Source organism: Suillus subalutaceus (assembly GCF_016647625.1).
Source record: "Suillus subalutaceus strain FC151 chromosome Unknown DFJ58scaffold_175, whole genome shotgun sequence".
NCBI lineage: Eukaryota > Fungi > Basidiomycota > Agaricomycetes > Boletales > Suillaceae > Suillus > Suillus subalutaceus.
In genome coordinates, this window is record NW_024540424.1 from 1 (window position 1) to 106,225 (window position 106,225).

General features: G+C 47.0%; 29 protein-coding genes across 29 annotated transcripts; 17 read left to right on the plus strand and 12 right to left on the minus strand.

Moving 5' to 3' along the window:
* Window positions 1-25,012: 25,012 nt before the first annotated feature.
* Window positions 25,013-25,694, minus strand: DFJ58DRAFT_634831 (uncharacterized protein; the record flags this gene model as incomplete). The annotated part of the gene is made up of 2 exons (XM_041381261.1): window positions 25,013-25,270; window positions 25,326-25,694. Coding segments are annotated over 2 exons (627 nt in total), but the record flags the coding sequence as incomplete, so codon positions are not given.
* A 55-nt stretch (window positions 25,695-25,749) lies between these two features.
* DFJ58DRAFT_908293 (uncharacterized protein) lies at window positions 25,750-27,691 on the plus strand (the record flags this gene model as incomplete). Its single annotated transcript, XM_041395101.1, has 6 exons — window positions 25,750-25,806; window positions 26,116-26,393; window positions 26,447-26,508; window positions 26,560-26,606; window positions 26,661-26,806; window positions 27,526-27,691. The coding sequence occupies 6 exons, from the start codon at window positions 25,750-25,752 to the stop codon at window positions 27,548-27,550; spliced, it is 615 nt and encodes a 204-aa protein (XP_041237570.1). The 3' UTR covers window positions 27,551-27,691.
* Window positions 27,692-28,604: 913 nt separating this feature from the next.
* Window positions 28,605-30,748, plus strand: DFJ58DRAFT_718883 (purine-cytosine permease; the record flags this gene model as incomplete). Its single annotated transcript, XM_041384542.1, has 11 exons — window positions 28,605-28,645; window positions 28,856-28,945; window positions 29,006-29,089; window positions 29,217-29,276; window positions 29,325-29,481; window positions 29,528-29,559; window positions 29,615-29,827; window positions 29,876-29,921; window positions 29,975-30,252; window positions 30,308-30,369; window positions 30,423-30,748. 11 exons carry the CDS (start codon window positions 28,605-28,607, stop codon window positions 30,746-30,748), a joined length of 1,389 nt encoding a protein of 462 aa, XP_041237571.1.
* A 1,681-nt stretch (window positions 30,749-32,429) lies between these two features.
* DFJ58DRAFT_146835 (permease for cytosine/purines, uracil, thiamine, allantoin-domain-containing protein) lies at window positions 32,430-34,574 on the plus strand. Its single transcript, XM_041378879.1, has 11 exons — window positions 32,430-32,553; window positions 32,603-32,692; window positions 32,750-32,833; window positions 32,886-32,909; window positions 32,963-33,022; window positions 33,071-33,227; window positions 33,274-33,305; window positions 33,361-33,573; window positions 33,622-33,667; window positions 33,721-33,998; window positions 34,054-34,574. The coding sequence occupies exons 2-11, from the start codon at window positions 32,679-32,681 to the stop codon at window positions 34,160-34,162; spliced, it is 1,017 nt and encodes a 338-aa protein (XP_041237572.1). The 5' UTR covers window positions 32,430-32,553; window positions 32,603-32,678; the 3' UTR covers window positions 34,163-34,574.
* A 1,087-nt stretch (window positions 34,575-35,661) lies between these two features.
* On the minus strand, window positions 35,662-36,742 carry DFJ58DRAFT_734407 (uncharacterized protein; the record flags this gene model as incomplete). The annotated part of the gene is made up of 9 exons (XM_041386479.1): window positions 35,662-35,872; window positions 35,924-35,981; window positions 36,034-36,106; window positions 36,162-36,218; window positions 36,275-36,344; window positions 36,408-36,441; window positions 36,493-36,515; window positions 36,567-36,656; window positions 36,705-36,742. The coding sequence occupies 9 exons, from the start codon at window positions 36,740-36,742 to the stop codon at window positions 35,662-35,664; spliced, it is 654 nt and encodes a 217-aa protein (XP_041237573.1).
* A 495-nt stretch (window positions 36,743-37,237) lies between these two features.
* On the plus strand, window positions 37,238-38,617 carry DFJ58DRAFT_846502 (uncharacterized protein; the record flags this gene model as incomplete). Its single annotated transcript, XM_041393317.1, has 6 exons — window positions 37,238-37,501; window positions 37,705-37,746; window positions 37,865-37,933; window positions 37,981-38,077; window positions 38,107-38,235; window positions 38,541-38,617. 6 exons carry the CDS (start codon window positions 37,238-37,240, stop codon window positions 38,615-38,617), a joined length of 678 nt encoding a protein of 225 aa, XP_041237574.1.
* A 515-nt stretch (window positions 38,618-39,132) lies between these two features.
* On the plus strand, window positions 39,133-39,560 carry DFJ58DRAFT_668931 (uncharacterized protein; the record flags this gene model as incomplete). Its single annotated transcript, XM_041382745.1, has 3 exons — window positions 39,133-39,171; window positions 39,231-39,348; window positions 39,406-39,560. 3 exons carry the CDS (start codon window positions 39,133-39,135, stop codon window positions 39,558-39,560), a joined length of 312 nt encoding a protein of 103 aa, XP_041237575.1.
* A 519-nt stretch (window positions 39,561-40,079) lies between these two features.
* On the minus strand, window positions 40,080-41,023 carry DFJ58DRAFT_147009 (uncharacterized protein). The gene is made up of 2 exons (XM_041378880.1): window positions 40,688-41,023; window positions 40,080-40,624 (listed from the first exon to the last, which is right to left on the minus strand). Exons 1-2 carry the CDS (start codon window positions 40,842-40,844, stop codon window positions 40,344-40,346), a joined length of 438 nt encoding a protein of 145 aa, XP_041237576.1. The 5' UTR covers window positions 40,845-41,023; the 3' UTR covers window positions 40,080-40,343.
* A 1,842-nt stretch (window positions 41,024-42,865) lies between these two features.
* DFJ58DRAFT_863015 (uncharacterized protein) lies at window positions 42,866-49,067 on the minus strand (the record flags this gene model as incomplete). Its single annotated transcript, XM_041394089.1, has 20 exons — window positions 42,866-42,922; window positions 42,971-43,055; window positions 43,103-43,191; window positions 43,244-43,680; window positions 43,728-43,866; window positions 43,939-44,003; window positions 44,044-44,239; window positions 44,341-44,610; window positions 44,667-45,046; window positions 45,101-45,378; window positions 45,402-45,788; window positions 45,835-46,216; window positions 46,263-46,581; window positions 46,633-46,931; window positions 46,984-47,344; window positions 47,412-47,617; window positions 47,644-47,817; window positions 47,866-48,066; window positions 48,115-48,634; window positions 48,684-49,067. 20 exons carry the CDS (start codon window positions 49,065-49,067, stop codon window positions 42,866-42,868), a joined length of 5,229 nt encoding a protein of 1,742 aa, XP_041237577.1.
* A 182-nt stretch (window positions 49,068-49,249) lies between these two features.
* DFJ58DRAFT_147219 (P-loop containing nucleoside triphosphate hydrolase protein) lies at window positions 49,250-51,897 on the plus strand. The gene is made up of 3 exons (XM_041378881.1): window positions 49,250-49,424; window positions 49,479-50,221; window positions 50,277-51,897. Exons 1-3 carry the CDS (start codon window positions 49,310-49,312, stop codon window positions 51,648-51,650), a joined length of 2,232 nt encoding a protein of 743 aa, XP_041237578.1. The 5' UTR covers window positions 49,250-49,309; the 3' UTR covers window positions 51,651-51,897.
* A 31-nt stretch (window positions 51,898-51,928) lies between these two features.
* On the minus strand, window positions 51,929-54,549 carry DFJ58DRAFT_815971 (CTP synthase N-terminus-domain-containing protein). The gene is made up of 14 exons (XM_041391727.1): window positions 54,333-54,549; window positions 54,174-54,281; window positions 53,979-54,115; window positions 53,895-53,927; window positions 53,744-53,845; window positions 53,498-53,692; window positions 53,311-53,450; window positions 53,190-53,279; window positions 53,006-53,138; window positions 52,865-52,953; window positions 52,765-52,808; window positions 52,652-52,729; window positions 52,303-52,605; window positions 51,929-52,252 (listed from the first exon to the last, which is right to left on the minus strand). The coding sequence occupies exons 1-14, from the start codon at window positions 54,391-54,393 to the stop codon at window positions 52,071-52,073; spliced, it is 1,695 nt and encodes a 564-aa protein (XP_041237579.1). The 5' UTR covers window positions 54,394-54,549; the 3' UTR covers window positions 51,929-52,070.
* Window positions 54,550-59,008: 4,459 nt separating this feature from the next.
* On the minus strand, window positions 59,009-60,504 carry DFJ58DRAFT_734413 (uncharacterized protein; the record flags this gene model as incomplete). Its single annotated transcript, XM_041386480.1, has 8 exons — window positions 59,009-59,147; window positions 59,206-59,711; window positions 59,763-59,842; window positions 59,894-59,968; window positions 60,022-60,066; window positions 60,120-60,144; window positions 60,199-60,294; window positions 60,349-60,504. The coding sequence occupies 8 exons, from the start codon at window positions 60,502-60,504 to the stop codon at window positions 59,009-59,011; spliced, it is 1,122 nt and encodes a 373-aa protein (XP_041237580.1).
* Window positions 60,505-60,636: 132 nt separating this feature from the next.
* DFJ58DRAFT_147362 (WD40-repeat-containing domain protein) lies at window positions 60,637-62,491 on the minus strand. Its single transcript, XM_041378882.1, has 7 exons — window positions 62,269-62,491; window positions 62,147-62,207; window positions 61,826-62,095; window positions 61,426-61,776; window positions 61,064-61,377; window positions 60,975-61,010; window positions 60,637-60,920 (listed from the first exon to the last, which is right to left on the minus strand). The coding sequence occupies exons 1-7, from the start codon at window positions 62,370-62,372 to the stop codon at window positions 60,764-60,766; spliced, it is 1,293 nt and encodes a 430-aa protein (XP_041237581.1). The 5' UTR covers window positions 62,373-62,491; the 3' UTR covers window positions 60,637-60,763.
* A 2,213-nt stretch (window positions 62,492-64,704) lies between these two features.
* On the plus strand, window positions 64,705-65,870 carry DFJ58DRAFT_816000 (S-adenosyl-L-methionine-dependent methyltransferase). Its single transcript, XM_041391728.1, has 5 exons — window positions 64,705-64,848; window positions 64,910-65,039; window positions 65,094-65,269; window positions 65,323-65,725; window positions 65,789-65,870. The coding sequence occupies exons 1-4, from the start codon at window positions 64,778-64,780 to the stop codon at window positions 65,582-65,584; spliced, it is 639 nt and encodes a 212-aa protein (XP_041237582.1). The 5' UTR covers window positions 64,705-64,777; the 3' UTR covers window positions 65,585-65,725; window positions 65,789-65,870.
* Window positions 65,871-66,254: 384 nt separating this feature from the next.
* DFJ58DRAFT_147482 (glycoside hydrolase family 5 protein) lies at window positions 66,255-68,193 on the minus strand. Its single transcript, XM_041378883.1, has 10 exons — window positions 67,852-68,193; window positions 67,730-67,798; window positions 67,463-67,680; window positions 67,315-67,412; window positions 67,241-67,265; window positions 67,165-67,191; window positions 67,024-67,046; window positions 66,791-66,961; window positions 66,568-66,743; window positions 66,255-66,512 (listed from the first exon to the last, which is right to left on the minus strand). Exons 1-10 carry the CDS (start codon window positions 67,967-67,969, stop codon window positions 66,355-66,357), a joined length of 1,083 nt encoding a protein of 360 aa, XP_041237583.1. The 5' UTR covers window positions 67,970-68,193; the 3' UTR covers window positions 66,255-66,354.
* Window positions 68,194-69,764: 1,571 nt separating this feature from the next.
* DFJ58DRAFT_668956 (glycoside hydrolase family 5 protein) lies at window positions 69,765-71,380 on the minus strand (the record flags this gene model as incomplete). The annotated part of the gene is made up of 9 exons (XM_041382747.1): window positions 69,765-69,922; window positions 69,978-70,153; window positions 70,201-70,371; window positions 70,434-70,480; window positions 70,652-70,676; window positions 70,726-70,823; window positions 70,874-71,091; window positions 71,144-71,212; window positions 71,266-71,380. The coding sequence occupies 9 exons, from the start codon at window positions 71,378-71,380 to the stop codon at window positions 69,765-69,767; spliced, it is 1,077 nt and encodes a 358-aa protein (XP_041237584.1).
* A 531-nt stretch (window positions 71,381-71,911) lies between these two features.
* On the plus strand, window positions 71,912-73,288 carry DFJ58DRAFT_816013 (WD40-repeat-containing domain protein). The gene is made up of 5 exons (XM_041391729.1): window positions 71,912-71,984; window positions 72,040-72,453; window positions 72,509-72,597; window positions 72,651-72,989; window positions 73,040-73,288. The coding sequence occupies exons 1-5, from the start codon at window positions 71,936-71,938 to the stop codon at window positions 73,214-73,216; spliced, it is 1,068 nt and encodes a 355-aa protein (XP_041237585.1). The 5' UTR covers window positions 71,912-71,935; the 3' UTR covers window positions 73,217-73,288.
* A 33-nt stretch (window positions 73,289-73,321) lies between these two features.
* DFJ58DRAFT_147564 (pyridoxal phosphate-dependent transferase) lies at window positions 73,322-75,011 on the plus strand. The gene is made up of 3 exons (XM_041378884.1): window positions 73,322-73,952; window positions 74,001-74,260; window positions 74,312-75,011. The coding sequence occupies exons 1-3, from the start codon at window positions 73,425-73,427 to the stop codon at window positions 74,955-74,957; spliced, it is 1,434 nt and encodes a 477-aa protein (XP_041237586.1). The 5' UTR covers window positions 73,322-73,424; the 3' UTR covers window positions 74,958-75,011.
* DFJ58DRAFT_816016 (peptidase C19, ubiquitin carboxyl-terminal hydrolase 2) lies at window positions 74,894-78,697 on the plus strand. Its single transcript, XM_041391730.1, has 5 exons — window positions 74,894-75,207; window positions 75,260-75,504; window positions 75,555-75,669; window positions 75,720-78,191; window positions 78,243-78,697. Exons 1-5 carry the CDS (start codon window positions 75,067-75,069, stop codon window positions 78,447-78,449), a joined length of 3,180 nt encoding a protein of 1,059 aa, XP_041237587.1. The 5' UTR covers window positions 74,894-75,066; the 3' UTR covers window positions 78,450-78,697.
* A 1,230-nt stretch (window positions 78,698-79,927) lies between these two features.
* On the plus strand, window positions 79,928-81,342 carry DFJ58DRAFT_709623 (uncharacterized protein; the record flags this gene model as incomplete). The annotated part of the gene is made up of 6 exons (XM_041383806.1): window positions 79,928-80,084; window positions 80,141-80,179; window positions 80,233-80,275; window positions 80,326-80,522; window positions 80,581-80,777; window positions 80,830-81,342. The coding sequence occupies 6 exons, from the start codon at window positions 79,928-79,930 to the stop codon at window positions 81,079-81,081; spliced, it is 885 nt and encodes a 294-aa protein (XP_041237588.1). The 3' UTR covers window positions 81,082-81,342.
* A 1,442-nt stretch (window positions 81,343-82,784) lies between these two features.
* DFJ58DRAFT_816027 (TPR-like protein) lies at window positions 82,785-84,226 on the minus strand (the record flags this gene model as incomplete). Its single annotated transcript, XM_041391731.1, has 6 exons — window positions 82,785-83,221; window positions 83,290-83,518; window positions 83,577-83,722; window positions 83,771-83,914; window positions 83,967-84,031; window positions 84,096-84,226. Coding segments are annotated over 6 exons (907 nt in total), but the record flags the coding sequence as incomplete, so codon positions are not given.
* Window positions 84,227-85,530: 1,304 nt separating this feature from the next.
* Window positions 85,531-87,068, plus strand: DFJ58DRAFT_816033 (cytochrome P450). The gene is given in 10 exon segments (XM_041391732.1): window positions 85,531-85,633; window positions 85,687-85,936; window positions 85,991-86,113; window positions 86,161-86,263; window positions 86,325-86,411; window positions 86,462-86,491; window positions 86,510-86,513; window positions 86,552-86,599; window positions 86,654-86,779; window positions 86,841-87,068. 10 exon segments carry the CDS (start codon window positions 85,557-85,559, stop codon window positions 87,058-87,060), a joined length of 1,068 nt encoding a protein of 355 aa, XP_041237590.1. The 5' UTR covers window positions 85,531-85,556; the 3' UTR covers window positions 87,061-87,068.
* A 1,934-nt stretch (window positions 87,069-89,002) lies between these two features.
* On the minus strand, window positions 89,003-92,784 carry DFJ58DRAFT_734422 (uncharacterized protein; the record flags this gene model as incomplete). The annotated part of the gene is made up of 5 exons (XM_041386481.1): window positions 89,003-89,269; window positions 89,334-89,588; window positions 89,642-89,817; window positions 89,876-91,798; window positions 91,854-92,784. The coding sequence occupies 5 exons, from the start codon at window positions 92,782-92,784 to the stop codon at window positions 89,003-89,005; spliced, it is 3,552 nt and encodes a 1,183-aa protein (XP_041237591.1).
* A 3,067-nt stretch (window positions 92,785-95,851) lies between these two features.
* On the minus strand, window positions 95,852-97,128 carry DFJ58DRAFT_816041 (Bicoid-interacting protein 3-domain-containing protein; the record flags this gene model as incomplete). The annotated part of the gene is made up of 7 exons (XM_041391733.1): window positions 95,852-95,872; window positions 96,114-96,145; window positions 96,193-96,458; window positions 96,509-96,750; window positions 96,827-96,858; window positions 96,912-97,033; window positions 97,082-97,128. Coding segments are annotated over 7 exons (762 nt in total), but the record flags the coding sequence as incomplete, so codon positions are not given.
* A 5,029-nt stretch (window positions 97,129-102,157) lies between these two features.
* On the plus strand, window positions 102,158-102,523 carry DFJ58DRAFT_668961 (uncharacterized protein; the record flags this gene model as incomplete). The annotated part of the gene is made up of 1 exon (XM_041382748.1): window positions 102,158-102,523. A coding segment is annotated over one exon (366 nt), but the record flags the coding sequence as incomplete, so codon positions are not given.
* A 753-nt stretch (window positions 102,524-103,276) lies between these two features.
* On the plus strand, window positions 103,277-103,955 carry DFJ58DRAFT_734425 (uncharacterized protein; the record flags this gene model as incomplete). The annotated part of the gene is made up of 2 exons (XM_041386482.1): window positions 103,277-103,442; window positions 103,492-103,955. 2 exons carry the CDS (start codon window positions 103,277-103,279, stop codon window positions 103,953-103,955), a joined length of 630 nt encoding a protein of 209 aa, XP_041237594.1.
* A 52-nt stretch (window positions 103,956-104,007) lies between these two features.
* Window positions 104,008-104,229, plus strand: DFJ58DRAFT_616030 (uncharacterized protein; the record flags this gene model as incomplete). The annotated part of the gene is made up of 1 exon (XM_041380971.1): window positions 104,008-104,229. A coding segment is annotated over one exon (222 nt), but the record flags the coding sequence as incomplete, so codon positions are not given.
* Window positions 104,230-104,916: 687 nt separating this feature from the next.
* DFJ58DRAFT_846518 (uncharacterized protein) lies at window positions 104,917-105,564 on the plus strand (the record flags this gene model as incomplete). The annotated part of the gene is made up of 3 exons (XM_041393318.1): window positions 104,917-105,114; window positions 105,172-105,451; window positions 105,506-105,564. 3 exons carry the CDS (start codon window positions 104,917-104,919, stop codon window positions 105,562-105,564), a joined length of 537 nt encoding a protein of 178 aa, XP_041237596.1.
* Window positions 105,565-105,703: 139 nt separating this feature from the next.
* DFJ58DRAFT_668945 (uncharacterized protein) lies at window positions 105,704-105,916 on the plus strand (the record flags this gene model as incomplete). Its single annotated transcript, XM_041382746.1, has 1 exon — window positions 105,704-105,916. A coding segment is annotated over one exon (213 nt), but the record flags the coding sequence as incomplete, so codon positions are not given.
* Between the last annotated feature and the right edge of the window lie 309 nt (window positions 105,917-106,225).

The window sequence follows — 106,225 nt, forward strand, 5'->3', positions numbered from 1 at the left end:
TTTCGGATTTCAAGGAGTCTTCACCGAGCTGTCAGTCTACAACTATCGACTCAGAAGACTCGGACATTGGTGCCAGCCGAGCACTACGGTCTCTCCGTGTCAGCTCACTTAAGGGAAGTCGCGAAAGCTCACCTTCTCTCACTGCAAAGCAGTCTCGTCCATCTTCTCAAAGCACATCACCTCAGCTTAGCCGTCCTCCCTCTTCATCACGCAAACGCCCTGGCACCAATGCTCTTGACCAGACTATGAGAATATTACAAGTTGATTTCACGCGGATCTGTTACAAACAGATGCTCTCAGTCGTTGCGCGTGAATGCAAACCATCTCAGTATATTACCTGTGTCATATACCATATATCCGGTTACAGATCCGATCCAGATCCGATGAACATATCCATCGTCCGGTCCACAGATCCGCCTTGATTCTTATTTCATTTCCTGTTCATATAACTCTAACTATCGTTCATCTCCTTTCGGTATTCCTGTACACCGGTATAACCGGTTATCCTTTACTTCCGCTATGCTTACTGATCCGCTACACTTACGAATCCGCTTTTACTTGTACTTCATTCCCGGTTCATGATTCGTGATCCATCCAACTTACCAATACGCTCCACTTAGACTTTGCTTATACTTTCGTACATAGCCTCGCACCTTTGCTTATTGATCATTCCATTAGCTATCCGTAGTATATAAACCTTTGTATATGCGCTGTAGTAGATCAGTTCGAATATCATCTTAGATTGCACTCATTCCGTCTGGACTCTAAGTCCCTCCGTTATCCATCCGGACTTGAGTACGCTACTCTTGTCTACTCCGAGACTTAGGATAGATTCCTATAGTCTACATATCCGCCTCTGTCTTCGGACAGTCCTCACCCGCTAGTTTCTAGTCCGGATCCGATCCGGATTAGCCATTACTCTATACGTTCGATATCCGGAAGTCTTAACGGATCCATTGCAATACTTATCCGTTGCAATACAAGACTTATCCGTTATGATACTTATCCGTCTCACTAGACGCGATACTTTAGCTCTCTGAAATAAGAGGCAAGACTCGGGAAAGGGGCACAGCGCATGAGCTGAGGCCGAAGCCCTTCGGATCCGATACTACTTGAGTACGGTCTTAACAACCTGTTACAAACAGATGCTCTGACATAGTGTGAGTAAAGATAGAGTAAAGTAATAGTATGTCTTACCTCAGTCATTGTGCATGAATGCAAACGTCTGAGGTTCGAGCGTGATATCTGCGTAGACTAAATAGTCGCGAGTGTTCTTGTTCGAACGAATAAGTAAGTGAAACGATGACAATAAGAAACGGCACTGGCCAAAGCAGTCCAAAGGTTCAGTATACAATAACGAGTCATATCACAAGAATATCATAAGAGCAGACGACATACGTGTCATGGGACAATGGGGAGATGACAAAACAAGAGCGAATGCTTGATGCGCTCGGCTGCGGGCGCACTTGCTATTCCAACACTCCCCCTCAAGTCGCGCGCAGTCCAAGTTGAGAGGCGAAATGCTTTACTTTAGGCGAAGGGAGGGCCTTTGTAAGGGTATCAGCGATCATATCGCCTGTGGGGCAAAAGATCAACCGCAACTTTCCGTCTTCGATAACCCATCGAATAAAGTGGAAACGTACGTCGATATGCTTGGTACGTGCATGGTATTGATGATCTTTTGTGAGGGTGATTGCAGATTGATTGTCAGAAAAGAGGGTAGTGGGTTCAGTGATGGGGTTGAATAAGTCCCTGATAAGTGAGCGCAGCCAAAGGGCTTCTTTAGCTGCGTGAGTGGCAGCGACATACTCACTTTCAGTCGTGGAGAGAGAAATGATCTCTTGGCGCTTCGATGACCATGATACGGCACCTCCGTCTATCAGGAATGCATATCCTGAAACTGCATGTCTGTCCTCTGCCATACTCCCATCCACGTCAGAAAAACCTGTAAGTTTGCTCTCTGTCTCCCCATATGTCAGGCGCAGATCCTTTGTGCCGATTAGATACCTGTAGATGCGGCGAACAGCGTCCCAATGAGGTTGTCCTGGATTTGACGAAAAACGGGATACTGTAGTGACAGCATAGGAAATGTCAGGACGAGTCCCAAGGGATGCGTACATGAGTGAGCCAACTGCCTCGCGATACGGAATGTGGCGCATAGCGGTGTATTCAACTCCGGTAGATGGGGACTGATCAGAGTGTAACTTAATGTGGGGTTCCATGGGACAGGAAACGGGTTTTAGATCTTCGAGGTTGAAGTGTCGAATGATAGAGTTGATATAGGATAATTGGGAAAGGGAAATGGTGCGGTGGTCACGGTTTCTTGTTACTTCAATCCCCAAGAGCCAGTGCAATTCTCCAAGGTCTGTAATTTCGACGTGGGTGTGGATTTGGTGTTTGAGTTCATTGATAAGTTTCATGGAGGAGGCAGCGATAGTGCAATCGTCAACGTGCACAACTATGATAGTGCACTCACCAGACTCGAAAATCTTGAAAAATACTGCCTGATCAACCTCGCACTGCGTGAAGCCCATCTTTTCCACAAGAATCTCTACTAACTTCTGATACCAGCGTCGTCCACTCTGTTTGAGGCTGTATAGGGTCTTGCACAGGCGACAAACACGATGGGGGAATTCAGGTGAGGCAAAACCTGGTGGCTGTCACATGTAGATGATTTCATCTCCGGTTAACTCACTGTTTAGGTAAGCACCTTTGATGTCGATCTGGTGTATCTCTAAGTCCAGACGTGCGGCCAGAGCTAGGACAGTTCTAATGGACGCTAACTTCGCAACTGGGGCGTATGTGTCGAAATAATCGACTCCTGGTACCTGTGAGAAACCTTGTGCCACTGTTAAGACCGTAGCTCAAGGGTAGACGGATCCGAAGGGCTTGGCCTCAGCTCATGCACTGTGCCCCTTACCCGAGTACGTGCCCTTAATTTCAGAATGAAGTCCAGATGGAATCCGACGAAGTCCGAAGGACTTCCGGAGGCTGGCTACTCTGGTTGAGTGCTGGAGGACTTCCGGATGAGTGCGGGAAACTTTCGGATGAGTATAGGAAACTCTGGAAGAGTTTCACCCGCTGCATTAGATCCGAAGGTAAGCTCCCTAGATGGAAACACATAGAAGATAGGCTGCAAGGGACAGAGTCCAAAGCAGGATAGGGTAGGAGGAGTGGTCCGAAGGACAGGACGTCCGGAGGTCCGAAGGTTAAGACGTCCGAAGGTTGCGTCATCCGAAGGTTACGATGTCCGAAGGTTGCGACGTCCAAAGGTTGCGACGTCCAAAGGTTGCGACGTCCAAAGGTTACGACGTCCAGAGGACCGGAGGAGCGGACAGGATTCTAGGACAAGAGAAGAAGGGCTACAACGGACAAGGTCCGGAGTAGAAACAGACGGAGGTAGACTACACTATGGTAGAGTCGGATAGACGGGGTTTAGACAGAAGTCTCGGAAAGACAGGAAGTGCCGGAAAGGCAAAGCTTCGGCTTAGGGAGTCAATCCCTAAGCATGGATATAGACGGAAGGATAAATCCGGAGGACCGGAAGGTTGGCCTAGGGAATCCTTCCCTAGGCCTAAGGAAAGGCAATACTAAGATGGACCGAAGTCCGAGATCAGAATGAGTGAAGTCTAGGATGCGAGAGAGCAAGTCTATGTTGAGCAGAATCTAAGATGATATTTGAACTGAGGAAACTTTACAGGAGTTGTACAGAGGTTTATATACTGGACGGGATCCGAGAGGATCAGTAAGCTGAAGACAAATGCTATGTACGAGCATGTGGAAACATATTGGTAAGTATGAACGGAACATAAACAAATGAACTCGGAGATGAACAAAGTACAAGGATCAATAAGCAAGACGGAAACACAGATAACCGAAGTCCGGAGTCAAGAGGATTACCATAAGGAGATAGACGCTGATTTAAGGTTTGAGCTTCGGATATGAGTATAGGTCGGATCCGGAGGTCTAGAGATATCGGATGAGGCGTCTGGATATCGGATGAGCGGATCCGGAGATCTAGGTGAAGACGAGACTAGGATATAGATCATGGATATCATCCGGTAGTCTAGGGAAGGTAAAGTCTCAGGTAGGATGAGCTCGGATCCGATGGGATCAAGGGTGGATGAAGCAGGCCTAGCTGCGGAGGTCCGAAGGTATGGATATATGGATGTACGAAGGTGTACGGATCCGAACCGATAGTGGACTGGAGGACTGCAGGCATGGATAAGGGTATGGAGTCATGGATAAGGGTATGGAGGTCCGGATGTGCATCCGGAAGGCGTGGGAACATCATCGGACGTAGGTCCAGAATACGGGATATGACAGCCACTAGATGTGCCTTATGTCTGACAATGTTTCCAGCCGCATCCTTCTTTGCTCTGAAGACCCATTTTGATCCAACTATATTGGCGCCTGGAGGGGGGTCTACTAGCTCCCGAGTTCCGGCTGTTGCCAGTGTGGTGAGTTCTTCTCTAATTCCTCCTTCCCACAGAGACCAATCTGGACGTCGTTTAGCTTCAGCAAGACTAGTGGGTTCAAGCGCTTCAGCTTCAGCAGTGAAATCAAGAAGCGCTAGTGAAAGCTCAGCGACATCATTGTCTTCCTCCAAGATAGCCATCAGTTGCTCTGCTGCTTCTTCTCCAACAAAGTGAGTTGTTTCTTTGGCTATGACTTCTGGTGTGGGCAGCTGAACGCCTTTAGGGATAGGACTGCTTCCTTCAATTATATCTAGGACTTGCTGGCTTGGTTTTCTGACTCTCTTCGCAACTATATTGAGTATCGGCAAGGCTGATAGGATGGGAATCTTGGAGTGGGAAATGGTAGTTGGAGTCCTTGGGACTGTGGCTAGTGGAATGGGGTCAGGAGGTGAGTATGACGGCGACGATATCATCGCGTTTGGACTTTGATCCTCTTCCTCCCCCTTGCGAGGTGTCGTTGCAGTCTCTGTGGGGTCCCAGTACACGTTTCGCTCAATGATCACGGACCGCTTCAAAGGCCAGTACACCCTATATCCATTACCACTGGCATCGTCCACTCCGATCCAGCGTCCTTCCTCCACATGACCTCCGAGTTTGGTGCCGCCTTCGGTGCACACCCAGATTCTAGAACCCCAAGGTCACACATTGTGCAGATCTGGCTTTTTCCCGGTGGCGGCCTCAAGAGGTGTTGCACTGTCTAGGACCTTGGTAGGCGTCCTGTTTTTTAACCATACAGCGTGACGTACAGCTTCTCCCCAGAGAACATGGGGGAGCCCACTCTCATGCAACATGGCGCGGACCTTCAAGTAAGGTGCGGTTAAGTCGCTCAGCCACTCCGTTGTGTTGAGGAGTGTCGTGCACAGTGAGCTTGTGCGTGGTACCGGCGGTTTTTTAGATGCAGGCTGAATTCCTTGCCTAGGTATTCACCGCCGCGGTCGGAGTGCAAGGTCTTGATGCAGGCATTCTGTTGGGTGCTGCACCAACTCTCAAAGTCCTTGTACGCTTGGAAGGCTTCGCTCTTCTGCTTCAGGAGATGCAAATAAGTGAGCCAAGTTTTGTCGTCGGTGAAACTGATGTAGTAACGACGTCCTCCTAAGGTGGGAACAGGTGATGGGCCCCATAGGTCTGAATGGACCTCTCCTGCAAACTCAGCTGCATGCTCGCCCTGACGTACTTTTGCTACAGGCTTCCGTGTGGCCTTGGTGTAGATACATGACTCGCAGAAGGTAGGCTCTCCTGACGATAAGTCAACCTTGATGCCTGACACTAACCCATTTTCAGCAAGTCGTCGAGCAGCGCTGGGTGCGATATGCCCCATGTGTCTGTGGAGCTCCATGACTGTCACAGTCTCCACCGCAGCATGTGCGCTTCCATTGCGCTCATTGTGGACGACACGATATAACCCCCTCGACGTTTTAGGGATTTGTCCGATAACCTCCTCAGTAGGGTCATGAAGGGTGCATTGTCCGTCCGCAAAATTTGCTGAATAGCCTAGCTCATCAAGTCGCCCGATGGAGACAAGTGTGTAGCTGACTTCGGGTGAATAAAGAACTTCGGTGAGTCGCAATTTGGACACGTCAGCACCGTTTGGGACTTTGACAACCATGTCTCCAGTTCCAACAGCGTTAAAGGATTGTTTATTGGCGGCTGTGAAGGGTTTGGGTGGGATGTCAGAGAGTTTCAAAATGATCTCAGTATGGTGAGATGTGGCGTGTGGTGCCGGAATCGTATAGCTCGACAACAGCACCGTCTTCATGCCCCTGGCTTACTTTGGCAGAAAAGTCTTCCTCCAGGTGTACAAAGGAGCTAGTGTTGCTTCCACTGCTGGGGGCTGCTGACTGGCTTTCCCAGTCATCAGAAGAGGGTAGGTCATCCTCGTCTACTTCTGAAAACCAATCATCATCACTGACGACATGGTTCAGCCGCTCATCAGCATCGCCATCAGAAGAATCGGTGGGCAAGAGGGCAGGGATGGAGCACTCGGAGTCTGAGTCTGTGTTGTATTCAACAGTAAAAACTCCATCATAGTCGTCATCATCATCTTCTGCTGCCACAGTGAGCAGAACCTTTTGCTGCATCAATGTGGTGTCCTCCTGATTTGTCTGGTTCAGGACAGGCTGCCTTGAAATGCTCTCGTGATCCGCAGTTCCAGCATGGGGGACAAGGTCTCCCAGTTCCTCTTCCACCACGGTTGGCTCCTCTAGAGCCTTCCTCTTCCGCCTCGCCCTCAAGACGACGAATCCATTACTCCCATGGCCTCCTCGACACCATTTGATCTGGTGCCAGCATGGCTTCGTGGTGACCGGTTATCTTTTCTGTTATGACGCTCTGATTCTTCGATGATGAGCGAGATAAGAATGTCTGGGTCGATCGTTTTTGTGGGGCTATAAAGTTGAGCTGTGGCCAGTTGACCAGAGGCGAAACTAGCGAGGTGATTTGGAAGGGACTGGATAATGGTAGATCGATAATCTTTTTCCTTGATAACCACGCCAACTGCTGATAACTCATCTCATTTGGCACGTAGTTCGTCGAGGAAAGTTCGTACATCTCCTCCTCCAGGACACTTGGATTCCAAAAACTTGGTCTGAAGGTCGGTTTGCGCATATGCACCCTTCTCTGTATACTCACAAACGATTTCTCCCCACATAGTTGCAACATCGGCTAGATTGCGGATGTGAAGTGCTGTGGAATCGGGGATTCTCTGGGTGAGTAGATGTTTGGTGAGGTTCTCGTTCTTCTTCCATTTTTCTAGGGCGGTGACTTCTGTGGCAGTTATGGGTGAAGCAGGACGGGGACAAGATCCATCAAAATGCTTCCATAATTCCTTGGCCTCGACAGCAACTTGAAAATGCAATGAGAATATGGCCCAGTTTGTACCTTTGATATCGAGTTTGGGTACGTTCAATGGAAGGGTGTCTGTTGTGACGGGAACGGCAGTGGACATCGCAAAAAACAGTGTTTAGCAGGGGTGAGATGGTCTTCTGAGGTTTTCAAAGCTGTGGGCTCATAACCTATGAGAATATTACAAGTTGATTTCATGCGGATCTGTTACAAACAGATGCTCTCAGTCGTTGCGCGTGAATGCAAACGTCTCGGTATATTACCTGTTACAAACAGATGCTCTGACATAGTGTGAGTAAAGATAGAGTAAAGTAATAGTATGTCTTACCTCAGTCATTGCGCGTGAATGCAAACGTCTGAGGTTCGAGCGTGATATCTGCGTAGACTAAATAGTCACGAGTGTTCTTGTTCGAATGAATAAGTAAGTGAAATGATGACAATAAGAAACGGCACTGGCCAAAGCAGTCCAAAGGTTCAGTATACAATAACGAGTCATATCACAAGAATATCATAAGAGCAGACGACATATGTGTCATGGGACAATGGGGAGATGACAAAACAAGAGCGAATGCTTGATGCGCTCGGCTGCGGGCGCACTTGCTATTCCAACACAGACCGCAGAAAGGATGTCCCAAACGGCAGAGTCTTTAATGGTACACCTCGATGGCAAATGTGAGGGTCGTGTCGAGCATGAACACTATAAGCGTATGACACTTGGGAGCAAAGTCTGGGCTCATGATCTCAAGGCCCACAGTGCTCGTGATGAGCGGGAGCATGCAATGCGTCTTGCTGAACAAGACCACCTCCACCAATGGGAGAGGATAGTTCAGCAAATGGAGTTTGCAAGAATTGAACTTGAGCTATCTCGTGCACGTCGAGAAGAGGAGGAGGCCCAGATTCGTCGTATTACTATGGAGTGTGGTCTTGATCAAAACTGAAGTACTAGGTCCGTACTATGTCATACAACTGATCATTAAGCAATGCAAATGGTCCTTTCTCTGCAAATTTCCCTTGTTGGGTACTAAAGAGGATGAAGAGCTTCTACTTGATGCTGAACTTAAGCGCAAATTTCCCTCGTTGGGTACTAAAGAGGACGAAGAGCTTCTACTTGACAAAGAGAAGCTGCAAATTTCCCTCGTTGGGTACAAAAGAGGATGAAGAGCTTCTACTTGACAAAGAGAGTAGCAAAGAAACCCAAGATTGAAACCAACCGTATCACTGGACTCAAGATATGTACATTCTAATTACGCCAATGAGGAAAGCAACCGTGTCTTCAACGTGTTGCGAAAATCCTGCCCCACACTTCCAATGTAAGTCTGATCACCTATTGCGCCACCCTCTTGTTGATCCTCCTCTCCCACATCGCCATCAGTTTGCCTTGGCCTCCGAGGTTGTTGGTAGAAGTGGACATTCGAGTCCTCATGGTTTAATTTTTCCTCGATTTCAATAATTAAATTGTGCAGAATGAGGCACGAAAGGATCCACATGTTTGCATAGTCGAGGTCCTTCTGAATTTGGATTGGGATGCGAAGCTCCTGCAGTGATTGGAACCGGCCCTTGATAGAGCCAAAAAAATGCTCTGAACGAACACGGACCTAGGCATTTGGTAAGCACTATGAACATGTATTGTGATCCATACTCACCATTGACAGGTTGCGATTGAACGTCTTTTGGTCCTCCGTCAAACTCCCTCCCAGTGACCGTTTATATGGTGGCACACACCAGGTTTGTGCAGCATATGCCGAGTCCGCCCACAACCACTCTCCTGCACCAAAAACGACTCAGGATGCCAGGGAAACTCTCGTTTGTGCGAATATGTTTGAGTCATGGAGACTCCCAGGTACGCCGATGCCATAGTCCACAATACGAAGGTTATGAGGGAATATAACAACCTTTTAAACTGTAAGTCACTGTGTTGCACACCGAACCGATACTTACCTGGGCTGTTAGGGAGTAGTCCGAATTCTTGTTGAAGAACCCTTCACCATGCCAACCAGGTTTCTCGTGTAGAGGGGACGGAGTCCCATCTACACAAAGAAAACCTCCACACCATTCATGACACGTCTTGCTTTCCACGTAAGCTTTTGCCCGCTCTCACTCCATTTGATCCTCGTGATCAAGTGGATCGAAATGAATCGCCCGTCATGAAGCTGCAAGATTGCAATCATAACCCATTTGTAGCAGTTATAAACGGTCCCCAAGGATATTCCAGCCCAGTTGGATATATCTTCAGTAGTCGCAGCATTCCCATAATGGCCGACACCGTTTAGAAAAATGGCGAGCTGGACTGCAACAGGGAGTTGGGGGTTATTTGAGCAGTTATAGAAGATGGGGTGTTCTTGAATCTTGAATTAACTTCATGAGTCCATTGAACATGTCTGCCTCAACACGAAGCTTGCGGTGAAATTTATCAGCTGAGAACAGAGCCCACTCCTCCAGCAAGTGAAGCTGAGGTGCGCGATTCAGACGTGGATGCACATTCAGCACTCTACACTTCTCCACCTCATCATGCAGTACACCAATTGCGTCGATGAACTGGGTAAAGACCTGTTCACACATGTCCGGGATATCATGCGATAAGAAGTCGGAGTATGCTGTTGAGAGCGATACCAGAGAGTTGATTGATGAGGCAGATGTGATTGACGATGTAGGCAACTCTGGCCATGTTGGTGATGCAGTCTGTATACTGATATCCGAGTCACTACGGCCACTGGCAGCATCATCAAGCTCTGTATCAGAGTCTGAGTCTTCATCCAGTATTTGATCTATCATAAATCCAATCAGTTCCATGTATCATGCGACAGAAAGGTCATTTCTGGTTTGTTTGAGGCTGTGAAGCAGCATCTTTCGATCTGATTCATGGGGCATATCAGTGATGGAGCTGCAGAACGCTATAGCAGATGGTACAAAGCTTAGGGTTTATTTGTCAGTGTTGGAGCTTCAAATACAACCGGCAACTCGCAAACTTTTGACGTTTCCAGATTCTACGAAATCAACTTTGAGAACCACTAATGTCGACTTGATCTTATGGCTGTCCTCTAGTACTATCAGTTACCACAACTTCGGACAACCACTGGTTCGGACACTTTGCAATATCTCACATCAGCAAAACCCTTAAGATGTCGTAGTGGCCTAACCAAGTACAGCCACATGTGGTCACTTACAGCATCTGTAGCAACTGGTTAAAATCTAATATTAGCGCTTGATTATATTACAGCAGATTACAGCGCTTACAGCACTTACAGATGCTCTTAGTAGTCTGGTAATATAGCGACCTGTAGCATGATACGGCGGTCACAGAGCATGCAGGAGAATTTGGGCGAATTTTAGAAGAATATTGGTAGGTGCAAGGTAATACATATAACTAGTACCATTATGCTGCTGCATTCGACTCGGAGATAGTGTGATAGAATTCCTTATCAATGTACTTGTTAAGGAAAAACATTTGAGCGAACTTAGAGCTGTTTTGTGGCATCAGACAAGTATCAGCAACAGGACCAAAGCGGGGAATAATGTGAGCAAAGGAACGAAGTTGACCTAGGGGAAGGATGTCCCTAAAGGCATTGCTCCTGCACGCATGGCACATTTAGAACATGCATGTTACAACTGGATAGTTCCGACGTATAGCAAGGCAATAGGCAGTGTCAACTTAGGTCAATTCAGAGACTCCTACATATGTAGAAGTTCATAAGGCAAATCAAGGAGAGTGTCCTCAACTTGAATCAGATTCAGATGACTTAAGATTGGAGTCTTAAGCGAAGGAAGTTCCAGGTAAAACCCAGTTAGATTAAAGTAAAGAACTACAGTGTACAGAATGGGTTTATATAGTAAATGGTAACTGCTTTAGGGCAGGTATCAGTGAGTCAGAGATAAGGAGACAAGTCAGAATGAGTCAGAGATAAGAGACAAGTCAGAGATAGCAAGAATAGGTCACCTAGCGACGGCTTGATAGCGATCGTGATGTAATACAATGAGTCAAAGATAAGACAAGAAAGAGATAAGTCTAGCGGCAGCATCATGCGGCACATGACATAATACAAGTCAAGAGAAGAAAATAAATAGGGGCATACTTAGACTGTAACATTACCCCATGTTTACCATTGAAGTCACCAGCTTCAACAATCTAGGTTTTGGTAAGCGTCGTAGTTATTGATGTCTCCCGCGCATTGGGAGAAGAGCCTCTCATCTTCTTCGACGGAAATCTGCTCTGTTTCAGTGTCTTTATCAGCTTCCCATCTAGAAAGAGCTTCATAAAAGCCCTTGTCCATCTAAACTAAAGGGATCACCGGTTCCCCTTTAAGGTCCTTACAAAAGACTGATAGATGTCCTGGTGCAAGAGCATGACATACACGACAATGGTATGTAGGACAATTCTTGTGGCGATGGCCGACAAGGCCGCAGTTACAACAAACAAAGTTATCGCAGTTTTCAGTCTTCATGATAGTGACTGAGGAGGATTGTGGTGGTGGAGATGGGGTTTTAGAGCGTAATGCTTGGTTTTGAGGCAACAGGGGAGATAGAGGTTTCTCATTTGACCTTAGAGATTCGTCAGTTAGGGTGGTGTTTGACAATGATGGGGAAGAGATGGCTTCAGAAGTAGCGTTCATAGCAGCAGAGAGTTCTTGGATTCATAGGAGGCAGAGTTGAAGTCTTTCGATTGCAGAGGGCATATTTTAGATGAAGGTTCTTATAGTTGATGAGCTTTCTTATAAGCAACAAGAATAGTCGAGGCGTTGCCAAGGTTCTTTTCAGGAATCCATTCGTTACTGGCGGAAGCATAGCCTTTCCAGGATACGAGATAGCATCTTCGTTTATCTGTGCCTTTGTGCGATAGGATCACTTCAACTTCGTATTCTTCTTCGTTATCTATGATGTCAGGTGGAGGATCGTGGAAATTTGGACCGTGGATTTTGGTTTCATGATAGGATGATAGTTCAGAAGCATGGAACGTGGGGTGAACTTTCCACTGCATTGGTAGCTGGAGTGTGAATGTGATAGGGGATAATATGGCTTTCACAGTGAAGGGTCCGTATCGTTTTGGGGCGAGTTTTCGTGATGGCAGCTGCATGATGAGGCTCTTTCCTGATAACCAAACCTTATCCCCAACTTTCCATGGTTGGTACTTCTTTCCGTGCGATCATTTGGCCATGTGTTGCATTGCTAGGTTATGGCAAGAGATAGCTTCTTCGTGTATCTTCTGAAGGAGGCGGAGTCGTTCTTCTGCCGCTGGGACAGTGCAGTCGGGGAGTACATGAGGGAGAGCCCTTGGCTCATATCCCATCATAAGGAAGAATGGGGACGCATTGCGAGAGTTGTGTTTTCGGTGGTTATGGACAAATTCAGACATAGGAATGTGTTCGACCCAGTCTTCTGGGTTGTTACGGCAGTAGATACGGAGATAAGTTTCTAGTTCTTAATTCAGGCATTCCATCTGTCCATCTGTTTGTGGATGATAAGGGGTAGAGGCAGTGATATTGTATTTCAGAAGCTTGGCGAGGGCTTTAGAGAATTTGGATACAAACTGCGGACCTCAATCAGAGATTACTTTCTCATGGAGTCTGAAGCGGCAGTAGACATATTTGAAAAACTTCTTCACTACGCCTTCCGAAGTGATGGTTTTCATACAAGGAATGAGAATCACCCCCTTTAAGTCCATGGTCTACCACTACCCTGATAGAATCAAAACCGTTACACAGGGGTAGATCCGTGATAAGGTCGACAGATACTTGGGCAAAGGGAGTAGAAACCTGAAGATGGGATGGGAACAAGCAGGGGAGTAGTGGGGTGAGTGTCAGATTTCATTTGCTGACAAATGGCGCAACCCTCAACATATTTTTGGATATAGGTCCCCATCGAGGGCCACCAGAAGTCGCATCTTACCAGTTCTTCGGTGTTAAAACGACCAGGATGGCCCGCCGTGGGATGGTCATGAGTACGTTTCAAGATAGCATGGCATCCAGCCAGTCGGACGTAAGCACGGTCTTTATAAAATAAGATGTCGTCCTTAATCGTCCAATCAGAAAGGGCTGATTTTATGGGAGGGAGACAAAGGCCATTCAAGGCATCAGAAGTGGCTTGGAAGATAGGATTGGTGTTGTCTGGATCAGGGTTTGTGAGGGTGGTCATAATTTCTTGGTCAAGGAGTCGGATGAACATGGAATCAGGGAGTAGTGTTATATCTTTGTTATCGGATTTGGTAGGGAGATGATCAGCACGGTGCGAACAATGCGTCAGGTGCAGCAAGTTTGGTTCCTGGTACATGATGGAGTTTGATGTCGTAACAAGAAAGAAGGAGTTGCCATCTAGCTTGGTGACTGGTTAACTTCTGTGCAGTATGGAAATAGAGAAGGTTCTTGTGATCAGGTGAATACGATAACCAGGTGTGGGTTCCCTTCTAGGTAATGGTGCCATTCTTGGAGTGCGCGGATGACAGCGAGGAGTTCCTGATCAAAGATCTGATAGTTTTGTTCTGCGGGATTCAAGGATTGAGAGAGATAACTGCATGGATGGTACACACCATTTTCATCAGTCTACAGTAGAACGGTGCCAGTGGCAACTAAGGAAGCATTGGTGGCGACTGCAAACTGTTGCGATGGATCAGGGTTACGGAGGACTGGTTGTTTCAGAAAATACTCTTTCAGTGTTGTGAATGTGTCTTGACAGGGGGTAGACCAAAGGAATGTTTTATCTTTCTTTGTTAGATTGATAAGGGGTCGTGCGATGTTGGAGTAATGGGGAATAAAGTTCTGATAGAAGTTACAGAAGCCAAGGGATGATCTGGTTTCTTTAACAGTGGTCAGGATTGGCCAATCGCAAATCCCATCTGTTTTGGTAACATCCATAGCGATACATCCTGGGTGGATAATCACACCGAGATACTCTACTTCTTGTGCATCAAACATGCATTTTTCTGGTTTCAGGAAGAGTTTCTCTACACGTATCTTAGCTAGGATATGGCATGTCCGTTTGTGGTGTTCATCGAGGTCGTTGGAGAAGATAGGGATGTCATCCATATATATTACTAACCATCCTTCATTGAGTTCTTGTTGGAAGGTACGGTTCATATAGGCTTGGAACGTGGCCGGGGAATTGCAGAGTCCATAGAACATGACATTTGGTTTGTAGAGTCCAAATTCAGTGGTAAATGCAGCTTTCCATCTATCATCGGATACGAATGTTGTTATAACCGGAATGGACATCCATCTTGGTAAAATACTTTGCTCCATGTAACTTTGCAACAAGGGACAAGGGGAGTGGCAATGGGTAAGTGTTCTTGATCATCCAATCATTGATGTATCAATAATCTTGGCAGGGTCGAATATCTCCACTTTTCTTTCCTACAAAGAAGAAGCCACTGGCTTGTGGCAATTTAGATTCTGAGATAAAACCTTTCTCTATGTTTTCGTCAATAAATGCTTTAACAGCAGTTCATTCAGCAATGGAGAGAGGGTAGATTTTTGACGTCTTAGGGATGAATCCGGGTTGTGTTTTGATATGGTGGTTGATGCCAGGTCGTTCAGGGGGTAGTTGGTTCAGACCGTCTTTAGCAAAGATATCGGCAAAGTTGTGGAGATAGGGGGGTACGAGTTCTTCGAAAGTTTTCTTCTTTTGTTCTAAGCCCGCAGCTAGAGCAAATTGCTGAGCTTTGTTGCTGACTTTCGTGTATTCTGTGGACCATGGCAGGGGTTTGACCGTTGTCATGCATGGTATGCAACTCATACCATGACAGATACACAAGAGGTGTGATAAGGAAGGTATAATAGACCCTACTGTATCCTATCACCAAGTTACCTCATCATTTTCCCCTTAGTTATTAGCTAGTATTTTCACTTTCAAACTTCACTTCCATTTTTCCATGTATTTCTATTTTATTCTATGATATTCCATCTCTTTCTATTTTCCACAGGCATATTCAGCCAACAGACTTTCTTTTCAGCCACCAAGCATGTTTGTAAGCATGTCATGTGACTGGTAGATATCATGATTTGTAAAGATTGAGCTTGACTCATCATGTTTTGTCATGATTTGTCATGCTTTGTAAGATTTCTAACTGTATTTATAAGCTACTTAGTAAGAAGGCTGATTCAGCACACCAAATGGCATTGTTAGTAAGCACATCCTTACCAATCCATGTGATGACTCATGCCATGATTCGTCATGCTTTGTAAACTACACTGTATTTATAATGTAAATTAGTAAACAGGCTGACTCAACACACCAAATGGCATTGTTAGTAAGCACATTCTTACCAATCCATGTGATGATTCATGCTTTGTAATCAGGGCCTCCAAAAGGTATATAAGGAGCCCAATTTTGCCATGTAATGAATGGAGCACTTCCCACCTTCACTCATCTCAAACAGTGTGAGATTAAGTAAGAACCTAAGTACAGGCAAATCATTAGCCTCAAAGTAAGACTAAGAAACATTTATTCAATTATATACTACCTTACAGGGGTTGATTATATAATCTATCAGCTAATCTAACTAAGTTTAACCCATACTATTTTCCTCTCTCTTTTACAGGAAGGGAGACAACGATTCACGCTACACATTACACGATTCACACTACACATTTCACGCTACAGAATCAAATTGTTTTAAACTAACCAAGGAACAAGGAAAGAAGGTATATTGAAATAAATCCTCCCAAGAACTCACATGTTATCTACCACGAAAACTAGAAAAGTCGTAGACTGTGTACTTAAGAACTGGCAATAAGTCTTATCCTATATAGTTGTGTTGTCACTATATAAGCGGTGTACATAAGACCCTTAAGTAAGAGGACACCGTGGGTTTCTGTTCTGAATGACTGGTTACGTCAGAAGTTAAGGGTGTATCCATGGAAGTATTTGTGATTACCTGGAGTTTGGATGCGTCAGAGGAATATTCCACCAAGAATTTGTCGTCATCTAGATCATACATAGAGACTTCTCGCACTGGTGTGGCAAAGTTCTCTTGCATCCAGATGTCTTCCTTAGTATCAAAGGTTTCGTCATCATCATCCGGGATGGGGAGTAGGTTGGGGATGGGAAGAGAAGGTGGTGCTTCTTCGTCAATAACTTCTTCAATGGTTGCTCGTGGGTAGATGACGGGAGTTTCAGTAATTGGTTCAGCTTTCCTGAGCTTGGACTGTTTCCAGGTTTGATCGATAGGTGCCTGTCAAAATAGGAGTGAAAGACTGTTCTTCTTTCTCTCTTTGTTGACTTCTTCTTCTACTTGATCGTTCTTTGTGGTGCGCAAGAGGATGAGGGTTTCTGCTGCCCAATCAATGACTGGGTTCATAGCGCGTAGCCAAGGAATTCTGAGAAGGATTTGATCCCTTCTCCCGAGGCGCATGACATTAAACTTTCCAATCATGGATCATCCATCTATCTTGATGGTAAGAACACAATATCTGTGTATTGCTCTGCTTTTGGAATAACTTCCATCGGCAGTGGTAACCTTGAAGGGTTTACTGAGGGAATGTGTACAGATTCGATGTGTCTTGACGAAGTCTTCGGAAATGAAGGTTCCGGCTGCTCCAGAGTCTATGATTGCGGTGGTTTCAATGGTTTTCAGACGAGTTTTCGAGATAAGGGAAATTGGAACACAAAGTTACTTTTGTTCACCAACTGCTCGTACAAGTCTTATAGGTACATCAGAAGATACTGACGTTGATCCAGTCCTCCACATCAAAAATCCTCATTAAGACAGCAGACTTCTGCTTCTTCTTCTTCATCGTCACTGCTTTCTACTTCTTTGAGGTGTACCGGGGTTTTCCTGTTCTTCTTGTCAGGACATACTCTAGCGAGGCATCCGATCTTGTGACAGGTGAAACACTTTCCTTTCTTGAAGTGTTCATTGCATTCTTCTTCAGTGAGATGATCTACCTCCATGGCGTTAGGATCATGGTTTCGATTGAAGGTAGGCTTCAGCACATAGCGCTGTCCAGAGGGTTTGGTGATGTTACGGCGGTTGTTGTGCAGAGCCACACCTCGTTGCCAGTTACTATCCCATCGGATGGCTGCGGCTACGTATTTGTCGAAAGAGTCGGGGATGGTTTCCATTTGGAATATGGAGTTTACAATCCCTTGTTTTAATCCATCATTGAAGAATGTAATCAAAACCTGGGATTCCTTGACGCTGGCTTGTGAGGCAAGGGTCTTGAATTCAGCGATATAGGATGTTAGATCATTCCCTTGTTTTAGGGTTTTTAACTTGTTTAAAGCGACTACCTTCGCATCAGCTGGAGTGAATGCCTCTTTGAACTTTGTTTCGAAGCTAGCGAAGGTTCCATAGGAGTTAGTGGTGGTATCGTTGACTTCTGCATAAAATGTGGTTGCCCATCTGGACTGTGCTCCCTTCAGACATATAAGCAAGCGCGGTGGTGATGACTTTCTTTTCATTGGAATTATAGACTGAGGAGTTAACCTTGAAATATGCCTTTACCGAATATAGCCATCTAAGGGCATGGTCTGGGTTTCCATTATAAGTTGTGGGTGCGCCGGCTTTTAACTCAGTGGAGGACGTGGTAGACATTCTGAAACTGGGGTTGGCTGCTAGGCTTCAGGGTGGTCTTTCTTCTGGAAATTTGTTGGACGAGGTTGTCGAATGATGATCTGGTTCTGTGGTTACAGGGGACAATTCTCGTCTCTCTCTGTCTTCTGTATCTGGGCCTGCGGCCTCGTGATATTCTTCTGGGGAGTCGGGTTTGTTAGGATCATGTTCCCACCAATACTTTCTAACCCAAGGGGTCATCTTTGCTAACTAGCAATGGGGCCTCTTGATGGTGGAGAGGTTTGATAGGAGACTTTAATCTTTTGTTACGAACTGGGATAGTTCCGACATATAGCAAGGCGATAGGCAATGTCAACTAAGGTTGATTCAGAGACTCCTACATATGTAGAAGTTCATAAGGTAAATCAAGGAGAGTGTCCTCAACTTGAATCAGATTCAAATGACTTAAGATTGGAGTCTTAAGCGAAGGAAGTTCCAGGTAAAACCCAGTTAGATTAAAGTAAAGAACTACAGTGTACAAAACGGGTTTATATAGTAAATGGATAACTGCTTTAGGGCAGGTATTGGTGAGTCAGAGATAAGAGACAAGTCAGAGATAGCAAGAATAGGTCACCTAGCGATGGCTTGATAGCGATCATGATGTAATACAATGAGTCAAAGATAAGACGAGAAAGAGATAAGTCTAGCGGCGGCATCATGCGGCACGTTGACACGCACAAAACCTGTTTCGTACATGGTCAGTGGCAAATTTATGATACATACAGTTCCTTACTATAGTCTATGCACTTCCCCTGAATTTTCTATACCTTACTTCAATTTACTTTGGACATTTCTGAGCATGTATCACCAAGATATGACTTAGCGGTTCAAATTAAATACTTAACGTACCCTTTATCCTTTCTATAATTCTTTATTTTTTTACCCCTATGACAAATATATGCCATGCCACTTCATTTGTATTTGTGTACTTAAAGCTGTGGTACCAAATGAGTTGACAATACAAATAAACAACTTTGGATTGGTAACCAAACAGATGAGTCACAATGAGTCACAATGAGTCATAATGAGTCATGTTTGTTATGACTCATACTGAGTCATCTTTCTTACTAACTTATTCTATGACATTCCATGACATTCTATAGCTCTTTCTCAATAATTCTGACACATTCTGGAATATTCTATAGTACATTAGTAATCAGTGGCACAGCCACTAGTCCAGTAGTATATAAGGGGGCTCATTTTCCCCTCTTTTGAAGCAATCAATTTGATTCCCAAGTATTAACAGAGTGAAGCACAGTTAGGAGAACGTAGGGGAACATTCTTTCACCCCTTAGATTCTTTGTCCCCATTATTTGAGTGAACATTCAAGTGAATATCAGGAGAAATATTAGCTTATTTAGCTCCATTGTTTTGACATTATACTTCACATTCTTCAGAAGTATCTGGCCACATTCTTGAGCCAACTTTGATTCTATCGTCTTCAATCATTCTAGTTCTCTTTTAGACACAGGAAAAGTTCTGTGGGGAGAATCTCGTATATTATTCATCAATTAGGGTAGACACAAATAAGACCTACAATCTGTCAACGAATATTAAGAGCTTGGCCACTTAAGACTACATCAAGAAGGTGTACTCTATTCTGGACTGCGTCATTACTCATTGTGAGATCCTGAGCAGCAGAGAGTTGGTTTCGAGGCCATGTATTGGGACGATCCCGCTAGTGAATTTGTTCTCTATTGCTGAAGTATAAGTAAAGAATATCCAAGAGGGATATAGTATAGTTCTAGTTCATTGCATACAGCTGCAACACATTATTCTAAAGGTTATGGCACTATCTTGTGCTACTATTGGTTTCTATTGTTATTAGTTTCTATCATTTCTTTGCCCCTTTTACATCACTAGCGTTCGCTTGAAAAGTTCAACACACCTCGTCCCCCACTGAACGACCACGTTATCAACCGTTGGTAATTGTCTGAACCGTTGACCGTGGAGGATTGTGAAATTTGGTGATTTTCTTGCCTTTCACATCCTAGTAAGACATCGTGCTGTGACAATCATACCAGCGCTAGGCGCGTATGAATGTCATAGCCATATTTTGACTTGCCTAGAAGAAAAGAGTAAGACGCTAGTCACCAGCGCTATTCAGCTCCCAAGCTATCCGCTTTGGAACCACTTTTCTCCCATAGCGCGCTACCCCGTCCGACGTCTAGGTGTTCTGCCCTCCCATGTCCTGCCTATGTCCACCTACCTCCGCTGGTGCATTATATTTCCTTAAATGTCACTACTCATCAGTCGCAGGTCTTATTACATGTGTCCTCATGCTCCGCAGCGCTGCATGTTCTATTACCTGTCGCTACGTCGTGCCCTCGCCAGTGTCGCTACTATACTCGCCTACACATCCCGAACCCCTATGCAGTATGATAAAATGACCCGTCCTACATATAGTACAGTACTTCCCTTCCCTGGACCTTTGCTGGTGTCGGAGTCACTTTAGTCGCTATATCCTAGTTTTGGTGCAATCAATTCCGCTCTTGCCAATCTCTCTGATCGCGTGTCGCTTGACTTGCCTTGAGTGCGCGTTGCTAGAGTTCCCTCATAAGTTTGATTTTCGCAACGTCAGGGATCGCTATCAGTAGTCGAGCTATAATCTAGTCACTATCGGGCATTCCACTTGCACTATCATACCTTATTCCTCGCTTTCCCTTCTTTTGATTTCTTCTCGCTGTCACTAGTCGGACGTCGCATAGCGCTATCGCATAGGACAACTTGCATAGCGCTCCTCACTTATACACACGTTTCTCTGTTGGAACTCACTTGCCGCTAGTCGCTGATTGCTACAGCTGCTACTCATTGGTTTTTGGTCTTAGGTCGCTATAGGTTATTAGCCCTTCGCATCATCGCTACCCTTGCATACTTGAAGGGAGTTGCTTCAATAGCAGTCCTCTTGGGTCGAATACTACACTCACGCCTATTTGGATAAGTAGCGCTAGTTTCTAACCAGCCTAGTAGCTATTACTCTTTCACAGCGCTATCGCTACCCTTGCATATTTGTAGGGAGTTGCTTCAATAGCAGTCCTCTTGGGTCGAATACTACACTCGCACCTATTTGGATAAGTAGCGCTAGTTTCTAACCAGCCTAGTAGCTATTTCTCTTTCACAACTGGAGCCCACCGCAAGGGGGCCATTTGAAGCTGGAAGGCACACCACCTAGACCTACCAAGACCCGAAAACCTCGCGACCTTAGTGACATTTCGCAAGAAGATTTTTTCTACTCAGTAATAGATTCCACCAATGAAGAAGTCGAGCACACTGCATTTGACTCGCGATCCCGCTCATCTTCGGAAGCTACTGTTATCCGCCATCTCACTCCCGACTTCAAAGAAGAGGAAGAACCCCTTGGACAATTAACATCACATTACCTTCCGCTCCCTCGAGTTCTGTTCGTTACTGTAGACACTCCCTCCACCGCATCATCACTCACCCCCTCTACACCATCTCGCGACAATTCGCCCAAAAGGCAGAACCTTTTCATACCCGCCTCATTCATACCTAGCTCTATCCTGTCTCCGCGAAAGCAACTAAGCACTCTCCCGCCTTCCATACCCGACCCCGCTATTCATACCGCGTCTTCCTCGACAGCACCATTTACTACCGCCCTTCCTCCAGTCGTGCAACCCGCTCTTTTAGCTCAACCTGCTCAACCTGTCCAACCCGCCAACATGTCTTCTGCACCATTCAAGATGCCTCTTAGAGGAACCGACGCTGCGCCAAAATTCAATGGCACCCCAATGCGCCTCATACCATTTTTTGAGGATGTGGAATTACTTGCTGACTATGCAGGACTTACCGTTGAGCAGCGCATCAAGGCTGCGATCCGATACGTGCCCGTAGACGAGTCAGAAACATGGGCATCAAGACCTGCTGCGAAAGGTAAAGATTGGGACAAGTTTGTCAATGCCATCAAGGCTATGTACCCAGGATGCGAAGGCGATCATCGCTATGCACGCACTGATTTGGAAAACCTTTGCAGGGAACAAGTCCGCAAACCGATTTGCTCGAAGGAGGAACTCGGACAGTTCTACCGCAAGTTCCTTCACGTTTCGCAATACCTCCTAGACAAGAGTAGGATAGTGGAACTCGAGCTCGGTCGCTACTTTTTAGAAGGTATCCATTCCACGGCCAATACCGCCATCAAGCAAAGGTTAGAGATCAAGTTAGTCGACCATCATCCCGACGACCCATACACCTTGGAAGAAGTATACAACGCTGTGGTATTCCTGCTACCCAGTATTGCGCCTACGGCAGTCGCAGTTTCACCTCCTGTCCCACCCGCAACTAACCAGCAAACCGCACCTCAGCAACCCGCCACCGGAGCTGTGGTAAAGCAGGGAGTATAGCCAGATGCGACCTCTCTCCAACAACGTGTGTTACTTCTGCAGGAGGAGATCACTACACGAACCGCTGCCCTTTACGCGACCAATATGCCAGCGAGGGGTTTCCTACTGGGTCTGACATTATATGCCCGATGCGTGCAGCCTGCTTGAGTGGCTCAAGGATAATGTCAAGACATTGATGGATTAGGTGAGCTTCTAGAACACCTTGCATACGCTTGACCAGATGCAAAAATTCAATGATAGGAAGCAGGGCTGTGAGAAGGAAAGCGTGTGATGACTGCCTTGTTTCGAACTGCCATCTTGATGTTGGCAAGGCTGATGAGGAGGGGGTGAGCAATGCGTCCACTGGTCATGTTCATAATATTGGTCTTATCAGACAAAAATATTACACCAAGCAATGTAGAACCTTCCGGAAGCTTAGACTGCAATCAAGCAATGGCAGTTAGACAAATAATCTCACTAAACGATAAGGTACGAACCTGCATCATCCAGGCTGCTTCGCCAGTCATCCACTCACCATATATCCATACTGTATGCTCCACCGTGGTGTATATGCATTCAGGTATGAGGTCGATATCCCTAGCAAATCCAGGATTGTTGAAGAGTGATTCAATACAGTCCAGCAGATCACACCAATACAGGTGCACAGGTAGTTTCATTGGCTGATCAGGTGGGAATAACACAATATTGCCACTTGGGACCAGAAGGTAGAGAGTCGTCGATGGGTGGGGTATCTGCGGGTGGTAGGTGTTGCTGGGGTAGGTGTAGTAGGAGTTGGTATGATAGGTACAGCAGGAGGAACAAGAATGCTAGATGTATGCTCAACGGGAGTTGGTATCTCGACCAGAGGTGGAATGGGAATTGCGATGTGGGGGGATGGGGGTCTGGCAACTGGATTCGTTGCAATTTGTTCAGTGATGATATGGATAGCTTCTCAAATAATCTCTTTAGTAGAAGCAGGCATGAGGCACACTGCAGTATTACAAATACGTATGTGAAGGTGATGGAAGATGGTCTGATAGCAGGGGTCATTGAGAAGACCAGCGGTTTGATCAATGAGATTGGCGGCATAGATTATATTAATGATAAGTGCACTGGAAAGAGCTCCTCATTTGGCGAGAAGGTGGTCTATTTCAATGGTGTATTGCGTGGAGAGGAGGGCGGATTCAAATAGGGTATTAGTCTTGATGTCGTCAAGGATGTTGAAGTAATTGGAGGTGAAGCTCAGCACAACCCCGTAGCTCTTTTGCCATGCGATAGGAGAGCAGTAAGGTTTTGATCTGTCAAGGACTTAAATTCCTAGCTAATCTGGAGTCGGTGAAGGAAAACATACCAGTTCTATCCCCAGGAAGTGATCTATAGCCACCATACTCAACATCAAGTACAGTAGAAAACTGGCGAGCTCCCAGTCCTGAAAGGATGCGAATGGATAATACAAGTTATCATTATGATGATGTGCATATATATCATCCTTGAATTGCTCCAGGAAAGTTAGGCCATGTGCGTGTATCCTTGCAGCACCTTCAAAACATGTAAAATCCCCCCCCCCCCCCCGCCGCAGCTCCACCACATTGGTCCACCCTTGGTCCTATTGGATCTGAGCTCATTCTACCTAGGACTTTACCTTCCCTAGACAATTGGACTATATCCATGATTCATATCCTAGTCCCATCTTCACCTAGATCTCCGGATCCGCTCATCTGATATCCGGACGCCTCATCCAATACCCAGACCTCCGGATCCAACCTATACTCATATCCGAAGCTCAAACCTTAAATCAGCATCTATCTCCTTATGGTAATCCCCGTGACTCTGGACTTTGGTTATCTGTGTTTCCGTCTTGCTTATTGATCCTTGTACTCTGTCTCATCTCCGAGTTCATTTACTTATGTTCTGTTCATACTTACCAATATGTTTCCACATGCTCGTACATAGCATTTGTCTTCAGCTTACTGATCCTCTCAGATCCCATCCAGTATATAAACCTCTGTACAACTCCTGTAGAGTTTCCTTAGTTTGAATATCATCTTAGACTTTGCTCTTTCAACATGGACTTGCTCTCTTGCACCTTAGACTTCACTCATTCTGCTCACGGACTTCACTGGTCCATCTTAGTCTGACCTTTCCTTAGGCCTAGGGAAGGATTCCCTAGGCCAACTTTTTGGTCCTCCAGATTTATCCTTCTGTCTACATCCATGCTTAGGGATTGATTCCCTAAGCCAGAGTTTTGCCTTTCTGGCACTTCCTATCTTTCCGAGACTTCTGTCTACTTCCTGTCAACTCCATCTCTACTTAAGTGTAGTCTACCTCTGTTTGTTTCTACTCCGGACCTTGTCCATAGTAGCCTTTCCCCTCCTGTCCTAATCCTGTCCGCTCCTCTGGTCCTCCTGACTTTCAGACCTCTGGACATCATAACCTTCAGACGTCATAACCTTTGGATGATGTAACCTTCGGACCACTCCTCCTATCCTATCCTGCTTTGGACTCTGTCCCTTGCAGTCTCTCCTCTGTGTTTCCACCTAGGGAACTTACCTTGGGAAGTCTCACCTTCGGACCCAATGCAGTGGATGAAACTCCTCCGGAGTTTCCTGTACTCCTACGGAAGTTTCCCGCACTCATCCGGAAGTCCTCTAGCACTCTACTAGAGTAGCCAGCCTCCAGAAGTCCTTCGGACTTCATCAGATTCCATCTGGACTTCATTCTGAAATTAAGGGCACATACTCAGGTAAGGGGCACAGCATATGAGCTGGGTCCAAGCCCTTCAGATCTGTCAACCCTTGAGCTAGGGTCTTAACACCACCCTTATGCTTGTTGCTGTGTTTGTAGTTGTACCAGTCAATATAACGGAAGTAGGCAGTGTTGCAAATGGTGGAGGACATCTGCATAGCAGTGGTGGACCAGTGAAGCGGTAACTCGGGTTTGGAATTATGAGCCTTATCTATCATGCTCTGCTCGAGCCCAAACCCCTCCATGATAGACATGATCTCGGCCTTGAGGTTCACAGCACTTCTGTTGAGTAGGCAATCTACATTTGTCATATCCACTTTGGGAATGAGAGTCTGTAGGTTTGAATTGTAAGATGGGCAATAATACACATAACAAGACGGGACATACCCCTTCAGCATAGTGCTCAGGATCCCCCCAATCAAATCGAAATTTGCCTGATGCTTCATCTTTCAAGAATACTGTGATTCTAACCACCTTCAACTTCAACCAATTGTGCCCCCCAACAACTACAGGCCTGTACATTGTGTCAGATGTTTTGGGCGGAACAAGGCTCTTGAACTTCTTGCAGTTCATCCATGATCCAGATTTGCGAAGCGACTTTGCGACCTGAGTGTGCTCTTCAGGGCCTTGAAATATGCCATCCTCATCGATCAATATCCTAATTAGTGTCTTGATATCCGAGTTGTTCTTCACCATGTGCCCAAATTTACGCATGATAGATACATCACTTTGGCTGAAACCCACTTCAACAAGCCACCAAATGAAACTTTTGTCATTGCTGAGCTGATCAATACAGTGCACGACACCCATGATGTCTGGGACTTGCTGCGATGATTCTTCATCGGGGAGCCAATTGTTTGTGAAAATTGTGTGTCCACAACAAATGAATTCCTGCACAGCTTGAGTCAGATTGGCAGCACTGTGTGGCACTGTGTGGCACTGTGTGGCACTGTGGCTCCGCTGCACAGGAGGGGACTTCACTGTGATGCTGCAGTTGCTGTATGGTGCTGTGTGATACTGCACGTCACCTCAAATCGCACAAGGGTTTTGCTGATGATGGACTCTCCTCAATATCCTTATAGTGTGAGAATTTTTCTCTACACATATCTCGCGTTTTTCACCACTAGTGTGAGCCCCCAATGTATTGTTACTAGTGTCATCATAACATCTTGAAAAGGTGACTGCCCACATCCTCGGTGCTGCGTTCACGGCCACAGCTCCTAATGTGCCTGCTTGGAATGCAGGATTCGATGACAGCTCTTCCATTGGTGGCTTATTATATAGTGTGCTACTACCTACAGGCGCATTTGGAAAACTTCTGGTTGCTCTGGTTGCTCTCAGCACACCCAGTGCTTGTGCACCAACTATATATACATTCAGCACCAGTTTCATGGCTGTCACTCCATGGTTTGCTACAGTGCCAAGATGGGTATATATTCTTATCTCTGAAGGAATGTAAGTATCTTCAGCATCGTGAAACCCTGTGATGCTCATTATTTGTGTTGAAGTCTAATACCAGTGGCCATTGTTGGTGCCAAAACATTTTATACCACTTTTATTGACATCTTGAGTACAAGTCCCAAATATTGCAGTGTCTATTGCTAAAATGATAATTCCTCAGATATCATCAGATACTGGTCATCAGTATTTGGTGTTCTTACAGAACATGTGTTATTTCAGTGGGCCTCGTTTTCTGAGGATCAATATCCCATCACGACTTAGGCTTCATATACTCTGTTACCTAGTAGTATTCCTGCAGTCGTGGCCTTCGTGTGTGCCTGTGGAGCCCTTGTTCCATTCATGTCACAGGCTTGGTATGTAGGACCAGTTGCAAGGCATTGGAGTGGAGATGTTGGGGTGTTTGTAGGGTTTGTGGTGGGGGCTATCACATATGCATTGGCAAGGGGTTTCAAAAAATCATGGTACAAGAAGATGAGTAAATCAGATGCCTAGTAGCAGTAGTCATTTCTAAAGCAAACAGCATGTACACCGTGACGAACTGCTCTCAGTTGACGTCGAAGAGACAAGATAGATTTCGGAAATTCAAAAATTGAATGTCAGTTTACAATGGACAAATCATGTAACTCGAACATATGTGTGGCATGCAGCAGTAACTTTGTATTTGCTGTCGTGCAGCGGTCCTGGTAGTGGTGACAAAAACATGTTTGTTTTATCGAAGCAAATAGTTTTGTGGTGGAAGCTCTGAAGGGGCCAGAAAGTCAGGGCTTTAGACACTGGGGCCATCGGCAAGTCCGGCAGAGTCCAGCTGAGTTTAAACACCGCTTGATGACAAAGCTCAGCGCTCAGCTTCGCAACCTCGCAATGTGCTCAGTGCTCGCCTGCCCGCCAGAATGCAGCTGCCATTGGAATATTACTGTGTTCGTGCTCCGCCTCAAGTCTACAGCTTATGATCCACTGTCCTTCCCGTCCATATTTCTCATCTTCCTGTGTTTCCCACCCGCCCGCTCTTCTTCCTGCATACCCGTGGACTGAGCCAACCATCCTCTAGATCCACAAGCAACCAGGGGGGACTCAAGGCGGCCTCTGGTTAAAATACCTCACTGCATGGTGCCATGCCTTAGGTGAGGTCAGCAAGAAGCAGGCGCATATGATTTTTCGTCGCGCTCCTCCTTCACTCGCTCAAATTCATTGATTTGTCCCACTACTTGATTTGTTGGTTCTATTATAGAACAGCCTTCTATATGTTTCGCACTTTGATTTATCGGTTCTGTCACCTACACACTTGTCTTATGTAGCACATGTAAGCGATGTTGGCTTCGTCTGCAATCACGCGAGAGTAACAAGCCAAACGAAAGTTTCATAAGGGTCAGGAGTAAAAATAGGTAACACAAGCATCATGTGTCGGGACAGGCAGATAAGCTAGCGCAGCGCATGAAACTTGCAAGGTCAACAAATGAAATATGTGAGTGTTACAGTTGGATGCCCCTGGAGCGAGGTCAACAGGTTGCTGATATCCAGGTCAGGTGACAGGATGACTGACTTGGTGGTACACTGCTGACATAGATCGTGTCAACGCGTCAGTACCTCTGGCTTATGGTGGTGACAGACTCTCGGAGATCGCGGTGGCTGTGATCATGCTGCTTACGTGGTATGTCGGCCAATGATGACCGTTTGAAACAAACCAAATGCCCTGGCTTCAGATCCAGAGTCCGCCCGAGACTAGTTGGCCGTCCATTTCCTGGATGTCCTCGGCTGAAACAAAGCAAATGCCCCAGAGTCCGCTCCACGCTCCAGACTTTGATTCATTTCCTGGATGTCCTCCTACATCTGGTTAGACCATGACAAAAAGCAAAGTTTCGAAATGCATAGACATAATTCTGACCCTACACTCATACCTCGCTTCGGGGTAGAATACCAACTGTCAGAGATATGTTCACTGAATCGTGCCGCGTCGTTCCCAACTTGAAGCTTTGAAGAATTGGGGACGAAACAGATCGAGAAGCTCGATTGATCATGCTGTTTTCATATATGCGGCATATGATCTTATTCGTCACGGTAATCGGATCCCATTCACTTTACTTCCGAGTCCGCTAGCTAACGACATTTAGTAATAGGAATAGGCACCCAACTGCATCTGTTACTTTCTCACTGACGCCGTTGCACATCGAGCGACCAAACTGAAACAGGTCGATTACTACTCACGCAATGCAGTCTTACGCAGCGGAGCAGAAACTGCCTGAGGACAGGTCCGTTGAACTGCCATTCCAGACCCAGTGTGTCCTCTGATGTGAACATTTCACTGGCAGGGATGATAGAGTGGAGGACAGTCGCAATCACATAGGATTCCTCAGACGTACCACTCAGTTACTTTCTCGGTATGGAATTGAAACTCGTGGGTGAGTGAGATGGAGATGTTGTGATACCTGTCTTAGCATTTTTACTGATCCTTGGATTAGCATCGTGCCGGTGCCAGCAGAGGAACGTCTCGAGACTCGGTGGTACCAGTTGTTTTTCGTTTGGTTCTCCTCTTGCATGAATCTCTTGTCGTACGGTTTCAGTACTGTCCTAATTCTGGCACTATTCTCTAATTCACCTAACACCTGCAGATTCAGCACTGGCACTGCTGGCCCTGCATTTTTTTCCATGGGAGTTCGCGACTCCTTAGCTATTATCATCGTCGTTAACCTAGTGTGAGTCAACAGCTCACAAAATCTCGATCTGCAGCGATTGACCTTCGGCTAGATGTTGTTTATTGCCAGGATTCTTGTGAGTTTTACTATTCTTCTGCGCATTTTCAGGGATTTCATATTGCGCTAGTGCTGTTTTCGGGCCAAAGCTTGGCATGCGAGCCATGGTGCAAGCAAGGTTCTCATGGGGGTGAGTTATTTTCCCGATTGCCAGTATCATTCTCTGATACATATCAAGATATTTCGGTGCCATCATACCGGCCGTCTTGAATGCTTTCTCCTTGGAAGGCTTCCTTATTCTGAACTGCATTATTGGCGGACAAACGATAGCTAGCTTGTCTTCTCAACTTAATGATACTCTTGGTATCGTTATCCTTGGTATCGTATCTCTTATAGTATGTCGGAATTCCTCCTGCTGCACCAAAGTTGACAGATCTCAAGGTCACTTTCTGTGGATACCGCGTTATCCATTGGTGGGACCACTCCAACACCAATTATCCAGAATTCTGACGGAATATTGATTCATAGGTACGAAAGTGTTGCCTGGATCCCGAATGTAATTGCTTTTATCGCCATGCTGGCTGTCGGTTATCCACAACTACACGAAAACCTATCGGCCCCTGTCCCTCCAGCAACACCTGCTAATGTCATATCTTTTGCATCCTTTCTAGCATCTAACATTATCGGCTGGTGTCCAATGATCTCTGACTATGGCATATACCATAGCCCTGATGCTTCTTCGTGAGCTTTCCCGGGCTATCACCAGGGCTCTCCTTGACATTCCGATAGTGCCAGAATTTTTATCTACACATATCTTGGGTTCTTCGTGTCTAATGTGAGTCATTTATGTCGGTATCAGTTGCATCTTAACAATTTTATTTTGAAAAGGTGACTGGTCAGGCTCTGGGTGCAGCATTCGCAGCAGCAGCTCCGAGCGTGCCTGCTTGGAATGCAGGATTCGATGACAGCTCTTCCGTCGGTGGTTTGTTACACAGCGTCTTGTTACCTACAGGTGCATTTGGAAAAATCCTGACTGCTTTGGTCGCTCTCAGCATATCCAGTGCCTGTGCACCAACGATGTATACGTTCAGCACCAGTTTCATGGCTATTGCTACGTGGTTTTCTACGGTGCCCAGATGGGTATTTGTCCTCATCTCGGAAGGAATGTGAGTGTTATCAAGTGGATGTAAACCTCGGAGATGCTCATAATTTGGATTCAAGCCTGATACCAGTGGCCATTATTGGTGCCAAAAGGTTTTACGCTACCTTTGTCGACATCCTTAGTACAAGTTCCAAATATCAGTGTCTATTGTTAGCGCTAACATGCTGATCTTAGACATCGTTGGATATTGGTCATCAATATTCTGTGCGATAATACTCACAGAGCATATGTTATTCCGACGAGCCTCATTTTCCGACGATCAATATCCCATCTCGACTTGGGCTTCATATGCTCTCTTGCCTAGCAGTATTCCCGCAGTAGTGGCCTTCGTGTGCGCGGCTGGAGCTCTTGTTCCATTCATGTCACAGGCTTGGTATGTAGGACCAGTAGCGAGGCAGGGCAGTGGAGACGTTGGTGTGTTCGTAGGGTTTGTGGTGGGAGCTATCGTCTATGCGTTGGCGAGAAGTTTCGAGAAAATACTGTACAGAAAGATGTACTAGTACTTACATCAACATGTGCGTGAGTTGCCTTTGACTGCCTTTTGACATTGCAACTGATAAGAGACAAGTTATTTTTGGATCCGTGCCAACTCCGAGGCTTCGATCCTTCTAGAAACTTGAATATTCGATGACGACATATATGACCTAGATTTACTTACCCCACACTTGATCAAGACTGCTGCCGCTGCGATATTTTGAGCCGCTTGGGAGTACACGGACCAGCGAAATCACGGGTATGATAGGAGCCCTTTGGGAAGAGGGTCACCGCAAAATGTGGTATCTCCGCATCGATATAGAACAGCACATTAATGGTACTCTCCAATAGCCCTCCATAATATCGATGTCACGACCTCTGCCTGCACGCCCACCTTCGATGTCATTGTCAAACGCGGGCCATGAACAGACACTTGCAATGACAGCCTGAGTGAGGGTCAGGCGTACACGAGAATGGGACGCCGGTACAGGGAAAAATGGTGTGTGGGCACGAATCTACGAGCTCTCGAGGCGCCCGATGAAACACTACGTCTTTCAGCTTGAGCTCGATGCCGGTCATCCTCCATTTTGGTGCGGGTGGTGCTAGGTACTTTACAGCATGGCTGTCGTTTTACTTACCGTGATATCTGAGGAGGAGTGACTGCCTTCGGTTGCCTGGCACGGGGGTGTCTTCTCTTGGAGGCTACCGTTGTCACAAGGAATCATCAGCGCGTTCATTTGCTTGTTCGCTGATGTGCAACCTTGTACACGATTCGACCGCTAAGGTGGATAATGTACGTGCAATGGATGGAGAACATGACATCGAGGAGTGGACATCCGAGTCATTGCGGCAGTGTGTTAGCACCGCCTGATACAGTGCTTGTAGCCTGTCGTTGTGATGTGGATCTATTTCGTTTGAGCCAAAAGAAATGGCCGCTTTATTTTAGAAAGGAATGGATGTCGCCAGAATAGAAGACACTAAAACGTTGCATGCATAGTATGTATCGTGTCAGTATGTCATCTCAGGGAGATCCAGTTCAAAAGTTCGCGCACGAGCTCGTGGCTTGTACTATATTTATGTTACTGAGGGGATCTGGTAGATCATATGTGGCGTGACGTGTGTATGTAATATGACGAAACCTCCAGAGTCCGAGACTTTACTAAGCCCCAGAGTGTCCATTCCCTGGATGTCCTCGGCTGAAACAAACTAGATGCCCTAGGCTCTGGTCCTGGATGTCCTTCTACTACTAGTACGTCTTCTTTCTCGGGTTAGCCTAGACCGCGACACAAAGCAAAGTCTCGAAATGCATAAACATAATCCTAATCCTACACTCCGTACCTCGCTTCGGGGTAGAATACCAACTACTATCAGAGATATGTTCACCGAATCATGCCGCGTCATTCCCAACTTGAAGCTTTGAAGGCTTGGGGACGAAACAGATCGAGAAGCTTGATTGATCATGCTGTTTTGATATATGCGGCATATAATCCTATTCGTCACGGACTCACGGTAATCGGATCCCATTTCCTTTACTTTCGCTAGCTAACGATATTTAGTAATAGGAATGGGCACCCAACTTCATCTATTACTTTCTCACTGACGCCGTTGCACATCGATCGACCAAACTGAAACAGGTCAATTACTTACTCACGCAATGCAGTCTTACGCGGCGGAGGAGAAACAGGACAGGTCCGTTGAACTGCCATTCCACACCTAGTGTGTCCTCTGATGAGCATATCAGGGATGATAGTGTGGAGGACAGTCGCAATCACATAGGATTCCTCAGACGTGCCACTCAGTTACTTTCTCGGTATGGAATTGAAACTCATGGGTGAGTGAGATGGAGATGTTGTGATACATTTTACTGATTTTTTGATCAGCATCGTGCCGGTGCCAACAGAGGAACGTCTCGAGACTCGGTGGTACCAGTTGTTTTTCATTTGGTTTTCCTCTTCCATGAATATCTTGTCGTATGTTTTCAGTGTTATCTTAATTCTGGCGCTATCCCCTAATCCACTCAACTCCAGATCCAGCACCGGCGCTGCTGGCCCTGCATTTTTTTCCCTGGGAGTTCGCGACTCCATAGCTATCATCGTCATCGTTAACCTAGTGTAAGTCAATAGTTCACGAAATCTCGATCTGCAGCGATTGACCTTCAGCTAGATGCTGTTTATCGCCAGGATTATTGTGGGTTTTGCTATTCCTCTCTGCGCATTTCCAGGGACCCCATAATGCGCTAGTGCCATTTTCGGGCCAAAGCTTGGCATGCGAGCTATGGTGCAAGCAAGGTTCTCATGGGGGCGAGTTATTTTTCCGATTGCCAGTATCATTCCCTGACCGATACCAAGGTATTTCGGTGCCATCATACCGGCCGTCTTGAATGTTATCACATCCGAAGGCTTCCTTATTCTGAACTGCATTATTGGCGGACAAACGATAGCTAGCTTGTCTCCTCAACTTAATGATACTCTTGGTATCGTCATCATTGGTATCACATCTCTTGTGGTACGTTGGAATTCCTCCTGCTGCACTAAAAATGACAGGTTTCAAGGTCACTTTCTGTGGATACCGCGTTATCCATTGGTAGGATCACTCCAACATCAATCATCCAGAATTCTAACGGAATATTGATTCATAGGTACGAAAGTGTTGCCTGGATCCCGAATGTAATTGCTTTTATCGCCATGCTGGCTATCGGTTATCCACAACTACGCGAAAACCTATCGGCTCCTGTCCCTCCAGCAACACCTGCTAATGTCATATCTTTTGCATCCTTTCTCGCATCTAATATGATCAGCTGGAGTACCATGATCTCTGACTATGGCATATACCATAGCCCTGATGCTTCTTCGTGAGCTTTCCCGGGCTATCACCAGGGCTCTCCTTGACATTCCGATAGTGCCAGAATTTTTATCTACACATATCTTGGGTTCTTCGTGTCTAGTGTAAGCCATTTATGTTGGTATCAGTTGTACCTTGACAATTTTCTTTTGTAAAGGTGACTGGTCAGGCTCTGGGTGCCGCATTCGCAGCAGCAGCTCCGAGCGTGCCTGCTTGGAATGCAGGATTCGATGATAGCTCTTCCATCGGTGGCTTGTTGCACAGCGTCTTGTTACCTACAGGCGCATTTGGAGAAATCCTGACTGCTTTGGTCGCTCTCAGCGTAACCAGTGCCTGTGCACCAACGATGTATACGTTCAGCACCAGTTTCATGGCTATTGCTGCGTGGTTTGGTGCGGTTCCCAGATGGGTATATATCCTCGTCTCAGAGGGAATGTGAGTGTCATCAAATGGATACAAGCCTCGGGGATGCTCATGATTTGGGTTCAAGCCTGATACCAGTGGCCATTATTGGTGCCAAAAGGTTTTATGCTACCTTTGTCGACATCCTTAGTACAAGTCCCAAATACCGGTGTCTATTGTTTGCGCTAACATGCTGATCTCTCAGACATCATTGGATATTGGTCATCAGCATTCTCTGCGATAGTACTCACAGAGCATGTGTTATTTCGGCGAGCCTCGTTTTCTGAGGATCAATATCCCATCTCGACTTGGGATTCGTATACTCTTTTGCCTAGTGGTATTCCTGCGGTCGTGGCCTTCGTGTGCGCGTGTGGAGCTCTTGTTCCGTTCATGTCACAGGCTTGGTATGTAGGATCAGTTGCGAGGCAGGGCAGTGGAGATGTTGGTGTGTTCGTAGGGTTTGTTGTGGGAGCTATCACCTATGCGTTGGCGAGGAGTTTCGAGAAAATACTGTACAAGAAGATGGGTAAAAATGCTCACTAGTACTTATATCGACGTGTACATGAATTGTATTTGATTAGAGACAAGTTATTTTTTGATTGGTGCCAACTCTGAGGCCTCGATCCTTCTGTCAATTTGAATATTCGATGACGACGACGACGACGACGACGACGAATATCTGACCTGGATATACTTACACCACACTTGATCATGTAATCGCACATGACGTGATGGCGGCGACTGCTGCCGTTGCGAATTTTTGAGCTACTTATAAGTACACGGATCGGCGAAATCACGGGTATGATGGGAACCCATTGGGAACAGGATTATCGCAAAATGTGGTATCTCCGCATCGATGTAGAACACCGTATTAATGGTACTCTCCAATAGCCAGACTCTACAATGTCGGTGTCACGACCTGTGCCTACTGACCTTCGCTGTCGTTGTCAAACGACCATGAACAGACACTTGCAATACTAACAGCGTCAGGCGTGCACGAGAAGGGGGCGCTGGTACAGGAGGAAACGGGGGGGCGGGCACAAAGCTGTGAGCTGTCGAAGCATTCGATAAAATGGCGCGCGTCAACTTGAGCTCGATGCCGGTAATCCTCCATTTTGGTGCGGGTGGCGCTAGGTGGCTTGTACAGCAGGATGCTGTGTTTACGTTACTGTTGAAACCTGAGGAGGTCCGGTAGATCATATGTGGCGTGACGTGTGTAGTATGACGAGATACGCACATAGCCTTATGGAGAGCTGCCACAGACGCCGGTAGCAGGATTGTTAGACAGAGAGGCACCCGACCTATATACGGTAACCAGCCTGGCTCGCATGCGGCATATGCTGTGGTAGCCAAAAGTTACTTAGCATAACTGCCAGGCAGTGTGTAAAGCATAGCCTAGTGCAGCGAGCCTTGTCCGTCCTGAGCCTATGAGTCTCGTCTGCTCATAGTCAGCAAGCGGTTGAGCTCTCTAGTCATTTGCAATTGCTCTAAACCTACTGTGCAATAGGTTGACCACCGATCGAGTCGCATGCAATAACCAGCAGACGTCGCAAACGACAATTTCTTCAATACGCACCAATCAATCTAGCGCATCTGTCGAACGATCACAAGTTACTAGATCAGGCTGTTGGACTCAATGAGGATTCCACGAAAAGAGGGAGAACCTTGAGATACAGAGAACGACTATCCGAGTATATTAAATTACACCTTCCTGAGTGATCGTGTAATGTCCAGTGGCTGGTTCCCGTCTGAGTGTCAAGGTGGTACACTCAGGAAGCTGGGCGAGATCTTGTTCCCAGATCGAATCGGTGCAAATGGCACCTTGTAAGACTGAGGTCTCTTGATGGTCCGACGAGATATAGGCGCGAATAATCGGAGCAAACTTGGCCTTGACTACACTGCCGTCTCTGTTTTGCACTGTGAGTACTCTGGAGGGAAATGAAAAGAAGATGACATACTCAACGTCCTTGAAGTAGAGCACCGGCTTGGGCTTTGAGTCTCCCGGGTTCATAGTGCCTGGGTGAGATGCATTGAGGCGAGAAAGAGCAAGAAACTGGGAGTCACAAACTTATTGCAATGTCCTGAACAAATCCAGTCTCGTTGATGGCCTCCAGGTAACCAGGGAGTCCATGCTTAGGGACCTACACAATTTATTTGTGAGCTGTCAGGATTATGACTGACAACAGATAGGCTTACAGAAAACGAAAACTCGAAGCCGTCATACGTCTGGGTCAAGGTGGTTTGTTTGCCGTTCTGCATGATACCTTGCGTTTATGCTAGGAATTTCAGAGTAGATGGGAGCCTCTCACATCGATCTGGGTGTGAGTTCCAGTGTCAACTACGTTCCCATCCTTGATCTGCACTCGAGAGAAAGCAAGTCTATAAGTTGAACGAGTCCAGTTTATGAGCATGATTTGGGTCCCGTACCAAACAGACACTTACTGATTCGTGTAGGTCACGCGCATGCTGTACCGACCTGAGACGAGGGGTCATAGGTAAGTTTACAAGTGAGGCGGACAACACTCACCCATCTCTCCGAATGAGGTAGTCCTGAAATATTGCAAGAGTTAGAGTCATCGAAGCAAAAGCGGGAATCCTGACCTCCAAATAACAGGAAACGACTTATGGTAGATACACTCCATGTCGCTATGGAACATGAGCACAAGCGTCGCCTCCTTGCCAAGATCATCACTGAGACAGCCGTGTCAGAATTAATGAGGGCAGCGCAGCGACACTCACGTCTGAAAGGTTAAGTCTCTGACGAAGGCGGATGCCATTGCTTGAGGTTGAGTGATTATCGAAATACTTCGAGTTCTTGAGTCAGAGACTCAGAAAGGTCTTTATATGTTTCGGGTCGGCGGTCAGAGGCTGTATCTATTCCCTGGTTATATGGGGCCTTTTCTGTACCTTCGTATCTTCTGCAGAACCTTGACCTAGTTAGTACTACTTAGATGCATTACACCACCCCTTACCTGCTTGCTTGGCCAAAAGCAGCCCCTTCTTAGCGGGCCTTCCCATCTTCGTACCTGCCGCTGGGGATGCATTATACCCTCCCCTTACATCGGTTAGTTATCTATCCAGTTTCCCCTTAGCCTTTCCTTATAAGCCAATAGAGACTTGAGAACTCCGTCTCGTCTTCGACGTCCGAGCGCTGCCAGCCTAAAAAGACTTTCCTTGGTTGGTATATAGCCAGTGGCAGCTCCTCCTTGATCCTCTCCACCACCTTCAATCGGAAGCTCGGAACCGCCGTTGGTACCACGTTCAGGTGCATAATGCCGCTCGTGGACGCCACATCATTGACAGTCTTGCCTGCCTCACCGTTCCTGTTCCTCAATCCTTTTCGGATTTCATGTTGCCTGGGTTTTGCCGCAAACAATAAAATGAGTGGGACAAGAGGGGACAGCACTCCTCATTTGAACGGTGGGGTTACTACCAAGATCCAAGGCTGGGTCTACACGAAATCGGTAGGAATGAGACGACATGATATGACAGAAAGAGACTTGAACGATCGACGTTGTAAACCCACACCGAGTATAGTGAGCTTCGACAGTACTAACCTGAGAGACTCTACTATGTGCTGCCAGTGGATCTGCATGTAGTAGAAATGCGATGTGATGAAGTTAACGTCCAAACCTAAGCTTGATTTACATAACTTAACTTAACTTAAACTTTAGTCCGACTTGAACATCCCTTCCAGGCACCCACTGCAGAAGTCGGCAGTCACGCAAATGTCACATAGGCTGGTTTCAAAGTCAACTCGTCAGTCAAGCAAGAGCGCAAGGTCAGCTGTACTTGCTCGCTCACGCTGAATACTGACAAACCAGTCAGTATTCGGAGTGAGCAAGCAAGTACAGTATTTACTAGTAGATATGTCTAAGTATGAGGGTAGCCATTATTAGTGCTGTGGTTGTAAAATTGAGGTAGATGAGGGAGACCATGTAGATTGCATGGATGCTGAGGTTGTCTATGTAAGTTCGATAATGCAATATTGGGACCGCCGGATGGCGCATTGTAGAGAGGTCCTGTTGATGATGGCATCATGCTGCACATGCAGTGGTTGAATTCTTCGAACGTGTTTTTCCTGTCTGGAAGAGTGCAGAAAAACATAGTTTGTTAGTAAAGTGATGATTTTCGGTGTCAGCAAGGAACTCTTTGATTCTCACCCTGGGTTCCTCGACCACCCCACCTCTCGACTTGCGAATCGCGGCGGACCAGCTCCATGACCAGCAGTGCACTGTGCTGCACCCAGCACCAGTTGGCAGCAAAGTGGGTATGTGCAGTTTGAAACTCCGTCATGACACATATCGGCAGGTGACATTTCTGAGTGACTTCAGCATTTTCAACTATCTCACTCGATTCTGCTTCAATCATGGTCGTTCAACCTCATAATGAGTTATATATATTAGAGAGAGAATGATATCTACGAAGTAGCTAGAAATACGAGTTTTGCGAAAGTGTCGACTTCTGTGGGGTGCGATAGTAACATTCACACGGCTGATCAGAGCTTAATCTTAAATTTGTGTCACTTCGACCTTATGCCATGAGATACCGATGCCCTCACATCGTCTTGCGCAGCTATGTTTTCTCTCGGACCACACCATGTCTTCCTCGCTGGCACAAAAGAGTCCATCTTCGGTCTCATCTTATCCTAAGCGTTTAGCCTTGGGAGCGTTGTTCTCCAGAACGCTGCCAAGCTATAGTGGTGAGTATCCAGTAGGAGTTCGTGATGTCGAACAGTCGATACTTTGGAAACTTCAAGCATAAATTCTATGCTAGATGCGGAGGCAGGTCTTTCAGTGAACATCTGGATGTCATTCATAAATTACGATTGATATTGTGATGTTCACTCTGTTCTACCCTGCAACCACGGTCACCTCATTACACAAGCCGTCAAGCCATTTGGTTTCCGAAGCTGGTATGTAGACCTCTGCTGCCAAAAATCTATGACTGACGTCAGGCCAGATTGTACCAGACGGCCTGACGATCACTTTCTCAAGATGGCCAAGCACACGCCTAACTGTGTCTACAGAATATATATATAGCGTGTCTGACCATACCATATTTGCTCACTCGCTTTTGTTTCAGATCCAATTGCTGATGCAGCTATCTGGGGTACAGCTTTTTCTGAGATCGACAATGCGCCATCGATACCATCCTATCTGAGTAAATGACCAGTCATGGAGTTGGCTGCTCACGCCTGACGTATGTAAGTAAGATTTTTGGGCATGGAATAGCTTGTCTCGATTGCTGATCATATAACTGTAGTCCGCATTTTGTGGCGAGATGGCTTCACGTGGCTATGTCGTAGTTGCAATTGAACATCGATATGGCACTGGCCCCAACTCTCGTATTACTACCGAGAGCGGAATCCTAATAGACTGTTGTTGATTGGACTGGTCAAAATTATAGTACGCCAAGTTCCTAAGAATAACCATTTCAGTGTTGCTCACTCGTCGAAGCTGGGTAGATCTGGACGAAGAGCCGAAAAACGATATCAGTCTTCGGCATATTCACCTTGAAGTCCGTAAAGCGGAATTAGAGCAGGTTACCAGGGCCGACAATCGCATTTCTCAAGGGCAACAAGTACGGAGCTAGGATTGGGCGCCTTAGACCAGCGTAGATCCCTCAAGCTCAATTATGGCGGCTCATTCGTTCAGTGGTAGCTTGGCTGAGCCTTTTTTTAACCCAGGGCATTTGGCTGCCGCCGCCTATAGCCGACTCGTCCGTGTGATTGTCTTTGACCCGGTCACACACGATGTGATTGAGTATAACGAATTCTCGACAATCAGCTGATCGCTTTTCAGGGCTTGCTACTTTAAGAGGACAAATATCTACTCCCCTGCTGACCATCGATTCAGAAGAGCCCTCACTTGGAGCTGAGATTACTGTACTGGAGGAACTTCGAGGAAGTGACCGCAACGGCTTCTGCCTGTCACACACTCCTTTTGCGTAGGTATAAAGATCTTTCTGATGTCATTGATCCCGACGTTTCCCGAAGGTGGTGCAACGATGTATTTCTGATCCTTCCAGATTATGTCGATGATCCGGCTTGTAGGGCTTGCAGCCAATCCGCTCTGCGTAATTGAGTCGACGATCGATACTGTCGTCTATAAAGTGGGACTGACGATGCACAAACACGGCCGTGCTGTGGCGTCAGGAGGGCTTTGTAATATTGGAAGATCAAGCTGAACTACATTAATGAACTTATCAAGTCAAGCCAAACGTTCGTTACCGATGTGAATACAATTGCCATGATGCTACATAGGGTATACAAACGAATTGCTAGCCAGCCCATAAATATGAAAGTACTTACGTATAATACATGCTACCGGAAGTGTTCAAACCATGAATATTGAATCTCTTGTCGCCTGTGACCACCTAATTTGACCTCCTCCTGTGCCCTTGTCTTCCCCTCTGCAACCTAACCATATTACTTGCATCAATCATCCTCCGAAGTTGAGCCATAAGATCCTTTGCCAGGAAGACAGTCCCGTTGTCCTCCTCATAGCGTATCCGGTCTTCATCAAGAAGCTCAAGAACACGAATGTCCTCGGGGGATACGCGTAGGTCATGCGAATACCGAAAGATGGACACAAATTCGTGTCGAAAGACGATAACCCCTAGAGATTCTCGTGATGTCTCGGATTGGATTGGATGCACTATGTAGATCATAGACAATTGTATCAGGCTACAATCAGGTATTATGGATAGTGACAACCCACGTTGGACTAGACATATATCTCCCTTTACGCGCGCGAACGCGAAACGTGGATCCGTTTCAAGATGTACTTGTGTCAATATTGATGGAGTGGCAAAGGTTATTGATGGCGACTGCCGAATGTGCGCATCGGCATTGTACGTGAGTGTAGCAGTAGTCATGGACAATGGACAATGTTAATGACCGTTGAACAATGGAATGGACAGGAATCTGGATCCGCAAGAGGAGTGGGGAAGGGTCGCAGCGAAGAAAGCAAGGAATGCATTGTTGGAGATCCTTTATAGGCCGAAGAATACGCTTTGTACCTACATGCTCCGACAATGAGGAAATAACCTCAAAGCGGTGAGGTTTCAAACAGTGGCCTATTTATGATCGGTGTCCTATTTATGGCAGCCGCAAGGCCTGGAGCCAAGAGCACTTCGGGAACCTGCTGCTGGGGCACGGGACCAACCTGTATCTCGGTTATGAGCCTGGAACAGGCATATAGACAGAGATAAGAGTGAAAGCTGGAGTATTCTGTCAATTTTTGGCTCCATCGCAGTATTGAGTTGGCATAAGAAGCGCTGAAAAGTCGTGTATCATGATAGATGAGATCCACGAGATTTCAAACAGCCGCACATGTCCCATACAGTTGTCCGTCATCCATGCGTCCGAGTCACCGCTAGCGGCTAGGCCCTCCAGTGGTGACGGTAGAGTGTTAAGGTTCCGTTGCCTATCGGAATTCGGAATTTGATAATGTCTCCCATTTAGTCAGATCTCTGCTTACTAGTACTAGTACTACTTACTAGTGACTCGCTGAAAAGGGTGGACCTTTGTTTATCTCTTACGACCAGCGTAAATACTATACCATCGGCATCTAACCTGGATGACCAACCCTCAGCGCTCAGCGGCAGGCTGTGCACCGCCTGTCCAAAACAATAAACCGATTAGAACCCTGATACTTGCTCTGTAAGATTTACTTCTATCTCAACTTCTCTGAGCCTAGGCTGCACTATGAGCAGGTACGACATTGATGGCGGGAAATACACATATGGATGACTGGAGTTTCAGATAGTGACTGACTCGCGAGTCGCGCAGTCCGGACGGGCGTCAGGCTTTCAAGTGTTGCTCAATAGTAAATCCTGAGCCCAGCCTGTGGCAAGGAGGTGCGCAGCTGCCGCAGCATGACTCCCATTTTACACTAACACGGCAAAACGGAAGACTCCCAGAGATATATCTGATAGTCCGAGTCAGTTGCAATTTCAAATTTTCGTCTCCAAAGTAGTATCGGCTGGACCGGTAGTAACCACTAGTCACACTGGCAAGTCCAAGTATTGACTAGCAACAGGCAATACATCCACACCCTTTAACTTGGTGTATTAAAACACCTGCTAAGGGTGGATATGTGCTCCGAGCACTTCGTGGAGTACATGAGTCATTGCATGTCATGGTCATGGTCCCTCCAAGAATTCGAAGAACTTCTACTGGCCATGCGGCCGGACTTTCTAGAATCTCGGGGTAGATTTACGCCCCGAACACCACGGAGACTGCTTAAATGTCGTCATCATTCGATGTGATTACTGAGCGTCCTTGGGACCCAAGTCAGCACTTGGTCATGGCATCGCCTCTGGTTAATGTTGCGAAGGTTTGTATCGAAACCCAATTGTCTTCTATGTCTGCACGTGCTTGATGACTTATCTTGTTACCCAGTGTTCCCTGTTGCTTGGATCGCAGTGGTACAGCATCGATGAAAAACATGCAGCATAGCGGGAGTAAGCCCCCCGTGTATAGGGCTATGTCCAACATAGGGTCTAGTACGACCCTAAAGGACAATAAAATGGATTTTTAAAATAAATAAAAACATGCAGCATAACTTATCAGAAATAGGGTTGTCAGCGAAGCCTATTCGCTGATCAGGGTAGATCCAAACTTTGTTTTACATACTGCTGAGCCCATTCTGTAGGAACTCGTTGTCGACGCCGACACCCCCGGGCTGCTGATGTGTTTCCCTCTTTTCTCCGCTGCCAAATTAAATGGCGTGGTACACAATACTGTACACTTTACTTATCGTGTTCCTAATCTTGCTAAGGTTCTGTCAACCTTCTGTCTCTCCACATTCAAATGAACAACTCCTGGATCTCCACGATACTCCACTCCATTGATCAGAATAAGCGTCATCGATCCCTGCTCCAAACATGTTTTTTCACAGTATGTCAGACCGGCAAAGTGGGCAGCTTGATGAATGGCTGCTTTTGAACCACTGAAGGCCAATTTAGATCGTTAGAAAGGTCGAGCGTCTGGTACTCACTTTGTACAAGCAACTTGCATGGAAACGGTTCTTGCAGGTCTTGCAAGGCTTCTGCGGAAGGCTGCTATCCATGACACTGATAATCCTGCTGCGAAGTAAGGACCCATACAATCATACAAGAAACTTGCGTACGAGTAACAGATTGCACACTCCACTTGACCAGCAAAGTGAAGGGTCACATTCTTCGTGAATAGAGTTAAGCCGTCGACAATCCGACCGTTCTGCGTATGACTCGTTAAAGGAACCAGTATTCATCATTGCCATATCGCTTACCTGTTGCCAAACAATTTGTTGTACTCCCAGCACCCAAGCTCTCCATCTGTCTTCAGATACCCCGACCATCTTTGTATCACGGATGTCAAGTCGGTGCAATGGCCAGTCGTTTGGCAATCTCAGAGACAATTCCAGCACTTGATCATCGACTGTGTAGGAGGCTGTGACCTCTCCAGCGCTCGGTGACACTTTGATGACGAGATTCTCCGTTGTGTGTAGCTCTGACGATGGATCAGCCTGCCGCACTTGCGCAAGCTCGGCTCTGATAATGCCTGGTGAGAAGTATGAAGCAGTGTAGTCCACCACGCGCGATAACAGCTGTCTGTCTGAACAGTCTGAGATCCAGGCTCGTATTAATGCTGGGACTGTCAGAAGCGCTCGATGATAGATATGAGCGGCTAGGAGTCGGATGCTGAGGACACTCTCGGGCTCGAAGTCTGAGGATAGTTAAGTTAAAGACATGACACAGGATAGAACCACTGACGGTCAATGAAAAAGTCATCGACTGCCCAAATATCAAGTTTGAATGCCTTCCTCTTTCCACTGAACAGGCCAAGGACATCGAAAACATTAGGAATGAAGAAATCTCCCATGATACCAAGGCTCCTCATTCGATTGAAGTACTGTGACCTCACTTTGGATAGACTGAAGTGTGCGTTAGCTAAGGATGTTTATAGCCCTAAATCAGTACTCACAGCGTCGATGAATAAATCGAACATGATCATCCATGCTAGTAGATAACCGGAAAATTTGTACAGTTCTGACAAATCAATCTTCGACGTTGTCTGATTCGAAATCACGGAATCCCTCTGCTGACGTGAAATTCGATTGCAAAATCGCAAGAAGTTCAGCAGGTAGTTCAGCGCTAACATTGTCTTCTGTGTCAACAGCAGATTCGATGACAAAATATTCGGTCCGCTTTCGAGCTGCTTTGTGCAGAAGGCTGTACCCCATGCGCTGAACTTCGTAGGAAGGATCAGTGAGGAGGTGACACATCTAGACATCAGGTATCAGTACAGGCACTCGAAACCATTCAAAATATTACTTCGGGCAGAGTTTTTCTCGTTCATCAATGCATCAGGCAACCCTTGGATGACCGCAAGTGCTAGTTCCCTGCACAGAGAACGTGGCTCAGAGCGATCGGCATTATCTGTCGCAACTTCAGCGTCGTGCTCTACTGGTCTGAGTTGCGACTGACCAAGTTTCATGGATACCAAGTTCTTAACAAGCGCCAAAATAGATTCTTTCCTCCCGTCCCAGCTTGCACGCAGGGGCTTGTTGGTCAGGACCAGATCTTGAATAGCGAGTATAAGACGGAGCGATCTCCCTAGCATCGTCAGTGTTGCACTGTCGGCAAAAGAACAATTCTGGGTGTAACTTAGCGATGAGTATGACGGCGACTTGTTATGACTGGCTGACATACCTCTAAGTTGTTCTCAACCACATCAAAGATAAATTCCCAATGATTCCCAGCAAGGTTCTGCAAAATCGGGGACAAATGAATGAACAAAAGTGGCATCATATTCTCCACATCTTCATCGATATCTTCGTCCGAAGAGACCCAAGCTTGACATGTCTTTACGACATTGACAGCGCGCTGCTGTGGTAAGAACACCACATCAGACTCAGGATCAGGGGCTGTCGCTGCAAGACGACGAAGCAAGACGACTCCTGTCGTGTTTGCTCTGCTAGCGGGCACTCCGAGGATATCCGAGGCAATCTCGTTGCGGTAACGGTCCATTCTCAATGGCTCTGGAGCAAATTCAGTGATGCTGGCGAGGATGGTCACGGTAGTTTGGGGCGCTATAGACGTATTATTGTGCGAACATCGACCACTACATGATCTATATGGCGCACCTGTCTTTTCCAGCCTACGTGCTAGATTCAACCATTGGTCAGAATCTGCTTTGCTAGCGCTTGCAAATAGGTGCTTCAACACCGAGCGCAGCACTAGTGCATCTCTGACAGTATCCTCCCTTTTGGCATGATTGACAACGTCCACGACAAAAGACACCAAAGCATCTGATAAAGTTGTCGCGCGAGCAGATATGCAAGCGCTGACAACTTGACTGTGAAGACCGTCGTCGCCTGTAGACAGGAGGTAAGTAGATAGTTGGTGAACCTTCCCTAGCAGTCTGCGCAGTTCTGACCGCGATACATCTGGCCCAAACAATCACTTGAAGTTGCGGGGACACGTAGAACATCGTTCGCGTATTGACCAAGTATCAGTATGTGCCGAAGTGCCCACATATTCTCCTTAGCGATGCTCCGGTTGTCACCCAAGTATGCCAGAAGAGCATATGTAACCCTGATGTATGGTGAATAACCCCTTGGATCGAATTCCAGGCCAGAGATGGTTGGGTTCTCAAACTCCGAGATGGCCGGAATGATGGACTCGATGAATGCAAGACTAGGGTCTGGTGGATCTGACGGAAGCGAGTTAATCATTGTGTTGAATTCGCCTGGTGTAGGGAAGACGTCTGCAAGTGGGGTGATATCAATGCCTTTCGGCTTATGACCTGGAAGCGTTAGAATATCTTCTGGTCTACAAACAGTTTAGAAATGCAACAAACATGGTAAGGCGCACTGACCGCGTGTAGGTAGAGCAATCTCGAAGAAGCTCTTTCAACTTCTCCTTAATTATTCCGCTCAGGACGCCCTGTAGTCCAATATCTGCCTTTGAAACCCAGAGATTCCAAATCCCTCGTGCGGTATCGATTATAGGTGTTTCCAATGTGGGAAATGTTACTGGTAGTAGATATCCTACGATGAAAACATTTTGGAGAACAGATGCCAGTGAGTCACTGGTAAGTTCATAGTTCTTGCTGAGCATGATGCGCGTGAACTCTATAACAGTGGCTAGCCTAGTGAACGGCGCATTCGTTGTGTACAGAATATCGTCTACAGTGGACGATAACGATGATACGAGCGTCTGGAACAAAATATCTTGCCCGTTCTCCGAGAGGAAAAAGTCTATTTAACAGTCAATTAAGAACACCAATAGCAAAGGAGGACTCACTTTGTGCTTGGATGAGCCTCTTTACTAAATCGCTGCGATAAGTCGACACATCTTCGTTTAGCACCTCAATAAACAAGTGCTCTATGACACCATCTAACTCGCCATCCTCGGGCCGTAAATATTTGGGACATATGTCGGCGCCAATCACGTCCAGCAGTGACGACAACATGTCGATCTGTTGGGAAACATCGACCAGTAAAACATGCCATAGCTCCACACAAAGATCCTCGTCATTCCGACGAGACATGAACGCAGAGATTGCCTGAGGAGAAGCTTGCAGAATGCGGAGCGCATTGTTAATGAACATGTTATCCACTCTCTGCCAACAATTAAGAATTGTACTTCTACAAAGGAGGGAAGGATTACACACCACAGTGAAGTCGGTATGCTGGAATAGATGAGATCCAAACGTTTCCATTAGCGTGATCACCACGCTGATGTTCTTCGAAATTCCAGCACTGGTCACATCGGAAGCAAGGACCGTCTCGCACTTCTCAACAGTTTCCTGCACATATTTGCTTATGAGAGTGCGTGTAACCTCTGCAGGAAGGTCCTTCGTTTCAAAAGTGTCCACGAACATCCGAAGCACCGTAGGTGAAAGAGAGAGAGACCCGTCTTCTTGAGAAAGAATCGCACTCGAGACGGTATCCCAGGCAGTTTTGAAAAGATCTGCGAAGGAGACGGGATTAGATCAAAATGGTGGTGGACGTAACACACTCACCAATATTCATGCGATACAGAGATAGTAAGGAACTGGCCATCAACTTCCCCACATCATTCTCGTCAGTTCTTAGGCGCCTTGCTTTAAGCTCTTCCCAAATGCGCGTGAATTGAGATCTGACAAGCTCATCTGCCACGTCTTGTAGACGCGCGTTATTTGGCACTAGGCCATCTGAGACAGACCCGGATAATGCTCCATGGTCCTGGGATCCACTCAACAGTCTTCTCAAGAAGAACACCAAACATTCCAGGAGGGACGAAAGGAATGAGGCAGAAGGTACCTTTCTCTCTAAAGAACTCAGAGCATGACCGTCGATCGCTGCCCAGAACGAAGTGAGAAATCGTCGAGGGGCATCCCCGTCCTAGAGGAAGCCGCGATCACCTGCTAGACAGATTACTAATCGCAACATGTTGCAGTAAGGAACATACGGAGGAGGGAATTGTCGACAAAACAACAAGGACCGTAGGATACCCATCGACGGGTGATCCAGCACACCCAAGTTCAAGGAATTGAAGAAATTCGCAATATGCCTCAGAAGAATGTTCCTTGCGAGTGGAAGATATTTTAGTCTCGAGCTCCTCGTTATCCGAATCCGAATCGTCACCATCCTCGTGTTTATCTGCGTCATATGCCCCTTCAAGAATCCACGCATTTGGGAACTCTGTGGAACCAAAAAGTTAGGAATGTTTGATGCCAAGACTATTAAAATTGGTTTACCTTTGAGAAAAACTAAGACCGGCTGGAACAAAACATTTCTAACTCCTGAGTCCGTCTCGACCCATGCAGAACGGAGTAAAACAACGCTCAGTATAGGAATAAGTGGCTCAATGGCACCTGTATAATTCTCAGCGCATTGAACAAAAGAAATAGTTCCCAGATCACCTTTGTAACGTTGTAGCAGCACGGACAATAATGCCCATGTGGCCTGACGTACTTGGGGTTGCCCATGCCCAAGACCATGGATTTCAGGGTCCGGAATCCAAGGCGCATGCTCACCGCAATATAACGACGTCCAAAACAGTGGGTTAGATAGAAATCTAGATAGATCATCTAGAGACGTAATCTTTGAGGCAAGGCGAGCGTCTACAGAACTATGAGGAGAACTATGAGCATTGCTTTGACCTAACTTACCAAAGAGCCAGCGGAAAGCGCCCAGTGCACCAAAACGAAGTCGAGCATTTCTATCAAGATCACTCTCTTCATCTGCCTTGTTAGATTCTAGTTCTTCACTAGGGGCTGCCGGAATGAATCTTCCGCCGGGCTTCTTGATGCCCGGAGTGGGAGGTGCAACTGGTGCAGCAGGGTTGAGGTAAAGATGAACTCCCGAAGGATCCAAAAGAGTTCTTTGAAGAAATTCCATGATGGAGGCCAGCATTTCGAAGTTTACTGGTGTTTCTCCGTCTACACCTGGAGAGGTGATACTAGACCAGGACTTCTGTCCCATCAGAGATACCTGACGGTCAACATCGTGGGCGAGCATGCACCATGTACCCATAAGAGCTTCAATTTGCTCAGATGTTGCAGTATCTCTCAAAAAGAAGATAGCGGCATCCCGGACAGCTGGGATGCGTAGATACGAGAAATGGAGTGCAGCAGCCAAGAGGCGGATCCGGCGGACAGGATGTGTGAAGAATACAGGAGCCCTATGAAACTAGATATAATTAACGTCAAGATATGATTATGATTGCAAAACGACACACCCAAACTGGTAGCATCGTGACAAGTGCATCGCATTCCATGCTTTCATCTCCCTTCTTTGAGCTTTCATCGATCCATTTTGATTGAAGTTCTTCTAGTGCCCGCCCCTTCGTGACTGGATCCTTCTTTCCCAAGGATCGAAGAATGATTACAAGTTCCGGAGGAAGTCTATGTATAAGGCCGAGAGTATCCAATGGATCTGGCTGCGGTGGAGCCGGCTTAGAGGGAGGAATGTAGACCTTCTTCCGCGGTTCTTTTTTCTGCCCTTTCTGTTTCTTCTGTTTCGCGACGACAGGGACTTCCAGAGGGGGTACACCTACAGCTGCCTTGCGAGCATTCTTCTTCCGTGTACCCGAAGTCGCTGAGGACTTCGTATTTTTCGGCATGGTAAGCTATTTACAAGTTAATAAGAGCTGCGAGATACAGCGTGCACCGCTGAGCAATTGCGATTACTAAGTGATGGGGCTGAGGGTATGTGACTGGTGGTTGTTTGTACTTGTTGAATCCTAAAGCCCTTGATTTCCTTTTTAGAAAAATAGCCAAAGTGCGGTTCTTAAAAACTTCCTTCCTCTTACCATTAATTCGTCACGTCGTGATCTACCTCATTTTTGAGGCTTACAGGTCGTACATGACGTGCAGTCTGCTTACTCGAGCAACGACAGCTTCAAGTAGAGCATGCTTTCATTCACATCCCTTTCAGAGCCAAAGTAATAGGTTTGCGACATTCAGAGTAAAACGTGCAGGTATAACCATCCGATCTCTAGCCAGATGCAACTGCAATAACTGTGACTTCTCAGGCATTTCCATTCCTCGTGTTCGTTCACAGAAGTATGAATCTACTGCAACAGCGTCAGCAGTTGCTCCTTCTGTCGCTCTGCAAGAAAACATCGCAAGTGCTCCAGCACCCACAGGTGTCCCGGCGGGTAACCTTCTTCTCGAACAACCATCATGGGAATCGATTAAGCAAATGATATCCTACCCGACACTCCGTGCTATTATTGAGAAGCCTTACCAGTTCAAAACAATGACCCCCGTTCAAGCTGAAGTTGCAAAGCTTCTCCCAGGGCTTGCTCTACCTCCTGACTCAACATCTAACGACATCCCGACACACCCGCGAGATCTTTTGGTCAAGGCAAAAACTGGTACTGGGAAGACCTTTGCATTCCTCATTCCGGCTATAGAGGCTCGCGTGAATGCCATCCACGCTTGGGGTAAGCAAGCGGTTCTCGATGCAGGCCTTGTTTCGGACAAGCATCTGGAGGGGCAAGCTAGGAGACAATTTACCAGGGAACACGTCGGCACCCTTATCATCAGCCCCACCCGAGAGCTCGCTACGCAGATTGCCAACACTGCTATCAAGTTGACCCACCATCACAAGGATTTTGAAGTTAGACTATTCTATGGCGGATCAAGCAAGCGAATACAGATGCGCGATTTCATGAAAGGGCGGAGGGATATTGTCGTAGCTACCCCCGGGCGACTTCGCGATTTGCTGCAGTCGGAGCCTGAAGTAGCGAAAGGTGTCAGCAAATGTAAAATGGTACGCCATCCTGCGAGTTTCAGTGTGATCCCCTTGCTTACCGATTTGTGGCTAGGTGATATTCGATGAGGCAGACATGCTTCTCGATATGGGCTTCCGGGATGACATTGATGCAATTATGAGTTATTTGCCGCCTAAATCTGAGAGGCAGACATTTCTCTTTTCAGCAACACTATCTCGGACCGTTCGCCAGGTCGCACAGACAGTTCTTGCTCAGGACCATAAATTTATTGACGTAGTTCCTGAAAGTGAATCTCCAGTTCATGCACACGTCCCCCAATATCACACTGTCCTCCCCACACCATCTCATCAGATCCCCCACCTTCTTCGTCTTCTTGCACACGACCAGCTTACAAACCCGGGCAAGAGCAAAGTCTTGTTGTTCCTCCCCACGACACGTATGACGCAGCTTTTCGCGACACTCACTCGCGAGCTTTCAAAAACAGTATTACCTGCTGGGGCACACACCAGGGTGTACGAGATTCACTCTAAGCGCACACAGGACTCACGCATAGCCGCCTCCGATGCTTTCCGCGCTGACAACTCTGGAGCATCGATTCTCGTCAGCTCCGACGTCTCCGCGCGAGGCGTGGACTATCCGGGGGTGACGCGGGTCATTCAGCTCGGCATCCCCGCTGCCACGGAACAGTACATCCATCGTGTCGGACGTACTGGCCGCCAAGGCTCTACAGTTGGACGTGGTGACCTGGTTCTTCTACCTTGGGAGATCGGCTTTTTGAGCTGGCAGCTTAACGAAGTTCCGCTAAAGCCAGTCACCTCAGACGAGCTCGCCCGCCAGGTCCAGGACCTTGCAGTTCACTATGATGCTGACCCTCAAGCGGTATTCAAGGGCGTACCAATCAAGCTACATGACGCTAGGGGTCGGCCAACGCGGGGCGGACCCAGGATGTATGACGCGCCGCTTTCACCACGCCTTTCCTCGGAAGAAATGAACAACAGCATCGCGGCGCTACTAAAACATATCGACGAAGAAGCCGTCAAGGAAACTTTCGCTTCCCTACTTGGCTATTATATTCCCAAGTCGCCCGAGTTGCGAGTTCAGAAGGGCAATATTCTGGCTGGATGTAGAAGTTGGGCAACGGAAGCATGCGGCCTACCTACGCCTCCATATGTCAGTGACGGCTTCCTGCAGAAGATGGGCCTTAACGACGGGCGCACGAAGCACTTTGGCAAATCACACCGAGACCCTAGGTCTTCTGGGAGACCTGTAAATTCATGGGAAGCAAGGGGCAAGCAGAACAACCGGTCTTTCGAGAACCCCAGAGGGAACTTCCGTCGGGATGAGCAGTTGGATAATAATGACCCTTCTGGCAACATCGATGAGTATCGTGGTGCACGTTATGGAAGGGAGAGGCCGGAGCCGCGCAGAGAGTGGGGTCGTGACAACGACCGTTCTGGCAGGCGTTGACGAGTATCGTGGCGCACGTTATGGAAGGGAGAAGCCCAAGTCACAGAGAGAGTGGGTGCATCCTAGTGACCCTTCTGGCAATACCGAAGAGTACCGCGGTTCACGCTATGGGAAGGAGACCAGACCACAGAGAGAGTGGTCGCGTGATGCTCCGCGCCGTGAGAACAGCTCACGTGGGTTTGGCAATCGGTGAGGAAGTACAATACTAATGTAGACCGCATACAATGCATTACTCGACGTTCGTTATTAGCCTACAACCACACTTATTAATGTCATCCATAGAGCATTCGCAACAGCATTGATTCCACATGTTATTTATGAGTGATATTATGCCATGTAGCTGTTTAGTCAGTTGGTGGTGTCATAGTTCCGACACCATTGGCAATTGGATGTTCCTGTGTACTTATCCTCAGCGCCTCTTCACCTAACCATCGAATGTTCGGGGTGAGGTGGGTGGAAGGATCTCAGTTGCTCCTGGATCTGTTCATCGAGATCAGATTGTCCACAAGATGCTGCAATGAAGCCTAAGAAGGGCGGTGAAGGATTGAGTGGTCTCGAGCACAATTCGGGATGGGCTTGTAAACCCATGAAAAATGGGTGATCTGCAATGATAAATCGCAACAGTCTTCAGATCGATTACGCATGACCATACCTTTGAGTTCAAGGATCTGCATTCTCTCCCCCTTTTCGTCCTTGCCCACAAATGTAAGACCGCTCTCCTGCAGACGCTGCACATGTTCCGGATTGACCTCGTATCGGTGTCGATGCCTTTCCCACATTTTTTCATTGCCACCATATAACTTGCGAGCCTTGGACCAAGTCTCGAAATTACGGTCAAAAACAGTGGGTCGAAGACCCAGACGCATTGTCCCACCCATATGAGTGCGTGAGATCTCAGGCATGAAAACGACAAAAGCATTCTGCGCGTCGGGAACGAACTCGGTCGATTGAGCATCTGCAGAAGATAAGAGAAGTAATGGCTAACAAGAAATGGAACGAACCTGGTATGCCGAGCACGCTACGTGCCCATTCTACCACAGCCATCTGGAAGCCCAAGCAGATTCCAAGAAAGGGATTTGCTGCTCTCGTGCCCATTTGATGGCAAGAATCATACCCTCCGTGCCGCGCTTCCCGAACCCACCTGGAACCAGAATACCGCTGTCCTAATCTGAGTACCGGACGATCTCCTAATCATATGTACGACCGTCACTTACCCAGCACCAACAACTGCTCGCCACGCATCGTGGTATTTAGCAGGATCAGACTCCTGCGTTGAAGACTCCAGGTCCGATGACTCAACCCACTACGCAACATCACTATAAGTCGTTTATTCTCGGGGGACCAACGCAACCAACCTGAATAGTGAGTTTCCTGCGAACGCGGAATGCAGAATGTTCAAGGGCTTTTATGACAGACATGTACGAGTCTTTCAAATCGGTGTACTTCCCAACAAGAACAATTTTGACCTCGTCGAAGAGGCGTTCTTGCCTGGACAATGGGAGATGAGAAGCGATAATAGAAGAAGAGAAGTGGCAGTACCCTTTTGTCACGCCTCTCCACTTCGCTTCCAAGGACAACCCTTTGGAAACCCACTCCTCCGTGATGTTCAAACCTTGCGAGATTGAGCCGCTTGCGGAGATACTCGATAATTCGTTGTGACTGCAAGAGTAGAGGGACGTGATAGACAGATGAGACATCATGGACACCTATCACCTGCTCTGACGCAACGTGACAGAACATTGAAATTTTGTCCTTGGTAGAGGATTCAAGGGGTTGGCGTCCCAATAACCGGCACGCGATCTCCGGACAACGTCAGGTGTGGCATTTGGAAATAATACGTCACTTACTAGGTCGGGCAGCAAACCGAGCCCACGCAGCGCATGGACAGTAGTCTGAGTTGGCTTCGTCTTCTGCTCACCATGCATGTCAGGGACAAGTGAAACATGAATTAATGCGAAGTTATCGTGTCCAACGCGAAACTGGAACTGGCGCATTGCCTCTATAAACGGCGCCGACTCGATGTCGCCGACAGTGCCGCCAAGCTACAAAAAAGTCAATATCACGACGGATAAGTATTACATGCTAGCTTTCACCTCCACGATACAGATATCGGGTTCCTCTCCCGATTCATCCACCGGCACTTTTGAAACACGTTGTATCCAATCTTGAATCGCATTCGTTACATGCGGCACGATCTAACCATAAAGGATTAAGTGAAGTACGTAACAATCGTCATAGACGTACCTGCACCGTTTTTCCAAGGTACTCCCCTCTCCGCTATTCACAATAATGAACTCTATTCAAAAGCTCAAGAAAAGATAAACTCACCTCCTTGTCAATAACTTCGCGATAAATTTTACCTGTAGTAATGTTATTGTCTTTGGATAGTGTGACATCCAGGTATCTTTCGTAATTCCCGAGGTCTAGATCCACCTCACCACCGTCATTCAGAACGTAGACTTCGCCTGACGGGCGAATCGAATCTTAGACGTTTGTGCAGGAAGTCTCACACTCGGATCTCACCATGTTCTGTCGGTCGCATAGTACCGGCATCTATATTCATATAAGGATCTATCTTGATAGCTGTGACTTTGAGGCCTGCAGTTTTTAAGAGTAGGCCTGTCGAGGAGGCTGGGGTGATAATAAACAACTAGGTACAGCGTCAAAAACGCTGTGTCGCACCGATAACACCCTTCCCAATCCCACTAACAACACCTCCAGAAACGAGGATATATTTTGTCATCGCTGCAACAATGGGAAGGTGGCAAGCAGATGAAAGAGCTCGCAAAAGAATACGAGCAGGATCCGTCGAAATTTTGGAGACGTGATCAACAAATAAGGCTATACATATACACTGCCACTATCTTATCACGCCCCTGAATGACATCGAACGTGTATGAGAAGATGATGAAACACTGTTACGATATTCCTCTAGTACATAGTACTGTATTGCCGCGATCAAATTTTGTGCCGTATGAGTTCGTGACATATCTCGTACTGGGTAATTACAGTGAGAGTACAGCAGTGACTCTTCCATTGAAGGAGTGATATTACGACAGAGATGCATAGGAAGAGAAGGACCCGGCGCTCACATAGTCAAAGGATGGAGGAAAGTTGATTGCGAGAGAAGAACGAAAAGAAAATGAGTGACTGTGTACTTATGTAAAATGAAGTCCTCACGCAGTGAGGAGGAACCAGCAAGCGTTGACAAGGACTTCTAGTACACGCCACTGCCAGTTGACACATGTGTGCGCTTCTGGAAGGACATGGGAATCATGTCTGCTCCTGCATCGGAGTTATCCACGACCTCAGCGTGATATTGTCGAACGCTAAGGATGAGGCGTGGTCCGAGTACAAACAGTTGCAAGACCGAGAGAATTTGACGAATGCCATCATAAATCTGATATCCCACGTCAAGTGAGTCCTGTAGAAGTGATAAATACAGGTCACCAAGCATCAGCGACAGAAGGGCGCACGAAGTACGGAGACAAATATCCAAAGTCTAAACAAGAAACAGCAACAAAGCTAACATGTACGAAACTTCAGTAAAGAAAGCTTAATAACCGCATTCAGACTACAAAGCGTACCTTGCAAAGTAAACCACGTGAGTTCTCATTAACACTGTAAAACAGTCCCCAACGACCCATCCCGTCGACGATCGTTGCAGTCCACGGAAGTGTTTTACAACAATCCAGACTGCAAGACACAGTGCGAGAATCTCCCATACAGTGGAGAGTATCCATGTCATGAGAAGAAGAATGACAGCGTCTGCCTCCGGGTCATTGCAATAGCACAGATAGGTACCGGAGAGGATGAGCTCCTCTGGTATTCATTTGATCAGCATAAATCTTCCGACCATAATTAAAGCTTACCCCCTACAGTATGCTTGTTTATCATTCCAATCATCACTCCACAGGCGATCGTGACAGTCGTGAAGGATACACTGAGAAATATAAGCATATTTCTTGATTTCTGATACATGGCATACAGCCGAGTGATCGTGATGGCTTGCATGGTGTACCAGTCAGGACGATATCAAGTATCGCAGCTGAATAGCTTACCACCTAGCATGGCATTCGCGATGCCACTCATCCAATTTAGTGTGAGGTACGTAACATTGCCTGAAAATCCCAGTCGGTGACGAATCTCGGAAGAGGATTGAATACTCCAAACAAACTCACAGCTGTTGCAGTCAGTATATCGAATCAACGAGCTTGTTTAGAATCTCGCTCACCCCTACAATAGGAGTGTAGTTAGTTAGATGGGAATGGCAAGCACAAATGCGTTAGAATACTCACTTCATCTGTCATCGAGACTGTCGGAAGAAATTCTATACGTCACTGATCAGAAGAAGCGCACGCGGTGTATGTGCGGAGACATACGCAGCATGTTGATTCTTATTGTGAGTAACGGCTTATTAGCACAGCGAAAACTTGTTAACCTTGCAAACGCACACAATGTATACTATTCCAATGTAGCGCACCTAGAATATTTTGAAATCAGCATGTCTTGCCAACCGCACATATAGCATAAGCTACGCACACCGATGTATAGAACCGTCATGAGGGACCAGTGATGTCTCTGCTGCGAATCAATTGCGTCCTTCTGACATGGGACTCTGCTCACCCAGACCAGTTCAAACTGTAATGATCATTCTTAGTGAGTCGATTGCCCCAGTAATGGCGTCAATTTACCTCTTGTCCGATTGTCAATGCTGAAATTATTATAAGGATATTCAAGTGGTTCTTTAACACTGCCTTACTTACCCCAATCGTATATCACCGCAGCAGAGGAGGCAACTGTGAAACCACAACTGAGACAACACCGACATCATCCGACAGGTTCTTCACAAACCTATATAATAGCTGGAATTGATATTGAAATTGATCAGTGGCCACAAAGAGGGAGCATTTGAGACTGCAGTCATATTTGAGGGATGATAAGTCACTGCCGTGAGTGAGTGGCAGACAAAGTAAAAGGTATGATGATGGAGTTCATGCTAGATATACCACCGCCCAGCGCCCCCATCGCTAAAAGGGCACAATAGAGATGAAAGTTCTTGATTGACCGTTGCCATCGTGGTATAATATTAAGCAGAACGGAGCAGTCACTCCAAGTGAGGCGGGTCCCTCGAGCCCCTCCGAGTCGATCGAATCAGGGTACAATTTGGGTTAGGTTGATTGTGGATCTATAAAGCAGTGTTTTCATGAGGGGAACGTTTGAACATCACAAAAACGACACGTTGATTGTGATTTCTAGAACTTGTTTCCAACGCCACTCTCGGGATGTTCTTGCATCACTGGCAGTCCAGGTATCCTTTTTCAGTAAAATCATACAGTCACTGATATAGCACAGATCAACAAGGGGCGATGCAACCTTTGGAAAAAGTATACCGTCCGAATAATTATCGATGAGGCCGGATCCGTTCTCTCTCTCCACTTCGGCCCGGGCTCCGGCAGCGTAATAGCTCATCCAAAGTCTCTCGAAAAAAGTCACATTGTGTCGGCACGACATCAGAAAAAAAATCAAGAATAACAAATGGGTACAATTGCAGCAAGCGGGTATCTCACCTGTCTCAACCACCTCCAGGTAAACCCCTCACACCCAACACCCTCCAATGCGCCCTGTTCCTCTTCACAAGTCCTCGGCGCCTGTCGTGTCGTACACACTTCCTCACTTCCCGCTTCGGTCACCATCAGGTTATTATACCATCAGAACAAAAAAAGATGTGGTAGGGATCCTGATAGGCGAAACGCATACGAGACGCACCGCATTTATGATACATCATGATCATGCTGGTCTATGAGTCATAGACCTAGCTCAAAATAGAAATGAGAAACCAGAAGCCTGGAAAGATACGACTTTGTGCGACTCCGCATCATGAGCAGTGCAGAAAGGAGTAGAATAGAGGTGCAGTAGTTTCATACTAGTTCCACGTTCCACCTGACACACGGAAAATATCCAAGGGGATCATGTCGCACGCTGTCTACAGAATTCTCCATTTAATGTGTTCCATAATTAGGTAAACACCCACCAAGCTCACGCAGCGGATAGACGAATCGCCTGGCACAGCAATGACAGAGATAATATTTGGTACAGTCGACCAGTGCAAGCACATTGTGGAGGAACGAATGACTCGGCTTTAAACTCCGAGTGTGTCCTAATCGAGTGAGAACCATTGCCGATTATGTAATCGCCGATCATAAAGTCTCGATTATCCCACATGCCCACGGCGTCTAAAAGTTCAACGTTCAAGCCCATCAACGGATCTAACGACCCTTCGAAGAGAGCAAGAGTGTGTCATTCCGGCGAGTGCTGATTTAGTACATGATGGAACCAGAAGACCAGCCAAGGTGAATGCTGCATAGAAACGTTGGCCAGCGTCAGGGTACAGAGGTTAAAACTTCGTACCATCACGGTTATCAACGTTTCAACCTGGTACCCAATCTGCTGTGATATGTAGTCAGTGCAAGAGTCCACATTCCACCGCCAGTCTGAGGACCTGATGTTCATTGATGATTACGGAACCAAGGGGACTCCATGTCACGGTATTCTTCGTTAGGCGTACACTTTCATTAATATTAGCAGAGCCATAGCCCTAAAACATGATTGGACTAACGAGTTATACTCGAAGTACTTGTGGACAGCCATAACGAGGTTGGCCGATGTGCCTCAGAGTTCCACGCCATGCCAAGGGCCTCAGCAGAACTGTTGAAGTCTCCGCAGGCCTGTAGTCGTTGCCGTGGAGGGGGATAACTTGGGTGTATGATAGCCCAGCATTCTCAGATGCGGCGAATATGGCACAAGGTTCAATTGAGATACTTACCAGAGATAAGTAGTCGAATTGTCCGAATAGTCTCAACTACAGCCATCATTCTCAGAAATGTCTAAAGTTCGCACATTTTTTTGTCAGTGTTTATTGTCCGCTGGGGCCTTGCCCTACGGTAGACAGTACTCGAAAAGTACATACCTGAACAGAGTCGTTGTCAGATGCGTCAAAACATTTAAAGAGAGCAGTGAAAGGAGTGATCCAGCCCACGCCTTGTCTACGCACGCGACCCCAGGTAAAAATGCCAAAGCCATCGTATGAATATCACGTAGTAAGTGGCCAACTGTGTTGGCCTGAAAGCCCTGGCTCCAGAGGGCTCGGACTCAAGCCAAGCCCCTGTAGAAGGCTTTGGCGTATGGTTCAAAATGTAGAAAACAGAGTACTTACATCGCAATCTCGCAATCCCATGGTGTAGCCATATCTCTGACCCGGACAGAATGAATCTCTGTTGGCAAAATTATCGCTCCCCTGAGTCATCTGTGTGCAATATGAGAACAGGATGTTGATTCGACCAGCTTGCAATTGACTGTTACAATACATTGGACAGATTGACCTGAGAAGGCATCTCCCATCCTAGTATCGCCCCAATCAGATTCTGTACAGCACGAGTTGCCATTTCTACTCGAGTTTCCAGTGTAGCGCTTGCAATATGAGGCACTATCACACATCTGCATACCAAATATTAGTACGGCTGAAAAAATAAAATCAGGTAAAGCTGGCACTGACCTCGGCTCTTTAACAAGAGGATGATCAATCGTGACATTAGGTTCCCCTTCAACAACATCCAATCCAGCTCCCCAGATCCATCCTTCTCTCAGAGCCTTCGCCAGAGCATCTGAATCAACTAACGTTCCGCGACTCGCGTTCACGAGGATGCTGGTCCATTTCATCTTCCTAAGCAGTGTCTCATTTACAATGTGATACGTTTCGCCCCCTCCAGGAGCAAGCACAAAGAGAACGTCACTTTCCCGCGCAAGTTCATCGATGTCTACCTTTGAGACTGCTTGAAGCTTGTGTTGTTTTGCGAGCGCAGCATCCCGAGCGTAATTTGGAAGTGAGGATGGGTTTGAGGAATACAAGCAGTGTGTGATCCCGAACGGAACCAGGCGCGCTAGCGTCGCTTGTGCAATTCGTCCAAAACCTAGAAAACCGATTTTCCTGGTGGGCGACGCGGTCGTGGTACTGAGTTGTGGTCCGCACAAGGCAAAAGGAGCCCATGAGAAATTTCCCCACTGACATTGATCTTTCGGCACAAAATTCCACCAAGAATACGAATCACTGACCTGGCCCCTTTGCACAAGGTCTACACCGGTGCCTCCATTTCGGCCAGCCATGAGAGCGAGCATGACCGATAGATCAGCAACTACGTGTCAAGATAAGCAGTTTGGACCGTTTGTTCGGTGTCCTGTCCCACCTGCATCTGTCAGGACGTCAGGAGTATATCCCACTTTTAGACCACGTCGTGCTGCTTCCTTGATGTCGATGTGTTCTGCGGGTTGAGGTTAAACCAAGCGCCGAGGGGATTTAGAACAGCAAACACACCATATCCAACGGACATTGTGGATACCACCTTCAAAGAAGATCCAGCTAGCAAACACTGCCGGTCAAAACTTAGCTAGAGGTATGCGTTGCATACGCACCCTTGTCCAGAAGCTCTGCATTAACCTAAGCAAGCCATCATCAACGGGTGTGTCATCAAACATTAAACAATGACTGTACTTTGTCCGTGAGCATGACAATCACCCCAGTCGCACCAGGTATATTCTCCATCAACCACGACCGTTCACAGGCGCTGTCCTGCGGCCACACAACCAACTACAACTGTAGTAAGCCTCACCTTTCTATACTAGTAACTGGAGATTAACTCACATCTAGCTCTGGTCTTGCCTCAAGAATGGACATGACATCGGGTCCCAGGTTGCGACATACGACAACTTTGGATCGTTGACTGTGTAGATGAGATGCGACAGACATCAGTCGCTGGGTGGGCGCAGAGAGAGTTACGATTGACCCTGATGAAGACATTTTAGCCTGCCGCTGATCCCTGCGGCTACTCCGATGAGCCTCTAGGTAAGTGGACGCAAAAGAAATATCGAAATCTGATCGAGCCACAAAAGCATACGCAGTGGGAAGTTAAAGTGTGTATCAACGCTTCAACTCGGTCCGTGCGGCTTGCCGTGGTCACCTGGTTCGTTCACGGGAAAGGATATCATAAAAGGACATCGTGATGTGGAAAAGTAGCAGAAAGGCATCAACAGCCTACTAGGCACTATATACAAATGACCTATTCAGCAATTGCACTTTCGCCCATATTGACATCAGCATCTTGGGTATCTTCCGACTGCTCGACCCCAATGCTCCCGGCGGGTCTCCAAACATTACCAATGGTCGCTTTCCACAGTCGCACACGACCATCATTTCCAGCGGAAGACAGGACGGTCCTGGGAAACTGCGTATTAACTATGCAGCTTATGATATTTGGAGAAAAAACAAACCCAGTGATGTTCCACTCAACACAGCCAACCGCCGATCTGCACAAATCTCATCAGGAACAAAGCCATAGGGGAGTGAGTATCGCACGTACTTGTGGTGATCGAAATCTGCTACTACATTTGCAGACCATTTAAGATCGCCGCCTTCTCCTTCGACGTCAGGTTCTTCCTCCGCAGGCTTAACTCGCCATATCCTAATATGTCCATCGCGACCTCCAGTAGCTATAAGGTGATATGATCGCCCACACGAGGGCGCCCATGCCACCGACGTGATTGCAAATGGTGTTGGAGTATCTCCGTCGCTTGCAAGTGAGGTTCCTGCCTCAGTGGTCAACCCCGCCGGCGAAGGAGATGGGTCTAAAGTAAGGAGAGTCACAGGTCGACGAGAGGAAGATAATTGTATAATCTGTGATTCAGAGTGAGCAACGTCACAAAAAATACAGTGTGGCAATACTTTGATGGCACCAGATATCCCACAGCCAGCCGCGATGATCTCCCCCCAATATCTATCCTTACACCATGATATGCACCATCCTCCATCTGCTTCTCGATTCCCCATTCCGGGTCGTCCCTGAGTGGCGGGGTTTTGCGTTTGTTGCAGGGCTTGAGCGACCAGGGTTGCAGATGCACCCTCAAGAGTTGCACTTGTTTGTGTTGGTGTCGCAAACGCCACGGAGTACGACGACGACAGTGATGAAGATGGGAGCGTTGAGACATCGACTTCTTCGGAAAGCTGCCATGTGGCTAGCGATGATTGTTCCAAGCACTCGTAGATGCGAACATGATTATCAGAAGAGACAGTTGCCTTGCAGAAGCTCTCATAAATCTCCAACTGAGATGAACGACTGACGTACCAACTTCAACCCAAAATGATGAGGGGCAAATTCGACTGAGCGGACAGTGCCCCTTGCATCAACCAATACAGCCCTTTCCACCCATCTTGAGGAACCGCCTGAAGTAGCCTGAGGAGACCCAGCACCAGCACCATTCGGTTGGGAATCAGCTGTCGATGCAAAGCTAGTTTGCTCCCAAATCTTGACCGTACGGTCGAAAGAGGCGGATGCAAGTATGGTCCCAAATTCTGGGTGAGCCCAGCTTAGTTTGGAGACGGTAGCGTCGTGAGCCTAGCATGAACTGGTTGATAAGCGCAAATACGCGTCTTCCAACATGCTCGCCTTCCAGTCATCTTCAACGTTCCAATTTCCATTACTCTCGTCTACTTGCCAAACTTTGATTCTTTAACATCATCGTAGGTCAACTTGTAGAAATACGTGTATGCAGTGAGGGAATACCATACCGCTGATCAAGACTGCAAGTAGCCAAGCGAAGCCCATAAAAATCATAAGCTACATCTGTCACAAGATCATTGTGCGCGCTCTGGATGAGACCAGTTTGTATCATAATTCTCCAAGCTTGATTTGGAAAACTGAATGGGACGAAGAATTTTGAATTACGCGTCGAGGCAGTAGCGATTGTGTATGGTTGTGAAGGTTTCAACTTCCAGGAAGGTTTAATGCAAAGCCTTTAAAATTAAACAACAACAAACATTGAAACAAACGTCTATACTATGCAGCTTTCCAAGTCATCCATTCAAGTTATGCATGCAGCATTCAAGTTGAAACATTGATCGTCAATGAATACGCGCGGTCACGGTACAGATACGTTTGTTAGTGGAGTGGGTTCTGCTATGGCGTATTCATGGGTCGGCACCTCGCTGACTATCAGCGTTGAATTACTAGACGATCCGGAATCAAGATAAAGCACTTGTGCTTTCCTGAATCACCAACATACTACTCTATATTCTCGAAGCGCGTGACGGTGTGCAATCGATTTTGAAATGGGAGGCCATCTTCCATATAGACTCCAACACAAAATCACCAACACCTCACCGGGCTCAGACTGTGCCATCAAGTGCCTCAGAACTTGAAATTGGAAAGGGGGAGTTGGTCGAAGAGGCTCAGTGCATCCTTAACCCAAAGGCCGGTGTGGTCTATTCGGAGCTTCCTCCTAGTATCTCCTTGCCACGGAGATTCCAGAGCAAATCTTCCGTACCCTTACCCCCCACCAGGCCAGATCCAAACTGTTTTACTTAAAACGTATGCCGCTCACCATCGTAGCTACCAGTGTTAACCAAATGTTCCATCACCCTTGTTTGTCCTGCCTTGTGGACCTACGTTGTCCCCTTGTTGCTCAGCTATGAGTGGACGAAGGAAATCACAGCAGGCTCCCTTGGCGCTCGACATATGTGACTGCAATTCTCGTGTTGATAGCATCAAGCTTGGAGGGAAACACCTCGCACACTCATCGTTTCTACAACTCTGCAATTTGTCGTTGGCTTTGTATCTGGTCCTGCCCCTCTTCTGGAACCCCTCATGCTCATGAACCATTCTTATGATGATCTGGTCGAATCTGAAACCCCAGCACTACACGAACCCATCCTGAGTGATGTGTAGCTTGATAGCATTATGGCCATGTGCAAAGACCTCACACACCTGGGCATGATGCTCATCAGCGAAAGCACTCAAACCAGGCTCTTCGATTTCATCCAGGAGTTGCCATCCTTGGCTAAAATTCATGGAACGTCTTGCTACGGCTTCCCTTTACGCCATAACCCTGAGCTCCGTGACTAGCATAAAGCTATCGGGTTACCCATCCACCTGCTCTGGTGCATTTTGTGACTCGGGGGTCGGCGCGGACTGGAACCCGAATCGGCACATGGTCTTCCACTATGCAGCATTACAGATGACACCCAACGAGGCAGCATCCACATACAGCGTACTTTGGCTTGACAGCGAATGATATGAAGTCCGGACATGCGACCATACAATAGATTTCCGGTCCAGGAGAAATGACATTTCGCCAGCAACTTATCGGACTGATGATACCCGCGCTGCCTTCCTTGAGCGTGCGCAATTCAACCCTTTCGGTAATAATAACAGCAATTCGGCCTAGCAATAACTTTTAAATCGAAGAGCTTTCGGAAGTCAATCTTGAAGAGCAGAGCAGCATGCATGGTGGCGTGAAGACGCCACTAAATCAATATTAATGATGAAGGTCTTCGAAGAATAGGCTTAAATCTGCCATCCTTGAAGCTGACTAAGTGTCAGTGTACATGAGAGTGATTTAAAGAGCCTGAAACAAGCATTTGTCGACTCGGTGACGGGTGGTTCTTGACTTTGTGTCCCGGGCTCTAAGAATACCGACGTTTTGGGCTGGGGGCCGTTCTTCCAGCTACCGGATGCAAATATATTTAATAGTGGAACAGGTATGAACGGACATCGCTTCTAGTAAACTGGGGGCCGGGGCCGAGGAAGTCCACGGGGCTATCATTAGGCTCGTCACCTGCTCAACCATTCACCGAGGAAATGCCCGCAGGTACCTGCGACTTCGGTAATCGCTGGACTTGCATTTCACGAACGTGTTCCCTGCATCTACCAATTATCTTTGAACCAACTGGAACCTGTAACGGCGAGGGTAGGCCAGAAAGTGCAAGTACATCATGAATGAGGATATGCGGTCTGAGACGGTGAGAAATGATGAAAATATACATGGGTAGTAGACGAGTATAAGTATGCATATGACTTACCAGGAGCAAATAAGGTGTAACGTATGTCCAATCAGTATATGCCAGCGGTGTTTCTAAGTAACTTCATCAAAAAAGTCACTATACCTTAAACCTCCGAAGACGCCTATAATCGGGATGAAGATGACAAGGCAAGTTCCGAGTTGTCCTTATGCTTATACCATGACATAAGTATATGATATAAGATCAGACGACATACTGGTATTTCGAGTCTCTCAAAGCCATGTCCACGCGAACAGAGGAACTCGCCAGGTTCAGGGAAATCGTTGCAACTGACGGATGGGATGCTACATGGTCAGTGTGGCCTGTATATCTGGATAGCTGGGAGATAGCTGACTGCTCCAACATTGTCTAGGAAAGAACAGGTGACACCATGGGAAGCGTGGGGTGGACGAGAGATCCAACCTCCTTTGCGGGATATTATCGAATCCGATAGGGTGGAATGGCCACGACAAGGTCAAGCGCTCGTCCCAGGCTGTGGAAGGGTATGGCTCTTTATCACGACAGCAAAAGTTGATATCTAAACCTCAGTGTTTCAGGGTAACGACGCGAGGTTCATCGCGGCCAGTCTAGGATTAAAAGTAACTGGCATCGATATATCTCCTACGGCTGTCGAGGCAGCCCAGCAAGAAACTCCCCACGAGAACGTGTCGTTCCGTGTTGGAGACTTTTTCGCGCCGACAGATGAGCAGTTCGACTTGATATACGATTACACGTTTCGTTTTTCGCAATTTTTCACTGTGCAGTCTCGTTCTGAACCTGCGATAGATTTTTCGTAGCCCTTCCCCCGTCGATGCGCCCAGAGTGGGGAAGACAGATGGCTAAGCTCGTCAAGACTGGCGGATTCCTGATTACCTTGGTATTCCCACTCGATCCGCAGGTGGACTTTGGACCGCCTTTTTTCGTACGGCCAAATCATTATGAAGAGGTCCTTGGATCTGTGTGGGAGAAAGTTATTGACGAGGTGCCCGCTGTGAGTTCAGCCACTCACATAGATCGGGAGAGGATTGTAGTTTGGAAACGCCTCTGAAGTCGTGGAAGGTATGTCGACAAGCCGCGAACATGGCTTGTTACACTCCATTTTGTAATAGTAAGATCCATCTATCCGAATGTCCAACTACACAATCGGAGTCGGACCGGGGCGTCCAGTGAGCAATCTAAATTGAAATATGTAAGTTTGGGATCATCCCTTAGCACAAATAGGAATTGAACCAATTGAGTAACTTGATAATAGATAATGCTACCCATTAAAGGTACGTATCATAATACTCATAAGTAGCTAAAGGGGGAGATCAGCGCAGAAGCGGATAATGCAGGTATGAATGGAACTGACCTGAGGGCCAATATTGATCAAGGATCTGACATTAAAATCGGTATATCACAGGATTGTCCGCTGTTCGGGCAATAGGACAAGAAAATCGTCAAGTGCAAACGGGCGGAAGGAAGTCAGGCACGGCTCAGTCGGCCCCGGTTGTGGGGAGAAGTAGGTTTCTGGCCCTCAAAGCTTTGTGTCCAACATCCAATCGTTTTGATAATGCGTATCACAGACGCAGGATGTAAAGAGAATACTGGTAGCTGAACAATGAGCATGCAGAACTATTTGTTTAATCCATATTTATTATCTTTTGGGGTCGAAGACCCTATGTCGGACATAACCCTTTTCGCGTATCTATCATATGCAGAACTGTTAATGAGGCATTAATAAATCACTTTTTACAGCGGATGATAAACGGGATGACGTTCCTCAAGCCCTGTCATTATTACACAAAGTGTGTTTAGGTAAAATACTCTACGCCAATTTCATGCAACGGATGCAACGAGCTTGTTGGTTTTAGGCGACATGGCCATCGAGACCAGGAGTGTGTCATTCCAGCTGTTGCCGCTGTAGGAAGGCACCTGAGACAGTACATAGTCTGTGGAGAAGGAGCCGGCCGCCCAGCCAACGTAGCCGAGGATAACTACAGATAACAAATGTCAACTTGTGTCAGAGCAGGGTAATGGGTGAAAACGTACCATCAGATTGAGCAGCTTGGTAGGTAATCTCTTGCAATACGTAAGTAACACAAGATTCTACATTCCCACCACCAGTCTCAGTATTGAAGGCCCGACGACCATTTGCACGGAGCCAGGTGGTCAGAGGATGCCAGGTGTCCTCAACGGCGTTGGTCACGCACTCAGTGTTGGTACCACTAAGCGATGTTAGTGGAGGCGTAGGCAAGAGAATGATTGTACTAACGAGCCGTCGGAGTCGAGGTACTTGTGGACGTCCATAATGAGGTTGGTGGTTGTGTTGTCAGGGTTCCGCACCGCAACAAGGGCATCAGCGGAACCACTGGAAACGAAAGTTTTCGCAGAAGTATAGTCGGTCCCGGGAAGGAGAATCATCTGGGTGGTAGCGCCGGCTTTGCTGAATGGCGAAGACATAATTTTTAATTAAGACACTATAGAGAGATAGTCAAACATGCTAACCGAATGGCTGTAACTGCACTCTTGTTCCCAAGAATCTTCAGTATCATCTGAGGCCTGTGAACAAGGAACACATACCTGAACTGTAATCGTGAAATAATATTGTCAGAGGGGAAACAGAAAACATTCATCAAGAGATATCATACCGGACTTTGCCCAGGTGCTGATATTCTACGTTCACGTAAGCATAGTCTGTTGTGTAACTTTGCTAGTGACTCACCGGGATATCATGAGGTTCGTTCATACTGATTGTCAATAAGTCAGCGATCTCTACTTGCAGCGGCTATCACATACACTCCAAAGATGACTTTCGTCTCCTTCTTCCAGTGCGAGGCAATGTTGGACCAGAGCTCAGCGAAGATTTCGTTGCTTGGACCGCCTTGACCGATAATCTATTATCGGATTGAGCATCATTGACAATGACAGAAGCACAGTCACTAACCTGCCCATTGTACCTGGCGTAATTATGGATATCAATCACACAGTGAGCGCCAGTGCTCAGACAGTCTGACACCAGCATATTATAGTTGGCAAAGTGAGTCTCATCCAAGACGCCAGTCATCTGGTCGTTAGTGAGGTACTGCCAGCCGACAGGGAGACGGAACACATTGTAGCCATCATGTTTGACAAAATGTTGCATTTGGCCCAAGCCATCAATACCTAGTGGGTATGTTAGAGTGGTGAGAGGGCTCTCCAAGATAAACCTTACCGGATAGTTGGTGGATAGGGGGAACAGCGTTTGAAGCAATGCAAGTGCCATCTGTACCACAACCGAAGTCTGTGGAACAGGAGTCTAGACATAACAAGTAATGGTAGCAGTATAGTGCTCACCAAAACCTGCAATATTCACACCTGCAAACTGGAGCAGCGCAGATGTCTCGGCATTAACGAGGATAGTTGCGGTGCTGAGAGCGGCAGCGACAAAGGGATACGAAAACTTGATGGCCATTTCACGCGAAAAAAGGGATCTGCTGAGTGGTTCATTCGATGATATGGCTGTCTTATGTATGGCTTAAAACGTTAATTTTGATATGCAAAATGCTTTGCCAGGAACAGACGCGCATGATGCGTTCTCAGTTATGGCCGAAGTTCGCGTGAATTCTGCATGAAACTATCGAGCTGAACCCTATGGTGATGAGAAGACTCATCTCTACATCATGAAAATATGCTGACCCCATGGTAATGAGAAGACTCATCTCTAAATCATGACGACAATCTACAGCGTAAGAGCAAAAACGGATATTTGCCGGCGGTCCCAAAGACTACCGCGATGAGAGACGAGTGGATTGACGGGATCACGTGAATATCATGCAAATCTATAGCCTATAGGTCTATGCTTTGGACATTCGCTTATTATACTCTAGATGCCATTGAATGAATAAATTGTTTCGGAAATGGCTAGCCACCTGCCGTGACCAATCGAGTCAACACCGAAGGGCTCATATATTCGCCGTTGGACACTGGCGAGGATAAGACAAAACTCCCGCTGCTCACTGGATAAAAGAATATTAGCACGAAGTCTCTAAATGGTTGTTTCAGGGTCGAACGTGCCTCGTTGTCTTGTCGCTTCGGTCAGTCCCGCGGGTTTGAGTCTGTTAAATGTCTGGGTTTCCTAAGGGATCGCATTTCGACTCTAACACACACAATTCTGCACGGGACTCCGATCAAGTTGTAGTCCTCCGATACGAGCCGATTGGCGCACGGCACTTACCATATAAATATATTGGAAAACTGTGTTGGCGATGTAGTTGTGCCTAGTCGGCAACTTGTGCGGGCCGGGCGTGCAGTTCAAATCTAGGCTGAAGATCGCTGGAGAACGACGTGAGTAAACGTTGTCAATATTGTGGTACTTTCGGTGGGTGGTCGGTCTGCTATATATTCCATATCGATCATCCACGACAGTACCGCTATCTGTCGATATTGCTGTCTTTATTACTCAGATGTATTGCTCTCCGGGTCGCCAATGCCACTATGGACGCTCCCATGGGGACAAAAATTGAGCGACGAGCGTGCTGGAATGTGTCTGTAGAAGTGCCACCTTTGAGTTAAAACCATCAGGTGTTGGTTTCGCGATTGAGAATGAGGCATAGAATTCAAGAGAGGATATGAAATTAGCCTAAGAGGTAGAAAGACTCAATACGACCGTAATCATCCCCCACATTGGTGCCTGGTGGGTAAGCACGGGGATCTGACTCCGCCAAACCACGCGCAGTGTGACCGCCCGCTTTGGATCCCGCGTACGGGTTCGCGAGTGAGCGCTGGGTATTAGGGTGCTGCGTTGATCTACCAAAGGAAACCAGAATTCTGAACCAAAACAACACGATGGGGTAAACAAAAGTGTGGTATTTATGTAAGCAAATGACATAAAATTATGGTCCGATCATGATGGGGAGAAGTAGGCATAGATGCATCTAGCCTCAATCCTTTGGAGTGGAACAACAAAATGTATCAAGAAACCTTCAGAGTAGTTTGTAACTAGCATCCCGTCGTTTGACTCAGGCTGTTCGGATGTCTGCGGCAGCGGAGGTACTTACATTGATCAGATTAGGATTGATGATCCGCATATATCGTATCACACACGTCGACGCAGGGTGTAAGGGAGTAAGTAATGACCATACAGAACTGTTACAATAATCATAAATCAATCACTTTACGCTGGCATGGTGATAGTAAACGAGATGACGTTTCTTGAACCAAGTCATTATTACAGGAAGTGTATCTAGGTGAAATACCCTATACTAATTTCATAAAACAGATGCAACGAGCATGTTGGTCATAGGCGACATAGCCATCGAGACCAAGAGTGTGTCATTCCAGCCGGTGCCGTTGTAGATGGGCACCTCAGACAAAACATAGTCTGTGGCGAAGGAACCAGCCGCCCAGCCAAGGTAGCCAAGGATGACTACAAAGTATACCAGTCGGCTTGTGCCAGGGCATGGTAATGAGTGAAAACGTACCATCAGATTGAGCAGCCTGGTAGGCAATCTGCTGCGATATGTAGCCAACACAAGAGTCTACATCCCCACCACCAGTCTCAGTATTGAGGGCCTGACGACCGTTTGCACGGAGCCAGGTGGTCAAAGGGTACCATGAGTCCTCAATGTTGTTGGTCACGCAAGGAGCGTGGGTACCGCTAAGTGGTATTAGCGTGGGCATTGGCAAGGAAATGATTGTACTAACGAGTTGTCGTAGTCGAGGTACTTGTGCACATCCATAATGAGGTTGGTAAATGTACCGTCAGGATTTGTTACCATGCCAAGGGCCTCAGCAGAACCACTGGAAACGAAAGTTTCCGCAGAAGTATAGTTGTTGCCGGGGAGGAGAATCATCTGGGTGGTAGCGCCGGCTTCCCTGAATGGCGAAAATATAATTTTCAATTAAGACACTATACAGAGATGGTCGAACATGCTGACCGGATGGCTGTAACTGCATACTTATTCCCCAGAAATCTCAGCATCATCTGTGGCCTGTGAACAAGGAGCACATACCTGAACTATAATCGTCAAATAATATCGTCAGAGGGGAGCAGAAAACATTCATCAAGAAGTATCATACCGGACTCTGCCCAAGTGGTGATATTCTAGGTTTAGAAATCTCAGCACGGTCTCTTGAAGAATTTTTCGAGACTCACCGGGATATCATGAGGTTCGTTCATACTGATTATCAATAAGTCAGTGGTCCGTAGATGCAGTGGCGATCACATACACCCCAAAGATGACGTTCGTCTCGTTCTTCCAGTACGAGGCAATATTGTACCATAGCTGAGCGAATACTTCGTTGCTTGGACCACCTTGACCGATAATCTATTATCCCATTGAGCATCATTAACAATGACAGAAGCGCGGTCACTAACCTCCCCATCGTACCTGGCATAATTGTGAATGTCAATTTCGCAGTGAGCGCCAGTGCTCAGGCAGTCGGACACCAGCATGTTATAGTTGGAAAACTGAGTTTCGTTCAAGACACTAGTCGACTGATTATACGTGAGGTATTGCCAGCCAACAGGAAGACGGAACACATTGTAGCCGTCATTATTGAAAAAATGTTGCATTTGACCCAAACCATCAACACCTATTAGATAAATATGTTAAAATATGTGAGGGTTTTCCAAGATAAACCTTACCAGATAGTTGGTAGACAGGGGGGACAGTCTCTGAGATAATGCAGGTGCCATCTGTACCACAACCGAAGTCTGTGAAACAGGAGTCTGGATATGACGAGTAACGGTGCAAGTATAGTACTCACCAAAACCTGCAATATTTACACCTGCAAACTGGAGCGGCGCAAATACCTGAGCGTTGACAGCGGCCGTCATGGTGCTGACCGTGACGACAAAGGAATACAGAAACGTGATGGCCATTTCACGAGAAAAAAGCATGGATGCGCTGAGTGGCTCATCCGATGAAAATGGCTGCCTTATGTATGAGCTAGAATGTTAAAAATATGTTGTGTAAAATGTTTCGCCAGGAACAGCCTGAGACAGTATCAGACACGCATCATGCGTTCTCGCCGGTTGTGGCCAAAGTTCGCACAAATTCTGCATGCAAGTACTGAACTAATGCTATGGTGAAGAGTTTCATCTGTAAATCATGATGACAGTACATCACGACGTAGAAGAAAGTATTGGCCTGCGGTCACCACCTCCAGACTCTTGAAGTACCGGGATGAAAGTCGACGCGATCACGTGAATATCATGCGAGCGGTAAAACGTCGCTTCATTGTCGGGAGTTGGCTGGGGCGGCCTCGGGGTAGTTAGATAGATCAAAGTGTGCCGGTGTCGGGTTATCCAGGCTTGCAGAGTTGATCTATCAAGTTGACATGGACTTACTAAGTGAACATACGGTCAAGCCAAATATCATGCTTATGTAAGCTACAGACATGGGTTCAGGGATGTGTCAGCAAATCAATCAGCGAGATGGACGTCGACCTACCCTACAGGCTTGAACTCATTTCTGATCTTTCAGGTAGCTCCGATATAGAACAGTGAGATTCATCTTACTGACCGATGTTTCACCGCAGGGCACGATGAACGTGTTTGGCAAGTCGCATGGAATCCCACCAAGCCTCTGCTAGCGTCATGTTCAGCGGACAAATCTGTGCGAACATACAGCTATCGATCATCCGACAACGGAAGTAAATCTCTGGCCTTTTCACACGTGAGCACTATTCCAACAGGACATACGAAAACCGTACGCAGTATTGCATGGGCACCATCGGGCAAAACACTTGCCACCGGATCATTTGATTCGAATGTCGGTATATGGGAGCGAGAGGATATCTCGGACTCCGAGGATACTGGGGAATCTGCGGGGGATTGGGAGTGTGTGACTTTGCTAGAGGGTCATGAAACGGAGTGCAAGAGCGTTGGGTATTCGAGCTCAGGAACGTTGCTAGCAAGTTGTAGCAGAGATAAAACTGTATGGATATGGGAGGGTGAGTATCTATTATTTTCACCTTACTGCAGTGCTGAATGATCCGATCCAATCAGTTAAACCTGATGCAGATTTTGAGTGTATGGGCGTACTCATGGAACATAGCCAGGACGTAAAATGCGTTGCATGGCACCCTTCCGAAGAGGTCAAATGCTTACCGTGGGAATAATGTGCATGACTGACTGGTATTCAGGACAGATACTTGCATCCGCTTCGTACGACGATACCATTAAGCTCTACATAGACGACCCTTCAGAAGACTGGTTTTGTTTCTCGACCCTCTCTGGTCACAAGTCGACCGTCTGGTCCCTTTCTTGGTCACCGCAAGGGAGTTATCTCGCTTCGTCTTCTGATGATCTTACGATCAGGATATGGAAGAGAGTAGAAGAACATAAGTGGAAATCTGTATTGGAGCTGGGAGGACATGAAAGGAGTATTTACTCAATCAGCTGGGGAGTTGGGAAGGGTGCGAGTGAGAATCTTGGATGGCTCGCGACCACTGGTGGTGATGGTAAAATCAATGTCTGGGAAATAACTGTATGTTTCACGCTCTTTCCTGGTGCATCGAGACTGACAAACCCTCTCAGGAAACGCAACACACCAAGGACCCTCTGAGTGCGAAACTACTTGCGAGAATATCTGGAGCTCACGATGTCAACGACGTCAATTCTGTCTCATGGTGCCCTCGCCTAGAACATCCAGATTTGTTGGCCACTGCTGGTGATGATGGCTTGGTCAAAGTATGGAGGGTAGTGCCGTCTTAGATTGTAACTATGTACAATGTCTCGTTTATGCAAAAAAGTTCGATCAATGTACATATTATGCGTGGACACGGACTTTGCGCGGACTGAGTAATTTACGTATACTATGTTCTATCTTGCCGAACCTCCCAAATGACATTATGACTCGATCAGTTGTGTCCACAGCCTAGATTTCTTTCAGCACATTTATCTTTTCATATCATCTTTCACCATGCCAATCCTTGGGCTGGCCCCCTCTATCGCTCCAATAAAACCCGTGCATTTTGATATCGAAAAAGTCGTTCGACCAAATATCCTCGCTCTCCATCCTTACCGATGTGCACGCGATGACTACCAAGAGGGAATCCTCCTCGATGCAAATGAAAACGCTCTCGGACACTCTATTCCCAGATCGTTCAACCAGATCCAGCAGGAGCTTTCATCGACACTAGACGCAGACTTAAACCGATACCCTGATCCCTCTCATGATGAGATAAAATCTCGCATTGCATCGCTCAGATCGCTGCCCGGGAAGGACCACGTCTTTCTTGGCGTCGGATCTGATGAGGTCATTGATCTCTTGATGCGAATTTGCGTTGTACCCGCAAATGAGAAGATTCTGATCACCCCGCCAACTTATGGAATGTATTCTGTTTGCGCGCAAGTGAATGATATCGGGCTAGTTCGTTGTAACCTCAATTTGAGTGGCAGCGGGGGAGAGGGCGGAGAGCACGGTCGATTCAGTTTGCTGATTGATAATGTGAGTGTTATATTTTGCGTGGTTTCTCAAGTGGCCAATGACTCGTAGATAAAAGCGGCGGTCCTGGCCGACCCTTCTATCAAGCTTATTTTTCTCTGCTCACCAGGGAACCCCACGGGTACTTTGATTAGTCTGGCAGCTATCAAAGCAATATTGGACTACGAGCCATTTAAAGGGATCGTCGTCGTCGATGAAGCGTATATCGACTTTGCCGGCGAGGGTGCCAGCGCCGTATCCCTAATCAAAGACTATGCTAATCTGTGCGTAATGCAAACTTTGAGCAAAAGCTTTGGCCTCGCTGCGATTAGGTGAGTACTTGTTCATCGGTACCTGTATTAATCATTAATGATTTCCTTCAGGCTCGGTATCGCCCTTGCACAGCCGCCATTAATTCAAGTGCTCACAAACACAAAAGCCCCGTATAATATCTCCACTCCGTCCGCTCAGTTGGCACTCGCTGCGCTAAGCCAGGAGGCAGTTCAAAGCATGCTTTTAAAATGTCAAACGCTCGTAGAGTCACGGAAACAGCTACAGAAGTCTCTCGAAAGTCTTTCTGCCCTCGGTGTAGGAGACGTCATTGGCGGCAATGATGCAAACTTCTTGGTGGTTCCCATCCTCAATAAAGAAACCAGACTTCCTGACAACGTTCGGGCAAATGCGCTTTATACGGAGCTCGCCGAGAACAAAGGGGTTGTAGTGAGGTTCAGAGGGAAAGAGGCTGGATGTGATGGATGCTTGAGGATCACTATTGGGACCTGCCGAGGAGAACGGGACCCTCCTTCGACAACTGCAGAGTGCTTTAAATGTCTATTAACTGCGCGAGGCTATGAATCCTATAGAGTCGACCTCTTCTGGAGGGGTTCACTTGCCAAATACAGACAGATTATTACGTGTCAGTACTTATTATTGACGTGGTACGCGGTATTTTGCCGGCGCCGCGATCTAAGGGCCTACGGCGCAGCGCTCACTGACTTGATCTATCTGGCCTTTTCATTTGCATGCTGAGGATTTTTATTTCCGTCAATTGCCCGTTAGCGCAACTCTCTGGTCGATATTATCAGCACGCTGGACTTCACTGTAATTTTCATCGGGTCACAACTAGAACTCGTCTAGAATGGCGAAGCAAAAGTCTCTTACTCCTCAGGAGATCTACCGAGCACGGAAAGCGCGAGAAGAACGAGAGAAGAGCGCGCTACTGCCGCCGGGATTGTTAAACCACGGCAATACCTGTTTCATGAACTCTGTGTTGCAGGGTGTGAGTTCTGTCTCATTGAACGATGAATATGTTCTGATGACTTGCTCTGTAGCTGATCGCCACACAACATCTATCTCATCTTGTCCTATTCCAGGATATCCCTCCCGCAGTCCAGCTGCCTGCATCAATCCCAGTTGCATCCCACCGATCCCCTGAGTTGACAAATGGACATGGTCTAGCAGGGCATTATGAACGGCCTTGGACCCCCGGGTTACCCATTGGAGATCGGTTTGTGACGCTCTTGCGGCAGGCGTGGGCCATGCAAGATGACCGGCAAAGAAACTACTTGAAGCCAAAGTAAGCGTTGGACCGGTGAAGCAGAATCATCACTCATCGCTTGATGTCAGAGAACTTTTAGCATCCGTTGGCCAGAAATACGACCAATATCTAGACTTTCGGCAGCAAGATGCGCACGAATTTCTCAGACATCTACTTGATGCAATGCAGATGGAGGAGGTTGACGTGAGTGACAGTAAGATTATATCACATGTTCACTTGTTGACATATCGTAGATCATCAAAAAGCGACAACCTTCTATCAAGCGCAAAAAGAGAAAACGCTCTCTTGCGAAGGCACATGCGTCGCCGAACACTGACACTCATGATCGTTTGCATATTGGTCAATCACCCCTAGGACAAGCCGCCAGCGCACCAGATCCTGATCCATCTCCCCCAGCAGAAGAGACGTTAGCGCCGTTTGTTGACATGCTTTTCGGGGGTAAGTTGGCAAGCATTCTGGTGTGTCAGGCTTGCAAACACGTTTCCCATACATACGAGGACTTCAACGACCTCAGCTTAAGTATCAAGGCCGAGGACTATGCTCGCGAACGTAAGCGGGACAAGCTAAAGCAGCTCGCCAAGAAACTGCGCAATATATCCGGAACGGCGCTCAGCGTCATTCCTGTCCAGCGTTCTTCTTCAGTCCCGGCTACACCACATAGAGATTCGACATTGGATAACAGAGAGGTTGTAGATCCTCATAGACGACGTAGCATCGACTTGGCAGATGTCGAGGTGGCTGCTGTGGTGGATAAGCATGCGGACCACGAGACTAACAACGAAACTACTACCGGAACAGATCCATCTCCCCCCCAACCTGAACTACATCTCGAACATCATCCTGACACTACCCTTCATCACCCACCGGAATCTGACAATTCGCCTGCTGCAACTCCTGACTTGCGTATCAACGGGACTCCAGAAGCTGAAACCCCACACAAGGGACGGGAACATGTAGAGATCAGCGAACCTTCTTTAGGTCATGGTCGCGAGAAAAGGGAGAAGTCGGAAAGCTGGACAAAGCTTGGGCGAAGAATTAGTGTATCAGTTGGGCTCACCAAGCAATCCAGGGATGATCGACGTCGCTCGAAAGAAGAGAAGAAAGCCAAAAATGACGCTTCGCATCAGCGTAACGCAAAGGACGACGATTTATACCCTCCATCTCCATCTCTTCACACTACAGTACCAACCGTCCAACCTATCGACTCTCCTGACGTGAACGTTGAACGAGAGCCGACATCTCTTAGTGCTGTTAACGACCTGTTGCAGGCGCAGCTAGCGGCCGTTAAGCGGTCGTGGTCGCCAGTGCAAAAGTCGTCTCCTTCACCTTCAGTCTCTTCCACACCCCGCTTTCCTCTCATCCCCCGCCAACCTGTTCCCTCCATCACAAGCAAACGTTCAAAAGCTCCCAGACCCCCGAAAATGAGTACTGAAGAGGCAGCTTATCTCCGCGACATCCTGGCCGATATCAATCCAGGAGGAGCTGCAAATCCATTTTCTATCTTCAAGCAGACGAAGGACCACTCTAGTGCGGGCCCTTCTACCGCTCAAAGTATATTTTTGAAAATCCCTCAGCTTGGTGGTTTGGAAGAATGTCTGAGATTATTTACCTCGGTCGAGGTTCTCGACGGAGAGAACATGGTCAAGTGTCATCGGTGTTGGAAGATCGCCAATGGCCTCTACGAACCTAGGTCGCGTGGCCAGAATCATGAGTCTGATTCCTGCACTGACAGCGACGATGAAAAAGAGAGCTCAGATGATGAAGATCAGCCCATCCATACGCGACACACCAATGGGAGCGCACATCACACACCAATGCCAAATCGTTTTTCCGATCGTCCCAGGTTGTCAATCTCTCCCTCAAGTTCTGCTACTTCCTTGTATGATACCCCCGATAGCCATGATACCCTCAGATCATCCTCCGGTGACACAACCCTTGATACCTCTAGTGATTCACATGCCATCAAATCTCTACCACCCACCTTGGAGCTGACGAGCGATGATCATTTACCCTCTACATCAACGCCTCGTCCTGCAGCATTCGGTGGTCTTCCTATTCCATTAATATCTACTACCGCTCCGGAGTCGCCGATGTCCATTAAGACAGCCAGGCCCTTTACGATGGGGTTGCCGACCAACACATCCCAGGCTTCTTTGCACGCTCCCACAGCAAAGCACGACAAGGAGAAACACCCTGCTAACACAATGGATAGCGAAGGCTGTTCTGACGAGGAAAGTGGGGCGTCTGCTAATTTATCTGCTTACTCGGATGTTTCTTCTACTGCTGTATCACCGGCAGTATCGCCCAATGTTTCCCAAGAGAACCTCGCAGTCTCTCCAACACCTCGCGCGCCACCACAACAACGTTCAAAGATTCCTGATTCTACGGGTATCCCTCCGTCCAAGAAAGTGATCATGCGAGCTGCATATAAACGCTATCTCATTGCCACACCCCCGCCAGTCCTTGTCATTCATCTGAAACGCTTCCAGCAAATGTCAAAAGTTCCCATCATGTCTTTTTCCTCCACTTTTAAGAAGCTCGAAGATTACATATCTTTCCCAGAATACCTCGACATTGCGCCCTACTTGGCACCCAAACGAGAACAGTATGCGGATGCCAAGCCAGGGCATGTTCGAGGTCGGAGCAAACGTCCCGAGCGGTGCATGTATAGGTTATATGCCGTAGTCGTTCATATCGGGAACATGGTGAGAACTGCATCGATCGAGGAAGTCTACATCTCATTACTGAATCCGTAGCTTGGCGGTCACTATATCGCATACACTGCCCTCCCCACGAAGGAAGATGAACAGACGACGTTATCGGTAACTGGATCCGAGAGCTCGGTTCATGCAGATCGACCACATCGCGACTGGGCGTATATCAGTGATACCACTGTGCGACTATCCTCTTTGGACGAGGTCTTAAAAAGCAAGGCATACATCTGCATGTACGAGAGGATATGAATTGGACTTGGCATCTTTCGTTCACTAGTGTGTTCCCGCTGTCAGCATCTCGCTACCTGGTAATGAATTGTGCTGTAACATCCCAGGCACAGGTGCTGCAGCTGGTTTTTCGCGTATCTTTATCCTTTTTGCTTATCAGAAGCACAGGTGCAATCTCTGTTTTATTTACACAGAATAGAGCTATATAGCTTGGACTTGTAAGCCGGAGGACTTTATTTATAGACGAGACTTATTATGTTTGATCTCTGTGTGTACGTTCACTCATTTGCTTTCAACAAGCAACTGAGAGCGCTCTCGAAGTGCTTTTGAGCAGTTCGCTTTTGGTTTGGCTCAGGTCTGAGTTTCTAAGTTAGTGGTGAGTCTGCGAGGAAGATCTCGTGTCTGAAATACTAGATTACCGCCTGTTACACGAGCTGCAAACCGAAGCTCCAGCAGAGCTGGGCAGAGAGGGTATGGACGATGTTGCCTGACCATTCAATCCTACAGTTACTGTCCACAACGGGAAGGGCTCCTGCGAGCGGGCCGATGCTTATGATGTTGGCAATGGTGAAGCGAACACTTCAACAAGACTTCGACGGAGGTGACACCAGCCGGGCCTTCCCCGGGCCGGTTGATCAGTTAGCATCAGTATTAAAATTTTTGCATTTCAAATTTTATATGGTGGGAAGGTGGTGCACCGTGCAGGAATAGCCGAGGATTAACTCGAGAGTTCGTTCGGCGTCCGTGCAATATTAATATTTCAGGTTAGTCCGAACAACATTAGGTTTGAGCTCCCACAGGAGGCTGTTCCCGCTAGTCAGTGACACTTGACGTGAGTGGTTCAGGGATGATGCGAACGTTCGCCTAGTACACTTGCAAATTTGCTGCTGGTCACTAATCACTCATGATGATCTCCATGAATCGGAACAACGGGATCATCAATGCAGGCTCGTAAAACGACCATGTACACCCAAGGCCAGGGCAGCCTTTGACGGCAAGACTTTCTTTGCCCACTCTGTCTTATCTTCGTCTGCAATATCGACCATGGCACCCCGAAACTCATTGTTGTCATCTTCTGATCTTTCATCAACAATCCTGTTTTGTACCATGAAGAGAAGTATGTCTCTCTTCGCATGATCACCTTATGTTGAGGCTGAAGCCTAAGCAATGCCGGGGTTACTAGTAAGTGTGCGAGCCTGAGAAGATGACTGATTGACATGGCATCTCAACAGGTGCCTTACATCTCATGTGAGACTATGCCAACCGGTCAGTCTTATGACATATATGCATAGCCCTGCAAGTTGTCATCACTGGCTAGATATGCCGTGGGCGATCCTGATCATCATATCATCTCAAAGACATGTACAAAGAATGCTTCCGCGTCACATATATGGCTGGCCTCCACGAGCTCCGGCTCTGTGTATAACACTCACCATTACCCTTGTCCTATCGGATAAATGGACTTCACTCAACTGGCCGGTGAGTTGAAAATAGCTATCATGTCGTGTTCTTCTGTTTATCATCGCTTGGAAGTTGCGGGGTCTCTATCCCACGGCATTGCTATAGTCTGTACCATCTTCAGGCTTGTTTACAGAGTTTGGACGCATCGCATCTGGTGGGAAGATGCATGGGCAGCAATTTCACTCATCTCAGACGGTAGAAGTTTCCTTGCACACTACTTTATCCAGTAAACCAACCACTGTTAACCCCAGTTGTCTGCCTGACATGCATTTGGGTCCCCTTGACAGATAGTCAGTATACTACTTGACTTTTCCCTCCAAGATTTGCCTAACATTTATATCAGTGCCATCCTGGGTCCTCGCAGTGGCTTTAACCTCCGTTTTGTGGTGCACATCACAGCTTACTCATCACGTACAGTCCTGACTGACTTATCCAGGGCAGCACGTATGAGTGTCATTTTTTGCATCATCAGAATCGCCAACCATTCAGACCGCAAGGTCCACATATGGATCACTCATCTTATTGCGGTATCATTTGCCTGCATGTGGGTCGCGCTGCTGATTCAGAAGGTCAACATATGCATATTCCATGCGTGCCAGATGTCCGAGCCTGTGGCAATCTCGCAACTGATCAGTCGGTATCTCTTTGTAATTCTATGGCTGTATGGTCCTCAAATTATTGGTTTCCACAGCGGACGTTATTTCGGATTCTTCTCTCGTCGCAGCGCCACTGCATCTCTTGAAAAATATAGGGCTCTCACGTAGCAGAAAAATATTGGTCCTGTCCTCATTCGGCGCATCGATTGTAATCACTGCCATCACCATCCCCCATTCTATAATCCTCTTCAGGCCCGTGACAGAAACTACGCTCATCTTCGCGCATGTCAAGGTGAGCAACTTCCATTCCTCGCATCCCTCAACAACATCTAACAGACGTTTAGGCTGCGGTCAGTCTTATCATATGTAACATCCTGGTGATCGTCACCTTCGCATATCGCGTATTGTCGAAAGACACATGTGATCTTGACCAGTCTTTCTCATCCCCCGGAATGTTCTCGAGTGTCATCGTGATGTTCCCCCTAAACACGTACACTAGAACATCATTCTATGGACAGGAGGGGACAACCTCGAAACAGATAATGACGGAGCAAACGAAGCCGAAGCCGGATGACGCAAGTATAGTGAGCGCCTGAAGAGGGCACTAACATTGAGGGATAGCTAGAAACATGAAGGATGGCAAGCAATGATCGATAGCGAGGGAAGTTGCCAATCATGATGGCAAGCGCGTTTTTTTCATCTGACTACCTGTACATATGTGTAATCGTGTAACTTAGCTAAGACTGTCGTCCCTTAACTGTAACGCCAAAAGCCAGTGATACTGAAAGCTTATGTTTCAGTATCGCGGACAGTGTTTATGTAGAATCTGGGAACTCTAGTAAGCCAGCGTGCTTACAAATCATTGTCTATCATGCATGATCATATATAAACCACAAACATCAAAACAACTTGCTATCGTCTTGCAAGGGTGTTTTTCTACGTGTAGCTCCTTTTTGCGCCATTAATGTTTCACAGGTCATGTAACTTTCTACACATCAAGATATAGGAGCCTGAAGCAATTTCTTATGTGCCCTCGACGTGGTCTCGGTGGTAAAAGCTTTTGACTACGTGCTCCAAATCTGTCACCTAGTAGTAGTCGTCGTCCACAAGAAAGAAATGCTCTTGGCCGAAGCTGCTATTGGCGAGAACGTTGCTCACCAAGACTTTACCTTGTTCCCAACAAGACCGTACTATCCGATTCAGGTGTGGGGAATGACATTTTGAGCATCGAAAGAAGCACTGAGAAGAGAATTTTGATTTTACCATAAAGCATAGCACTTGGGACCGGGGACCGTTTAGCACTTGAGCCCCAGGCGTTGTCCGGAGATTCCCTAAATGATCAAATTTCCAACAAGTTAAAGTACCGGGTCGCAGCAGCAGTCACATTCGCAATTTTGAAACTCGGTGATTGTGTAGTCTGGTGAGTCTGGTCTACACACAAACAAGAACGGCATATCCTTGTTATGACCTATGAGCGTTCCGCACTCCGCATGGTTTGTGAACGCCCGTAAGCATACAATCTGAGGCCCGCACGTCCAGAACGCGCTAGACTGCAAAAGTAGTCACTAGCTTTGGCGGAGCGCTAGCGATGATCTGTTGTGCAGTACCTTTGCCAGCTGTCGCTGCGGAAGACATCGTAGTGGTGAGGAGTGACATGAATCTCATATAATTGCAATTCAGGAGAGGGCTGAGGTCCGATGTGTTTTTGATATCGAGTCAAAAGCTCTTCAGTTTTATACACGGATATTCACATATCCTGTGCTCTGTGTTGGAACAGATGACAACGCTTCGTTGCACGATCTCTTTCAGCTGGCAAAGCGCCCAAAAGGTTAGGGACTGCTCTCTGGCATTTATAGCTGAGGTGAGCATACTATATGACTCGGCGTTAAGTATGTATGTTGCATATCAAAACGAAAAGATGATACCTTTGTTTCGAACTTGCGACCGCTAGATTGGCATGATTTAACCAGTGCTGCTGCCTGCACTGCTGTATGATGCTTTGTGAATAGTGATGCCGCAGGGGGTTCAGTCGAAAGTTAGTTCCTCGCGACCTCAGGTTAGTAGCCTGCAAGAAGTTAGCACAACGGAGTAAATGGGAGAAGGCATCGGAAGATGAGGATAGAGTTTTTGTCTTCAAGCGAACGGCTGAGGTGGAAATACGCTTCTTGCCTCTGTGCCATGGCCACCGTCTTTGAATCGTCTTCGAAATTCTCGTCGTAATCTTTTCATTCCCCATCCTCTCCTCTCCATTTGCTTCCATTGCACTCGGTTGTAGTAGCCTCACTCCCTTCAAATACGCACAAGGATCCAGATGACACCAGTCCTACTTGCAGCGAGGCGGTGGCCCACAATCTCTCTGTCTCAAGTGAGGCGTGCGTGCTCGCCTAAAACCTCTGCTCCAGCCTCGTCATAATATTTACCTCCAGTGTCTGTCTAGTACATTGATGACTATCTCGTCCCTTGATCACATCTAAGTGAATATCAAAAATGCAAACAAGATGGGACTGGACGTAGCTCAAGAAGAAAAGGGAAATAAACTTATACCTACGCAAGGGGAGTCGCGACCCAAGCAAAAACCTCTTGTCTCCCTTGCGCAATCTCACCCTTCTGACCCGAACTTGAGTACGCAACTCGAAGACGCTCCGTGGCCAGCTCATCTAGTAACTCCAGGTTCTTCGGTGCACTAGTATTCGATACAGACTTCAGGTTCGCATTTTGTGCTATCCGACGAGTACACTGTTTTTTTAAGAATTACATCGATGTTCAACTGAGCAAGCAGCCCACGCAAGAGACAAAAAACGCACGAGTTTCACGCCAAACCACGCTCGCACAGTGATCCCGAGAGGCGTGGATTCTTGCAAAAGTTGTTCTGAATCATCAGCGTCGGTCATGTCGACGACTGTGAGGAACATCTTGATGGCGAGGGAGAAGTCTTCGGAGGTGTAGGCTGTTTCAGCGGCTTGGAGAACGTAGAAGGGGTTCTGGGGTGTTAGGAGTAGAACATGTGAGAGCGCCTGGAAGGAGTGATCATATCTGTGCGAGCAAACAAAATGAATGAGATGTGTGATGGTATTATAGAATGGAGACGCACTGGTTACACGACGCGTAAATATCCGCGAGTTCTAGCCACCCTTCAACGTCCGTATAGAACGTGTCCAATAATTGCACGAGTTCATTCACAGCCTTTTCGACCTTTCCTATTCTCCTCAGGACCGATATTCGTCGCTTCCAGATCGCCTGTAGTGAGAGTAAGCGCACGAAAGACACGTATATGAAAGCACGCACGACATTGGCGGAATCAGCTTCAAGTATATCAGCGTAGTATTTAAGGGCTGTTTCTGGAGGCTCTGTAGCTTCCATTCGGATACCTATGAGACAGTCGACGCGTGGGGAGTTGGGGAATTTGTCGGCAATGAGCTGGAGGCATTGCTATAGAAATGAGGTTGAGCTTAGGGTGAGATAAGTACGCAGAAGGACACACATCTGCTATGTCGAGTCGTCCGACGTCTATTGAGGCCAATGCCAATTGTTCTAAGGATGTCCAGCCTGCAGGAATATCGGAATGACTTAAGTTCAAATAACAGGCGTGGACGACTACGAAATGGCTTGCCGTCGTCTCCCAACTTTTTAAAACTGCTTTTCTGAAGCACCAGAAGTCCATTGCGGAATATATCTTGCGAAGCGCGCGTGTTGCTGGCACGGTACGTAGCTAATCGTTCCAAGGCCGACTGTAAACTCATGAAGGGAAAGACCAATGTGTTACGTAAATTCTAGATTCGTTGTCGGTAGCTGAGTCAGATCCAGGAATTGAAGCGTGATTAAGTTAGACTCTGGCTCTGACGGCCCAACGATTATTTTTTTTGGCTTCAAGTGAGGCAGCCTGTGCCCAAGAATATGGTTCTGCCAGTTCTGCTCACAACACTAGTCCGCTGCCGGGGACGGTTCAACGGTTGTTGGTGGAAGTGACGTTCTCACGCCCAGAAACTCTCCATGGCTGAAGATAACTCCGCGCTTTGCGAAGAACGCATCGCTTCACTGATCAAGCGAACTCCTCTACCAACGCGCGGCAATAACAGACGTGGCACTTTGACGTTTTAACGACCGACACTTTTATTACAGGGTCGTGGTGACTGGCTTGATCACCTGGCCAGATTATTGTTAAGCTGGCTGATCCTTCAAGTTGTTTCAGAGAATGCTGAAATAGAGAGTGTATTATCAAGATCCTCGTGTTGTAGGCTAGCCGTCCCAGTCTAACCTATCTCGACAGGTACCGCCGTACCGGACCATAACCCGCGATGTCGGAGAGCCTGATTCTCATCGGATTCTACTTTATATCAGCGTTTACTCTGGTTCCATCCTCGGAGCGACCTGAATCTGATAGATCCTCATCACGTAACAGGCCGAGTGCGAGGTACTATAAGACGTTGGACACGCACGACTTATCAGACGCAAGTTCTACGCTGATTGGAGTTTAACCCCTATTTTATATTCCAGCATCACATTATGATGCTGGAAGCTCTCACTAGCACCAGGAGTGTTGACTATGGCGCAGGCGTCGTCACAGCCGTAGTGGTACTCGTCGTGTTATACAAGAAATTTTCGTTAGCGGGCAGGAAGGGCATCCCGCTTCCACCTGGACCTCCCGCCCGTTGGTTCTGGAGCAACGCTTTGCCTGCTGTGAAGTGAGTTTTGGCGGTGTTATACAAAATATTAGAGGTTGATGTAGATCGTCCACTCAGCATTGCCTATGCACTGACCAACTTGGTTCGAGAGTATGGACCGGTTGTGTCGTTCCGACAAGGTAGCCAAGTGATAATTGTTATTGGCAGCATAGAGGTAATCTGCCCATACCTTGAGCTTCCTCTGACAATGACCCGTTTACCAGGCAGCCACAGACATCATGGAGAAAGAAGGTGGATCACTGGTAGATCGACCTCGGTCCATTGCCGCGGGTGAGATTCTCTCAAATGGAATGAGTCTCACAATGGCTCGTTCTGGAGAACGCTTCCGGCGCCTCCGAAAGGCAATACATGCTCATTTACAGCCAAAGGCAGCAGAGGCATACCAAGATATGCAGCGCGAGAATGCGATGAATTTTATATTGGATGTGCTGAATGACCCGACGAACCACCAGAAGCACGCACAGCGGTACGTCACTACCAAGGCCTTTTGTGATCCTTTCATAGATTTGGTACCTCAAGGTATGCAGCATCAGTTGTTCTTAGGGTGACTTATGGGAAGTCTGCGCCCACTGCCAGCGCCGATCCCGAACTTGTCCGTGTCCGCAGAGTCGTTGAACATTTCCAGGTTACAGTTCGCCCAGGAGCTTATCTCGTCGATCGTGTGCCCCTTTTGCGCTACTTGCCTGGTTACGGAAAACAACTCTATGAGTGGCATCATGAGGAGCTCGAGTTATTTAGGCAGCAGCTAAGGCGCGTCGAGAGTGAAGTGGTGAGAGGCTCTCTGTTTGATAAACGTATGTGACTTATATCTTGTTGTATGCAGGATCAAAACAAAGCCGGCCCCTCTTTAACCAAGGCACTATTGGAAAACACCCAAAAGCACCAACTCTCTACAGATGAGATGTCTTATCTCGCCGGATCACTCTTTGGGGCGGGATCTGATACGGCAAGCCATGCAACTTATTTATTTCCGCGAACTTACTCCTGGTTCAGACCGCCATTGGAATTACCGCTACTGTTATGGCTGCGGCGTGCCACCCACTGGCTCAGGCAAAGGTACATGAAGAGCTCGATATGGTCATCGGGTCAGACAGAAGTAATGCCAAACCAAAGGGATACAACGGCTTTGATTTCTCAACTAATCTTCGTTGTATTAGTGCCGACATTTAATGATTCAAGCTCGCTCCCCCAATTGCACGCGTTCTTGTTGGAAGCTTTGAGATGGAGACCTATCGTTCGCATAGGTAAATTCGAATTTCGGTACGCTCCTGCACGATGTTGACATGTGCCTCAGGATTTCCCCACCGTGCAACCAAGGATATTTTGTGGGTCAGTGTCTTAATTTGTCGTAACCCACGTTCTAATTCTAGTTTATGTGCAATCAGCAAGGATACTGCATTCCCAAGGGTGCAACAGTCTACGGCTGCCATTGGTACGGTGTTGCTTCACGATGTACAATATCGTTTCGTTAAGCGCGTGTCTTCAGGACTCTTTCTCGCGATCCTATCGTCTTCCCAGATCCTGAAATATTCGATCCCCAGCGCTGGCTTGATTCAGAAGGCCGCCTTAAGGACAATAATATGAAGTTCATCACGTATGGCTTTGGTAGACGGTAAGTCGTGCCGACATCGGTTTTCTGACACTGATCAACGAAGTTCATTTGTCATTAAAAGTGTATGTCCTGGCCTACACCTCGCAAACCACTCGTTGTACATTTCCCTTGCACTTCTCTTGTGGTCTTTCCGCATTGTTCAACGACCCGACGCACCGATTAACACGCACGCTTTCAGTGACGTGGTCACTCCCCATGCAGCGCCATTTAAAATCGATGTCATTCCCCGGGTCAAGGTTGCGAAGCTGAGAGCGATGATGACGGATGGGTGTACGGATTAGAGTGTTTTAAAACTGCAGCTGCCTTTAAAACTAGCACATAATGATGAGTGCAAGAAGGGGCAAACACAACCACAGAATTCGCATTGTAGTTGTTGCTGAAAGTGCTGGTGAATACAGATGATTCGGACACAAAGTGAGGTGAGCACGCTCCATGATCAGCTCTTGATCAGCTGCACTTGCAGCTTCGCACACTTTGTGCACGTCAATACGTCGAGTTGATGAAGAGATAGAGAATACCCTGAGCAACAACCATGGATCACAACAAGACAACTTGAACCATGGTCTGAAGGCGGGCTTTTATACAGCAATAGAACTGAGTAGTAGTCCTGACCACGGTCGAATGATATCTTTGAAGAAAATTGCTTCAAAAAAGCAGTCACCCGCAAGACTTCAACACACTGGTGATAGCTCAACATGCTCGCTCTTTGGAATCAGTAGGAATCGGATGTATAATAAAGACCTAATATTCGATGGCATAATCAGTTGTACCACAATGCGACCGAGTCTGATTAGCGTACTCAGAAGATAATTGATTTGTTTGCATGAAAGATATCCTCCACAAAGTCATCAATTATATCATATCGACATCACCGTGTCAAGGACCCTGTATGGCTGGATTACGAGGAGATGAGAGACGCTACGGAAATCACTGGCATTCAAATAGTACCATTCTCCAGCGACAGAACAGCTATGGGTGCCGTGGTCAAGCAAGATCCTCACGAAGATGTACATACTGGCACAGCTTTCTGAATGGTGGTCCTGGGTCGTGGGAGGTAGGTGAGTGACTGGAATGGTAGAACAAAGAATATTGGCAACTTAGGAACAACGAAGGGGGTATGTATGACGACGGCGATCATGGTGATGCGACGACAGCGAGCACGTTGAGGGTGACAACGAGGACGCTGAGAATGACATCAGTTAGTGGGGAAATGTACGTATTTGCAAATAGAATAATACAACAAAAAAATCGTGTTAGTGAAAAACAGCCGCATCAGAGCTCCACAGTCAAGATCTAGCCGCCCGGGATTGGTGACCTGGGACCTGAACACATGGTCTGCCAGCCAGGGTCTGCCCAGGGCAGTGGCAACCCTTTTGTTCTATTGTCACACAAAGGGTGGTGTCAGTGATTGCGAATACATAAGAGACACTCAAGTTCAGGTTCGCAAAGAAAACGTAATCTGATCCACGGATCGGGCTTACACCGCCATCTCGCGCGCTCCGGAGGCGCTAGTACGACAATGTTCTTGTCGGCGGTCTTGCTTTCTGCCTCCGGTCAACGATGAGCATGATCAAGTCTGCTCTATATCATCAAGTTGCACCGAGATCTAGAGCTGCAAATAGGCGTTGCAGAGTCCTAGTGCAACTATCGGCGATCGCGTCGTACGATCAGTGCATACTCGCTGATAGCTCGCAGAAATAGCAAATATTGAACAGATTGATTTCGATGGATGTCGATAGGATCGGGTCATATGTGTACTGATGGCAAAACGCAAAAGCTTTCCGTCGACAATGTCAACCAATTGCATGTGCTCGATCTTGGCACTCAACTTGAAATTTTTAAAGTCCGCGACGAGCGATCAGATCGTTTGCGCCTAATTGATCACTATGCGTTTCACTTGACCTCGGTACAAAGCCAGCTGTACATTGGTATATATCTAATTGTCCTATTATAACTATGAACACCAGCTGCAGCAAGAGGTGTGGGATCGAGTAGTTCAAGACACTAACCTGTTGTAACTTGGGTACCCCCTACACCTACCGTGACAGCGTGATGACAGCGTGACCGATCATGTAATTTAGCCATATTAGGTAGTCGTTCATCGCAAAATGACAAGTTAAAACGGATCGATTCAACTCTCGCAAAGCAAAACAGACAGCTGCAGTGATATAATGGATGAAGACAAGTATGTAGGCGACTGGAATAGGCTCGTAAAGTAAGAAATCAAGCACTGAGTACAGAAACAGCAGTTCCAACGGTCGTTCGGGCCTTCTTTGATGGACGGGATGGACCAGCTTGTGCTCCAGCGCGTTTGGATCCACGAGAAACTAACAGAGGCACATTCTCCTTGCCGATTTCGCCCGGAGGAATGTAGGAGGGTTGCCAATGAGTCTTTGGGATGCGCGAAGCAGTCTGCTCCAGGTCTGTGAGCCTCATCTCCTTCCAAACGCTTGCGGGCAGTGGTACACCAGTTCTCTCTCTGTCCTGGGACTGCGTATTCCTTGTGCTCCCGGAAGACATGCTCGTGCATGTTGTAGCGCCACACGGCACTGACCGGGACACTGTAAGTCTTCCTTGTGTTCCTGCCAGGGACTGGAGGGAGAGTAGGATAGCAGAGCTCGCACTTCAGTGGGACGTTGCGGCATGGCTGATTCTTCGAGCCGACATCGGCAGACGCGTATCGGAACGAGTGCTGGTACGCACATTTGGTGTCCCAGGTTGTTGCGCCCTTTGCAGGTGTGGTGATAGTAATGGCACACTCTGGTTGCCCAGAATGCCCACAAAACCCGCATGGAAGTGTATTGCCGACCTTGTAGACAGTGTTTAGTGTAAAGTACAAATGAAATAATAATAAAAACATACCTGCTCTTTCAACATGACCTCCTCCGGTGTGTTACTCAGCGCGCGCAGGATGTGTTGACCCATATGATTTCGCATGTTCAGTACACTCGACTCGCACAGGGGACATACGGAGATACGATCCCCTGCAGACGCTCCAAGCAGATTACTTGCTTCCATGGATATCACCGCGGGAGTACCTGTAGATATAAACGTAGAATTAGAAACAGATTTACAATACAAACTCGAAAAACTCACCATCCGAGCGTCTGTAAGGAAATCTTGTCTCGTCGGAAGGAGTGACTACTGCGATTGACTTGAGCGGCACATTCATCTCCACAGCTTTCGCCCATAGCAAGTCACAAGCCACTTGCAGGGCGTCGCGTGAGATTTGCCATGTGCTCTGGCCCCCGTTCACTTGCAAGAACTCGTCCACATTGATGTCATTGCGAAGTCGAATGAACGTAGGGTCGGGGTTGACAGGCTCAACCAGAGAACCTGGGACTGTCACCACAACGACGCGATCTGTGGATTGTGCGGAACCCTGAATGAGTGAATGCGCTGTCACATATCCGCCATCCCATAAGAACACCTGCAAGACGTCAGGTGAAGGACGAGTAGAAACGATGCTGAGGAGTTGGCCGGTGATCTTCGCTGTGGTCCTCGGTGCTTTCATAACTCCTGTATTGATAGATGAGCGCGAAATACCGTCGAGACTTGCTGTAGTTGAACGAAGTACGCCAATGGAAAGTGTCTGAGCTGAACGAAGGATGGTAAGAAAGATATCTCCGACGAGAAATAAGTTCTGCTCAGTAATTCGACCTGCCGACATGTCAATACGCTTGTTGACCTTCGTATAGCCTGCACGGACACGCTCGAGTCGATTCAGCGATTTCGAAATGAAATCCTTGTTGATGACAAGACGGCAGACAGTCTGTTTGTGAATCCAGCGTCGGTTATACAACAGGTAGTCATCAGGAGAGATGCCTGGGCCCTGCGGCAATGGAGGGGACAGTGGATCTAGAGCGAGAGGCTGATTGGACTGAGCAGGCGGGGCATCAGTAGGCGAGTCATCGATTAAGGCCTCTTGAAATGTCAGCATGGCTTCTTCGTCGTCAATCTCTCCCTGCAACTCTCCAGGATCCGCGCTCTCGACATCATCCTGACCTAACACTGTCTCTAAGAATTGTGCTGTAGGTGATGTTTGAATGGGAGGGGGAAGTCTCGGTACTTGACTTGGGTCGCCGAGTTCATCGTCTGTGTTACTGATTCCGAGATACTTGTTGTGTCCGAAAGGACGAAGCATGTCAATGCCAGAGGTAGGAGTGAAGAGTGCTGAATATGCGTAATGAGTGTGATCGAGTTGTGACATTGTAAGGATCGAAAGTGCATCATCATGGCCTTTGCGCCATGACAATGGAAGATCACATCGACCGGAGATTATATCACCCTTCCAGATCTCGCGATTGATGTGATCCACTCCCTCGTGACGAGTGAGTTTCAACCGCCGATGACCTGGATCAAGCTCGGGATGACGCTTGAATACTCCATCGATATCTTTTGCAGCAGCGAGACGGTCGAGAGCCTGGGCATAGGAACAAGCCGAATTGTGTCCACCTATCATGCGAGTGCGCCCAAATAGAATCTCGAGGGGGTCGTCTCCAACGTCACCGAGGAAAAAAGGTGCGTATGGGTCCAGAGACTGTTGCTTCGCGAGGGAGAATACAGCGTTCTTGACCATTGTTTGTGTGTCGTAATAGAGTTGATATGACATGAATGAGCGGCGATGGGCATGGAAGAATGAGAAGGCAAGGTGTGAATAACGACTGAGGTGTTCGAATTGCTGGGCCAAAGAGAGATCGACGCGGATGAAAGGGATCAGGATGGACTCGAGGAGTTTACTGAGTAGATGAATTGATGCGACATCAGCGCGAGTGTCGATATCCAGGGAGAATGAGTCATTGGTGACATGAAGCTGAGTGTGAGAGAATTCGATGATAGCGAGCATAAGCTCAACTGCACGAGGGACGTCTTGAGGGTCATCGGGGTAAAGGAGTTTCGTCACCGCAGCTTCCTCGTATGCTGGCAACCAGACAAGATAGCGCGCGAGCATCATGGAATTGATGACGCGGCCATTATTGAGCACAATGCCCGCAGGTGACCTGATGAGTGTGCAGATACCTAGGTTTATATTTAATTAGTAGCATTCATCAACAGAAAAAAAACATAAACATACGCTTAAATATGTGCTTGAAGTCGAAATCAAGCGTCACTTCACCCGCACCTGTGAACAAATTGAGGCCCGGCATATTGATCAGCGTGCCATACAAAGGTGAGTCAGGAGGTAAAGGTGTCTTGACAAAAAGTTTGTGTCCGGCGGCACGTCGAGTTGCATCGCCATCTGTCGCAAAAGACCAGGCTGGTCCGACAGATGTCACCGCATTACTCGAGTTCCAACGCTCAACAGTTTGCGCAAGGATGCGCTCCATGTCTGAGGCGTCCTCCGTCTTGCAAGTGGGTGCTGCTAGGATAGGGTAAATCTCGTCTTCGCCGAAGCACGAGACACCGATGACAGTGAGCTCCTTTCCGAGATGGACGTGGCCTTCATGGAGCTTCTGCGCGATGCTCACGGCAGAGTCGTATGTACGTAGAACCGGGTCGATAACGTGCGAGTGCTTCCAACAAAGACCTCCGACTTTGTTGAACTTACGGAAATGAACCGCCATCTCCTCGAGTGCGATCTCATCGATCATAAAGCTGACACCCCGCAACGGCAATGAATCTGAGCGAGTGTCGACAACAATTGTTTGGATGTTCTCGTCAAATTGTTCGTTGCGTATGGGACCGATGGTGGGCATGAGAGAGGTGAATGTCGAATTAGCACGAAGAGTGCGGAGGGACGGGATGTTGAGTTTCTGATTCAGCGCAAAAAGCAACTGACGCCCCCCCAGTCTAAAGACCAGGGTTGCGATATCGAAGTCGTCGGCACCATATCCGCGTGGCCGGTACGTACCCTCAAGAGCATCCTCTAACTTGTTAACAACTTCTCTAATGCTGGCACCGTTTCGTAAGGCAATGTTGATCACTTGATGAATGCGAGGGATGTCGTTTTCAGAGATAGCCATCAAGAGGCGGTTGTAATCGTCGAGTTGAGTGAGGGCGTTCATATATCTGCGCGAGTCAGTTACAGGTCTATAGAGCATTAATTACATTGATACAGATGAATAGTAAATAAAACTTACCTGCAGCTTCAATTGGTTGAGTTGACCAGCGTGTTTTCTAACAGTATCTCGCATATGTGCGAGACCGAGATACTGATAGTTTGTGTGCGCCTTGGGACTACGCGCAATATCGATGAGACGATAGACATGCACATAGATCTCACCGCACTCTTCACAAGGGTAATCTTCCCATACAGTGAGATGTGTGCACAATTTCGATCGAGCACGCGGAAGTCGGGGAACTGTGATGTCGACGGTGAATGGGAGCCCGTCTGGTCCATCATGGTATCGTGCCCAAGGAAAGGACATGTAGAATGAGTGGAGGTCGTCAGGCCAGTTGATGGGAATTCCAGGACACACAGTGTACTGGTTAACAGAACGTATTATAGTCTGATAGGTGCTGTTGACAACGAGGTGATTGAGATAACAATCAGTTGGTATTACTAAAGAAATGCAACCGAAATGAATGCACCTTTTGTCATGGGAAGGCCCAGCCTGATTAGCCGATGTACTGGCTTTTTGAGATGTCGAATTTTGCTTTTTTGCAGCAGTCACTGCGCACTTCTTGCTTCCTCGGTGGTTAGTGAGTGACTTGAACTGACCAGGTGCCCATAGAGGTAGGCCTGTGTGGACACTGGTCTGGCACCAGTCTCCGCACTCAGGACAAAGAATTCTCCATTGATCCCCGAACTGATCCGATACTTGTAGCCGATTGGCCTTGAATAATACATACAGGGACTTAGGCGTATTGAGTTTAAATTGTGCCTCGATATCGATGTCGATATCCGAGACCGAGGCTGGAACCGAAGACGTATTTGATGATTGGCTGTCGGTCGAGGATTGTCGACTCAGAGAGCGAGAATTAAATGAGGTATAGTCAAGTATACAACGAGATGAGCCATGCAAATGATTGTCCGTGTGTGATGGTACTTCAAAATCTATAGTCGGAGTCTGCGAATGTCCAGATGATGTATTAGAATAATGTGAATGATGATTTGATCCGTAATGCGTCGTTTGATAGGAATCGTCCTCGAAGTCCGTGATATATGTCAGTGTTGTTGTCGTTATTACTTGAAGCAAACCATGAGTCGTAACGTGTAAATTGATGAGTCGTAGAATACATAATGAATGAGGTTTAAGAGAGAGAGATGCGAGTCGTTGACGAGACGCGTCGAATCGATATTGACGCGTCGTATTGATATTAATCACTCACGTGTTCTCGAAAATCACATCCAAGATCTGACATTTAGCAGGTACCGTCTTTACGTGCTCGTGTTTCATTAAAATCACTATCTAGATCTATTCTACAGTAGTAAAAACACCCCCTTTACGGTACTCGGCAAAACGATTTTACGATGATTTGAGACCGCTGGCGAGGAACTCAAAACGTGTCGCTCGTAACTTCATGTGGCTATGTATTAAGGTTTTTTTGCTTATCTAAAGTTGAGCACTGTGTTCGGGATTTTGCGAACGCACACCTCTTGAGCTGCAGAATATACAGTATAAGACAATATATGGTCCAAGTATTCCGATCAATATCCAGATTAGGAGTTGAAATAAGATAGTTATGCGTAATATCCGAGTCCGAAGCCATGTTCGCGGGAGCATACATGCCGTGTGTTATATTCGGCGAAGAAAATACACATGGATACATCGACATCGAGTGGTCATAGTTTACTGACCAACTCTCAGGAAGAAAATGTGACACTGGCCTATCATCAGTAAGATTCTCCGGGAAGAAGCATTACTACTAACTCACCAGGATGAACCGGGGTCGGGTATTGCATGGGAGAACCAGCGTTACTAGTAGTAGTACTAGTTGAAGTCGAAGCTGCCTGTTCTTCAAGAAGCGAACGGTAACCTGTGTCAAGCTGCCTAATATATCAGCAGCTGCTCTTCAGTCAGCAAACTCTTCGATCTCGGGAGTTTAATCTACCAACCTTTTATCAGGATATCGTGCCGTGTGTTGGGGTCCGCCTGTGTTATTTCTTTGATGATCTGTCGCAGTTGCGAAAAGTCTTCCGCCTCAGTCGAGCGGTAGAGCCGCTGCAGGAGCTTTTGCGACTCCTGCCAGTGTGCGCGTGTCTGCCAGCTGTAGACATGTTGCTTCACCGGGGAAGTGGATGACTGCTCGGCACTCTGATTGTAGTCCTTACTACTTATACATGCAGTGGGGCGTGTGACGGCATACACTATCGGGAAGCATCGAATAACGCTATCGACAATTAAATTTAGTCCCGTGCAGTCTCGCATGTACATCTAATCCTCAATCTTTCAAAATCCAAAATTATCCAGAGCAAGGTGAGCCGATCAGCCGGTGAGCCCGATTATTGGGAAATCCCGGCAAATGACTCCACAGCCTCTCTGCAGAGCTTCACAATAGGCGCTTATCAGGCGCCCGACTAAGTGCCGCGGATGAGAGCGCTAAAGCGAAGATCAAGACGATTCTTCAATCATTCCAATGATATACATCTCGGGCGTGAGGGATAATATCATATATGCAATATTAGAACAACTGAAAATCAGTATTTTGAAAAGATGACGGAAAATACGCATACCTCGCTAGTCCTGACTGAAACTACATGTCAATCACTGACTGCGGTTAGGCGACAAGAATCCACATGCTCATGACTTGTCCGCAGCAGAATTGTAACTCTTAGAATACAATTTTGAACCTTCGTAAAACGAGCGATGCACTGCCTGGCGAGCACAGGCTCTGCAGAATCTCGGTCAGGGGTACGGACGTCGCGTCCGGAATGCACAGCTATTACAGATATCCGCCAACTATAGCTTGAGCCTCCCGGCAATAAAGTACTGCACTCGGGGGTGCTTCGGTGGTGAGGTAGACTTTTCCTGAGTAGGAAGTGTGGTGCTGCTACCCAGCTCGGGACTGTGTATGTCTCGTCCGGGATGCACAGCTACCCACAGTTCTCCGTGAACTATGGCCAATCGATTTCCATGTAACTATTGATACAATTCGCTCGGGGTGCTTCGGTGATACAATGAATTTCTCCTACGCATAAGGTTGGCGCTGCTACCCATTCATTCATACGAAGGCAGTGAAAAACAACATTAAAAGACGCACGACCATAAATTTTCGCGCATCAGACAAATACACATGATACAGCATGGCGGGACCCGAATTCCACACGAATCGTTGGCGCCATAAATTTACGTGTCTTGTCAGTGTGAATAATGATGCTCCAAAATTCTTGTGGCAGCACTGCAACGACATATCCGGTTTAGCATAGACAGAAATCCTATCTTATCGCTGCTTCAAGTGAGAGATCAACGGGGCGACGGAAGCCTAATGATCTAATAAGACTCAGTTATTCCGGAATGAACGCAACTTACCGCCCTTTCCCAGTGACCCCGAGACGCTGACCATGACTAAATCCGAGCTTCTCCAGTAGTTCCCCAAAGCCATCTGGACGGAGTTGTAAATATTTGCATTCTCTTTGAGAGTCTCGCTCATCCTTCGAGCTTTTGAGTAAGTGTCCCAAGGTTGTGGCTCGAGGACGAAAACACCCCCAACTTTCAGACATCGATGAACTCGGGAGAAAAATTCTTGCAGTCCTTCGTCCTTGTTATTTAGATGAATCCATTTTGAGATAGAAAACCTATCATATCGGTGATGCCTTGTCCCCTCAAGAACAGCCATGACACGTACCCTAAAACGATATCGTATTGATCGTAATCCTCCGGTATTTCATCCTTCACCCAATCAACTGTTCGGAATGTGACATTGTGCGGGAAAGCACCGCATCCTCTGTCTGGGATGGGCAATGGGCCGTAGCTATGTTCGCACGATGCAGGGAAGTAATTGGGAGCACTACTGTCCGTAGTGGACGCATCACCGAGGAGTCGTTGTCGTTTTGGCGGAGGGCAACGCTCCTCATTGATATTTCCCACCTTCAGGAGACTGAAGGCTCCAGGCGGTGCGTCTTCTCTTCCAGGCAGCTCTGATGAGAGTGTCGTCAATATCAACTCCGATGACCTGATGTGCCCCCCTGGACTGTCCTGGTTCCCGAACTGAACAAATGGTGTCCTGAACCGCGTCAAAAGTAGCCTACCTATCTCACAAGTCACCCAGCCTTCATTGCATCCAACATCTAGAACTCGCTTACCCACGAAGAATTCAGTGGGGAGCAAAGCCAGTCGTGGATCTCGGATGAAAGGACGCTTGGAGTAATATCTATACAATTCTCCGTCAAGATACAAAACGAGGAGCTTTTTTAGACACCTACCATGATAGTTTCCATAAATCGGGACCGCTTGGCTACCCGCATGTACTGGCATAATCACTGCAGTGGTGTGCACTGAGTGTTGGTTTGTGCCGTTATAATTTACATAATGAACCGCTGGTGCTCAGTGTCCGACCCGGACGGAGAAGCCGGATGGTATGCCGAATATGTCAAAGGCACTAGTTCTACTACTAATTTACAGTGCACGATCGCAGCGCGGCATCGACATATGCACGTTAACTCTTATCGGGGGCCCATAACGAAAACTCGCCAGCATACCGGAATCTGGGTAGGCAAAAGAATCCAGAAATATTTCGGAGTTCAAGAACATGTTCAACAGCGATAATATTTCCATACAACAAGTCATTAAATTTTGTCCCGAGTCCATTGTAGTGGGGAGATCTGGCATAGGCCCTTGGGCGTGCTAGGATGGTCCTGACACAGGTCATAGGGAGGGCCACGGGTCCAGGTTTGGCCTTGGGTTCCCTTACGTGCCCGTTCCACCATGATTCGACGATCCAGTACTTACTTCTCAAAAGATGAGAAACAACTTTTCGACGACGAATTTAAAACCAGGGACGGTGGTGAAATTTTTTTAGACAGAAGAGCAGGCTTTGTCGCTAAGTGGACGCTATGACGGATTCAACATTGGGCAAGAATGGACTCGGCGGCATGGTTAAGTAGACACTACTTCAGGGGTGTGTGCACAGTATCATATAGTGTCATGCGGGACACTAGTAGGTATGCATCTGAAAAGTGGACGGATGCGTCTTCGCCATTTTGCCAAGTACGCAGGGTCGATTGGCAAAACAATGAAAACGTATCGTCGTATCACGCGAAATGAAGGATTGCGGCACACATCGAGCAAGACTTGAAATTTAAAATGGAAGGAAGTCGGACATTCAAATCTGCTGGTCTGTTCCCACCATCTAGTACTCCGAGTCTACCACCAACAACTGAGTCGTGCCCACCATGTGACCAGTCAATGGATGTTGACGCCTTGCGAGCGAACCATGAGCTTGCACAGATGTCGCTTATCGACCTTACTCGCTTCATCCATCTTACACACGTACTCAAGGACGAGCATCTGCCTGTCGCGGCCTCGCACAGTTCCTGTGAATATCGCTCCTACTTGCTACCGCCAGCGATCATAACCTTTCTCACTCAGTCGTTCGCCATATCATCCGAAGTAGTGCATCATCTATGGGCTGTCATGAAACATCTTACCTAGACATTGCCTAATGTTGCCTGGTTGGGCAGAATACCAGATGCGTTGGCCTTGTTCTATCACCCAATTAATGAAATGAAAAATGCACGTCGATGTGCTTTGTGCGAGCGTGGTATTGATGTCGATGATCCTTTGCTAGCGCACAATTCCGGATTGGTTGTCTGATCAAAGGGTTCATGGGGGCGAAAAGGTTGCCAATGAATGACCACAACCATAGGACTTCCTTTGCTGCGTGTGTAACATATTACAAGATGGCTCCACCTTCAATGACAAGAGACCTATCGTTGATGGAGGAACCGTCCTCATCACCCTCATTTATTGTTGTCGTAAAATGATACACTTCAGTGGCCCTGCAGGAATACAAGTCAAATATAATGTCTACTAGAAGCTACGAGGATGATCTATGAACAAATCAAATGGTAGAAATAATGAGGAGTTACGGAAAAGTATGATGCCAGTAGTGATGGCTCATTGTGGCTTCTTGGACCTCTTGATTTGTGTTGCGAGTCGTGACACGCTGTGCAGACAAGAGACTGCGGCTAATGTAAGAAACAGCGGGGAACGAGAGAGATGCCGGGCGATCGTGATGTAAGATAGAATACTGGCCGGAAACTCCCGAAAGGCGCCTGCACGCAGAGATTTGCAGACCCAATTTCCGAATAGATAATGTAAGGTTTATTCGAGGGGTGCAAGCGAAATAAATACATTCCCGCTACCGTGAGGGAGTGGGTCTTATTGTGCACTATTTTCACGTTTTTGCGGTAGATCTGTCTGATTTTGCCCCGGCTGTTTTTTCGCTTCAAATAGTTACTTGCTGTGCTGGTCTTGCCTTGAATGGTAACTTGCTGTGCTCATTGATCGGACCAGGCCTCAGCTTTTTTCATTGGCCATCGTTCACGCCCCTTATTAAAAGCCCCTCAAATTTGCAAGATGTCCACTCAACCCTGCACTTGCATTTCTTCTTGCCTCTCACCATGACCTCGTATATTGGCTGTATTCCTGTATCTGTTATCTTTGACCCTGACTTGCCTCTGTCTGTTGTCTCTCTGTCAATTGCTCGCTCTCTGGGTCATCCCGAGTCAGTCTTGCATTTTTCCGAAATACGTACGGCCGCTTATCAAGGTTGCTCGCTCACTACCGATGTCGACTTCGAGGTCGGATGTCTTGTCGATGCTGATGTTGCGATTGGCCTGAATTGGATTGGTGCGTGGTGCACCATCGGTTGTGAATCTGATGTTGCTCTTAATTTTGCTCGTCGTTCTATGTCTGCTACGCCTGGTGATGTTATTTGTACTTCCTCTTTCTACATTCACTCATCCGTTTTGTTCCTCTAGCCGAACCATGTCTCTTTCATGGTAATGCCGACCTGGACAATCAAACTATTGATGGTAGTCAGTTGGATTTAGCCCAATCCTCGTCCCTCGACGGGGCAGTTTTTATCGTCGCGCACACGATCAGCATCTATCGTTCATGATATCTTTTTTGGCATGTGTCATTCTGGGGTTCGCATCAGCCCTTTTTTGTCCGACCCTGCTTTGCTAAGTTAGGCTTGTACTCTGCACGGCTTAGTGTTTCCTCAACCGTATTCACTTCTCGAGTTATGCAATCTATTTTTACAACATATGCTTTATGGGGAGTGTGTGGTTTCCGGTATACGTCCTAAGCACCGTGATTCTACAGCCTGTCGTGAGATTTCTGCAGGTTTCAGTTCATCTTCTGATTTAGCTAATTTCATATTGGACGAATTGATGTCCGAAGCATCGTTGGTGCCATCAGGTCCTGACTTATGGGTCGTTGCACAAAGTGTTTGTACTGATTTAGTATCCAGCTTTAGCCACAAAGATCATCCCAGGCGGAAAGCTATCGGCGTCTTAAACATCTTTCGTAGTCGCCATGCATATGAAAGTGTGTCCAAATCATCACAATCCATGTTTTCTAAGGCAGAGCATATGTCTAAATCTTCATTGGAAGCCATCGCGTCGTGGCATGGCCCTATGTTTTGTGGGCACTAAAGATCAGTTGTTGGACAGGATTACTGACCACATGTCCAAAGGTCTATGTGCTTTATCCTTGCCAGATCCTTGATTGGTGTGTTCCCGATTTAACAACGATTTTCGTGCTGAAAGTTCTTTGATGCTTCCGAGTGCTCTCCTGATACCACCCAACAGACGATTGATTTGCAGATTAACATTTTAACAACGCTTCGCAAAACTATTGCGCGCAAACCTCTCCTGCGATTATTGTGCTGTCACGACGTTGAACATTCCGAAAGCGATACTCTCTCACAACTCATGAAAATGTCTCAAAAATATATATAAGTGTTCTTGTTAAAGGTAAAAGATCGCATGCGTTTTGGGTCCGCAAGGACCATGAACATCTCGCAGTGGAGAGGGAAAAGGCACAGATATCGTCGGACTGGCCATGTGTTGTGTCAAATGCTAGGAAGAAACGCGTAATTGAATTTTTTGTGAGAAAAACGAGCTCCGAAGCCTTAGCTACCTTCGTGTGCTTCGCTTGTGCAGCTCAATATGATCTTAAGGACAGGCAGCACTTGTCTTTCGACGATTTTGATGTCAGTTTACTCAACCGCCCTGATATTGCGGTTACACAAGGGGCGTCTCGTTGACGAGAGTTATATTTGCAAAGAATTTGCACATTCCAACTTTAACGTTGAGTTTCTTGCCAACGTCATGTATGAAAGCCAGGGATTAGCGTTCGATGATGGCAATTCAGATCAACCTAGTGGAGCATATGTTGTAAGGGATGTTTTTTCTCACTGAAGAAGAAAAAAAACTCCTAGCCTGGCTCTGGCGAATCATACTTATGTCGGTCCACTTCCTTTGGAATTGCGTGACCTCAGCATTGTTGAAGAAATGATGATCGCGCTGTGCAGGGCGAAATGTTTTATCTTACATTTGTGCGAGGAGTTGTGCAACATACCTAATGCTCAAGAGGTTTAAAGGGTAATGTGATTACATTTCCGCAGCGTCCTTCGAAAGTGCTGGAGATGTTGCCTCCCCCAGTCGAAGATGTAGTCACGCCCATTTGTGTATTGTTGTCGGTTCATCTCCACCAAGTGTGGATTGGTTGGGCAAGCATGCAAAACCTTTGATTGTGCGCAGGGAAAAGTAAGGTCAGTTTTAATCTGGTTGCGCGAGCATAATGCGTTATACGCAGACATGACAATCAATCATGATCATTTAGATTTGTTGGGTGAGGAAGATATCTTACCAGTTCACATCGAGACCATCTCACCAGATGCTGAGCGTGCACAAGACGCACTGACTTCACGATATGATGGTATTCCTGATGCTTCTGAAGATCCACCGTCTCAAGAAGATGTTGTCAATGACCGTCCAAACGAAGGACGTGGTACAGAGCCAGCGCATCCTGTAGATGTTTCGAACATGTCATGGTGACTGATGTGATGGGAATGCCCCCAGCCATGAATTGCGTGCGGCTGCTTTGCGTCATGTGAAGGAAAAGAACGGCGGCTTCGTCCAAATCCCACATGGGCTAAGTCCTATGAATGAATATGTTAACCCTGAGTTACTCCCAAAGATTTACCCGACTTTGTTTCCGTATGGAGTAGGTGGTTTCAAGCATCCTGTCGCATGTGCCCTCTGTCGTTCAAACGCCACATCAAGCACCTGTTTAATTTACAGATAGGCGCTTCCAAGAGCATTATTCCTTTTTATTGTTGTGTTCAACATTTTGCAGCGAAGGAAATCGTTACTACATACCAGCCTCAAAGTCAAGCGCACTATGTTTGAGTCTGTGTCAGATAGCTTTGCCTCTGTTTCTTCATCAGCTGTTCACGCGGTGTGGAGCACGTTGCAAAGGGTGATTTTGTTACGGCCTACACACAGAGGAACAAAAGGTGCGTCGATTACTGCAAGAAGTTAATAATGTGACGTCGCATGTTCCTGGATCTGGTGCAGCACGCGCTGTAATGTGCAATCAAATCAGAGGCTTAATGTTTGATAAAGGTTTGCCTAACTTTTATATTACAATCAATCCTGCAGATGTGTATAATCCTATTGTCAAATTCTTGGCAGGCAGTGAGATAGATATTGATGACATGTTGCCAAACGAGGTACCCGAATATTGGCAACAGTCCATCTTGGTCACTCATAATCCGATAGTAGCTGCAAGGTTTTTTAATTTGTATATCAAGTCGTTTCTTAGTGCATTTTGGGTTATGATAAGTTGAGTGGTGCGGTCTCTGAAGGCATTCTGGTCATGTGAAAGTGTATTATGGGTGTGTCGAATTGCAGGGGCGCGGGACGTTACACTGTCATATGATGGTGTGGTTAGAAGGGGGACATGACCCCAACGAGATTAAGAACGCATCATGCAAACAAATGATGTTGACTTTGTGACCGCTTGTTGGCCTTTCTGACGATACATATCAAATGTTATTCCTGATGACCCAGATCCCAATATTTCCGTTTCATCAGTGTTGCATCATCCTTGCTCCGTGTGGCGTGGCTCTGAACATGAGTTGTGATGATTCTTTCAATACAGTGGCTCGTCAGAAAGATTTGCATCATTTAGTGAAGGTTTGTCAGGTGCACAAGCATAACCTCACATGTTTCAAGTACTGGAAGGGTCCGCCCAGCCCGCGTGAGTGCCGATTTGATCTTGACGAAAGTCACTTTTGTGCAAACAGCTATGTTGACCCAGAGACAGGCAAAATTGCTTGCGTTGTTTGGACGGTATGGTTAACAATTGTAACGCATCAATGTTGGAACCGTATGTTGCAATTGGATATCAAGTTCATCGGTTTGGTGCGTCTGCAAAGGCGATCTTATATTACATTACAGATTATATCACGAAGTCACAGCTAAAGCTCATGTCGCATATGCTGCATTAGATTTGGCAAAACGTAAGCTGTCTGAGTTTGATCCTACAGATGATGATCTTACCATCTGAGCAAAAGAGCTGATAAGGAAGAGCGCACGCAATGATTTCTCATCAGGAATTGTCTGCCCAGCAAGTGGCTGCTTACCTGATGGAATTTGGCAATCATTACACCAGTCACGAATTCATCAATGTCTTTTGGACCTTGTTTGAGAACCATGTTGATGCCATTTTGCCTCTTCCTAAGTCATATGTCGCTGAAGAACATTGTGAAACTCATATCCCCGATGACGATGAGACACATTCATAACGAAACAGACTATGATCAGGCTGATTCATTAAAACCGCCATCTGATGAAGAAGTTATGCAGAATCTTGCTGATAATGATTTGGCCAATGATGAAGTTGGTTTGTCGATGGATGACAGTGGCAATTTGGTCCCGAGAGCAAATCAGGTCCAAGATTATACACTGAGATCTTCTGGGCTTCGGGATATGTGCATATGGGATTTTGTCGCTCAAGTTCAAAAACAAAAGACTAGGCAGCTGAAAAAGGATGACGAGGCGCATTTTCCTGACAATGAGGACGTTATTGCAGAAGACTGTCCCGATGATTTGGAGCTTGATTCTAATATAGACGCAGATGATACATCAAGCACAGCAGATGTTCGGACGAGGAAAGCGAGGACATACGATCCTCAGAGGTCAATTGAGGACATCATGAAGGTTAAAACGCGCTTACGCCCTTCTTTCCAACTGCTTGATAAGCATATGAGAATGTAACACATTGTCTTGTCATGCGTCAGCCAATAAACGATGTGTACCTGTACCGATAGGTCCTTCCTTGCCGAGGCGTGATTGTCCTGAGGTCAGAGAGCGATATTGCCGAGTCATGCTCATTTTATTCAAACCATGGACCACTGTGGCTGATTTGCGCAGCACATTTGGGTCGTGGACTGATGCCTTCGAAGCTTTTGTGAAAATATGTTCGCCAAATAAGTTATTTGTGATGAAGAATATGCAGATTTTGCATGAATGTAAAGATAGTCGAGACGATCATTTTGTGAATCATCACCAGCGTGCTTCTAACCGATCAAATCATGTATGTGGCGAGGTCTTAGAATGTACAGTGTTTCCAGAAGATTGTATAGATCATGATCTGAATGAAGAGGATATCCTTGACCACATGACGAATATTGAGCAAGTCTCGTCCATGAAAAGATCACAACAACGAGATGCGACATTAGATTGTCTCCATCACATGAACTAGCAGGCCGTTTTCAATTAAGCGAGGGTTCCGTGCCACCAAATAATCTCAGTACGACACAAGGAGACATCAATGAGGTAGACCAAAGCAATCTTGCACTAGAAGACAAATGGCAACATGCTTATGATACTAGGAGGGAAGCATGGAAATTACGTGCAGTCGAACAGGGTCATCCTGCGCCAGTGACATCTGGTCAGTCATGTGATCCGGACGTTCAGATCTCCACCAGAAACAATTTTCAGCACGCAGGTGATCATTCTCCAGCATATGCAACACCAGAAATGGGTCCATTGATTGTACCAACCACGAAACAGCCTGTCAAAGAACCGATAGCAGTTGACATATCTGCTATGATTTTAGAATATGGTTTGAATGTTGAGCAAGCCCGTGCATTTTCTTTGATAGCTGGTCACTCACTGACACAAATTCGGAACCACTTCGCATGTACTTAGGTGGCCCTGGAGGAATGGGAAAATCATGTATCATGCTGCGGTCACTGAGTTTTTCAACCGGCGTGGTGAACAAGATCGGTTTCAGCTGTCGTCGTTTAGGGAGTTGCTGCACGCAACATTGGTGGTATGGATGACATTGCACGCTGCACTAAACTTGAATCAACGCAGAAAGAGAGGCAGTGAAGGAAAAATCAAATGTGACCTCATTGCAATGTGGCAGAACGTAGATTACCTACTGATCAATGAGGTTTCAATGATTAGTTGTAATTTTTTGGTGCAGATACACGAGGCTCTTTGTCAAGCGAAAGAAAACCTTGCTCCTTTTGGAGGAATTAATATTGTGTTTGCTGGCGACTTCGCCCAACTGCCACCTGTTGGTCAACGGGGCCTTCACTGCAAAGTGAACACGTATACGGCGACCACGACTAAGGGACAAAAAGCTATGTTTGGCAAATTGCTGTGGTTATCCATTAGTACAATTGTCTTACTGAAGATCGTGATGCGACAAACAGGGGATCACAACGCATGCTTTGTGGAGGTTCTTGGCCGTTTGCATACTGGTACTTGTTCTGATGAAGATTTTGAGTTGTTGTCTATGAGAATTATCTCTACAGTGAGACCTACTTGGCATCTTGGCGAATGGCTCGACGCCTGTCATCACATCCACAAATGAAGTTAAGGATATCATCAATGAATGTGCAACATTGGCATATGCACAATACACACATCGAGCTGTGCATTGGTATTATTGCTTCGACAAACACAATGGGCACGAGATCCACTCACCTGATTTGCGGCGTCATCTTAATGGGCTACATTCAGGTTCAACTTCCCAGCGGTTGGGGAGAATACCACTGGTCATAGGTATGCTGGTAATGATTGGACAGAACTTTGACATCAGCGCAGGCATTGTGAATGGCTGCATAGGCAATTTACATAGTATTCGCTATTCAGTGGACGTAAATGGTCAGCGCCACGCTATGTCATGTGTGGTACATACCCCATCTACTCAGGTGCATCAGTAAATCACTAAACCTTCACAGACTTTGGCTTTTCACACAGATTCTCACAGTGGTGACAGACATCACAGAATCCAGGATCCCAGAGCCACAGACTTACAGATTCTCACAGTGTGCTACAGACTCACAGAATCCACAGAATAATGACAAAATTTTCACTAAGTCTTTTTTAGTTAAACATCAACACTAAGCCTATTGTAAACTAAAGCTTATTAAAATTCATTGTTAGGACAAAAGTGCTAAACCTATTGACTAATTAAAACTTGTTGGAATTCACAAATTTTACACTTTGTACTAGTAAACCTCCAACTTGAA

Coding starts and splice junctions, on each gene's coding strand:
- DFJ58DRAFT_816033 (XM_041391732.1), top strand. CDS start 85,557: ATGCAGCGCGAGAATGCGATGAATTTTATATTGGATGTGCTGAATGAC. Junction 85,937..85,990: donor GGCGCGTCGAGAGTGAAGTG/GTGAGAGGCTCT, acceptor TGTTGTATGCAG/GATCAAAACAAAGCCGGCCC. Junction 86,114..86,160: donor TTGGGGCGGGATCTGATACG/GCAAGCCATGCA, acceptor CTCCTGGTTCAG/ACCGCCATTGGAATTACCGC.
- DFJ58DRAFT_147482 (XM_041378883.1), bottom strand. CDS start 67,969: ATGGCCATCAAGTTTTCGTATCCCTTTGTCGCTGCCGCTCTCAGCACC. Junction 67,681..67,729: donor CCCTATCCACCAACTATCCG/GTAAGGTTTATC, acceptor CATACCCACTAG/GTATTGATGGCTTGGGCCAA. Junction 67,413..67,462: donor ACGCCAGGTACAATGGGCAG/GTTAGTGACTGT, acceptor ATCCGATAATAG/ATTATCGGTCAAGGCGGTCC.
- DFJ58DRAFT_816000 (XM_041391728.1), top strand. CDS start 64,778: ATGTCCACGCGAACAGAGGAACTCGCCAGGTTCAGGGAAATCGTTGCA. Junction 64,849..64,909: donor GACGGATGGGATGCTACATG/GTCAGTGTGGCC, acceptor AACATTGTCTAG/GAAAGAACAGGTGACACCAT. Junction 65,040..65,093: donor TCGTCCCAGGCTGTGGAAGG/GTATGGCTCTTT, acceptor TCAGTGTTTCAG/GGTAACGACGCGAGGTTCAT.
- DFJ58DRAFT_815971 (XM_041391727.1), bottom strand. CDS start 54,393: ATGACAAAATATATCCTCGTTTCTGGAGGTGTTGTTAGTGGGATTGGG. Junction 53,928..53,978: donor GCGAAGTTATTGACAAGGAG/GTGAGTTTATCT, acceptor TATTGTGAATAG/CGGAGAGGGGAGTACCTTGG. Junction 53,846..53,894: donor ACCTTGGAAAAACGGTGCAG/GTACGTCTATGA, acceptor CTTTATGGTTAG/ATCGTGCCGCATGTAACGAA.
- DFJ58DRAFT_816013 (XM_041391729.1), top strand. CDS start 71,936: ATGGACGTCGACCTACCCTACAGGCTTGAACTCATTTCTGATCTTTCA. Junction 72,598..72,650: donor CATGGCACCCTTCCGAAGAG/GTCAAATGCTTA, acceptor TATTCAGGACAG/ATACTTGCATCCGCTTCGTA. Junction 72,990..73,039: donor TCAATGTCTGGGAAATAACT/GTATGTTTCACG, acceptor AAACCCTCTCAG/GAAACGCAACACACCAAGGA.
- DFJ58DRAFT_147009 (XM_041378880.1), bottom strand. CDS start 40,844: ATGACTACTGCTACACTCACGTACAATGCCGATGCGCACATTCGGCAG. Junction 40,625..40,687: donor AGATATATGTCTAGTCCAAC/GTGGGTTGTCAC, acceptor TGATCTACATAG/TGCATCCAATCCAATCCGAG.
- DFJ58DRAFT_146835 (XM_041378879.1), top strand. Junction 32,910..32,962: donor TGTTTATCGCCAGGATTATT/GTGGGTTTTGCT, acceptor ATAATGCGCTAG/TGCCATTTTCGGGCCAAAGC. Junction 33,306..33,360: donor GGATACCGCGTTATCCATTG/GTAGGATCACTC, acceptor ATTGATTCATAG/GTACGAAAGTGTTGCCTGGA.
- DFJ58DRAFT_147219 (XM_041378881.1), top strand. CDS start 49,310: ATGACGTGCAGTCTGCTTACTCGAGCAACGACAGCTTCAAGTAGAGCA. Junction 49,425..49,478: donor ATTCAGAGTAAAACGTGCAG/GTATAACCATCC, acceptor GTGACTTCTCAG/GCATTTCCATTCCTCGTGTT. Junction 50,222..50,276: donor GTGTCAGCAAATGTAAAATG/GTACGCCATCCT, acceptor ATTTGTGGCTAG/GTGATATTCGATGAGGCAGA.
- DFJ58DRAFT_816016 (XM_041391730.1), top strand. CDS start 75,067: ATGGCGAAGCAAAAGTCTCTTACTCCTCAGGAGATCTACCGAGCACGG. Junction 75,670..75,719: donor TGCAGATGGAGGAGGTTGAC/GTGAGTGACAGT, acceptor GACATATCGTAG/ATCATCAAAAAGCGACAACC. Junction 78,192..78,242: donor TCGTTCATATCGGGAACATG/GTGAGAACTGCA, acceptor CTGAATCCGTAG/CTTGGCGGTCACTATATCGC.
- DFJ58DRAFT_147564 (XM_041378884.1), top strand. CDS start 73,425: ATGCCAATCCTTGGGCTGGCCCCCTCTATCGCTCCAATAAAACCCGTG. Junction 73,953..74,000: donor TCAGTTTGCTGATTGATAAT/GTGAGTGTTATA, acceptor AATGACTCGTAG/ATAAAAGCGGCGGTCCTGGC. Junction 74,261..74,311: donor TTTGGCCTCGCTGCGATTAG/GTGAGTACTTGT, acceptor GATTTCCTTCAG/GCTCGGTATCGCCCTTGCAC.
- DFJ58DRAFT_147362 (XM_041378882.1), bottom strand. CDS start 62,372: ATGATACAAACTGGTCTCATCCAGAGCGCGCACAATGATCTTGTGACA. Junction 62,208..62,268: donor ACTTGCAGTCTTGATCAGCG/GTATGGTATTCC, acceptor ATGATGTTAAAG/AATCAAAGTTTGGCAAGTAG. Junction 61,777..61,825: donor ATCATTTTGGGTTGAAGTTG/GTACGTCAGTCG, acceptor AGCTTCTGCAAG/GCAACTGTCTCTTCTGATAA.